At 43.6% G+C, this 137872-nt stretch overlaps 18 protein-coding genes across 26 annotated transcripts; 14 read left to right on the top strand and 4 right to left on the bottom strand.

Moving 5' to 3' along the window:
* The first annotated feature begins 1579 nt into the window (after window positions 1-1579).
* On the top strand, window positions 1580-3701 carry LOC129592862 (uncharacterized). Of its 2 annotated transcripts, none has more exons than XM_055489002.1 (4): window positions 1580-1876; window positions 2226-2360; window positions 2456-2717; window positions 2963-3701. In XM_055489002.1, the coding sequence occupies exons 1-4, from the start codon at window positions 1650-1652 to the stop codon at window positions 3482-3484; spliced, it is 1146 nt and encodes a 381-aa protein (XP_055344977.1). In that variant the 5' UTR covers window positions 1580-1649; the 3' UTR covers window positions 3485-3701. The 2 variants fall into 2 exon arrangements, with proteins under 2 accessions (XP_055344977.1, XP_055344979.1); XM_055489004.1 differs by having other exon boundaries at window positions 2226-2345.
* Window positions 3702-15684: 11983 nt separating this feature from the next.
* LOC129592817 (uncharacterized) lies at window positions 15685-20707 on the top strand. Its single transcript, XM_055488942.1, has 4 exons — window positions 15685-16227; window positions 18448-18567; window positions 19462-19717; window positions 19878-20707. The coding sequence occupies exons 1-4, from the start codon at window positions 15899-15901 to the stop codon at window positions 20379-20381; spliced, it is 1209 nt and encodes a 402-aa protein (XP_055344917.1). The 5' UTR covers window positions 15685-15898; the 3' UTR covers window positions 20382-20707.
* A 3560-nt stretch (window positions 20708-24267) lies between these two features.
* Window positions 24268-30682, top strand: LOC129592801 (uncharacterized). Of its 3 annotated transcripts, XM_055488921.1 has the most exons (5): window positions 26080-26779; window positions 26835-27127; window positions 28955-29074; window positions 29505-29760; window positions 29917-30682. In XM_055488921.1, exons 2-5 carry the CDS (start codon window positions 27051-27053, stop codon window positions 30412-30414), a joined length of 951 nt encoding a protein of 316 aa, XP_055344896.1. In that variant the 5' UTR covers window positions 26080-26779; window positions 26835-27050; the 3' UTR covers window positions 30415-30682. The 3 variants fall into 3 exon arrangements, with proteins under 3 accessions (XP_055344895.1, XP_055344894.1, XP_055344896.1); XM_055488920.1 differs by lacking the exons at window positions 26080-26779; window positions 26835-27127 and adding an exon at window positions 24268-24745; XM_055488919.1 differs by lacking the exons at window positions 26080-26779; window positions 26835-27127 and adding an exon at window positions 24268-24698.
* Window positions 30683-38869: 8187 nt separating this feature from the next.
* LOC129592874 (uncharacterized) lies at window positions 38870-42545 on the top strand. Its single transcript, XM_055489015.1, has 4 exons — window positions 38870-38972; window positions 39121-39397; window positions 42201-42354; window positions 42446-42545. The coding sequence occupies exons 1-4, from the start codon at window positions 38956-38958 to the stop codon at window positions 42508-42510; spliced, it is 513 nt and encodes a 170-aa protein (XP_055344990.1). The 5' UTR covers window positions 38870-38955; the 3' UTR covers window positions 42511-42545.
* Window positions 42546-43389: 844 nt separating this feature from the next.
* On the top strand, window positions 43390-45271 carry LOC129592866 (uncharacterized). Its single transcript, XM_055489009.1, has 4 exons — window positions 43390-43575; window positions 43902-44021; window positions 44170-44446; window positions 44716-45271. The coding sequence occupies exons 1-4, from the start codon at window positions 43439-43441 to the stop codon at window positions 45196-45198; spliced, it is 1017 nt and encodes a 338-aa protein (XP_055344984.1). The 5' UTR covers window positions 43390-43438; the 3' UTR covers window positions 45199-45271.
* A 3934-nt stretch (window positions 45272-49205) lies between these two features.
* On the top strand, window positions 49206-52576 carry LOC129592849 (uncharacterized). 4 transcript variants are annotated; one of them, XM_055488982.1, is made up of 5 exons: window positions 49206-49462; window positions 49527-49595; window positions 49946-50030; window positions 50427-51455; window positions 52035-52576. In XM_055488982.1, exons 4-5 carry the CDS (start codon window positions 50429-50431, stop codon window positions 52469-52471), a joined length of 1464 nt encoding a protein of 487 aa, XP_055344957.1. In that variant the 5' UTR covers window positions 49206-49462; window positions 49527-49595; window positions 49946-50030; window positions 50427-50428; the 3' UTR covers window positions 52472-52576. The 4 variants fall into 4 exon arrangements, with proteins under 4 accessions (XP_055344957.1, XP_055344959.1, XP_055344958.1 ...); XM_055488984.1 differs by having other exon boundaries at window positions 49971-50030; XM_055488983.1 differs by having other exon boundaries at window positions 49206-49457.
* A 2630-nt stretch (window positions 52577-55206) lies between these two features.
* Window positions 55207-55812, bottom strand: LOC129592827 (uncharacterized). The gene has a single exon (XM_055488954.1). It carries the CDS (start codon window positions 55810-55812, stop codon window positions 55207-55209), a length of 606 nt encoding a protein of 201 aa, XP_055344929.1.
* Window positions 55813-65189: 9377 nt separating this feature from the next.
* LOC129592863 (uncharacterized) lies at window positions 65190-67157 on the top strand. 2 transcript variants are annotated; one of them, XM_055489005.1, is made up of 6 exons: window positions 65190-65306; window positions 65367-65467; window positions 65554-65818; window positions 65883-66298; window positions 66371-66614; window positions 66746-67157. In XM_055489005.1, exons 1-6 carry the CDS (start codon window positions 65255-65257, stop codon window positions 67105-67107), a joined length of 1440 nt encoding a protein of 479 aa, XP_055344980.1. In that variant the 5' UTR covers window positions 65190-65254; the 3' UTR covers window positions 67108-67157. The 2 variants fall into 2 exon arrangements, with proteins under 2 accessions (XP_055344980.1, XP_055344981.1); XM_055489006.1 differs by having other exon boundaries at window positions 65199-65306; window positions 65372-65467.
* Window positions 67158-74463: 7306 nt separating this feature from the next.
* On the top strand, window positions 74464-81227 carry LOC129592853 (uncharacterized). The gene is made up of 3 exons (XM_055488989.1): window positions 74464-75167; window positions 80302-80525; window positions 80587-81227. The coding sequence occupies exons 1-3, from the start codon at window positions 74625-74627 to the stop codon at window positions 81047-81049; spliced, it is 1230 nt and encodes a 409-aa protein (XP_055344964.1). The 5' UTR covers window positions 74464-74624; the 3' UTR covers window positions 81050-81227.
* Window positions 81228-82618: 1391 nt separating this feature from the next.
* LOC129592848 (uncharacterized) lies at window positions 82619-84733 on the top strand. Its single transcript, XM_055488981.1, has 6 exons — window positions 82619-82748; window positions 82808-82908; window positions 82980-83244; window positions 83308-83723; window positions 83845-84091; window positions 84151-84733. Exons 1-6 carry the CDS (start codon window positions 82694-82696, stop codon window positions 84522-84524), a joined length of 1458 nt encoding a protein of 485 aa, XP_055344956.1. The 5' UTR covers window positions 82619-82693; the 3' UTR covers window positions 84525-84733.
* Window positions 84734-85481: 748 nt separating this feature from the next.
* Window positions 85482-87436, top strand: LOC129592811 (hatching enzyme 1.2-like). Its single transcript, XM_055488932.1, has 4 exons — window positions 85482-85754; window positions 85825-86025; window positions 86190-86313; window positions 86526-87436. Exons 1-4 carry the CDS (start codon window positions 85685-85687, stop codon window positions 87262-87264), a joined length of 1134 nt encoding a protein of 377 aa, XP_055344907.1. The 5' UTR covers window positions 85482-85684; the 3' UTR covers window positions 87265-87436.
* Window positions 87360-89534, bottom strand: LOC129592812 (tetraspanin-3-like). Its single transcript, XM_055488933.1, has 6 exons — window positions 89055-89534; window positions 88741-88944; window positions 88509-88583; window positions 88238-88327; window positions 87726-88106; window positions 87360-87659 (listed from the first exon to the last, which is right to left on the bottom strand). The coding sequence occupies exons 1-6, from the start codon at window positions 89241-89243 to the stop codon at window positions 87516-87518; spliced, it is 1083 nt and encodes a 360-aa protein (XP_055344908.1). The 5' UTR covers window positions 89244-89534; the 3' UTR covers window positions 87360-87515.
* Window positions 89535-90073: 539 nt separating this feature from the next.
* On the bottom strand, window positions 90074-98829 carry LOC129592809 (astacin-like metalloprotease toxin 2). Of its 2 annotated transcripts, none has more exons than XM_055488928.1 (6): window positions 98711-98829; window positions 97892-97944; window positions 97723-97801; window positions 97534-97660; window positions 90926-91098; window positions 90074-90584 (listed from the first exon to the last, which is right to left on the bottom strand). In XM_055488928.1, exons 2-6 carry the CDS (start codon window positions 97910-97912, stop codon window positions 90373-90375), a joined length of 612 nt encoding a protein of 203 aa, XP_055344903.1. In that variant the 5' UTR covers window positions 97913-97944; window positions 98711-98829; the 3' UTR covers window positions 90074-90372. The 2 variants fall into 2 exon arrangements, with proteins under 2 accessions (XP_055344903.1, XP_055344904.1); XM_055488929.1 differs by lacking the exon at window positions 98711-98829 and adding an exon at window positions 98027-98311.
* LOC129592808 (uncharacterized) lies at window positions 91103-97388 on the top strand. The gene is made up of 3 exons (XM_055488927.1): window positions 91103-91501; window positions 92835-93314; window positions 96891-97388. The coding sequence occupies exons 1-3, from the start codon at window positions 91417-91419 to the stop codon at window positions 96938-96940; spliced, it is 615 nt and encodes a 204-aa protein (XP_055344902.1). The 5' UTR covers window positions 91103-91416; the 3' UTR covers window positions 96941-97388.
* Window positions 98830-100609: 1780 nt separating the features above from the next.
* On the bottom strand, window positions 100610-102172 carry LOC129592854 (astacin-like metalloprotease toxin 2). The gene is made up of 6 exons (XM_055488991.1): window positions 101937-102172; window positions 101800-101852; window positions 101632-101710; window positions 101445-101571; window positions 101191-101363; window positions 100610-101012 (listed from the first exon to the last, which is right to left on the bottom strand). Exons 1-6 carry the CDS (start codon window positions 102001-102003, stop codon window positions 100798-100800), a joined length of 714 nt encoding a protein of 237 aa, XP_055344966.1. The 5' UTR covers window positions 102004-102172; the 3' UTR covers window positions 100610-100797.
* A 1481-nt stretch (window positions 102173-103653) lies between these two features.
* Window positions 103654-105786, top strand: LOC129592813 (uncharacterized). The gene is made up of 3 exons (XM_055488935.1): window positions 103654-104489; window positions 104557-104817; window positions 104921-105786. Exons 1-3 carry the CDS (start codon window positions 104077-104079, stop codon window positions 105738-105740), a joined length of 1494 nt encoding a protein of 497 aa, XP_055344910.1. The 5' UTR covers window positions 103654-104076; the 3' UTR covers window positions 105741-105786.
* A 1721-nt stretch (window positions 105787-107507) lies between these two features.
* On the top strand, window positions 107508-111204 carry LOC129592865 (uncharacterized). Its single transcript, XM_055489008.1, has 5 exons — window positions 107508-107541; window positions 107641-107990; window positions 109438-109593; window positions 109793-110051; window positions 110554-111204. The coding sequence occupies exons 2-5, from the start codon at window positions 107692-107694 to the stop codon at window positions 111085-111087; spliced, it is 1248 nt and encodes a 415-aa protein (XP_055344983.1). The 5' UTR covers window positions 107508-107541; window positions 107641-107691; the 3' UTR covers window positions 111088-111204.
* Window positions 111205-112448: 1244 nt separating this feature from the next.
* LOC129592873 (uncharacterized) lies at window positions 112449-114249 on the top strand. The gene is made up of 5 exons (XM_055489014.1): window positions 112449-112581; window positions 112660-113111; window positions 113392-113523; window positions 113577-113790; window positions 113934-114249. The coding sequence occupies exons 2-5, from the start codon at window positions 113101-113103 to the stop codon at window positions 114237-114239; spliced, it is 663 nt and encodes a 220-aa protein (XP_055344989.1). The 5' UTR covers window positions 112449-112581; window positions 112660-113100; the 3' UTR covers window positions 114240-114249.
* Window positions 114250-137872: the final 23623 nt, after the last annotated feature.

The following is a 137872-nucleotide window of genomic DNA, read 5'->3' on the forward strand; positions in this document are numbered from 1 at the left end:
TGATAACCCGTCCCACAATTCTGATTTACTAATCTGAACGTTTACCTGCTTACGTCACGTTTTTTACGCGACTTCGGCTTGCGCGTCGCGTAAGCCGGCCTCTCCCAGCCATACAAGCATATTAATGGTATAGGTCAATTGCTCTGTGTAAGCATTACGCGACGCGCAAGCGGCAGTCGGGTAAAAAAACGTGACGTCACGGCGCGTAAGCAGGTAAACGATTTGATTGGTAAACCAGGATTCTGGGATGGGTTTTCAGCTTACCCGTCCGCGTAACCGTTGCGCTTCGACGTCGAACCGCAACCGTTACCCAAACTACGAGTAACTCGGAACTCTCCTGCACAGATCAACAAAATTTTTGTTTGTCTGAACCAAAAGTGCATCCAGCGACCCAGATTCACACTTCTAAATTCAGGATCAACTTTTTTGACATAGTACCACATTAAAGCATCAAAAATAAATTTTTCCGTTCCACTTCAGTTTTTCCGTTGTTCAGTTTCTTTCTTGGCACGGAAGCGTACTCGCCTTACGATTGGACGATATTTTTTTCGCTGAGTCATGGATAGATTTTTACGCGTTTCTTTATTACCCGACGCGCAACGGTTACCCAAAAGCAATTGACCTATACCAATATAACTGTATGCCCCAGCCTCTTCCGTTCTCGTAGTTTTTGATAGATACTTGGGTAAAGCGGGTTTAAACTGGGGAATGCGCAATGTGAACTCGTGTCAATCGCCTAAGCAATAATGTTTTTGAACGGGTGATGGTTTGAGGCTGTTTCCGGCCATGCTTGGTATAGCTTCCCAAAGTGGGTAAAGTTCCGGGCTTACCTTCGGCGTTCTTGCTTTGAATAAATAGTACTAGTTAGTTAACCACAGAACAACCTACTGTGAACTCTACACTTCGTACTCTATCTGTACAAGTGGAGTACACTTCTTGTTTAGGCAGTTTAGCTGGTTAAGCAAGCATTGAGAAACTATATATTCTCGGTTTTTGCTCGGTGCGCAGGCTGTTCGCAATTTGGTCATTTTTAATAAAACATATGTTGGATACATTATTGCTGCGTAAGTATTAATAGTGCGACATGCACAATGAATCACGATGATTAACTGTGGTAATATGGCTAGACTGGCAGCACCAATGTCGGCTAAAATTACTGCCGCGAGCACATCTTTGGTTTGCAGTATATGGGCGTGCGTTTGTACCGTTTGCGTTATACGTTACAGTTCTTTGCTGCGCTGAAAGTTTTTCTGCGGTAAATCTGTGATATTATTTGACTTTTCACACATTAATTTCTAACTGTGCCAATGCAGAATGAAGGTAGCATCCCGTTCGTTGCAATTCGCATTTTATGATTTTGTATCCAACATGATTTGATTGATTGCCCAAGACAGTTTTGTTCTTGTGATACGGCGATTAATTATCCCAGCATTGACGGACTAACAGTAGCCGCAGGACCCAATCTGCTGTAGAACAGGTTGGTTTCTTTACACCGCAAAACGCGGTACTTCAATGGAAATATAAATTTTATATCCAGTGCACATTTAGCGGATGCTATATTGAAAGTGTCTGGGTAGATCTACTGCATATATACCATTCTGCAGTTCGACATCGACGCTCCGCGGCAGAATATACATCAGTCCCGTGAAATGAATGTCAGCTGGGACAGAGTGCACAATGCGACCGAAAACATGTACAGTGAAAAGCAGATGGATAAGGTAAATTACGCTTGTGCCTGGGTGTATGTCGGTCTGTTGATCCTGTGCACGGTGGGCAATGGGCTGAACCTGGCAGTGCTACTGCGCAGTATCCACACGTGGAGAGCTTCCGCGTGCCATTATATGATCACCATCGCTATCACCGATCTGGGCGCTCTGTAAGTGTTAAATGATTCCAAACGTACGTTTCATACAGTGAACTGTCTCAAACGCCCGGGGAGTACCTAAACGGTTGCGGAGAATTTAGTAACTAACTCCAATTTTGCATAAACTATGTACCCATTTTTTGTTGCATTTCCAATATTAGTATGAATCACACGCTTGAGAGCGGTTGTCTGCTATTTCTGTTTGAGAGAGAAATTTTTGTGGTCAAAAGCTTTTGCATAAGAGTTCTGTCTTTGTGATCGGACGTGTTTGTCTCACTGAATTTGTTGTATACGTTTAGTACGATAGTATGTTGTTCTTTGATAACTGATTGGTAAAATTATGCAACTCGACGCACTGCAGGTGGTTGGCGCTGCCTTTCTTCCTGCACATGCTCAGCCAAGGACGGGTTGAATATGCACCATCGATTGAGTTCGGGATTGTGCCCTGGCTGGATGACGTCAGCATGTGGCTGTCCGATTGGTTGGTTTTCATTATGTATGGCGAAATTCGAAACAGCTTTGCTGGGGCTTTTCTCCACCTCAATCGAGGCGAAACCCTGTCACTTCTCAAAACACGCATAACTTTTGCAGGGTGTTAGTGGCATTTTCTTGGGAACGTCTCCTAGTGATCATCAGTCCCTTTCGTTTCCAATGGCTACAGAGAGTCTCTGTGGCGCGGATAAACATCCTCATTCTCCTCGTCTTGTCGCTGGCTATGAACATGTTTAATTTTGTGGTCAACTATGAAGGTCCGCATTATCACTTGATCGGCGCACGGTATGGCGCCGATGCGACAAGCGGTGAATCTATGAAATGGTTCCGGCAGTGGCATGTACTCCACGAAAAAGCCAAAGTAACCACTACAGAAATAATTTTGCACAACACAACAATCATGTAGTTATCTGACTCCGTTGAAGTAGCATCCATCACTTGTTTTCACAGCATTTTCCTCGGTAGAGCGCCGTGACTGATAATTATTCACACTGCACATAATTTGACTTTGAATATTCTGTTTGTTCTTCTAAGCTTTTTTCTTTAAAATTAATTTTTGTGTTTTGCTTGCTCCTTGATATTTAAATTATGGCATTTTGTTTTCAGATTATAGTGCGGCTGATGACCTTCCTGTTAATTCTTATTCCCAGCTGCACGCTGATTCTCTTTCTGGCAGTTCACCGTCGCTCCCTTGTCGCCAAAATGCGCGTGGCCCAAACCGCAGGCAACAACGAACGGAAAACGAAGGCCGGCATCAACATGAACAGCGCCGCTTCACAGAAAACCTTTAACATTATCCTGCTCAGCAGCGCCATCCTATATTTGATTACCCGCGCACCCAACACTTTCCAGATGTGCGCAGTCGCCGGAAACAGTTCCATCGGTCTGTATAATCTCGACACTTCCGTGACGAATATGGCTGACAACTTTATCAACCTGATGATGCTGGTGGGGTATGCCATGACGTTCTACGTGTACCTCCTCATCGAACGGCAATATCGACACCGTTTTATGGCGCTTGTCGTACGCCCAATATTGTCCTGCTGCAAGCTAACGCTACATAATCGAAAGGATAATCACGTCCAAGGTGCGAACTCTACGATAACAAACTCCACAATGGTTGTCTAATGTCGCTTTTCCTTCTTTCGGGTTTTTTGAAGTTTGAGCACTCCTCGTTTTGTTTGGAATATTCATGGGAAAACCAGTATTTCTGCTGCAGAAATTGTTGACGCTGTCCATCTGCATTTAAATTCTGTACCTACTCTAGAAATTGGGCTTATTTTATTTTGTTTATCTGAAATAGATTTTTCACTACATAAACTGTTGTCTGTAAGTAAATGCATTGTCATTGTTTTGTTATTTCACATAGCACTTCTGTAACCCGTTAGGGTGTTTGTTCTAGACTGGTATGCTAGACAAAAAACCGGTCGTTAATTGCACGTGGACAGTATTATTGCTGAAGCGCTCGATTATCATGCATAACTGCATACCAGAGTCTGCTGATTCCGGGCGGTATTTCCGCTGCAGGTGGTTTTCGTATGACATGATTTACAGCGTATTTGGAAATAAGTTGTTTCGCAGCTTTCAGTTCAGCACTTACAGAGTAGCTACTTGATAATGGTCAGCTGAATATCAAAAAGCACGATTGTGCCGGACGAAATGGAGCTGATCCGCATGCTGATCAGCTAGAATTATTATAGCACGTATATATCTGTATAGCTTCCAGAATCCTTCACGAAATCACGATCTGTTCTGACACTTCATAAATCATAAATTATTACTGCTTAAGCGCTTGCCAGAAAGCCGGAATTCTCTCCAGAAAACCGACCCACATCCCAGCGATTGCAAAACATGATGATTACCAGAAGGAAAATATTACCACGAGTAAACCTAATGTTGCGTAAAAAACAGCGGTCTCAATATTTTTTTTAAGAACTATCACTATTTTTCTCGGAATAGCTAAGGCAGGTGTTCCAGAAAGTCAAGGTGCAGTGTATGTCCAAGGTTGGCTGGGAATTTTACAAAGCCGTAGCTGAGAACAGACAAGGAGAAGCACGGCAGACAGAATTTCGATGCCGTTGATGCAACATTAGATAGATTTTTCACACAGTGTGGATAGTGAAGTCGTCAGATAGCAAAGCTCTGCCTTCTGTTCGTAATTCATCTAAAAATTCATAAAAAAAATTGAAAACCAGAGATAATGCAAAACAATCAAGTCGCCATTCTCTTTCTGTTTTCGAATGCAGAGCATGCAGTATGTGAATATGTGAATGTGGCTACATCCATTATATACTGTGTCTGTGTAAGCGTTTCGAAAAATTTTATTTAGGCCATATTCCAAAGAATTCGTCAGCTTATAACTGTCGTATAATTTGTCGTATCTAATGTGTATTATAAATTGCACAGTGTTAGTGTTCACACACTAAACCAAGCACCATCGCATATTGTGGGGCATTTTCAAGATGAGCCTTTTCTATGCTGTACATTCGGCATCTTCGGCTTTTCAGATTGCTGTGCAGCTGCTGACCTTCCTCTTTATTCTTATTTCCAGCTGCACCCTAATTGCCTTTCTCGCCCCCCATCGCCGCTCCAAAATCAGTAAAATGCGCGTGGCTAACGCAGCCAACAGAGCGGAAGCTTCCAGAAAACCCCCCCCACGAATGTCGCAGCATGGCGTTACTGCCATCCTCCATAGCAGCGCCTGTCTCTATCTCGAGCGCACCACACACGTTCCAAATGTGCGCCGTGGCCATCAACGATACCAGCTTTCGCTACGACGCCCACGATTCCGTGAAGGTCGTTGCCGATGCCTTCATCCACTTTGCCACCTCTATGCGTTGAACTTTTATGTGTATCTTAATTACTACCGAGAGACAGTGTCGACGGCGTTTCGTTGAGCTGGTTTCTCGTTCACTGCTGCTGTAAGTAGCACCGCGGCCCGGTGCTACGTCTCCAAACGGAGGGTTAAAGCATCAGTACAACCACCGCAATTTACGCAGTCAACATCTTTATAACATCGCTAAATTAATTTTTCCATAGAGAAGAGAAATGGATCGGTGCATGGTATTAATTTTATAAACGTCCAAGAAAATTCGCACCTTTGTGCACCCCAAAACACGTCTTGTATTGTTCGATATACGATTTTTTGTGGCTAAATAATTTGATTATTTCGGCTTGAAACCGCTTGTATCACTTGAGTCTTAGAAGATATGGAAAAACTATGAGGGTCATGCACGTATTACCCGATCCCCTGGAAACTTTGTTGAAGTTATTCAGGTTTGCACACTTGGAACACTTCCATCTTTGCAGACAATTGGGATCTTAGGGTAGGCTATTATTTACTTGTACAAGTGTTTAAAGTAGAGGGAGGGAAACAAAAATATCGCGTAACAGGTTATAATATTTAAATATGCACGGCAAAGAAAATCAAGGCCAATTTTAACAAGTCATCGTTACCGCTGCGTAAAATGATCAGGAGAGCCTTCAATTTAATGAATCTATAAAAGTACATGTACACTGCATCTGTGTGTTTCCATGCATTGTTAGTGGGGATTGCCCCATTAACCAAGAAAATATTAACAATACTTGAGTATGAAACTACTAAATTATTGACGTAGATCTGCTGGATGACTGGTCCGAAAACAAAAAATCATTTGAATACTGCAGTAAAAGATCCCTACACGGCTTCTGGGGGGTTTTATTTTTATGTTTTCAAAATTACTGTAAGCCGGCACTTGAGAGACATTACAGGAAAAATAATTATTGTCTCTAGCACTGACCAAGCAATAAATATTTCGGAGCAGTTGTTATAATTGGCAGATGTCATCGAATATTCCACCATAATTATTTGACTGATAACTGCAACGGGAAGCCTCTTTTATATTGTTGCGGCCGATTTATTCCGCGCAATTAACACGGAATTTTAAGCCTCTTAAACGGTCTTATCCTACCTGGAATAAACCTTATCCCACTGAGCTGTGCACGTGTATGTGGTCGCTCTCGCACCACTAACTTGGTCCCCCAGTGTGCCGTAAGTGGAATAGCAGCCCGTCTGCCAAACATTTCCTAGGTATAATATTAAAGGATTATTTCTGATCGAAACATTCATCCCGCTGCTTTCGAAACAGGACATCTGACAGTGGGTGCAGTAGTGTGGTACTAGTGCGCGGCATCATTTCCATTTATCGTGTCATCTGGACCATGGACTGTCAAGCGTGTACAACAAGAATCATTTGTAATTGTGCGGTAATCCGTGATTTAAAGTCCCAAAAGAATATAATTGGTTATTAATTTTTCAGTATTTAGGCAAATCTCAAAGATCCCATCAGCAGCACTTTGGGTCTACTCTGTATTCGCTCTATACGCAGCGCGTCGGATTACTTCGGGCACTTGCGAACACTTCCGCCAGCATTCATTTCGGCCACCGCTCGTTTCGTCTCCCACGAGTGCATCCGGGACACAAATTTTCTTAGTTTTCTTATGTTTTTTTTAGATCTTTTATCTTTTCTTAGGTTTTCTTACTTTCAACGAGACTTGTTCGCTAGACACTGCTAATCAAGTACTAATAGCACACAAATTTCGCCATGGACAACGCTACAGCTGTGTTTACCCCGTCAGCACCATTGTCTAGCGTATCCAGCAATCATATTATGAGCATGCTCAATGAAAGTCATGCAGGGGAAGAGGAACATATACCCAGGATGTGTGTTGACCATTGTCTATATACCAACCGCCAATTGCGCGACACTTACCGTTTATGTCGAGCTATGTATTTCGGCTTGTTGGTCCTGTGCACCGTGGGTAATGCATTGAATCTGGTGGTTCTTACACGCAGTATACCTACATGGAGGACATCGGCCTGCCATTACATGATCGCCATAGCTGTTGCTGATATAGCAGTATTGTAAGCCAGCAAAAAAATTTCATATAATTTATTCTACTACTTATATTTCTAACGGTTTTTCCTATATCGATCGCTTTCTTTGCATTATCAAATTATGCAGAAATTTAAGCCCGTATTGGGTTAATTGCACAATACTCAGAATCTGTACAGAGTGTTTTACTCAGTTTCCTTTGCAGATGGCTAGGTTTATCCAGCTTCTCATCAGATCAACAGTTAATGGAGGTTGCGGTCGGGCCCGCACGTACGCTCTTTGTTCCATGGTTTTCGGATGCTTCAATGAGCTTATCCGATTGGTCAGATTCTCGAAAAATCAAAACTGCGAGATTTTGCATTAAAAAGTTACCTTTGTAGGATCCTGGTCGTCTTCTCTTGGGAGCGGCTGCTGGTGATTGCGAGCCCCTTCCGCTTCGGATTTCTGCAACGCATTTCCACGGCGCGTTTAATCATAGTCGTTCTCGTCATCTTTGCACTGGCATGCCACATGTTCGATTTTGTAACTCACTACTTCCCGTTCATGCACAAATTTTACGGCTACATCGTCTCTGATCCAGAATGGTTTGTTCCATGGCTCAAAATAAACTATCTCGGGCTGGTATGTACATATATAATAAGTTTACCTTATCGTGCACAGAGTTACCTAATTGCGTAATAAAATGAATAAATAAATCATTTTGAATTATTTTACAAAATAATTATGCAATTTACTCCTTTTATTTGTTTCAATATAATTTACAGAGCGTGACTAAAGTTGAGATGTAATATACCGACGACGACGTACGTACTCGTACATTAAAGCTATATGTGATGCTTGCAAAACACGTCGATCGTGTCGTACTAGATTCTCATGATAATCTGTTGTATTTGCAGATAATCGCGCGTATTCTGACATTTGTGCTTATCGTGATTCCCAGTGTATCTCTGATTATCTTCCTGTCTCGTCAACGACAATCTGAATTTGGTCAAATGCGCCGCTTGCAGAGAACCAACATCGAGGCAACCGCGGCGGCTTCCGCTAACAAAGCTTTATCGCAACACGCAACCAATGCCATCTTGCTCAGCAGTGCACTGCTGTATTTCCTCACGCGCACTCCAAAGTTTTTCGATTTGTGCACCCAGGCGCTACCGTACGGCCTAAACTGGATACTATTCCAGGATCCGAGTATACGTCGTCTCATGGAACCAATTTTCCTTGTAACAGCTTATATGGGATATTCGATGAATTTCTACGTCTACCTGTTAACCGAGCGTCAGTACCGACAGCGATTCATTGAAGTTATGGTTCATATACTGCGACATCTATGTTTCGCCGCAATCTCTACGAAAAGTGGCAAACTGCAACTTCAAAATGCGGAAATGGAAGCAAAAATGTAACAGGCGACCATCCAGCAGCTTTAGAATTGCTGTTTTTGCAATGACACTGCTAATATCCCACCGGAGAAAACATTATTCAGAAGGAAGCAAGGTGTCATTTCACGTTGAAAACAACCTGAAAGAACCATCCTGACCAATATGAGTATTCCCAATTTTCTTACGCTACGGAAAGGTCGGCTGCATACAGATGTTCACTGCTTGTGCCAATCTATCAACGATTTACAAATGTTTCTGTTAATGCCGCTTGGTCCATACAAATGAAACATTATATCGTGTTGTGCTTAATTGAGGCCGGTTTTTTTGGCGTTATGCACCACTCGCTGTTTCCATTTGCATTTTAGAATTTTATGGGTTAAACTATGTTGATAATCCTAGTATTATTGTGCACAGGTCTGTCTGTTGAGCATGCTTGTATGAGTTCTGTCTGTATTAGAATATTCCCATTCGGCTGGCTAAGTAGCGTCAAAAGTTTACATTAAGGACTGTCATGCAGTTCCTTTTTTACTTACCAGCTCCCTGTTTAGTTTACACTGTACTCGTAAGACCTTATGTTGCTAAATTTGTTTGATGCTACTGCGTTATTTTGGAAACGCTTAAGAAATATGACAGAGAAACAAAAGTTGTCGCAAAGAAACATTGACACATGAGAGCAAAACTAAGTTTCATTTTATAAAATACGTACATGAAACGGAAAGCGTTATGGTAAACCTCTAAAACGTGCGACAAATTACTCTAATGGGCCATGCTCAGTTTGTAGTTTACAAAATGTGTTCTCTCCGATTAAAAGAGATATATACAATACATAATTATAACATTATCGAGTCTGGCATGGGAGCTTCCGCATGACTTCAAATCACGCTTAAATAGGCCACTGTAATAGCGACAGAGTATGTTTACGCCGGCTGTACTGGAAAAACCGGAAGAAACATTCACCCGGGAGGGCCACACTATAGGGGGAATTCAGTGTCGCACTCTACATCTCCCCTGTACTGCTCCAGTCATCCGTACGGACTTTCACGTCATGGCTGAACAGGGCTTTTAAAACGCGCCACATTTATACCTGCACATTGATGCAGGTACATCTACAGTGCAAATTTTATTAATTTATTCATTTTACTAATGCGGATTGCATATCCATCGAAATATTAATAACGAACAAAACTTTTGAGATGAGGTTATCAATTAAAATTCGAATTGTACTGAGTTCTTAACAATTATTAACATTATTGTTGGAAAAACAAATGCTGTGGACATCCGGCGCGTGACGCAGGTGGCACCGCCCAGTGTGGCACCGTGATTTGGCTCACGTTTTGAGAGTTTTCGAAATCTTCCAATCTTTTGATTTTCGATTTTCGGGCGAAAAAGTGGTTTCTTCTGGGCAACTTTGGTTGCAAAATGAAGAATAAGTTACGGGAATCATTTTAAGTGATAAATGTTCCGTTTTGAACCAGATTCGAGCACACTTCAGGGATTCTGCCTGTGCGACGCACAACAAAATTCAAATTCTGCAGTGATTGCAGCACTTGGTTGATTATCATTGTGCCGTACGCCGTATGTACAGTACTTGCATTAATGTGCAGGTATAAAAGCAGCGCTTTGAAAACCCCTGTTCAGCCATAACGTGGCAGTCCATACGGATGACTGGAGCAGTACAGGGGAGATGTAGGGTGCGACACTGAATTCCCCCTATATGTACAAGCTAGGTATGCCAACCGTACATTCATTTGTTATAGCGGCCCACTAACACACGGATCCCTACGTCTACAATATTACTGAAATTTAAGACTGTAGCAAACTGAAAACTTGATCATTGTGCAGCACATTGTAAGCCACCGGAGCATCAATCCCAAACAAATTCTGCTGGTTATTACTAGTCCATATTTAACGTCGTACTGCGTACTGAAGCGGGAAATCTGTCGGCATTTCGTCTCCCTGATCACAATGCACCGTTTAATCTTAAATATTCATGACTAGTCACTACCACTGCAGCTCGCAAAGGATATTGAGAATAGCCCTTGCAAAATTGATGATTCCAGTTTTTCCATCAGGGCTCATAATTACTTATCGCTTATCGGTATCCCAGCATTGCTTTACTGTTGTTTAAGTACATACTATTCTTAAATAGCACTCGATCTTAACAGTTTACTGTAAACACATGGCATGTGATGCACAGAAGCAATAACCAAAATTATGCAAGAAACTAGAAGACCGATGTTGCCGCTGAATTTATCCCAAGAAAACTTAACAAATCAGACAAATATCTGGAGAGCCCATCGCAATGGAATTCCAAAATATCCGATTGCTGGCGATAACCCGTACACTCGTTGGCTGGGTCCTTGGTTTACGGTGACTATTATACTGATTATTTTTGGGACGATCTGTTTTATTGGTCTGATTGGTATCATAATAAAGAAACGCCAGTTTCGGACTGGCTGTCACTTACTGATTCTTCAGCTCCTAAGCATCGAGTTAATAATGACCTTCACGATCAATCTAATCATTGCACTAAAAGACTTCTATTTGTTGCGTTTAACGGCGTACGGATGCAACGTTACCGACCAGCTCGGTTTCGTGTTGGTCGCGGTGGGACAATGGACATCCCTTTTCTTAGCCATCAATCGCCTCATCGCGCTGTCGTATCCACGCTACTATGCACTGCATCTGAATCGTACACCGGTTGTGATTACCATTGGCTGCTTAACTTGGCTGATTCCCATCGTCACCTGCATTCCGGTATTGCTACCGTTTGTTAACGGATTGAGTTTGTCGCTGTGGCAGACATGTACGATTCAACCAGTGTCAGCCTCTGGACGGAAAACTCTGACAGGTGTGATGACGGTTTGTGTTTACTTCCCGTTGGTTGCCTCGCTGCTGATTTACGCCACGCTGTTGCTACGGTATTCGCGGCGAATTCGTAGTGTTAGCATGATCGATACGGTGCCGGGTGCGGTATCCACGCGATACCGGCGCCGCCTGCAGATGGCTGTGACGCTACTGATGGCTTCGATGTGGTACCTTTGCTGTTTCCTCCCGCACTGTACACTCTCCTCCATTACGGCGGGATTCTACGCATCGCATCTGCGTTTACATCTGTGGATGCGGACGCTGTATTTTATGGCCAGCATCGGCACACCGGTATGTGTATTTCTTTTACTACGTTAATGATCCCATACAGACAGATTCCTGTTGACTTTTTATAGCCGTTTTGTAGACGTTTTTGTAGACAGATAAATTTTATAAACGTTGCTGATTTTTACATCATTATAAAATATGATTATTTTTTATGATCACATAATGTGATCATCAATGGTGATTCACATTTGATGTATTTTGGAGGTATGGTTCGAACTTGTAGGTTGTTTTCTTTGTGGTGGGCAAAGACTATCGCAACGGCCTGCGCGACCTGTGGAACTGGACTCGGAACGGCATTACTACAGTGTTCAATACGATGAAGCAAACTTTAACTTTCAGCGGCTAAATAATCATACAGATACGCGCAAAACTGAAAAATATGAGTGAAACTTAAATCTTCCCCGTACAGGTGAATGCGGTGATTTCAGGGACATTTTTTCGTCGGTCGATCTTGAATTTTGTGATAAATAACTCGTTTGCTCTTTCCTTTGACAGACAATTTATCGGCATAGTAACAAATGAAGGAAAGCGGTGAAACGATGTAGTAAGCGAGACAGCTAGGTTTCGTGGTTAATACGTAATGATATTACGAGTATATTAGTCATCCGGTGTGATATGCATTATTCGATTTCTTTATTGCGGTTTGTGTGCTTCTGCTTATGCCTCTGCGCTTACGGCCTCAGTCGTACAACGGTACTCGAGAAAGCATCTACATTGTTTCGTTGTTGTCTGTTTTAACAATAGAGTAGGCTTTATTTAGGGTGCTTATTACCCGATTTAACGTCAAAATGCGTTGGTGATATTACTCGACTTCCGCTTAAGTCGGACACGTAGCCGAAAGACAGACGTTATGTCGCTGAAAATAGCACATATGTGTGCTTATTTCCAGTCAATCATAAGAAGAAGCTCCTTTCTAAGAATCATCACTCCGCAAATTTAACGATGTTCAAGACAATATTCCGTTGTTGATTCGATTTACATATACTGCACTCCTTCTCATGACTGCGTACGACAGCAGGAACTAGTCTGATCAGCATCATCCGATCACCGGTCTAAATAGCACCAGCTGGAACGCACATATTGAGGATGCACCAGCTGCTCATTTTCGGCCGCATCACAATGCTAATTACTCCCAACATGACATATATAGCAGTGCCCAGATTGATATGCTAATAGTATCTTTGCCTGCCTTTGGGCGTCCATGTTGATCCTCTGCACCATCGCCAATGCGCTCGATATAGTCGTACTGTTGCGCAGCGCAAAAACGTGGAGAATGTCCGCTTGTCATTACATGATCGCCACCGCCGTGGCTGATTTGGCATCTGTGTAAGTGCATCATTCGAATGGTTGATTAGATTCAAAACGTTTTTTAAAATGTTTGCCAACATATAAAGTCGATGTTGTAGGTGGTTGACATTTCCGTATCTCCTTTCGCTGGTGACCCATGGACGGATGCAGCTTTTACACCTTCAGTTGCTTTCGGTTTGGTCCCGTGGATAGATGACACATGCATGTGGTTTTCTGATTGGTTAGTAAAAGAATTACTGTAGAAGCAATCTTAGAAATAACTTAATAACAGACCTATTAAACTTAATAACAGACATACTAAATTTTGCACGAACGTTTATTTTACAATCGACGGACTGCCTCTTTTGCATTTGGTGACCGAACTTGATGAAATTCTTACACTGCAGGGTTCTGATGGTGTTTTCTGGGAACGCCTACTGGTGATCAGCAGCCCACTGCGTTTCCGCGGCTTACAGCGTGTATCGAAAGCGCTTTATGGACGTCATTGTCCGGCCACTGTTATCCTGTTGTTCTGCCACACTGCCCTTGCCCGACAAAGAAATCTGTCAAGTGGAAGACTGCAATCCTGCCAACTCAACGACGACGGTATAATGCCGAAAAATGCTTAAATTCTTGGTTTTGCAGAACCCCTGACTTCATAACTAAGCAGATTTTTCCCGGCAGGAACACGCACAAACTTTCTCGTACTTGGGAAGTCACCAGAGCTAAAAAATCAGATATTTATCCATTTTTCTCCACTGTTTTTAAAGCGTTAAAAACTGCCTGTTCATGTTGTCAAGCTCAGCAGAGACATGATGCTGTTGTTCTGTCTGCCGTAGTGATTTTCTTAAGCATTTTTGAATTTAGGCATTAGATTTTCGTCTTTATGGTACTCTGTATATACCGGGTGGCGCAAGAAAATGGCCTTCTCCCGTTTTTGTATCTTTCTCGCTTACCACTCACCATACGGCATACAACTTGGTATCATTTGATAGATAATTTTGTTAGCTACCAAAATCAATAAATCGTTTTTCAGAAGAATATAAATGTACATGTACATGTACCCTGCTCATGTACAAAGGTGACGAGTGAAATCACGTCAGAATTAGTTTTGGCCCAGTTTGAAAAACACGAAATTGAGTGCCACTTCTCTCCCGTACGAACTATTCAAATTTTTTCGACTGTGTTATTTGAAGAAGAACTTAGTTTCTTGACAGAAAAAAAGCTGTTTGCATGGTGCACTTACTGGGGGAGTAATACAGTCAACATACTTTGTGACTTTTCCCAACAAATGTCGGTTTTTTATCTGGCATTTTTTGGTATTTTCGTTAGAATTTTTTTGCTGTACGACAGGCTGCAACGGAATTTATCTATTTTGCTGATAAATGTAATGTAGTCAAGTCATTGCCCTTACAAAAGAAGTTTTAACTACATAAGTTTCTGAGAGGCTGATGAGAGAATTTCTTTCAAAAAGTGTGCTTGCGGATTTCGCGAGAGGCAAAAGTGCGGTCACTCAGTTGTTCCGCTTCTTGTCTAAACGCGGTCGCTATGATGCCGTGGCTTTATACACTAAAAAATCCAGAAAGAACCCCTCTAACCGAAATATTAACGTGACATGCAGTAATCCATTTAGTTTGAAAACAGCAATTTTCAGTTAAAAATGGGCATAAACTCGGGATTTTGCTTCCGGGCCAACTTCCAGCTCCACCCGATTTTTAGAAAAGATTTATCAAACCCTCAAACTTCTATTTGACGTCAGTTTGATTTCACTTCTGTATGCTATAAGCGTTGCTCTTTCCAATGAATCTAATTTATCGTCAATCAGATGTTGTTCGGACCTAGGACACCACGGTGAACAAGAAGGCCGTTTTGTTCAGCCACCCGGTAATTGCATGCATTTTAATATTCTGCCAAAAAATCTTGTTCTTGTTGGTCTCGCTAGGCTGTTCATCACCACAGTTGAAAGGATTTACGCCATAAACTGTGAAGTTCATTTTCTGTGCGCTGCTGATTATCAAAACACCGGTGTTCCAAATGAATGACACTATTCCGCTTACACCTCTCGTACTTATACCTTCTTTATTATGGCGTCATATATGCCGGAAATGTCTGTTTCACGGCGTACTCTGTAGAGTGCGTATCGCGGTATTGTGCACGCGCTGCTGTCTCATCCAGCTGATCATTCACCGTCGTTTGATACCTTCAGATAATATACAACTGCGTGGGTGTCATGTGATGTGACCAACGTGTTTAACCGCATCTTTACCAGAAATACGTAACTTTACGAATGTTTACCTCGTTGAACGATATGCAGACGATACCGTAGCAGAGAGGCGTATTATAAAGTGAGGCAATTCCTGAGGCGAACGTAAGCGCGTGAATGGAATGTCGTGATATTAGTCATTATGTATGATTGTGCACTTTTCCTCACTCGTATAGCTAACAACTCACTAGTTGCCAATAAGTGGGGTATTGTACTTATTAACGTTTGCACGTCTACGCATAACGCGAGCAACCGGCAATCTGGGCGGTACTAGTGGAGAACCGTCGAAACTAGCTCTATTTATTATCAGCTGCAGCAGTGCACATACATAGTTTTATGGTGTTGTTTGTTTCCCGGATTACCGAGAAACTCGATGGAAGTTTTGCTGTTTTTGCGAAAAATTGTACGTGGTAGCCGAAAGGCAAACGTCGCAATGAAAACATCTACTTCAGCGTACCGTTGAACCGCCACGCTACTAGTAGCTCAGAAAGTATGAGCAAGTTCAACGCGTTGCGGCTTGCGTGATATCCACGAACAGCAATGGTTTAAAAATGTGTATTGTGAAATTACACTGAGATTGATTCTTATGACAGAATATTCCGGTCAAAATCAAAATGAATCCCGCCATCAGGCCAGCGATGCAAGTGGCAGCAGCTGGCTGACTTACGCCTTGGATACCACAGTTGCGACTGCGAGTATTCCTCAGAACTCCAGTTATTCACACGATGGGATATATAGTGCCGCCCAAATTGACACTGTTAATTACATTTTTGCTTGGATGTATGTTTGCCTGTTGGTTCTCTGCACCGTTGGCAATGGGCTGAATTTAACTGTGCTGCTACGGAGTGTAAAAACATGGAGAATGTCCGCTTGTCACTACATGATCGCCACCGCCGTGGCCGATCTGGGTTCTTTGTACGTACAACCTCGTATCATCAATACGAGGAGAAAGCTAATATCTTCGGTAGCGCAGTCAAAATCCCGAGTCATTTCGAACACTTGGCCCATGCACATTTGACTTTAACAGCCAACCGAAGAAGGCTGTCAATCCTCTTAACTTGACCGTCCGCCGTGGACAGGTGCGCCAATCAACACCGTTCTAGCTAAACGGAGACTGGCAACCTCCTACGGTTGACTGCTTAGTCAAATCGTGCATGCGCACAGTCAGTGCCACAGTGTTCGAAGAGTCTCAGGAATTTGAACGCGCTACCGAAGATATTAGCTTTCTCCTCGTACCCGGTGGTCCAACAGAATTGCGGTCTGTTTGATCAGGTGCGCTGGGTCCGTCCAGGGTTTGATTGGAACCACGTTGATTTCCTTCAAAAGAGCACGAAAGAGTTCATACAAAAGTGTAGTTTAACCAAAGTTTAATAAAGGTTTGAAATTTTAATAAATAATTTTTGAAAACGGGTAGAGTTTAAAGGTGTCCAGAAACAAAAATTCTTATTTTTCTGTTTACAAGTTAGAAATTGCACTGATCCAGCAAAGTCCGTTAGAGCGTGACACTTTACTGATTCCCGTAGAGAGATTGATCCGCGTTTTTTAACTGTAAAATTTTTGACGTTCTGCTGAACGTGGCGGCTAAAGAAACGGGAAGATTAAAAACTCCGCTCAACTGAATTTCGTGAAATTCGAAGGCACACTTTTCGAAACCAGTTCTCATGCCAGCACTTCAAAAGCTGACCTGGGTCTAACCTATTACCTAAAGGGCATTTACTTAGGTACGATTACCAGTCTAACCGGCTTTTTTCGTTCCACTCTGTGATGGACAAAAAATGGTAACTAAAAATGCTTAAAAAAGTAATTGAAAAAAGACAAAAAAACTTGGTGCATAGTGTTTGCTTGGTGCATAGTTTTTCCAGCGCATGCACCGTACCAACAGGTCCTTTGTTTATTAAAGGAAGATGTCGTTCTTTCAACGAAAAAACTGAAAAAGGTTGAAGATATGGTACGGGGAAAAAGGGAGATGAAGTTTTAAGGTCGGAGAGCTGGGTCACAGTACATTTCCATATGATTTCATTCGGCACCACTGCTAACGAGATGCTTTCGATTTACGATGAAACGTTTTATTGTTTTTGGTAGCTAATAAAATTGTCTATTAAACGAGTCTAAGCAGTATACAGTCCAACTTACGATGAAACGTTTTATTGTTTTTGGTAGCTAATAAAATTGTCTATTAAACGAGTCTAAGCAGTATACAGTCCAATTTACGATGAAACGTTTTATTGTTTTTAATAGCTAATAAAATTGTCTATTAAACGAGTTTAAGCAGTAAGCAGCATACAGTAGGAGGTTCTCGAGAAACAAACCAAAAGCGGAGACCGCCATCTTGTTGGGCCACCTGTAAACTGGACAGTTATCAAATTGTGATAACATACTGCGAAGTTTTGACGAGACTTACAGCTGGCAAATCCAAAAATCGAACTTGGGCACAGCAGACACAAAAACAAGACCGTGCTGTATTTCGCTGACTACGAGGACCATTGGGTGCTGTGAGCAACCCCTTGCACGATTGGCCGTAGCTCGAAACGCTACTGACATCACAGTCAAATGCAAACGGCTTAAATTTAGCCGGGTGTTCATCGCAGCCTAATCGTGCAGGGGGTGTTCACAGCACCCAATGGTCCTTGTACACCACTAGATAGCTTTTTTTACCACGTGAAATTATCGCAAGAATTTCCTTAGCCACATGACACATCCGAAGAAGACCTGGCTTCCATGATTTTCCGAATATTTCGACGAATTATTTAATAATTCAAATTGCGTGGCAGGCTTGGTATCAATTCCCTCAAATGTGTGCTGCGGTTTTTTCAACTTTTTTGTCGAAATGTAGTACTTCCGGTAGAAAAATATGAAAACGTTTAAAAACATTTTGCAACCAAAATGTTTGTTACTCACAGTGCCACTAGTGAGTACGTGCCTGCTTAAGTGTTTGTATTGCCAAGCTCATCCGGGTGGATGCAAAAATAGCGTCGTACGACGTATTACGTTGACAAATCGTATTACGTTGACAAATCAGGCTGCGTTAGCGGTAGATTAAGATGACACTCATAGGCTGCGTCAGCGGATTCGCTTTGAAGCATATTATAACTCACCACCGTCACAGAATTTATCATAAGAAACTTTACTTTGCAGGTGGTTCGCGCTTCCGTTTTTCTTACACCTACTAAGCCGAGGTCAGACTGAATACACACCGTCGGTTGCTTTCGGCATTGTCCCATGGATGGATGACGCCAGCATGTGGCTGTCCGATTGGTTGGTAATACCCTAATATTATTTAATATTACTGGTTCGTCCTTTGTCATTTAATGCTGGCATGGACAATGTTTGTCTACGAGGAGCATTGTAGACACGGGCGTTAAGGAAAGTGGCCCAGTACATGGTGTCAAAGCTGGGATACGTACACTAAAACTTTCGCTTTCGCGCACTCCGAATGCTTTTTGAAATACTGTATGTCAATCTAAAGCTAAATGATTTGAACACATTGTTCTGAAAACCGTTTTCGCGCGCAACGCCCGGATGCCGAGTTATGGCGAACTAAATGGGCGAAACGTTTAAATGCGTTATTGCGTACTAAAAGCCGGTTATTGCCCGATCCCCTTGAAACTTGCTATAAAAGACACATGGCCATAAAGTCGAAAGTGAACCAATATCAGATTGATAGAATCTTTTTCCGACTTTAAAATGAATTTCATTAATTTTAGAACTCATTTTTAAAATTACGGGAATGTGCTATGAACCTGAAACTGGTTCGCGTTCGACTTTGTTGGCATGTGTATTTCCCAGCAAAGTTTCAAGACGATCGGGTAAGAACCAGACTTTTGGTCCGCAACAATGCGTTCAAACTTTTCATTTATTTTATTTCGCCATATTTCGGCAACCGGATGTTTCGCGCGTAAGCGATTTTCAGAACAATTCATACGACTCTTTCAGTTTTAGGATGACATAAAGTATTGCTAAAAAGTCATTTGGAATGCGCGAAAGCGAATGTTTTAGTGTAAATATACCATTTTTGACACCATGTACAGGGCCATTTTCCTTAAATGGCAAAGCAGATTATGTATCATCATACTAAGACAAATTGCCGCACCTTGTGATAATACTGCAAGCATTCTCGCAGCTTATTTTACAACTGATTGCCTGTTGCAGGATACTTGTAATGTTTTCATGGGAGCGTTTACTTGTTATCCTCTGTCCGTTTCACTTCCGCAGCCTGCAGCGTGTAACCGTGGCCCGCATTGCCATTCTCATCTTGCTGGTGCTGTCGCTGTCATTTAATATGGTTAATTTTGTGGTTAACTACGAAGATCCACATAACCACATGATCGGCGCGAGGTACGGCTTCGATTCTGACGGATCTTTATCTTGGATCCGGCAATGGTTTGCCTTCCACGCAAAAGCCATGGTAAAGCATCCACTGTCTACCCACTTGAAAATGAGAAAAAGTATCGGCTGAAATTCGGCAAATTCTGCGTTCAAAGTTTCTTCAGCGACATGCTCTGCAGTGGCTGTAATTCGGTATTTTAATCAATATCTATACTTCGTACTTCTATTCCTTGTTTCAGATTATTGTGCGTCTGCTGACTTTTTTATTAATCCTTATACCAAACTGCATTCTCATCGGTTTCCTGGCATACTATCGCCAAACGGAAATCAACACAATGCGGGTTACTCCTAATGCCCGTAAAGAGTCATGCGTATCGCCGACTAGAAGCGCCCAGAACAGCATTAACGTCATATTGCTCAGCAGCGCCGCATTGTTTTTGATAACACGCGCGCCACAAACGTTTCAGATGTGCGCTGTGGCAGCCAACAGCAAAATCGGGCTGTATAATGCCGACGATTCCGTTACGCATATCACGGATGATTTTATCAATCTCGCTGTGCTCATCGGTTATACCATGAATTTCTACGTGTACCTCCTTACCGAGCGTCAGTATCGAGAGCGTTTCATGGCGGTCGTTGTTCGCCCACTGTTTTCCTGTTGCGTTAGAACACTGCCATGGCATGACGAAGAAAGCTATGGCGTGGAAGAGTGCAGTCCCACCGCCTCGGCGACGGCAGTCTAACGTCCTACCGTTTTTACGGTGCTGGACAGAGCCACCAGAGTCCAGAATAGGTTTTTGCACTTTTTGAAGTATTAACTCCTTTGACTATGGTGCTACAGTATTTTCAGATTATCCTACATGTTTGCATTAAGCTTATTTCGATTGCGCGAAGCCATAAGTAACATTCGGATACTTGTTTAGTACTGCCGGTTTGTGCTTCATTTCACTTACCGAGCGCAAGATTACCTCCAATCTGTTCGAACCTTTGCAAAAATAAAATCATCAACCAAGGAAGGTCGAAAAATGTTGGAAAAAAACCAACCAAAAATGAAATACACGATAAAAACGGTGAGCAAAAATGCGTCTCTGTTTCTTAGCGGCGATATCAATTAAAAGGATACAGTACTCTGTATACATATACAGTATGCAGTGATGCACTATAACCCTGGCTGCTGTGCATGATGATAAGGCCGGGGTATCAGCAGTGTTGCTTTATTTAGTAAAAGTAAATAGTAAACCTTACTTATTAAGCCGTTTTTGCCTTTTACTAATTAAGTAAAAAGTAAGTAAGCAGCAAAACGGAAAAGTAAAAGTAAAGTAAAAGTAAGAGCAGCCGAGGCTTCAGAAGTAAATAGTAAGTAAAAGTAGGAGGCGCGAAACGGGAATAGTTTAATTAGTAAAGCAGTCTTTTTACTAAGCGTCCGCAACAGATAAAAGTGACGGGCATCATCAGAATTCTGCTGAACATGCTTTTTTCCATAGCAGTTACGTTTGGCAGTACAGGTTTTCTTCTGAAGCGCTAAAATTTCTGCACTGCAGACGCCTTCAACCGTTTAGGTGGGTGAGTTACGTGACTGCCAGGCGTATTAGCTAGTGCTGCTTCACTGCAACGGATACGGTGTAATGACTTTTGCTAATTTTTGTTAAAAAAATAAGTACTGTAATTTTACACAGAACCAAATTGCTTCATTGAAACAAATTTCTGAGCACAAATTGAAATTAATCGGTGTGCACACTGTCGCATAGTACAAGCAGTTATTTTTGTTTTAGATACGTAATATGCTTAAGAAATGAATAATTATGGAAAAATTGGAAACTTTTGTTGCGTACTGCGATTTTTCGCAAAACACGAACAGTAAATACTACCCGTACGGTCGTTCGGTTGGCCACCTATAGTAAGTGAATGGGCGATGGTCGTTCAAAGTGGCCACCTTGAATTACAATTCCCATGAATCGTTTTTCTTCCGGTTTTTTTCTTTACCCAGTTAAGAATAACGTACCCTTTACAGAGTACTTGAAATTTTTGAAATATCTTGAACCGTTTTCTTGCAATTGCGTCGTTAAAAAAACAATGACGAAACACTTAAGCCACGCCACGTGAGCCACTGCACTACACCATGAATACTGCAGTCACCGCCAGACATGTGCGGCTGCGCATGGTAATTTTCAGATGCTTGTACAATTAAATGGATTTTTGTTAACTTTTAATTAACTGATTTTTAAGTGTGGGGTCCACAGCAAAGGGTTGGTTGGCTGGGTTTGTTGTTGTCCACAGCAAAGGGGCTGAGGAACTGTTAGCGGCGAGAGAGAAGATAAAAAAAAGCGACACCGAATGCCAAAGCAAAGCGGTCCCAGTGCATATCGGCAATTTTTTGTGTTCACTAACCTGTGATTTTTTGTTTTTACCTGTATCTACTAACCTGTGATTAATTTTCGTTTGTCGATTTTTCTGGGATGCTTTTGGTTTAGGGTTTCCTAATTTATTAGAATTTGTCAGTCGGATGCACTGGCGTAGCTCAACAAGTTTTCAGCTACATTTATCTTTACTTGCACGATTTTACCACTTTCACTGTGTCACATGTGTTATTTACACAGCGACAGCGCAGCCGCACATGTCTGGCGGTGACTGCAGTATTCATGGTGTAGTGCAGTGGCTCACGTGGCGTGGCTTAAGTGTTTCGTCATTGTTTTTTTAACGACGCAATTGCAAGAAAACGGTTCAAGATATTTCAAAAATTTCAAGTACTCTGTAAAGGGTACGTTATTCTTAACTGGGTAAAGAAAAAAACCGGAAGAAAAACGATTCATGGGAATTGTAATTCAAGGTGGCCACTTTGAACGACCATCGCCCATTCACTTACTATAGGTGGCCAACCGAACGACCGTACGGGTAGTTTACTAGTAATCACTTAGTTAGTAAAAGTAAGTAAGGTTACGATAAAAAAAGTAAAAAGTAAGTAAAAGTAAGGAAGAAAGATTATGAAAAGTAAATAGTAAAGTAAACAGTAAAGTCAATAGCCAGACGAAAAGTAAAAAGTAAGTAAGGTTTTGGGGCAATAGTAAATACAACACTGGGTATCAGATGCAACTTTATGTTTTTTATTTCTCAATATGTACAAGGCGAGCTTCGCTCAACAAATATAATCAAATGAAGAATTTGTCCCAATTAACGTGGGAAGGGACTGTGCACCAGATGCAACTTGTTGGGATACTGTGGCCGTTTCTTCCGTCCACGCTGGCTCGACAAAAGCCGGAAGTGCCGCTCAACTGACTGAAAACAGTAAGCGACGAAAGTACGCTTTCGTCTAGGGTTTGGGATACTTTTTAACCCTCTGGCGGTCGAGACGCTCGGGACTTTTGGAACAGCGATTGCGTAACTAATTCGTTTTGTTGGCCGGAAGATCTGTGATGCTACAGAAGAACCTCGGTCTACGGCCATTTTAAGACAGCGATTAAGTCTGTAGTAAGAAGGAATGCAGAAGCTGTTTGGGTACTTAGAGCGCACGTCATAAGATCTTGAATGACATCAATAATTCAAAATAACACCTTTAATAAGTATCATGTCATAAGTACAAACGTAGTACTGGAAACATTTATAACAGAAACACCTCCTCAATGCTATCTTGATCGGGATCAATAATTGGGGTGTTTTTGGGGTAACTTTTCAACGTTAAAAAGTTTTAATCATTTTAATTACTGTAAATCTGCAAAAGCATACCGATACTACAGATATATGTGCACTGGTTGATGTCGAAAAACAGAGTGCACCATAATACTCTGCCAAAAAAACAATAGTCTTCTTCTTGTTGGCCTCGCTAAGCTGTTCGTCACTGCAGTTCGAACGATTCATGCCACAAACTGTTAAGTGCATTTTATTTCTCGCGATGATTATAGAAACACCTGTGTTCGAAACTAATGTCGCTGATTTCTTTGCAACGCAACCGCCAAAAAGCAGTTCGAGCTTTTTTGAAAATTTCACGCGCGCTGTGAAGGGTACATCTTGCTAAATCGGATGAAGGAAGAATCCGAAAGAAAACCGGTTTGTGGAAGTTTCTGTTTTACAAAGTGGTCCACTTAAACGACCATCGTCCATTCATTTGCCGTAGGCCCGTAGTGATCCACTTAAGCCATAGGAATGGTGTACACGTTGCGCTTTCCGCTGTCGCATCCAGTCTTCTGGTGTGATACGTAAGCGTCAATGAATCGCTTCAGATAGGTATGTAACTCCGTGGTTGTATCTTGTGGTCAATGTTCAACCGCATCTTTGCCAGAATTACGTAACTTTTAGGAATGTTTCAGTCCTAGAATGCCTACCTCGTCGTGTTACTATTATTAAAAATGGTACCGTTGCAGAGAGGCGTAAGTCAGACAGTTCCTGAGGCGAATGTAAGCGCGTGAATGGAATGTCGCGATATTTATCATTCTGTGTGATTTTACTCTTTTTCGGTGATCGACTGAGCGTAGAGGCGGTATAGTAATGTGGTTTTATGGTGTTGTCTGTTACCCGGCCCCTCGAGAAACTAAATGCGGCATTTGCTAAGTTTCTACGGAAAATCGTACATGGTAGCCTAAGGGCAAACGCAGCAATGAAAATAAAGCATCTGTTGGTAAACCGCTACGCTACTTACTCACAATTCTTAGTAGGGGCAAGTTCAGCGCATTGCGGCCCGCATGATATCCGACGAACGGTAATGTTATAAAATTATGTTGTAATATTACGCTGTGATCGATTCTTATGACAGCATATTTCGGTGAAAATCACACAGAACCCCGCTATCTGGTCAGCGACCCCAATGTCAGCAGTTGGCTAACTTACGCTTCAAATATCAAAATTGCGAATTTTCATCAGAACTCCAGTTATTCACACGAGGGAATATACAGTGCCGCCGAAATCGACAATGTCGATTACGTTTTTGCTTGGATGTATGTTTGTCTGCTGGTTCTCTGCACCGTCGGCAACGGGTTGAATTTGACTGTGCTGCTGCGGAGTGTGAAAACATGGAGAATGTCCGCTTGCCATTACATGATCGCTACCGCCGTGGCGGATCTCGGTTCTTTGTACGTACAACATCGTCCAACTTGGACAGTTTTTTAATTATAATAAGGTACAGAGTACTACGAAATATTTTATCCTGTCAGAAGCATAAATCTTAACTTAGAACAACGGTGGGAAACATGAAGGAATGATCGTGCTGCAGCTGCACCACTAGATAAAGTTTCTATCCGCGTGAAAACGCATGATTTTTTTTAGTTTGATATCTAAAGATTTCCATAAATTTCCCGACATTTTAAACAGTTAATAATTTGCAATGCTGGGGCTCGGTATTAAGCGGAATTTCTACTCGTTTGCACCCCTCTTGCTAGAAACAATGCCATGACGGACTCGTGAACAATTCCATAGTGTACGTTACTGCTTTTAATGCTCAAAACATTTAACAAAACCGATTTAAACTCAAAATATGCCCGCAATAACCGGCTCTTGCGAAATCGCTCAAAAAGTTTAAAAATTCATACGCGTCAAATAAATCAGCTATCTACCCAAACTTTATGAATCTTTCAAGTATGCTGAACCTACAAATGACGTACATTCTGAACCAATATGATGATGTAATCTTAAAAAACAAAGATGCAGCGAATTTTAAAATATTTTAAACTCGTATAACTCGGTGAATTTACTTCGGATAACCTTTATTTTGGTTTAGAATGTGTACAGTGATTTACTTCATAAGATGCAGTTGTTAAACGTAAAATCGGAGAAAACGCTGAGTTATTTGATCCGTATTTGTAACTTTGAGAAAATCAACTTTTTGTGTTGGGCCAGATAGGCCGGAGAGCAGAGTTATTCTTGGTGCGACTGCTTCGTATTCTGTTGTGTCATGGCCTCATCAGGTCACATATTGTTCAGCTAAGCAGGAATGGCTGAGCAGGAATCTCTATCGATTCCTGTGTAGTTTAATATGGTCTAATTTGAGTAGAAATTCACCTTAATTCCAACAGGGACGTGCCGGGGATTTTTTTCTCCAAATGCTGTGCTTCTCGTGATAGCCATACTTCTACTGTGAAAGCTTAAGCATTTTGCACTGCATTGTATAGCAACCAGCACGTTCGTACTTCGTATTACATTACGTTGAACAGTTCAACTTGAACACTACATTTACATTTTTTATTGGGTGCGACTATTGTCACCCCCTCACCCCCTTTTGACTATTGTCACCCCCCCTGCATCCCCTTTTGGCTATTGTCACCCCCCTTTTTTAAATAAAATAAACACCCCCTTCGACTATTGTCACCACCTTTCACACCCCTTTTGACTACTGCCACTCCTGGTGCCGTTTTTATAAGAAATTGTTGCTAGGGTGACCTTTCAGCCAGCTTAGTAAAAGTATCTTAGAGTACTTTGGTAGCAGAACTGCATAAATATGCATAAAGTACCCAATGTTGTGGTTTTTGTATGCTGCACTAATTTGTGAATTTTGCCAGTTTATTTCATTTTGTACTAACGGACTAGTCTTGTGAATTTTGAGAAGTTTTTTGTGGTAATTTATATCTGCACTAATCTGTACTAATTAACCTCATGGAACAAGATAAAAGCGATGATGAGCAAGATTTTTCTCCGGACGATGGACCACCGAAGGAAACGTATTCCTCGTGGGCTGAGTTCGAGAAAGTTTTCGGTGATTACCAAAAAACCACCAACCAGACTTTCGTCATTGATCGATCGAAAAAGTTGCCAGAAAATGATCCCCAGCGCAAGACTCTAGTTTACAAATCAGTGAAGTTTGACTGTGTACGCCACAAAGCCCACACGGCAAAAACCACGGGAGAACGACCGTTCCAACACACACGAAGGGCCGAATGCTGTGCCACGCTAACCGAAGCAGCGCGGATAAAGGAAAAACAGCTTGTGATTACGAAGGTAAACCTAAAGCACAATCACCCATTAAGCCTCGAAGGTTGGCAGAATCTTCCCGAGAACAGGAGACTTAACGATGAAGAGACGAATACAGTAAGAGACATGATTCATTCACGTGTACCTGCTGCTGCTATTGCGGATCAGATGCGGAAGCAGACAGGGAAGACAGTCCTAACAAAACAAGTGCATAATATTCGAACAAAGATGGATCAAATATCCCGTGCAGGTAAACGCGCGAAAAATTAATGCCAAACAGTGTGACATTGAAAGGACGTTTTTAGGAAAAACCGAGGAACAGATGCTGGACAATGTACTGCAGAAATTACGTGAGAAAGATCCCGATGCTTCAGTACACGTTGAACTGAGCAGTGATGAGGCCCCTAAGATTTTGGCTGTTGTTATCGTGACCGGCCCCATGAAAGCCAGCTTCGAGGCCAATCCTTCCGTTATATTCTTGGACGCGACGTACAAACTTAACCGAGAAAACTATCTTATGTATGCTGCCGTGGTGGAGGATCGGAATGGGCGTGGGCAGCCTATTGCATTCGGCTTCCTGGCATCCGAAAAAGCGGAAGTATTACGAAGTTTTTCCATGCATTCCAGCGGTTTCATACACGGTGGGAAATGAACGAGGTCATTTTCGTTGATAAGGATTACGGCGAGATTGCGGTGCTCGGAGAGATGTTTCCGGAATCGCGTGTTTAATTTATTTAAAAAAAGGGGGTGACAATAGTCGAAAGGGGGTGCAAGGGGGTGACAATAGTCAAAAGGGGGTGCAAGGGGGTGACAATAGCCATTTCCTTTTTTATTTTTATTTCATTGAAACGCGGTAACATCACAGTTATAAACAGTTAATCATAAAAACAAAATTTCGTTTAATGACGCCGCTCCTTCCATTGTTCCGAGCACGGAAGCGGCGTTTCCTCGCTGAATTTCCAGTGACATTCGCTGGCGGAGAAATTCGTGCGAGCGTGGCTCTCCCGTGTGCTGCTGAAGCCGCTTGGCGATTTCTTTCACTTACGGGTAGCTGACTTTCCCCATGGACCAAGTGTTTCGAAAGCCAGCGGTGCGAAGATATATCTACCCTCCAGATACAAATAAAATCGCACTTTCTTCTCTTCCGCTTGTGCGGCAGCGGATCCTGCTGTCGTTGAAGTTGTTCGCAGATGTGACATAGCGACAGTGTCCACACATGTCACGTCCCATGCCAAGCACATACCGCGTTTCCAAGCGAAGGTGGTGCACTTACATTGTACGACGAAGCGACATTTACATTGTACGACTAGTACTCGTATACGTGATACACTGATACGTGATTCGTGTCCTTACAAGCATCCGGGTGGATGCAAAAATAGCGCAGAGTATAAGGCCACAATGCGGTCAGTACTGATACATATACTTCGCTTTGTTTCTCATTTCGACCGTTGTCAGAATACAGTTTCACTTTCCGATCACCCTCCATTTAAAGGGTACATACATGGTATCAGATTCGTGTACCACTGTACATGCACGAAAATTTTCTTTTTCGGGCACTCCCAATCACATATTTTTTGCTTTGTTTTATGACATTCTGTAGCCAGATGATTTGTATAAACTTGCGTGAAAAGCGTTTGTGAGCGCAACATCGGGTTCGCGAGTCATGGCTGTTAAAAAATTCAGAAAAAGTTTAAATGCATTCAGGTGTCCCACAAACTCATTATGGACAGATCCCCTTTAAATTTTGCACAAAAGTGAAGGTTTTCCTGCGTGTAGACGAATTTGGTACCATGTACCGAGTCACTTCCTTCAAGTTTGCCTGCACTGGCCTACACAAAAAAAATAACTGGTTTTAATTTAATTGAATAATTACCGTAAAAATAAAAATTTATTCCGGCTTTGTGAAAGACACTGGTCACTTAAGTTTTGAAATCTTCGATTCTTCGAATTTGATTAATATATAATAACATTATTTGCTTTGATTTCTTTGATGGGCAGCGTTTTTTTAGCTGATTTCTCTTTCAGTACTGGCTGAAAGCTGGCGCTGTCTTGGGCTGGCTGAAATAGCTGGCGCTTTCAAATAACAGATTAAGCACAGGATAACAAATTAAAAAAATAATCATATAACTGTGAAGTGATAAGCAGTCCACGAAACGAACAATACTAGAAGTATACTTCTCAATACAGTATTAAAATAATTTTACGTGATGGGGAAAAAGAATCTGAAACTGCAGTCAGCTGTCACTAACCACGTAGGCGCGCACTGCAAGCGGGTGAACAGAACGTGACAACGGAAGGAATGCAAAACAAAGCGAAGTAAGCATGTACCTAAGACTGATGATCAGCGACACCGCAGTGTCAATGACTCAATACACTATAAGTCCCAACTGTCACTGTATTCCTCATAATGCATTTTACGTTTCAGGTGGTTCCCGCTTCCGTTTTTTTTACACGTACTAAGCCGGGGCCAGACTGAATACACGCCGTCGGTTGCCTTCGGCATCGTTCCATGGCTGGATGACGCTAGCATGTGGCTATCCGATTGGTTGGTGAATGTCTTATCATAATACAGTATGTAAATCTGGTTGGTTTCGTGCTTTGTAATCTTACGCCGGTGTCGACAAGGTTTGTCACGACAAAAGTTGCTTCGACACGGCGTTCAATGACAAAACAAGGTTTTACTGGGGTGGTGCACCGCTTTATGCTAGCAGTAATATAAGACCGAAGAGAAACAGCTGTACCGCTTGTGCAAATATAAATTATTATAAATAATATAAATTATTGCTCACAGAGAATCTCTTTCTAATATATTTCTAAAAATTCTCAGTGCGTGACCGACGGGACAAAAGGTCCTTTTGTTTGAACATGGAGGACCTTCGTCCACTTCGGTCGATAATACTAGAGATACGACTAATTGTTGTGCAAGCAGTGCAAGCATTTTTGTAGCTTATTTAACACCCGATTGCCTGTTTCAGGGTACTTGTAATGTTTTCATGGGAGCGTTTACTTGTTATCCTCTGTCCGTTTCACTTCCGCAGCCTGCAGCGAGTAACCGTGGCGCGTATTGTCATTCTAATCCTGCTGGTGCTGTCGCTGTTATTCAACATGATCAATTTTGCGGTTAACTACGAAGAACCCCACAAACACATGATCGGTGCACGGTACGGCTTCGATTCCGATGGATCTTCGTCCTGGGTCCGACAGTGGCTTTCGTTCCACGCAAAAGCCAAGGTACGCATCCACCTTCTCGCCATACGAGAAAATATCGGCAGAAATTTGACAAATTCTCTCAAAAGCGCAATGTTACTTCAGCAACTTGCCCTGCACTTTTTTCGAACATCGCAGAAGCAATAAATCGGTGTTTTAATCAATATTTCTCGTCCTTAGATTAGTGTGCGCCTTCTGACATTTTTATTAATCCTTCTTCCCAACTGCGTTCTCATCGGCTTCTTGGCATATTCTCGCCAATCCGAAATCAGCAGGATGCGGGCCACTCCCAACGTCCGTGAAGTCGCATCGTCGACGAGAAGGGACCAGAACAGCATTAACGTCATATTGCTCAGTAGCGCCGCACTGTTCCTGATAACGCGCGCGCCACAAACCTTTCAGATGTGCGCTGTGGCAGCCAACAGCAAAATCGGGCTGTATAATGCCGATGATTCCGTTACGCATATCACGGATGATTTTATCAATCTCGCCGTGCTGGTCGGTTACAGCTTGAATTTCTACGTGTACCTACTCACCGAGCGACAATATCGAGAGGGTTTCATGGCGGTCGTTGTCCGTCCACTAATTTCCTGTTGTATAACAACACTGCCATGGAAAGACGAAGAAAGCTATGGAGGGGACGAGGGCAGTCCTACCGTCTCGACAACGGTAGTCTAATGAGAAAACGTTTAACGGTACACGGCAGTGGTACCAGAGTAGACCTTTGATTTTTCCATTAGCTGCTTCGACTATGATGCCTCACTGTTTCCAAATTCGCTTGTATGTCAACCAGCTGCATTATTATGTTTACGTTAACGTTATTTCGATTTCGCGAAGCCATAAGAAACATTTGGGCACTTGTTCAGTAGTGCAGTCTTGTGTGTTTCGTTTCCGTTACCGAGCGGAATCTTTGGAAAATTAACTTTATCATGTAATAAGCAGACGTGAAATAATGCTGGAAAAAATGAATCAAATAATCATGAACTCCATGGAAAAACAATTACAGTGAGCACTGCTCCGTCTTTGTTGCTTAACAACGATAGCAAACAAACCGGTTGCAACACCAGTTCGTCGGGAAAGAAACTTCTTACTACAAAGATCAAAATAATTCAATGTGGTGAATCAGACTGCCGACAATATTTGCTTTATCCGGCGTGCAGCTCCAACGACGTGATTTTCAATGGAATTCCATAAAGTCCGCAAGCTGTTCCGATAATCGTTTCCGACCATGAAGAAGATTACCTAGCAAAGGGGCCAGGAACGTCAGTCAGTCATCCTTAATAACTGCGGAGCAAAGCGCAGATAGGCTTATGAAAGTAACGTGGTTTAGAATCCCAAAATTTGGGTGCGCACACTTAAAAGTCAACCTTTCGTTTTCGTGCCCTCGCAATGAGTTTCCGTATTGTTTTCTGACATTCTCTAGCGAAACATTTATTTGTATTGGCCTAAAAACCGATTGTGCGCACAATATCCAAATAGGAGCGAAAGTTTCGAAATTAATGTTACAATTTCAGAAAAAGGGAGGAATTCTGGTTCGGTACTTAGGCGGTCTTATAATAATTCCCGTTTTTCAGCAAAACTTTGAAGAAGACAGGTTTATTGTCAGGGAATTCTTACCGGTGTTCCGGCGTAACCTAAGAAGTAAACAGACCGTATCCATTGAAATGAACGCAGATGCGCCGCATAAAATACTGGAATAACCGCCGAGAAGGTGGAGTACGGTAGAAAGCACAGCAGATACCATACCGAAGCAAATAACAGAGTGTACGAAACCTGCAGTCGACGGCGGTAACGCGTGGCTTCCCTTGGCAGCGTTACCCTCGTACTGGTCTGTCGTATCCGGCGAAAATGTCGTATTAGCATAACAGTGTACAGCAGCAGAGTACCGGCTAACGGATTGACACCACAGCGCGGAGCGTGGGGAGGACGGACCGCGTCTCGGGATGAACCATGCAGATCTGCCATGACATTATTAAGCCCGTGGAAGGAAGAAATTGCAACTGCAGAATGGAATGAGCCAGGATAATGCTTCAATAATTATCATAACTGCATACGATTCAAATGCAGTGCATATAAATGTGGGAGGGACAATGCAATGAGACGATTGATAGCCAAAAGCAACGATGTCCACTGACTCACAGCGGAAAATATTAAAGCTGCTTGCTCAACGATACCACATTCATTCAACGATAGGTGAAATAGTCCGAACTCGGGTAGGATAAACAGCGGATGAATGACGGATGTCATTACGAGCTCCGTACACAGGAGTTGCAGAATCAATACTTGACAGCCATTTCGATAACGACCTTTTTTGATAATACTAATAATGAGGCCGATTGTCAATATTGTGCCGATAATGAAGACGATAACTGTTACTGCAAACCAGGGAATCAACCAGCGCATTTTGCATTGTAATCAATGGCGTAAGTCCAGGTTTTGGTGGCATTTTTATGCCCTTTAAAGAGATTGTCATTTGTTATGTTCACACAGTACGCGTTCATTTTCGATAACTAGGAAATTCTGTTGCAAAATGGTGCTGATACAATGCGAGTCGGCGTGACATGTTCCTGAATTCTCCACAAAGCGTTTCTTTCCTAAACAACTCTTTCAGTATTTACCATTAATTTGGCAGAGTACCGTTATTTATGGATGAACGGATGCCACCAGCTTCTTCCACTTGATCACGCATTCCAAGGGCAATGAGCGAACTCACGCATTCCAAGGGCAATGAGCGAACTACCCTTTAGAGATCTACATCGCAGTACTGATATACTATGTTTGTCAGATCCGTGTATTGTGTCGTGTGTCTGCAAGTTTCTTTGAAATGTAGGAATCGACTGGGTGCAGTCAAACTAATTATTCTCTGAGCAATCAGTATTGCATAACGGCGCTTGTGTTCCATATAGAACAATGAAAATTGCCCCGACATTGCAGCTTTCTGCAGCAAGCGCAACAAATACAGTCATACAGAGCATCACACCAAACCGGCCAGCAGGTGCGGCTCACTTCACTTCTGCCACTCCCTATCGTGTTTGCAGTATTACACTTTTATTTCTGCTATCACTCGAAGACGACAACAACTCAACTGATGACAAATAACATTGCTATGTCAATAAGAGAAACACTATTGCTGCTAAGCGGACATTGCACAGAAAACCTTCAACATAATTATAATCGCGCGACATAAAACTTGTATCAACTCGTCATACAACATGTACTGTTGTACGTTCGTAACACTCCCAAACCATACTCTAGTCTTTTACGGGGCATTCGAATCAGAAAAAATTTCTGTTATTTTGGAACCCTCGCGGCTCTGATCATACGGGGAAACACATGCAAAGCAAATTTTCTAATGTAGCGTTGTAATATAGAAATTCAACGTGGAAATGCCGCCAGTATTCTTGACATGGTTGAATGTGGTGGTACTTCCAATGAGCTGTTCTTGATTTTTAAGAAATGTTACCCCTTCACAATATTTAACGGAACCACTTCAAATTTACCCTGTAACAATTCCTGCAGAACAAGCCCAGTAATATAAGGGTGGGTCTTCAATTCGAAGCAAACCTAAATTTTGAAAATCGTATTTAGCTCCTTTCACGCTGCTCGACGCCTATAACTCAAGGGAAACCAGTGAACAAATACTCCTCATAAGACGATTGCAGTCTACCGAAGAAGTACTGTATGTGTACACATTAATGTTTTAAAACGTCAGGAATCACACACAAGGCGTAATTACGGTAGTTCTGGCTGCCGACACTTCGTCCGATTCGCAAGAGCACTGAAGTGGTTTGCGACACAATTCCTTAATTCCCGTAAGCTGTCACGATAATCGTTTCCCACCATAAAGAAGATCACCTACAGCAGATTCAAGTGGGTTAGCCAGATTAACAAGTTTTGCGAACACGGACATCACCGTTGCATAAAGAATTTTACAAGTGTTACCCTTTGTGAGTTCTATATTCGAAAGCCAACACATATTATTAAGGCGCCGGCATATGCTGTGAAATATATTTTTTCGAACTTACCGGAGTGCCCGAATAACCCAGGAAATAAAAGGTTCGCATCCAATAAAATAACCGATGAGTGGATGCATAAAATGTGGGAATAACCGCGGAAAAGCTCCAGTGCGGCAAAAAGCACAGCAGATACCACACTGAGGCTGCTAAAAGGGTATACGAAATCTGCAGACGACGGCGGTACCGCGCGGAACCCATGAACACCGTTGCATTTGTGCCGACACATCGCGTTCGACGAAAATGTCGTTCGAACAAAACAATATACACCAGCAGACTGCCGCCTAAGGGAATGTAGAGCGAGATCGTCACAACTGCTCGGAGTGTATTGAGAGCGGAATGAGTGACTGGATGAATCATACAGGTCTGCCATGAATCCATGTTGCTAGCGGAAGGAAGAAGCTGAGGAACGCAACTGGCGATGGGAATTATCCAGGACAATCCGAAAACCATAATTACAACCGGCGTACGGTTAAAGTTCACTGCATAGTATCGCGGAAAGGATAACGCGATGAGTCGATTAACAGCCAGAAAGAAGGAGGTCCATTGGCCCACAGCGGCAAATATTAAGCCGATTTGATCAACAACAGCGCATCCGTTGTACCATAAAATACGCAGGAGATAAAAGTCATTTACGGCAACCAGCGGATTAATCACAGAGGTCATCAGGAGCTCGGTACCCAGGAGCTGCAGAATCAGTATCTGACAGCCAGTTCGGTAGTGACCTTTTCGGAGAATAGTGGTGATCAGTCCGATTGTCAACACTGTGCCAAAAACGAAGATGCCCATTGCTACTGCAAACCAGGAAAGTAGCCAGCTCATATAAGCATCAAAGTCAACAGTGTAAGTCCATGGTTTGCTAAAATTTCGATGACCTTTGAAAACGGTAATGTTTGATAGCTTCATGTAAGATGCAATCATTTTGCAATATTCAAATCAGTTACGCAAATATTACAATCGCAGTACCATTCAGTCTGACCGAATCCGAAAGATTTTCAGACCTTCGCTGTAGTGTTTCGTTTCTGGATTTCTCCTGGAATAGCTTAATTACTTTCACTGAGTGAGCCTAACATTACGGGAAGAGAACGGACAGCGCAAGCGTCTTTCATTTATTAAAGATTGCAGGGCAATGAGCGAACGATATTTGAGATCTTTGCTTCGCACCAGTAGCTTACAATGCCTGATCGGTGTTGTGGCTCATCGGCCTACACGCTTCTTTATATTTAGAAATTTACTGGAAGCAATCTGCTTTAAGGAATCGCTTGGCAATGGAGCCCTATCCGTTAACTGTAAAGATTTGATTGGTGCGGTTCGCCGGATACATATGATTGTGTACAAGAACGACGACATAGTTTTTGCTGTGAATTGAGTAAGCCTTTTTGAATGGCTGATCATTCGGCACTGACAAAGCAAACGCGGCATTGTAGTGAGGCGTGCGGTGTTGTGCGTGGATCGGCAAGTTTTTGGGCCAGATACTATACCCCTACGGTAGTACTCGGTGGCTGGGCCACATGGCGGTCTGGTTACTACACTGCGCCGAGTCCCTTACACTTGTTATCATTATGCTACTTTCAATCAAAGCAACATAAAACTTATGTTAAACCACTAGTACTGTAAACAAAAGTTTGCCTTTTTTATGAAAACATTTTTCTAAACAAATGCTTGTTAACATCGGTGAGCCGCGAGTTATCGCGCTAAACCAGTCCGCTGAAAAATGTCTTAATTCGCATTTAAAATTGCGCCCTTAGTGAGGGTAAGGATGTTGACCGCTAAAAAAATATTCCTGAGCTACGCAACCGTTGTCGCTTTTACCATGATACAATTAATACAGGTTAGCAGGAAAAGGCTGTTGCATAACAATGAGAAAAAGTTCGGTGGACAGTACATAACAGTTTAGTGCTGATTCAAGACAGTAACTGAGATTCGCGGATGGCATGGGAAAATCAGGCTGCCGACCACTGCTTCCTCCTGATAACTGGAGCAAAGATACCGCTTGCACATAGACTTCACAATTCGCACGCTATTTCGATAGTCTTTTCCGACCATGAAGAAAATAATCTGAAACAGTCTGCAATCGTCAATTGCATAATAAGATTCAGTAGGCGAGGTTTGTTATGTAACAAAGCCCGTGCCCAGTTGTCAACTAGATCGCCCATATTATTCAATCAGTACGCAGTTCGCAGGATGTGCGCTGAAAGTACGCATTGCCGTTGTCCGGAATGGAGTCCTTACCGGTGTCCCCGTGTAACCCAAGAAGTAGACGGTGTGACAGCATATGTTTTTGTTACTATAATGGAAAATTTGCCGACAGTATATCGTGCGGCAGAAAGCACAACAGATACCACACCGAACTCACCAGAAGGGCATAAGCAGTCTGCAGGCGACTGTGGTATGCATGGATGCACTGGGTAGCATTGTCCTTATTCGATTATTTCGCATGCAACGAAAATGCCTGATGAGAAAAATGGTATACTATAGCAAGGTGGCGGTTAAAGGAAAGTACCAACAGATCGCCATAACCGCTGTGAGTGTTGCCGACGTCATCTGATACTGGATTAAGCGTACATATCTGCCACAAAGCTATTCCTTCGTTGAGGGAAGGAAGAAGAATAGGAATACAACTGGCGACGCCGCGACGGGAATCAGCCAAGACAAGCGCCAACGATAACTACAACCGGTGTGCAGTTTTAATTTACGGAATTGTAGCGTGGAAGGGATAGCGCGATGAGACGGTTAATGGCCAATAAAAAAAGGATGTCCATTGACTGAATGCGGTTAATATCAATCCAGTTTGTGCAATAACGACGCTGCATTCGTAGTATGATAGACGAATCAGCAGAAAATCGTTGACAGTCAGCGGATCGACAGCGGATGTCATCAGTAAATCAGTGCAAAGCAACTGAAGGATCAGTACTTGGGAGCCATTGCGGTAATGGTTTTAACAATGATTATAATCAGGCCGATTGTCAACACTGCCAACACGGACGGCGATACTTGTTACTGCAAACTAGTATTCTGTATATGCGCTACCATAATCATATTTTAGCACGAAGGAAATATGTTTGAAGGCATTTGTATTCCTTCTAACGACGGTGGTGTTCGTGACGCTCATATGGGAATAATTCATGTGTTTTTAGAAATATGCTATCCGTATTGCTGCTGAACAGAACAGCAATCAGATCAAATCGCAATGCAGCCATTCATTAGCCTACCTATTTATTAATATCGGAACTAAAATAGGAACCTTTAATACTCAGCAACTAACATCAACGAATTCTTTCGCTTGATTACGAATTCCGAGAACAATGAGCTAGCAAAACCTGTCATCAATGCGTCGCACCAGTGATTATGAGAACTCCGTGTGCCGGTGTCGGTGGGTAAACCATTGATTATTTTGTTATCTAGAGAATTCCTCATAACCGCTGCATTGGCGCAATAGCTTTGGTCATGGACTCATGGGTAAGCAGGGATAATTGGCCGGTACCCTTACCAGATGGGATCAGGCCTTCCTACTGTAGTTTTGCCAACCCATCTTTCAACAGCGACATCACTTTTGACGGTACCTTTTGCACCCAAGTTTACAACGATACTTGTCGTTAAGCACTTATTAAGCCAAAGTACGCACCTGTCTATGTTTGAATTATTGATAGCTACCGGGAAACGTTATCCTACAAGTGCGAAGTTGAGAACTTTAGATCCGCATGCGCGCTGCTAACCTGCAATAGCAAATTTGTGATGCCGAAATGCGACGGAGTTATTATTTATGACGCAGCTGCGTTTTCGCTCGTGCTAAGCACGCATCCCATTGTCAAAAGAAACGACCAGTCTGGGAGAAATTACAGTTAATTAAATCCTGCACGACGTCGCAGTATTGCAAACCGGTAACCATACCACAGTGGTCTCAGCGGCTGGCACCAACGTGCGGATATCTTCATAACTTGGCGGGGGTTTCAGGTCAGCGCACATTATTGATTATTTGTTTTCAGTCTATCAGATCCATTCGCCGTCCCGTAACAACTATTAACTCCATGGTTGCCTCAAGTGTTTTCATCCGCATCTTTGCCGGCCATGTTACACCAGTCCTTACTGATGACAGACGCCTTGCGGTCGCTGCACTAATAAAACTGTCGCACTTACTTGTTAGGCGCCACATGTAAATTATGTGCCAGCTGCAACGTTTACATGATGAAAAACGATGGCTGTATTTCAATATAACCGCTTCCACGGAATACTGTGAAATTATTCATCCCGCGACATCCGGCATCTGTTCTTGTAGAGCCCGTTAAAGCGCCCCATGTTATACTTAGTACCTAGATGAAATCATCAGGAGCAACGGCTGAAACGTAAGCAGACTGCCATGTACCTCCGCACAATAGTATGTCATTAAAGTATGCTGCAAAATACACTGCTGCACAGTATGCTCAACATTATAACATAATCGTCTCTTATGAGCGATTATCGCGATGAGAACCGAGCTGAGCCATACCATGCGACCTACGACGCCCACAGAAAGCAGTTGGAAAGCCCCCGCTTCCGAAATCAGTCGCACAACCGTTGTGGGCTTTCGTCAGAACTCCAGTTATTTACATGATGGTCTGTACAGTCTGGCCGAAATTGACGATGTCCATTACATCGTTGCTTGGATGTATGTTGGTCTGTTGGTTCTGTGCACTGTTGGCAATGGGCTGAATTTGACTGTGCTACTACGGAGTATGAAAACATGGAGAATGTCCGCTTGCCATTACATGATCGCCACCGCCGTGGCTGATCTGGGTTCTTTGTACGTACATCATCATTCAAGTTAAAAATTTCAAAGAGCTAGTTTCTATGAAGGCAGTTAATATCCAGCCCAGTCTAGACATGCGCCTGCAGTTGTGCCGTATGCACTGTATTACTGAGGTCTCTACATATAATTATATGTTCTGTATAAGTACGTATTGGAATATTCAGATTATTCGGTAATCCTTTTCCACGTTTTAGAGTTCATTCAGCTTGGTTTTACGCCGTGTTTGCTCACGGCCGTACTTAACAGTAAAATTATTGATATTGATTATGTATGTCACAGTTTGTACTCTGTATTTCTGAATTGGTTTTGCACAGCAGATGGTTCGCGCTCCCGTTTTTCTTACACCTGCTAAGCCGGGGACAGACGGAGTACACACCGTCGGTTGCTTTCGGTATTGTTCCATGGCTGGATGACGCAAGCATGTGGCTATCCGATTGGTTGGTATCTGACAATCCAATTTTGCTCCTGTAATTTGCAGTTCAGCGTCGAATGTAACTTGTTGACTCTTGCCTACTGAGTATTTAGCATAGTCGCTAGTAATAACATCTGTAATAATCCAAATATTTCCCACTCTGCGGCTTGCAGGGTACTTGTAATGTTCTCGTGGGAGCGTTTGCTGGTTATTCTCTGTCCATTGCGCCTGCGCTGTCTGCAGCGTGTAACAGTGGCCCGCATCGCCATTCTCATCCTGCTGATGCTGTCGCTATCTTTCAATATGGTCGATTTTGTGGTGAACTACGAAGATCCGCATAATCACATGATCGGCGCACGTTATGGCTTCGATTCTTTGTTCGGGATCCAACGGTCCGGCGGTTTTTTGTTCTGGGTCCGGCAGTGGCTTTTAGTCCACGCAAAAGCCAAGGTACGCAGTTGTCTGTATTATCGCACTTGAAAAATTAATAACTATACGAGTATTGGCGGAAGGGTCGAAATGCTATTATGCTAGATTGTTAGAGTTTATTAAATTTAAGTTATTTACTGACTTAACACAATGTTAAGTTATGTGTAACAAACCAGCTGCAACTGGTTGGCTATATTTTAGGCTTTATTCTGCTTATCTGTTTATCTTTGTTGCTGTTACGTGTTGTGGTTTTTGTCAAAGTCAACAGTGTAAGTCCATGGTTTGCTAAAATTTCGATGACCTTTGAAAACGGTAATGTTTGATAGCTTCATGTAAGATGCAATCATTTTGCAATATTCAAATCAGTTACGCAAATATTACAATCGCAGTACCATTCAGTCTGACCGAATCCGAAAGATTTTCAGACCTTCGCTGTAGTGTTTCGTTTCTGGATTTCTCCTGGAATAGCTTAATTACTTTCACTGAGTGAGCCTAACATTACGGGAAGAGAACGGACAGCGCAAGCGTCTTTCATTTTATTAAAGATTGCAGGGGCAATGAGCGAACGATATTTGAGATCTTTGCTTCGCACCAGTAGCTTACAATGCCTGATCGGTGTTGTGGCTCATCGGCCTACACGCTTCTTTATATTTAGAAATTTACTGGAAGCAATCTGCTTTAAGGAATCGCTTGGCAATGGAGCCCTATCCGTTAACTGTAAAGATTTGATTGGTGCGGTTCGCCGGATACATATGATTGTGTACAAGAACGACGACATAGTTTTTGCTGTGAATTGAGTAAGCCTTTTTGAATGGCTGATCATTCGGCACTGACAAAGCAAACGCGGCATTGTAGTGAGGCGTGCGGTGTTGTGCGTGGATCGGCAAGTTTTTGGGCCAGATACTATACCCCTACGGTAGTACTCGGTGGCTGGGCCACATGGCGGTCTGGTTACTACACTGCGCCGAGTCCCTTACACTTGTTATCATTATGCTACTTTCAATCAAAGCAACATAAAACTTATGTTAAACCACTAGTACTGTAAACAAAAGTTTGCCTTTTTATGAAAACATTTTTCTAAACAAATGCTTGTTAACATCGGTGAGCCGCGAGTTATCGCGCTAAACCAGTCCGCTGAAAAATGTCTTAATTCGCATTTAAAATTGCGCCCTTAGTGAGGGTAAGGATGTTGACCGCTAAAAAATATTCCTGAGCTACGCAACCGTTGTCGCTTTTACCATGATACAATTAATACAGGTTAGCAGGAAAAGGCTGTTGCATAACAATGAGAAAAAGTTCGGTGGACAGTACATAACAGTTTAGTGCTGATTCAAGACAGTAACTGAGATTCGCGGATGGCATGGGAAAATCAGGCTGCCGACCACTGCTTCCTCCTGATAACTGGAGCAAAGATACCGCTTGCACATAGACTTCACAATTCGCACGCTATTTCGATAGTCTTTTCCGACCATGAAGAAAATAATCTGAAACAGTCTGCAATCGTCAATTGCATAATAAGATTCAGTAGGCGAGGTTTGTTATGTAACAAAGCCCGTGCCCAGTTGTCAACTAGATCGCCCATATTATTCAATCAGTACGCAGTTCGCAGGATGTGCGCTGAAAGTACGCATTGCCGTTGTCCGGAATGGAGTCCTTACCGGTGTCCCTGTAACCCAAGAAGTAGACGGTGTGACAGCATATGTTTTGTTACTATAATGGAAAATTTGCCGACAGTATATCGTGCGGCAGAAAGCACAACAGATACCACACCGAACTCACCAGAAGGGCATAAGCAGTCTGCAGGCGACTGTGGTATGCATGGATGCACTGGGTAGCATTGTCCTTATTCGATTATTTCGCATGCAACGAAAATGCCTGATGAGAAAAATGGTATACTATAGCAAGGTGGCGGTTAAAGGAAAGTACCAACAGATCGCCATAACCGCTGTGAGTGTTGCCGACGTCATCTGATACTGGATTAAGCGTACATATCTGCCACAAAGCTATTCCTTCGTTGAGGAAGGAAGAAGAATAGGAATACAACTGGCGACGCCGCGACGGGAATCAGCCAAGACAAGCGCCAACGATAACTACAACCGGTGTGCAGTTTTAATTTACGGAATTGTAGCGTGGAAGGATAGCGCGATGAGACGGTTAATGGCCAATAAAAAAGGATGTCCATTGACTGAATGCGGTTAATATCAATCCAGTTTGTGCAATAACGACGCTGCATTCGTAGTATGATAGACGAATCAGCAGAAAATCGTTGACAGTCAGCGGATCGACAGCGGATGTCATCAGTAAATCAGTGCAAAGCAACTGAAGGATCAGTACTTGGGAGCCATTGCGGTAATGGTTTTAACAATGATTATAATCAGGCCGATTGTCAACACTGCCAACACGGACGGCGATACTTGTTACTGCAAACTAGTATTCTGTATATGCGCTACCATAATCATATTTTAGCACGAAGGAAATATGTTTGAAGGCATTTGTATTCCTTCTAACGACGGTGGTGTTCGTGACGCTCATATGGGAATAATTCATGTGTTTTTAGAAATATGCTATCCGTATTGCTGCTGAACAGAACAGCAATCAGATCAAATCGCAATGCAGCCATTCATTAGCCTACCTATTTATTAATATCGGAACTAAAATAGAACCTTTAATACTCAGCAACTAACATCAACGAATTCTTTCGCTTGATTACGAATTCCGAGAACAATGAGCTAGCAAAACCTGTCATCAATGCGTCGCACCAGTGATTATGAGAACTCCGTGTGCCGGTGTCGGTGGGTAAACCATTGATTATTTTGTTATCTAGAGAATTCCTCATAACCGCTGCATTGGCGCAATAGCTTTGGTCATGGACTCATGGGTAAGCAGGGATAATTGGCCGGTACCCTTACCAGATGGGATCAGGCCTTCCTACTGTAGTTTTGCCAACCCATCTTTCAACAGCGACATCACTTTTGACGGTACCTTTTGCACCCAAGTTTACAACGATACTTGTCGTTAAGCACTTATTAAGCCAAAGTACGCACCTGTCTATGTTTGAATTATTGATAGCTACCGGGAAACGTTATCCTACAAGTGCGAAGTTGAGAACTTTAGATCCGCATGCGCGCTGCTAACCTGCAATAGCAAATTTGTGATGCCGAAATGCGACGGAGTTATTATTTATGACGCAGCTGCGTTTTCGCTCGTGCTAAGCACGCATCCCATTGTCAAAGAAACGACCAGTCTGGGAGAAATTACAGTTAATTAAATCCTGCACGACGGCGCAGTATGGCAAACTGGTAACGATACCACAGTGGTCTCAGCGGCTGGCACCAACGTGCGGATATCTTCATAACTTGGCGGGGTTTCAGGTCAGCGCACATTATTGATTATTTGTTTTCAGTCTATCAGATCCATTCGCCCGTCCCGTAACAACTATTAACTCCATGGTTGCCTCAAGTGTTTTCATCCGCATCTTTGCCGGCCATGTTACACCAGTCCTTACTGATGACAGACGCCTTGCGGTCGCTGCACTAATAAAACTGTCGCACTTACTTGTTAGGCGCCACATGTAAATTATGTGCCAGCTGCAACGTTTACATGATGAAAAACGATGGCTGTATTTCAATATAACCGCTTCCACGGAATACTGTGAAATTATTCATCCCGCGACATCCGGCATCTGTTCTTGTAGAGCCCGTTAAAGCGCCCCATGTTATACTTAGTACCTAGATGAAATCATCAGGAGCAACGGCTGAAACGTAAGCAGACTGCCATGTACCTCCGCACAATAGTATGTCATTAAAGTATGCTGCAAAATACACTGCTGCACAGTATGCTCAACATTATAACATAATCGTCTCTTATGAGCGATTATCGCGATGAGAACCGAGCTGAGCCATACCATGCGACCTACGACGCCCACAGAAAGCAGTTGGAAAGCCCCCCGCTTCCGAAATCAGTCGCACAACCGTTGTGGGCTTTCGTCAGAACTCCAGTTATTTACATGATGGTCTGTACAGTCTGGCCGAAATTGACGATGTCCATTACATCGTTGCTTGGATGTATGTTGGTCTGTTGGTTCTGTGCACTGTTGGCAATGGGCTGAATTTGACTGTGCTACTACGGAGTATGAAAACATGGAGAATGTCCGCTTGCCATTACATGATCGCCACCGCCGTGGCTGATCTGGGTTCATTGTACGTACATCTTCGTTCAAGTTAAAAATTTTAAAGAGCTAGTTTCTATGAAGGCAGTTGATATCCAACCCAGCCTAGACGCGCGCCTGTAATTGTGCCGTATGCACTGTATTACTGTGGTCTCTACATATAATTATATGTTCTGTATAAGTACATATTAAAAATGTTCAAATTATTCGGTAATCCTTTCCACGTTTACAATTCATTCAGCTTGGTTTACACCGTACTTGCTCACGTCCGTACTAATACTTAACAGTAAAATTATTGATATATTATGTATGTCACAGTATGTATTTTGTATTTTCGGAATTGGTTTTGCACAGCAGATGGTTCGCGCTTCCGTTTTTCTTACACCTGCTAAGCCGGGGACAGACGGAGTACACACCGTCCGTTGCTTTCGGTATTGTTCCATGGCTGGATGACGCAAGCATGTGGCTATCCGATTGGTTGGTATCTGACAATCCAATTTTGCTCCTGTAATTTGCAGTTCAGCGTCGAATGTAACTTGTTGACTCTTGCCTACTGAGTATTTAGCATAGTCGCTAGTAATAACATCTGTAATAATCCAAATATTTCCCACTCTGCGGCTTGCAGGGTACTTGTAATGTTCTCGTGGGAGCGTTTGCTGGTTATTCTCTGTCCATTGCGCCTGCGCTGTCTGCAGCGTGTAACAGTGGCCCGCATCGCCATTCTCATCCTGCTGATGCTGTCGCTATCTTTCAATATGGTCGATTTTGTGGTGAACTACGAAGATCCGCATAATCACATGATCGGCGCACGTTATGGCTTCGATTCTTTGTTCGGGATCCAACGGTCCGGCGGTTTTTTGTTCTGGGTCCGGCAGTGGCTTTTAGTCCACGCAAAAGCCAAGGTACGCAGTTGTCTGTATTATCGCACTTGAAAAATTAATAACTATACGAGTATTGGCGGAAGGGTCGAAATGCTATTATGCTAGATTGTTAGAGTTTATTAAATTTAAGTTATTTACTGACTTAACACAATGTTAAGTTATGTGTAACAAACCAGCTGCAACTGGTTGGCTATATTTTAGGCTTTATTCTGCTTATCTGTTTATCTTTGTTGCTGTTACGTGTTGTGGTTTTTGTTCCTGTTATACTAATACCGGTAACTTATTTTCAGATTATTGTGCGTCTTCTGACCTTTTTGTTAATTCTCGTTCCAAACTGCGTTCTCATCGGTTTCCTGGTTTACTATCGCCAGTCTAAGGTCAGCAAAATGCGAGCTACACCAAACGTCCGCAAAGAATTAGGCGAATCGCCGGTGAGAACCGCCAGTAAGAGCACCAACGTCATATTGCTCAGCAGTGCCATGTTGTTTCTGATAACGCGTGCGCCGCAGACTTTCCAGATGTGCGCTGTGGCGGCTAACAGCAAAATCGGGCTGTATAATGCGGATGACTCAGTTACGCTTATCACGGACGATTTCATCAATCTCGCTGTGCTCATCGGTTATACCATGAACTTCTACGTTTACCTTCTCACCGAACGGCAATATCGAGAGCGTTTCATGGCGGTCGTTCTTCGACCACTGCTGTCTTTCTGTACTACAAGACCTGGTCTTGTTTCTGTACTGTACCGAGAGCCGAAACAGTGCCGTAGCTAGATTCGCTGCAGTACAGAAATGGGGCACTCAATTAAGCGCCGCCAAGATGTTATTGTATAATTATGCGAGTCAAAACCCGGTTTCTGTGAAGTATCTGGTTTAAATGTTATAATTGTCATATTGTAACAGCATGGGATGCAAACATTTTTTGTCGTAAATTCAGCCTGATTAATTTTTAATGAAATTACAAAATGGCGCTGGAATAAATAAATACTGCTGGATATAGTTATTGAGATTTTAGTTCCTGGTTTTATTTGATCGTAGTATTAACTCAAAAACCAAAGTTGTAGCAATAATTTCCATAAATAGTAGGTCGCCACCTGTGTGTCCGTATTGTTCGGAAGCACAGGCATCTCGTTAATAATATTATTGTTGTATTTCCGTATTTACGATTTTGCTAAATTATTGACAGCGTTTGTTGGGCAAAGCGTTACTGCGTACGTCAACTGATCCCAACGGATTTGATCAACACAACTTGGTGAAAAAACCTCGGAATGGACGAGAAAAAGACAGCTGATTTACGAACTACGCAATGCTGGCTACACACAGCCGCAAATCGCGGATCACGTAGGCATCGGTTTGAATGCATTGAAAAATTTTCTCTGGATGGCAACATTATCTCAACCACGAACGGCGCGGAGTGATGAGGAGAAAAAAGAGATTATACGGCTAGTACATCAAGGAAAGTGTAGTGTAGCAGAAATTGCGACGCAGTTCAACATGAGCTGGTCGAACGTGTATCAAATGGGGCGAATGGCTGGCGTTAAAGAAGACCAGAGTTTTCTCACACGGGATAAGATTTGTGTCAGTCAGAAGCGGAAAGCAGAGATACTTAAATGTTTCGACGAAGGTCATAGCGCACCGTACATCCAGGAAAAATTTAACCTATCTAGAGCTATTCTTACGCTGCTGTTGCGACAGAATGGGAAGAGCTTTGGTGGACGCTCCCTGCAAAATCGTCAGCGCAAACAAGCTTCTGCTCTGCAACTTTATGCACAGGGAGTGTCAATAAATGTCATAGTCAAACGGCTTAAAATAGCCCCGAGTACGATGAGCCGTTTACTAAAAGATGTCGGCCATGAAGCAGTCACACTGGATGAGTGTTCGCAGAACACTGCGTGTCCCGAGCTAGAATTGGAAACAGATGACGCAGAACCGGCCTTTGAGACACCCCGGGGTAATGAGGACAGCGTTCACGACACGGAGACCACATGCCTGATGCAATGTGATAATCCAGACTCTAAGCACCACCATTCCTGCTGTGCCGATTGTGATCATATTGCAACGCCTGACCACGACAAAAGAACCGCATCGATCGTTCATTGTACTGCCTGCAGCGTCAAATTCGGAACAGTCGAGAATGTTTCAAAGGATAACTTACAAGTTCTTATTTACTCCCACGCAGGTACGTGGCACCACGTGCTTTATTGAACCGTTTTTAAATTAACGAGTAATTGCACAGTGAACTCGGTTGTTGTGCGTAAACGGTTGACCAGGTAAGGTAAGTTAAACTTTGAATGCACAACGTCTATTCGTGAAAGACCTGCTCAACCGCCCGGTTATTCTAAGAAATGCATTAAAAGTAATTATTTTATGATAATACCAATAATAATATTATTGGTATTATCATAGTCTAAGGCTAATATTATTAGCCTTAGACTAAGCGGTAGAGGTAAACCTGTGACTAAATATTTCAACCCAAAAAGACGGAGAAGTTCAGTGCAGACTAGCTAAGCATGTACAGCCACCCGGTAATTATTTTGAAATACGCCAAATAAAAACGATAATGCGCTTGCACACCAGATTATCTTATGTATTTTGTACGGATGTCACCCAGATTTTCGCAAACGTAAGGTGCTAGTTTTGACTAGCAACCGTAATTGCGCAAATACCCTATTGTACTGACAATATATCCGTAAATGACGCCAATTGTGATGTTAATTTTATGTTATAAACTTATAGGTATATAAACTGGCCTGCAAATCCAATTACTCGCAACAAAAAATTTGGGTTATTTAGGACCGGAATTTTATCAGAAAGCGGATATTCCAGCCGGCGTTGATAGAGATATAGCACCTGCACAATTTCCCCCCGGCCAGAGAACGCTGCTGGATGAGACCGCAGAATGTTTCCCTCTCTCGGCAGATCAATTCGGGATGAGAACTGTTTCCGAAATAATACCGCTGCAGCCGGATAGTTTAACCACCATCGGCCTTAACGGAAGATATCAGTGCCAACTGTGTCGTTTCGCTTGCAATGAAGAGGAAGCATTCCTGTTGCATTTGGCTGATAAAAATCATGCAGAGCGTCGTGCCACCAGGACTTTCTTATGTTGTATGGGGTGTAAATTTAGAACCCGAAAAACGGCAACGATGGGCAGCCACATTATTAAGTACCAATCGTCGCAAAATACGCTGCAGAACCATAACGTGCATTCTGTTAAAACGACCCAGTGAGGTACATAATTATTATAATTAAAACTATTAAATCCTATGATTGTTTTGGTTATCACGAGTGCTCGTAAAGTTTTGGCCGTGAATGCCTTCTGCAGTCTGCTTATGTTTTGGTTTATTACTTTGTTTCTACATTTTTCGCAGCGAATGCATACAATTTTTCGCTCAGCAAGCACATAGTAGCTGTGACGGAAAGCTGAATAAGTACATCGATAAACTTCTGTAAAGTGGCAGCTAATGGAAAATGTAGACAAATCGTCACAACCCACTTTGAGAGGTTTATCGGCGGAATCTGAAGCTGGGTAAATCATGTACAGTACATCTGCACAACCGTCTGATGGCTACGGCAAGAAAAAGATTAGGACCGACACTGGCGATCGGAACCAGCCAGGTTAAGCCAGCGATCGACTCGTCGGGCACTGTAACAGGTTATGCGTCACAATGGGAGATTCATGTGTGTTTGGTGGGCATTACGCCATTTGCAGTCTGAACTCTGATCCTTAGAAATTTCCTGGATGCACTGCAGCCGTGCATGGTTCTGCCGGAATAGAAGGTTGCAAATCTTGTGTTCTAACGTCTTGTAAGAGTGTAGCTATCTGCGGTAACTATATGGCATTGATTTGCAATACGGATCCAGTACTGCACAATGTGGACGCCTGAAGTATAACGAAAGCCGACGAGCAGGAAACAGACCCTTATTATGGATTAACGGTGGAGGCCTTATTATGCTCGTAGAAACATCATTACAACCAGAAACCTTTAATAGAAAAAATAGAACCACAGAAAGTACGTTTTCCTTGTACCGGTACCGGTACTACTTATGTTAAGCCCTTTAGAAAGTAGTGGCCTCAAATCCAAAACTGTGCACGTGCGCCAGTTCCTGTACCTCTCGTAAAGCGTAAACTGCATGCAAATCGAAAAAAATCAAATACAAAACTATGCAGGTGCCAGGTTCCCTATGCTTCTATTATATAGTCTACCAGCGTTGAGCAAATTCCGGGCCCGTAGCCAAATTTTGATTGATACGAAAAATTTGTGACATAATTGAAATTTCGTCAAAAAATTAAACTTGTACGAGTCGTACAGACAGATACATCGAGCTCTGCCGACCAATAAAAAAATTCTAAAAGCTGTTGGATCGAATGCAGCTATGTGACTTGTCGCCGGCTTGGGCGGTTGAGCATTTCCGGCTTGAAGCAGTTTTTGCTTGACTTTGGCGCGTTTCTTTCTTTCTATGGGTATCTAGACAGTTATCTGTTATCAGGTAGACAGACAGAAAACACATCTCACAGACATCTCACAGTTTTGTGTCATTGTCAAATGCAATGTCAGTTGCATGATCGTTAATCTCAACGGACGCCATAAAACTGACAACGTTGGCCGTGCACGTTTTGCGACTTAAACCTTGGTATAACCACGCGAACGAAGAAGTCAACGTGCAACAAACGGAACAGCCTCAGGTGGAACCTGATTTGTCAGCAAAGTAAATACAAAATGCGTGTAACGCATAAACCACGCTACAACCCGCGTAAGCAAAAGTAATTCCAATTTTATTATTCCATCGTTCCTTCAAGATTATTCCATTATTCCATTACTCTTTCAAGAATCATATAGAGAAAGTACTCCCGTATTATATCCGTGTCATGTTTGTACATCTACATAGATTCTTGGGGTCATTTACCCAGATACCTTATCCTCTCCTACTCGTATATGAACGGTGTCACTTCTCTCATACGATATTCGTTCGAGGGTCATGTTATCATCATTCTACGCTCACCCAGCTGCTATTCATCTTTGTTCATCTCAGTTGAGTACGTTTACCATTAAAGTATCTTTAGCATCATCCGCGTATTCTCAGCGAACCCTACATTACAGAGCCACGCATGAATATGCCAGAACAGGACGGTGCAATGCTTATATTCCAACAGTGATATTTATCTGCCGGTAAGTACAATGTGGACGCGCGCATTATAACGAGAAACTCGGGAAACCTTTAACAGAAACGACAGAACCGGGATCTAAATTATCTCATTAATTTCAACATATACGTGCTTAATTTGCCTAAAAAGCACATAGCGGCAGAATAAAGTATTATCGCTGATCACTTATCGTGCAAAAATACGATTAACGGTGATGTATCTGGAGCAATTCTGTCCACTGCATGGCGTTCACTGATTAGACTGTTTACTAGAGTAGTACAGTATTTACATTGCATACATACTGATATATACGTGCATACATACGAATTACATTGCAATTTCATCAAGCGTCAGCTGCTGCTCTGGTTTATTTAGTTTCTGAAGGGTTTGGACATCCTAGGCGGATAATCACTTGATCAACTCCGTGCCCTCGACAGGATCTTTACCGCTGCTTTGGGAAGTAAGCTTTCAGTTGTAGTACAGATAGTTATTCAAAAATCAAAGTCGTAGCAAGAATTTGCGCTAATAAAAACTCAGTGCTATGCGCCCGGACAATCCGTTCGCACAACCATTTTGTTAATAATATTGTTGGTGTATTTCCATTTTGATGTTTTTGTCACGCGTAAGGGGTCGTGCTCTTAAAAAAACAACTAATTACGTAACTGACAACAAAACACACAAATAGAGCAGATATGTAATACGACATTCGAACATTGTAGTAGCACATGCTGCCATTCATTACAGATTTACTGGGAACTGCTAATAACGTTTCGTAGACAAAACGTTACTGCATTCTGTACGTCAGATGTTCTCAGCGGTTATGATCAATACAACGTGGTAAAATAACCTATTCTAGGAATGGATGAGAAAAAAAAACAGTTGATTTTTAAACTACGCGATGCTGGCTACAACCAGAAGAAAATTGCAAAACGCGTGGGTATCGGTTTGAATGCATTGAGACGTTTCCTCCGGAGGGAAACATTATTTCGACTACGAACGGCGCGGATTGATGAGGAGAAGCTAGAGATTTTACCGCTGTTACACCAACAAACGTGCAGTTTAACAAAAATTGCGAATCAATTCAGCATGAGCTTTAAGACATTGAATCAAATGCGACGAACAGCCGGCGTTCCTGACGAGCAAAAGAAAAGCATCCTTCCGCTGTTTTATCGCGGTGACTCAAGGGCGGACATTATGCGCGAGGTTAAAATGGAAGGTGGCGCCGGCAACCCTGTATTAGTTCATTATGCTAATCAGAGTTTCACCACACGGGATAAGATTCGTGTCAATCAGGAACAGAAAGCAGAAATACTCAAGTGCTTTGATGAAGGGCATAGTGAACTGCAAATCAGAGAACAATTTGACCTGTCTAAAGCCACTCTTAAGATGTTGTTGCGACAGAATGGGAAGACCTTCGGCGAACGTTACCGGCAGAATTTCCAGAAGAGACGAGCTGCTGCTCTGCAACTTCGTGCCCAAGGAATGTCAATAAATGCCATAGCGAAACAGCTTAAGGTATCCGCAAGTACGATAAGCCGTCAAAAACAACCTATCGGCCACGAAACAGTCACACTGGATAAATGTTCTCAGTACACTGCGTCGCTGGAGTTGAAAAAAGTTGATGCAGAACCGGCCTCCGAAGCACAACGACCTGATGAGCACGGCGGTCACGACACGGAGACCACGTGCGTGATGCAAAATGATATTCCAGACACTAAATGCCAGCACGGTGCTCGTTGTGATCAAACCGCCACGCCTAACCATGGCAAAAGAACCACAGCGCTTAGCCGATTGTCCGCTTGCATTATCGACGTTGGAACAGTCGAGAAAGCTTCTAAGGATAACTCGGAAGTATCTGTACTTTGCTCGGAGAATACTCACACAAGTAAGCGAAAATTAATAGCGAGCTCCTCTTAAATTAGCGCGAATAAATTGCGCAATGTAATTATCTCTGTATCAGTTTTTGGGAGTTTGCGCACGATTCCCCTAAGTCACTTCTAATACGCAACGTCAGTGCAGACCATTATATGTATGTAGCAGACCTTCGTATTCAAAACTGCCCGGTTTTCCTAAAAAACGCATTAGAAATGATATTGAAAGTAACGTTATAAGAATTAATATTGTTTCTGTATAAATATTGTTTCTGTATAAATATTGTTTCTGTACAGAGAGTGTGCACATTTTTATTTTCATTATTAATTTGTTTATTATTTATGCCGTTGAACAGCGCTAAACAAGAGAATTACTGCACTAAAGCGTCACACATTCTTATTTTATACGATGTCACTTAGATTCGCAAAATCCTGATCTGCTACCTATACGTTTTGACTAGGTACACTAATAGCGTATCGTTCGGACAGAGTTTACCTGTACAAACAACACAGAATTATGAAGATAATTTTATGTTTAAAATGAACTGGCTTACAAATCCAACTACATAATCCTTAATTGTCGAATAATTTAGCGCTGGAATATTATGCTAAAACGGATACTTCTTACGCCGGCGTCGATAGGAATATTGCACCTGCACATTTTCCCTCCGGCCAAATAAAACAGCAGAAAGGGATTACAGAAAGTTCCCGTGTTATTTCAACAGACCATTGCATTGTGGAAACTACTCCCAAAGTATCGTTTCTACAGCCAGTCAGTGTAACCTTGACCTGCCGCAACGAAAAATACCAATGCCAAACGTGCCACTTTACTTGCGACGAAGAGGAAGCATTCCTGTTGCATCTGGCCGGCAAAGAACATTCACAGCTTTCTGCTACTGGCACTTTCTTACACTGTACGGGATGTAAATTCAGAACGCGAAAACCGGCGACAATGGGCCAACACATTATTAAGTACCAATCGTGGCAAAATGCGCTGCAGTACCATAATCTGCATTCTGTTAAAATTTAAAACTATCCATTGAGTATATAACTTTCAAATGTACGATTTTCTCGGTTATTTAGAGCATATTTGCTGCTGCGGTCGTCTGCGCCGCTTACATTTTCACTACTTCTGCATTTCTTCTTTCCGTCTTATTATCAATAAAGGCATGCGATTTTGGCCTACGCTAGTACTCTGTAACAGTAAGTGTCAGCTTACATTTGCTTTTTATCATCCCTCATGTGCCGCTAATGCTCATAATTACGTCCTTCAGTTTCGTTATATTTGTAATATGCTTACGTTGTCACCGCGTAACTGACTCAAATTATCGTCCACTGGCTTTTTTGCTGCAAATAATGGACAGGTTTCTGCTTCCACAGAAGGACTACGCTAGCATATAGGCTATAGCAAATTACGGCATTGTTCGGACTTGAAAAAATGTTAATAAATTGTTAGCGCAAATTTAAAACTAGCGTGGCGACCCTCGTAAACGTCGGGACACTTGCGAAGAAAATGGACGGTTTGATTACATAAAATAACTCAAACCGCAAGAAATTTTTGTTGTAGAATTTGTTTACTGGGAAGTTTGCTTGAGTGCATGGCTGTTGGTCGGTTGGAGCGAGCTGGTCTGCGGCAGCCACCTCGCGTGCGCGCATACTTGTATTACTCTGGCTAGCGAATCCAAGTCGCGACAGCTGGCTAGCGAATCCAAGTCGCAACAGCCACTTGATTTTCAAAACTTGCAGCATCCGTTTTTCTATGTCTCCTTAACGAAACTTCCCAGTCAATGTTTCAGAACAGAGAATAAAATTTCAGAATTTTTTTGATATCTTGAGAGTAAGTTTTTATGTCGAACCAAGAAAGTTAAGTTTGTTTCGGTTTCTCATAGACATAGCATGGGTCCGTGCGATGGAGGCGTTGCTTGCATCCAATGCTTTGTCTACGAGAAGCCAAAACAAGCATAACTTTCTTGGTTCGCCACAAATAACCACTTATCAGAGAACAGAGATCAAAAAGCTTCTAAATTTTTTCTCTATCTTCTGAGATGTTGGTTAAGAAGTTTCATGGATGAGAGAAACGATAAGTTGGTGCTGAAACTTTGGATCAACTGACAACGACATTCAGTGCATTCTTTCACTGCTCACATAACATGCTCCTCCTCTGCCTCTGCATCTCTGTCTGTCCTATATTACAGTTTCTGTCTCTCCTGAGTTTACAACTTACATTTCTCATATTATCAGTTAAATTTTTGTTTGTCCTCAGTTACAACCTTACAAGTTACAATATTACACGACATGGATCCATAGCCTGAAGCTATATTATTATTATTACATAATTTATATAATATAACTTCAGAAAATATGCAGCGCTATTTTCTTTGCAAAATTTATCGGCGCTATGTACGGGTATCTACAGACCGTACTGCAGACACATATGTTACTGTACTGTAGACACATACATGGTAAGTGATAACCGTTTAACCTAATGCAACTTTGTAACAATGCTCCCGGTCACATTGCTCTATCTTAATCTTTAAACGTCAGTGTGGTATTTAGCGTATGAAGTTGTAAATGGGGAACGAAAAGGTCACGATCTTAAGTCTACTACAGGAAGAAAATAGACCCTTAGAAAGAGCGCGTGATTATTGATAGCGCTGGAGAAATACGACAATTAAATTTACCATAAAACGACCTAAATTTTTAAAAATGATGGACGTCAACAAAATAAAGACTTTGTGATGGGATGACGGATTAGGTCATTGTCTTGGCATTCCGCTTATGCGATATGCGCTGACGCAAAACAAACCCTGCTCTAATGTTTATGTCTTAATCCTTAAAGCAGATCAAGAATAAATTGCATAACCGCAGTGCGTATAAATGTTGTTGATATGTAAAATTTAATAAGCTGTTTTACTACAAATTTGTAAAAGCTGTTATTCTGTAATGCAGCTCATAAAGTTGTTTCGCTGGAGACGACAGCCGTCACTTCTACAGATTCCATGAAAACAAATAAATACAACGTGCCCACCGTTTCCAAAATATAACGTGGCCAGGTTGCATTTATTGGAAATTCATCCAAATTAGTGGAAATTTGTGGTGGAAATCCATGCCTTGACCACTAAAGCGCCGGTTACGCCCTGCTGTAACGCCAGCATTTTCATCCGTACAAAAAACAGTGACGGCGCGAAAGTAATCTTCCTTTACGCCGTAATTAGATCAAGTGACGGTCTGTGTGATCAGTAAGTTTATATACGGTCAGTAAGTGTCTATGACCATTAAGTCTATCCAGAGTCTTTGTGATCAGTGAGTCTGCTATGCACTTCCCCTGTACTGCTCCAGTCATACGAATGGATTTCACGGCTGAGCAGGAATTTTAAAAGCGAAAAATTTATACTTTTTATTAAAAATACGTGTACGCTGATGAAGTTTATCCACCGTGTATGTGTAGTTTTGCTGTGCATGAATTGTCTTTTCCTGTCCCTTACCAGTAATCACCAGACCTAACACCTTGTAAGCTGTTTTTTTGGCACGAAGATAAGGCTACTTACAGTGCTGAATGCACTGCGTTATAGTTTTCTTTCTCAATTGTGTCACGCAGTAGCCACAATTGTTCAAATATTTTGCAGTTAATGTTCTACGTCTCTGCGACCACACAACGCCAAGTGGGGGAACTGGAGATGCTGCTGACCGGAAGCGCGAGCAAGGTGCGTGAACGCGAATGCGTTGGCCACCTCTGTTCGCTCCAGCTGCACAGGCAACCTCAAACTACCCCAAACCACTGCTCGTTCCGTAGGCGTCGAGGCCGGGTGTCGGAACTGCCGTGCGGACGTATCTTGTGAAGCAGGAAGACTTCCAGCGACCAATGGTTTTAATAGCGGAGTCCGGAGTTCCATTTGATGTTGCGGTGGAAGCCGCCCCGATACGGAAGCTATGGGTGCTATAGCGTTCCCTTCCGGGTGTGCCGTTGAGGAAGATCTGAAGCCACCGGTCAACTTGCGTTCGCGTGACAAACTGTCCGTCCTCTTGCAAGAAAAATGGGTGGGGCTGCTGCGTGGGAATTTTGACGGCTGCATAATTCCGGATTGCTGTGACAGGGCAGACTGACCTGTTAGTGGATACCAGCGTGATCCTGTACCCGTGGCCGAATTGATCGGTTTTGGATCGCCGAATGCTGATGACCGCTGACTCACTGCCAATGGTGACGCCGCTGGTCAACAGCGTTCTTCTGTCGTCGTAATGACGGGTCGATTGTGACGTGAACTCGCTCACTCGCAGAGCAGCAAAGAACGCTGTCGTGAAGGTACTCCAGATTAGGAGTTTCGAATATGCTGACAGAGTGGAACTTCTGATGTTGTCTTTCAGTCTTCGCATGATGTCCAAAGTAATTGGCAGGCGGCCGTCGACAGCCGTGGGGCATATCCCTCTGCAACCGGCAACTGCTCTTAGGACTGCTGCGCTCGCAGTAGGACTTGGAAGGCTAGCTCCGGCGTGAACTTTAACTATGCTGGCGACGTACACTTTGATCGTGGCCGGCGAAATGTTTTGAAGAAACAGATGCGCTATGAAACGCAGCACGCTGTTTTCCGTCGTCGGGAGAGGAGAGGTGTGGTCGTTGTTGCAAAACTCTGCAAACCGTGCCCAGCCGGCATTATATGTCGTGCGTGTCGTACTGGCAAGATGGTGATACTGCAGCCGCGCCACAGTGGCATCTAATCTGTCGGGACATCGTATGTGCGCTGGAGTCTTCCCAAATGTCCGGTATTGCTTCCGGGGAGGCTTTGGCGCGTGGTGCCATTCTCCTGAACCGGGTCGTCAGAAAACGTGATAAGTGATAACGCATCAGCGATATGGTTGTCGATGCCGCTTATATGCACTATCTTGACGGTAAAATTGTTAACGGCGGACACTGCTAGCATGCGACGCATTAAGTCCAAGACTGCGGCGTTGCCAGAACCCAGCTTCTCCCACGCTTGGGAGGCCCCCAGGTTGTCGCAGTGCAGTAAGACCCGCATGCGTTGCAGCTTGGGTGCCCAGATGGTCAACGCGATAAGGACAGCAGCCATTTTCAAGTACTCGATGCATGGTTTCCTTTCGGTGACCCAGACGGGCCACCGAGACTGAAACCATTCGCCAGCAAGGTAGCCAACGATACCATGAGTTGCGGAAGCATCTGTGTACAGTTCAGTAACGTCAGGTCCTGACCAGTCGGGCTGGAGGAACTTGCTTGTACTGTTCCACTGCGGTAAAAATGTTGCCCACCATTTAAGATCAAAATGAACGCCGGTATCCAGCTTAATACGCGTCAGTGGGCGGCTGCCGCTGCTCTTACCTTTGCTGATAAGCAGTATCATACGGCGCAGAAACAGACGGCCAGCCGGTACGCATTTGCATGCAAACTGGAGGGTTCCGATGAGACGTTGCAGATTATGCAAGTTTCACTCAGATTTTGTTTTCCAGTTGCTAGCAGACCTACAATCTCGCTCAGTTTTGCTGCTGGTAAGGAAAGCGTTCGGGTAACGGAGTCTATGTGGATTCAGAGAAAAGTAATGGCAGTTGATGGACCATCCAATTTGTTCATCGCAAGCGGAACGCCGAGATCACTGCAGATATCTGTAAATTTCTGTAGCAATAAGGAGCACTCGCGGTAACTTGCTGCAATGATTAGGAAATCGTCGACGTAGAATAGTATCGCACAGTGTCCGGTTTCGCACTTAAAGATACTAAGAATTGCGTCTGAAAACTTGCAGAAAATTCCAGGTGCAGATCGGCAGCCAAATGGTAATACAACGTCGTAGTAGTACTTCTTCCCGACTTTGTATCCTAGGAGATAATATTGCGACTCTTTTACCGGTATTAGCCGGAACGCTGCTTCAGTGTCCAGTTTCACCATGACAGCCTCAGCTGGAAGCTGAAGGATTAGCTTGACAGCATCGTCGACGGAGCAAAACTGAAGTGGAGAATCATCCTTTGGAATGTGCAGATTCACAGAATCGATTGCTGGACGGGACAGGTCCATGATCATTCTGTGTCCACCGCTTTTCTTGGCCCGCATGCTTAACGCGTTGACTGTAAGCTGCTGAAACGGCCGCTTAGTAAATGGCCCTTTCGTGTGTCCCAACCGCACTTCTCTGTCAACAACAGACTGAACGGTGATATGATGAATGGCGATGGATGGACTGTTAGGAGTGAAACGAGAACGATGAGGCCCAGTGTATTTCAAATCCGCAGGCCCAGTGTATTTCAAATCCGCGCCCATGGTTAAACATTCGAGTTAATAAGCCACCAACGAAACATCCGGATGAGCGACCAGACGACGCGCAAAAGCTTCTGCTTTAAGAGGCGTTGTCCTGCCTGGGTCGGCGGCTGTCACCTAAGGTTCCCTGACGGTGGAGGTGATCGCCGTGTGCGGTTGACCCACAAGAGCTGCAGACATGTTTCCGGTTTCCGCTACAAGAGGTCGAGCACGTTCCACGGTTAAATTTTCTGCAGATATCTCCGTCTGCGGCGGAACTGTTCCGAAAAAGCTGACCCCGATCCGGGCAGTTAGTGGCGATATGGCCCATTTCACGGCATTGGTTGCATTTTGCGAATTTGTGCTTGTTAAACTGGTGTTAGTGACAGTGGACGCTGTGATTCGGGGATTTGCAATTGACTCCGGGTAGGCTTCATCGTATCTGCGAGTCCAAATCTCCGTAGTGTCCGGGTCACTGGTTGCGTAGTTTCGGAACTGCGCGTCCTACTCTAAGACATGTTCCAGTTTATGTCCGCGGGCGGGATCGGCGCGAAGGCAGATCAGATCCAGGTACTTCAGCATAGGGATTGTGAACTCCGGCGCTTTGAAGGTCCTGTAGGCCATGAAAACAGTAAATGCGCGGGTCCAGGAAGCCAGACTGGTAATTTGTTTTTTCTTCGTGGATGACGTAACGGTGTATTCGCCCGTAGCTTCGTCATCCGCCATCCGCGTTCCAGGGTTCGGTCGCTTAGAAGGCGCTCGATTCTGTGGCAACAGGTCGACAAAGTCGACGAATTGCTCACTGTCAAGGAGCTGCTCCCGTAATTTCGACGAAACCGCTGGGAGGTCCTTGTATCTGGCAGGGATGCTGCTGACAGCTGGCCCTAATCGCTCGGAAATGGGCCGGTGCGCTGGCGCAGGACCATCAAGAATGACGCTATCTGTGTCCTTACCTTGCACTGTTGTGACCCGATTTGATGACGGTGACAGAGAGCGATGTGTTTGACGCCCGCCGACATGTAATGCAGGGCAACTTGAAGATGCCTGTAGTGATACCAGCTGATTGATCTGTTGCTTCAGTGTTGCCACTTCAGCCGTCAGCGTGTCGATCTGGGATGGGGAGCTGAGAGAGGATCCCGGAGGAATGACGACTGTCGACGCAACCCGCTTACCCGCTGGGGGGTTGTTGGTATTGTCCGCTGGTCGCTTCGCGCTGCCGGTTTTCTGCTGAGCCGCCGAACGTGTCTGGGGTCTTCCAGAGCCACCGCGAGCACGACCTGTCCTCCTGCCTCTTCCCCTTCCAATCATTGTGCAGTTAGAATGGCACGATACACGATATTTAGATTCCGTAGCGAATCTAGCGTTGTAACTAAAACGCTATCAGAATTCGAACACCAGACTTGTCAGAGACAAAAACAAAATTCTCGACGTGCAGATCGAGAAGTGAACAAGTGCGAAATGAGAACTCGAGAGACTAACCAGTGAGCGAGCAAATGAAAACTCGTGATGGCAAGCGAGCCAGCAGTGTGAACAGTGCGCGGAAAGCGGCTAAACAGAGACAACACACAAAGCGGCCGGCGCCGGTCCACATCAAAGCGCGCGAATGGTCCGGCTCGGCCGATGCGGCGTGCAGAAGAAGGGAAGCGCCGTCGACGTAACATTAACTTGAATTAACATTGTTAATTAGCTGTTACAGTGTTACTTACTGTCTTTCGACACCGGCCCCCAAACCTTTCCAGGTATACTGCTTTGTATTTTCTAGAACAAGGTATCATATTTCCTCAACGGTTGGATCAGCTGGTTTATATATTATGTAGTACGTACCTCAGTCATCAGTCTACCAATGTTGTTATGACACTGTTGCCTGTATTAGCACTAATCGATACGAAACGGGAACCTCCCTGTTTCCCTGTTAACAGTCTGTTTCGCAGTTTTCGTTTTAACGCTAATCTGTCAACCATACTGTGCCTGGGTGGCAGCCTTTGTGTATAACCCGATCAGCTGTTACCGTGAGCATACTGAAACCGAGAATACCGGTAATGTTGGATCTGCGTTAGCAAACAATTGCCTGTACAGAAAATCCATTTAAACGGGCTATTTTGTTACGGTTCTGTTTGTTTGTCCTCGAAACTAACACGATTTCGAGCCATCCCTGCTTATCACGTCGGTCAGAGTAAGCGAACTGCATACCGGCAACGTTGAATTTAGTGCACTTTGTTTCTACGCGATCCAGTTTAAACCAATAAACAATTAGCACATTTTTTAATTTCGTGATGCTAAAAGACTGAGCCATGTACGCGGCATTGAGGAGCCTTTTTGGGAAGGTTGAATACAACGATGAGGCTTTCGCGACGGTAAAGACGAAGCAAACTTTAAACTTGCAATACCGAAAGGTAAAAGGGCCGGCAAAAGGTCATGTATATGATATTGCCTTACTTTTTTCCTTTGTGGGCTTTTTTGATCGTATGTTTTGCGTATTTGTGAGCCTGTTATCCCAAGTCGATAATTTTGGTAGAATAAAACCAGGAAATCTGCAAATAAATCCTGAGCCAGGATTTACTGTATTTCCTGTTCAGCTTTTGAGCTTCTATCGGAGACATACCTTAGAAATTATTAAATTCTAGCGTCATGCTCCCCGCCTGCAATCAAGTAGAATAATTTGCATGCTTGACTAGCTAATAACAACGTGCACACTGCAACGTTGACTAGGTAAAAGTCGGTAAATATTATGAACGGATGCTTCCTACAGCGATATAATTTTCCTGCCTTCGGTTCAGTCAACAGAGCTTGTTACCGAACCGATCTCGCATCTACACGACATTGTGAAAAATAGGTATACTGGGTTTTCATCGCTCTCATTTGTGGGTTTACAAGAAATTTTGCTTATAAAACGCTATTCCAATACTATAAATATGTTACAGTATACAAATCTCTCATACCCGAAAATCCGTAACCGGACTACATATCTTCGTAGTCATCGAAATGACTCCGGGCACTGGCTTTCCTACGACCACGACGCGTACATCCGCTCATTACTTCTCTGGTTTCTGGTGACGATTATCGCTAGTATTATTGGAACGTGTCTGACTCTCGTGCTGATCGTCAGCATTATCAAGAAAGGTCACTACCGTACCGGCTGTCATGTACTCATTTTGCAGCTAATCTGTGTGGAGTTCGTCATGACTGCTGTTGTTGACCCTCTCATTGCCCTACACGACATTAATATCAGCGTCTTTTATCTGTCGTATTACGGGTGTAATGTGGTTGACCAAATAAGCTTAATCTTTCTGGGAGTGGGACAATGGACGTCGCTCCTTTTAGCCATCAACAGAGCTATCGCCTTGTCCTACCCGCGGTACTATGCTCGACACTGCAATCGCACACCGGTCGTCAGTGCCACGTTTGTAATATCATGGTTAACTCCTGTCTTAACCTGTGTTCCTACATTATTGCCGGTTAAAATCGGTTTGAGCAGTATTACGTGGCGAACCTGTACGAGGACATTTGGGTGCTGTGAACATACCCAGCACGATTAGGCTGCGATGAACAGCTGGTTAGCCGTAGCTCGCAACGCTACTGATAACACAGTCTGAATGCAAACAGCTATAAATTTAGCCGGCTGTTCATCGCAGCCTAATCGTGCAGGGTATGTTCACAGCACCCAAATGTCCTCGTATTGTTGCGCCGAGATTTTCCTCCGGTTTGCCAACCATCAAAGCGATTATGACGATTTGTTTATATTTTCCCTTAGCGGCCAATCTGACGCTGTATGCGGCTTTGCTGTTGCGGCATTTCCGTCGAATGCGAAGTGTTAGCGTTAGCAGTGCGCTGCCGGTTGTATCCCTGCGCTACCGCCGTCGACTGCAGATTGCGTACACATTGTTCTTGGCATCCGTGTGGTACTGTCTATGCTTTCTGCCACATGGCACTTTGGGGTCAGTCATTCCCATGTTTTATGAACGACATCTGCCTGCATTTGTTTGGATACGAACGGTATATTTTTTGGGCTATACGGGTACACCGGTAAGACATTGATTTTGGTCATGTTAACGAAGAATCTAAAAAGTTTTGCACAGTATCGCCAACTGTCAAATAATCGTATCCCGTATTCAAGATAATGTCAGAAGAATTATATTTTTAGGTGATTTTCTTTCTGGTTGCCAATCAGTATAAAGATGGTTTACAAGAACTTTGGAATCCCTTCAAATTGCGCGTTGTTACCGCAGTGGATAACTTCAGGAAAAGATTTATGCGGAAATGTTAACGAACTGCAGCTTTTGTGTTCTCCAACGAATGTCATGTAGAATTTTAATGCAGCAAACTTTAATGCCGAAGAGACTCTAGTAGTTCTGCTTTTGCAAAAAAAATGCGAATTTTAGCCAAGTTTCAAAATTTTCATCGATTATGTGTGAATTTTGTATTGGCTTTCTGTGAAAGCCGCTGATTTACGCAACGTGCCCGCAGGGCTACATGTTACAGGAAAACCAACTCAAACAAAGTAAAATACCCACAAGCACGTCCATATAAAATTACAATCCGTCATAATAATATGATTGCGGCTTATGTTATGTGTATGGAGGTGTCGGAACCCGTCTCAATCGGCTCCGATAATCTGTTTATAAGAAGTGATACGCTCAGTATGGATGAATCCGGGCGATGCTATGGTTTACACAGGTATATGATTTAGCACCACGACGCACATTCAGTGATGCTCAACGTTCATTCGGCTCTAGGCACAACCATAACGTTCCTGTGTTACGCTGGAGAAGGTCCTGTTTGTACCTGATTGTAAAAAAAACAAAAATGTTCGAGAGCCCTGAAGACGGGGAAAATAACTCCATCGGATCGCCTAAACGGTATCCACGTAAACCGGCGAGAAAATTCAAGGCCGGCCACTTAAAGGCATGTATGAGAATCAAGAAAAAATTGAGATCTATCCATTTCATTTGCTCTGCTGAATCAGGCAATCAAAGGGGGAATTTTAGTAAAATTCCAAAGTCCCGCACATTGTTTCGATAATCGTTTGCGACTATGAAAAAAATCACCTAAAACAGTGACAAATTAATAAGAATTATGGACATTCCATAAAGAGTTTATGGAAAATACGTCAAAGCGCATGCATGCGTCAAAGCGTAAATGGAAAAAAGAGCATCGCCGATTTTTTACCCTCACATTATTCAGCTAATTACGGTCAACCATCAAGCGAGATTACGCTGTTAGTGCGTAAATGCGAGTGAAGTATGTATATGCGCAATAATTGCGTTTCTGTACAGAGAATCCTTACCGGCGTGCCCACGTAGCCCAGGAAGTAAACAGTGCGTATCCACTCATATGACCGCATATACGTAAACTCGATAAAACGACGGAAAATTCACCGATAAAATACTGTGCGGCAGAAAGCATAGCAGATACCACAGTGAACCCGCTAGCAGCGTCTAACTCATGCGGAGACGGCGGCGATAGCGCAAGGATACTGTTGCCAGCGAAGTCATGGTACGGAATACGGATGCGTTGCATGTGACGGAAATGAATGTCGAACGAGTACAGATAAAACGGTTTAAGTCAACAAAGTGGCGGTTAAAGAAAAATACAGGCAAATCGCCATGACCACTTTTGGAAGGTTATCTACAGAACTTGATACCGCAGAATTCGTACATATCTGCCACAAAGCCATTTGATGGTTGACGGAAGGAACAAGAACATGAATACAACTCCTGATAGAAATCAACCAGGAAAACCCGCGGCTGATTATCACTACCGGCGTACGATTTAAGTTTACCGCATAGGAACGTGGAAATGACAGTGCAATTAGACGACTAACGGTCAAAAAAGGAAGTCCACTGGCTCACCGCAGCCAATACCAATCCGATTTTTTCAACTACGACGGTGCAGTGGTAGTGGGTTAGCGAAACGAGTGAGAAGTCTATTTACTGATGACCGACTCGATTCTACAGGTTTTTATGAGTTCGACGCACAGGAGCTGCAGAATGCGTATCTGACAGCCGGCGCGATAATGACCTTTCTAAGTATAGTCAGAAAGCTCGTCAACACTGTGCCAATAATGATGGCGAAACTTGACACGGCGAACCCTGGAGTCAGGGAACGAAGATATGCATTGCGGTCAAAATGTAATACTATGGACAAGTGTTTAGCAGTATATCTATTCTCTTTAACACGATAGCGTTGGTAATATTCATGTACGGTGAATGCATTTTTAGGTAATATGTGGCCGGCGAAATCAGGGTAGTTTTACTGCAGCAGAAATTTCTCCGAGTGGACAAGATCTGGATGTTCCAATGACGAAACGTTTTTTCGCACTTGTTGTTATTTAAATTAAGCTTGGTACCTTAATAATTAATACTGCTGAAAAAGCAACGCCAGCTGACTCTTCCATTTGATTACATATTACGGAAGCAACGAGCTAGCAACTCCCGTACTCAGATTTGTACCGCACCAGTGACTTCCAAAGGGTTCAGTAGGCTTCACGCATTTTGCAGTCCAAAAATTTAAAATCTACTTGGATGACCCGAAGCGCGCTTGCCGCCGGAACAGGAAGGTTATTATTCTTCTTCTCAAGGAGAATCTGCTGGTAATACTCAGAAGGCAGTACACGCACTTTGAGCCCTTAGGTCAGTTACTGCAAAAGGAACTCAATACGCTGATTTGTAATCACATATACCTAATCTTGGAAACTGAAGTAACTAGTGGAAATCCATAAAGATAATGATATTTATTAATATCGAAAAAAGGCGAAAAAACTATCCACATCGTGCGCTATGACCAGCATCAATGTATACTTCGACTGAATAAGCAAACTGAGTATTCCCACCCCATTCGGCTGTTGTCGGTACCTTTCGCCAGATTTGACTTTACGCACCATATTTTTCCAAAATGCTTGGTACGCTACCACTGACTATGAACACCACCAGAGGTCGCAACTCTCATCGGCTACATATTGCCACAACCTTGTACGACTCAAATCTTTATGTTGATACTAAAATTTTCAATTTTGTTAAAAATTAGCAGCTATATCGCTGGTCCAGCAACTAAGAATGATTTCGCACCTTGTCAGTTACTGCCATTAAGTCGGTTACTGCAAAAGGAAATTCGCTGGTATCTCAAAGTTCACGGTAAGATTCTAGACAGAACCACACTGCCAGCCATTCAGTACAGCAATCAAGCTGTAGCGGTAAAACAGAAAATAACTGGCTGCGAATTGCGCATTAACAATCATCGTTAACTAGCATCTTCGATTATGCAACTTGTGTAATCTTTACATTAATTATCGCATAAGCGTTATTCGTTAACCAGTGCCCAGTGGTAACAAGTCTAACGTAAGGTAATCGTTATGCTGATGTAGACACCATATAACCATCTATTAGCTTATGCTGCTGCAATCTTGAATGGCAGTTATAAATTGTTCGCGGTCAGCGAACAGCTGGCGGTGCCTCCGGGATATCAACGTTCTTTAGAATACAAATACGAGTACAACATGCGCCGTTTTGTCGATCGTCGTCGGTCCGCACTTCCGTCAGCATATAGAATTTAACGATACCGTGTCGCTGCTGCTCCTGTTAAACAATGCCAGAACAAGATGAGTACACGATCATGGCGCTTCTCTTCTTGCTCTTCTGTAAGTTAGCAACAACCTTCATCTTGTTCATATTAAACTTCCACGTCTGTTCGCTTGTAGCGCAGACGTTAATTTGCTGGGCGCAGCAACCGGCATTGTGCCAACCGGTCTGGCCGTGGTTTATTTTGCCGCAAGCCGGAGACAAGAATATTCCACAACAGGTAAACACCAATTGTGTCATATTTATAACTCTGTACAATTTTAGCCCCAATTAATTCAAGAAATTAGAATCAAAATTTTGTTGCAGATTGTGGGCGATTGGTACAAATACCGCCAATTGGCCAACGGTCTGGAACCGCTAGGTACGATTAACCAGAAGGTTCGCTGGACCAGTGTCGCCCAGACCGTCGACACGCTGACCAATACACCGGCGCTGGCCATCACCTTGCAGTTTGCGCAGTACAATATTCCGGAAAACAAAACCTGCGCGAATCATTACTGGTCAGGACTGTACACGGAGGACGGACGACTGGTGGGGAATGTGGCCGTAGTGGAGGATAATTACGTCATGCGTAAGATAACGCTGCAGAGTTCCTGAATTTTAGCACTGTGTTATCAGAATATTGTTGTCCGCAGGAGAGGCAAGTTATGGAGTTCTTTACCATGACTACAACAAACTGGTGGTTGCTTATGGATGCTACGGAAGGAACCCCAACGGTACCTGCGCGAGCCCGGTGGTGTTTGCACAGACACGAGTGTCTCCACCTGATCTGACAGCCAGCGATAAAGCGGCGTTCGATGCGGTCATCGACCAAATCCTAGAACCGTATTGCGCCAAAGCCACGGATGTTCCGCTGCAGGTTTACAACGACCAACCATTCTGTCCGTTTCTCGATTTCCCAGACTGCAGCAACAAACTGGTCGAAGGACTCCAGCTCATCAACACATCATCTCAGTTAACCGGGAATCCTGGGGCAGCGGGAGCGCCACCCCCATCCGCTTGTCAACTACCAAATTCCATTCTGGCGACAACGTCATACGATCCAACACAGGCATGATTTCAGCGTAAATACAAATATGAGTATTTCTGCTGTTTTTAATTCTGGGTATCCTTGCATAATTAGATGGCCGGTTCGTGGTACGGATACCGGTTCAAGTCGGTTGAGGGCGCCGTGAGTAATTCGCATCTGAATTGGCACGTTATCGGTAAATCGTCCTTTCCGTTGTCCAACGTGACAGCACAACTGATGTGGATGGAGTACGTTGTCGTCAGCAGCAGCAACACCTGCCTTCATGGCTACTTTTTGGGAGCACTCGGAGTCAACGGGCAGGCTGACGGTTTATTAGGCCCACAAGGCGGTGATCGAGGTACATTTTTTACTGCAACTGGGAGAATACACTGCTACTGTCACGCTAACAGATGACTATGTCTAACACCGCATTTGCGCGCTGGCAAGATGACTGTTATTCAGCTAGTAAATAAATTTTTTTGCGTTCAGTCTTTTTCCAGTTGACTACATTATATTTGGATAGCAAGTTCGCGTTGTTTTACGGATGCATCATTCCTGATGCCACCAGCGCCAATTGCCGGTCGCCGTACGTGTCGGCAGTTGCCCGGCAAGATGCCTCGCAGTTGTCGGCTGCGGACAAAAGCAGTTTTGACGCCATCATAACGCCGTTCTTCAGCAAGTATGGATGCAGTGCCAACGACATCCTTCTGGTCGGACAGACGAGTAATGGGCCGCCGTGCGCTCTGCAAGGTTTTGGTGATCAGTGCATTCAACTAAATATAAAGGGACTGGCGGGAAAAGTTGAAGCCGGATCGGACACGTCGACAACTGCTAAGCCGTACTCGTATTAAATTAGGCTTTATGTTTATGCTTTCTCTTGCAATTAATTTATTTTGCTAATGTTGCCACAGTCTTAAAGCCATGTCCTGACCTGGGAAGGCATAAATATTCGTGAATAATTGATGCACAATGCGAAATTCTATGACGTGAACATTCAATGTGACTGCATGAAAACGGAACGTTGGGGTAGGTCTCATTTCGAAAGAAAATCTAGGTTTGGTATGGTTGCTCAACCGCACGAGATAGCTGTAATGTACGTCATGGTCATGCCCACAGATTCGGTTCGCGAAGCGATCATGCACGGTGAATTCGTCGGTGCTCGGTGTTTCTCGGTCCTCGAAAAGATAGCTTGCACGGTTATTGGCTTCCTTGCCACCAGATTTTCTTCGAATTTGAAGACCCTAGTTATTCATTTTCTTCGTTGTCGAAGTACGAGAAATGTACCTGAAAAAACGTTAATTACCGAAAATTTTGTCCCAGAACCTCTGTCTATCGTGCTGAGTATCTTTTGCAGTACTTGCGTATGTGCAAGCCACCACTTTACGGAAATTGCCCAAACGTTTTGTATTATGTTTGTTGTGGTTATTGACCGACGGTAGTTCTTTGAGAAGCCAAGGAGGTAACCTCAGTTCGTCAACATTCCCAAAATCCAACAAATACTCGTTCCCTTTTAATTCAAAGTGCAGGCAGCTGGGATGCCGGAGTATGAGTAGACTTTTTGTGCACTGTACAGATTGTTACAACCGGGAAGAAAAACTAATAAGAAAATGCAGTAACCAGGACAGTACGTTCGCCCTTTTTTGCAGGCGCTGCCAGACCAAAGCGTGGCAAAATTACTTAACAAGGAATGGCTAAAGCTTGGAAAACGGCGTTACTGCAGTGCCAACCTGCCATTCAAAAATGGGTTTCTACCGATTGTGAATTATTGATCGACTTTAATATTAGTTTTATCGTTACTTCACTTGATTGCCGTTACCGGTTTTATTGTACGTCTCGTTTATCACATAAGCGTTAACTGTGACAAAAGAACATCAAGTTTGTTTCGATGACTATTTAGTGATGGATGATTCTGATGAAAAAACCATAAGTATATCACGTTCCGCTGGTACAATCTCAAATAGAAATCGGAATTTATTGGGGTAAACGAACAGTCCCCGGGTGACCGACACTCGTTGGATACAAATGCAGCGGTCGTAGTTTGTCTACACTCTGCATTTCCGCCTTCGAGACAACCGCGGTGCTGCTGCTGTCTAGCATGCCGGAACAGCTTGAGCATATGAACATGGCGGTTTTAGTTTTCTTCTTCGGTACGTCAGTGTTATCTACTTTTAGATTGCGCTGAATTATCATCGATAGTTATGCTTGCAGTGCAAACCATGACCAGCTGGGCACAGCAGCAGACGGAATGTCAACCAACCTGGCCGTGGTTTATTCTTCCACAAGCAGGCGACAAAAACATTCCACAACAGGCAGATACACTTTGGTTTGAAATAAATTTGCAATAATTAAATATTCATTTTCTTGCAGATTGTGGGCGATTGGTACAAATACCGACAGTTTGCTAACGCCCTGGAACCGCAGGGTACGATTAATCAAAAGGTTCGCTGGACCAGTGTCGCCCAGACAGTGGATACTCTGACAAACACGCCGGCGCTTGCCATTAGCTCGCAGTATGCGCAGTACAATATTCCGGAAAATAATACCTGCCGCAACCATTATTGGTCGGGTCTGTACACAGAGGACGGGCGACTGGTGGGAAATGTGGCCGTGGTAGAGGACAATTACGTCATGCGTAAGACACAGCTTGAACAGAACATCCCCGCATTATGGTGGTACTTCGTGAGTGTTTTTTTGTTCACAGGAGAGGGAAGCTACGGAGTACTGTATCGCGATTACAACAAACTGGTTGTTGCATATGGATGCTACGGGAGGAACCCCAACGGGACCTGCGCGAACCCGGTGGTCTTTGCCCAAACGCGAGTTTCACCACTTGACCTGACAGCCAGCGATAAAGCGGCCTTTGATGCCATTATCGATCAGATCTTCGCGCCGTACTGCGCCAAGGCCATGGATATTCCATTGCAGGTGTACACCGATCAACCGTTCTGCCCATTTCTTGATTTCCCGGACTGCAGCAACAAACTGGTTGGTGGTCTGCAGCTGATGAATACATCCGTACAGCCGACCGGGAATTTCGCTGGAGCGGGAGCACCGGCGCCGTCCACTTGCCAACTGCCGAATTCTATTTTGGCCAAAATGTCATATGATCCAACACAGGTATGTTATTAGTACTAGGAACGGCTGTGCAAAGCGTATTAGGAAACAATTATGAAACATTATGAAATAATGCTGTACATAGCCGGGTTACAACGTTGAGCCTGCACTGGGAGAAACGTTAAAATATCAAAGCTGTAAGCTTCTCAATTTATAGATGGCCGGTATGTGGTACGGATACCGCTTCAAATCCGTAGAAAGCAATGTGAGTAACGCGCAGCTGTATTGGCACGTCCTCGGCAAATCATCCTTCCCATTGACAAACGTAACGGCGCAGTTGATGTGGATGGAATATGTTGTCGTCAACGATATCTGTTTGCATGGTTTTTATCTGGGCGAAATGGGAGTAAACGGGCAGGCGGACGGTCTTTTAGGACCCGTATCTCAAGCTGGCAATCGAGGTACAGTTTTTGTTCATTGTATTTGTTCGCTCGTAATTTGTTTTCTTTGTGGTCAGTCTTTTTCCAGTTGTCCACGTTATACTTGGACAGTAAACTGGCTTTGTATTATGGCTGCATCATTCCTGACCCGGCTAGTGCCAACTGTCGAGCGCCATACGTGTATGCCGTCGTCCGACAAGATCCAACGCAGTTATCCGCTGCAGAAACAAGCAGTTTGGACGCCATCATAACGCCGTTCTTTAGCAAGTACGGCTGCAGTGCAAACGATATTCCACAAGTCGGACAAATAAGTAATGGGCCACCGTGTGCGTTGCAAGGTTCCGGTGATCAGTGCATACAACTGAATATAAAGGGGTTATCGGAGTCGATTGAGGCCGGATCGGATACGTCTGCGATTGCTAAGCCGTACTATTATTAGGATGCCGTGATACCTGAGTTGTTTACGACTTCTTTTCTGAATAATTTATTTTTTTTAACTTTGAATTCGATTTCGTGTAAGGCAGCAGTGCGAAATTCGAAACAAAGTAGAGACAGGATAAACCCTTCACATTTGCACATTATCGCGCTTTAAAAATCAAGCCAATTGTTTTCGACGTGTTATGTTTGTTACTTTGGAGAACCCTCCTGTTCGTTAACATTTGCAAAATCCCACCGATTTCCTTTTTCTTAAATTGTCGATTATGGTAATTAAGCAATCTTTGACCGGGTTCCAGAGTTCGCGTGCGCCGTCCCTGTACTGATTAGCAACCACGAAGAAAATCACCTAAAAGCAATGAAAAATTTTTATTTTTCTTTTAAAATTTAACTATTGGTCACCCTGACACTGACGTCAACTACGGCTCCGATCTGGGTTTTTCATCAATACATCCCAGATTATGTTCACATTCACATCCCAGATTGGGTCCCGTTATTCTGTATAAAGTATAACTGCAGTCTGCACATAGAAACGACTCGATTTGATCTGGCAGTATCATCCAAAACTGTCAGAAAAGTGTACGGAATACTAATTATGTAGACTAAATTTTTACTCTCTTGTAACCGAACAAAGCTCTTGGTGACAAAAAAGGTCAGCCTTAAATGTTGCCCACCCGAATATTTTTGCTTTTGTTGGAGTCGTCCATGTGCAAATTGCCTCGCTACAGAATGCCACACAGCTGGTCTGGGAACGCGCGAAAGCGAAAATTCTCGTGTACGTGCGTAATCTACATGCATACCTTCCTTAATACTGCTTACGTTAGTCTCTTACCGGAGTCCCAATATAACCAAAAAAGTACAGCATTCGTATCCATATAAACACCGACAGATGCTGTTCATAGAACATGGTAACAATCGATCCGAGAGTGCCGTGCGGCAGAAAGCACAGGCAGTACCACACTGTTGCCAACAACAACGTATACGCAACCTGCAGTCGGCGATGGTAGCGCTGGGATACTGCGGGTGGTACGATGGCTACGCTAACACTTCGTTTCCGACGGAAACGTCGAAGGAATAATACGGTATACAACATTAAAGTGGCCGCTAAAGGAAAATACAGACATATCGCTATAACCGTTTTAATGACTGGCAGAGCGGAAGAAAATCTCCGCGCAGCACTACAGATCCGCCAGGCACCGTTTATATCACCATTTTTGCCCGGCAGTAATGTTGGAATGCAGGTTAATACGGGAACACACCAGGATAGAACAAAAATGGCAGTTACAACCGGTGCGCGATTGAAATGCCGGGTATAGTATTGCGGAAATGACAAAGCGACAAGGCGATTGACGGCCAGAAGGAGCGGCGTCCACTGTCCTACTCCGAGAAATACAAAGCTAATGCGGTCGACAGTATTACACCCGTAAAACGATAACCGAAGGATGCTAACTTCCTGTAGCGCAATTAGCGGATTAATAACAGCCGTCATGATGAGCTCAATGCAGATTAGCTGAAAAATTAGTATATGACAGCCGGTACGGTAGTGGCGTTTCTTGATAATGATGACAACCAGCACGATGGTCAGACACGCTCCGACAACACAAGCGATAATATTCAGCACAAACCAGGGCATCAATGAGCGCGTGTGGGCGTTGTTGTCATAGTAGAACTGGTGTCCGGTACCGTTTCGATGGTTACGGAGATATGTAGTTCGGTTACGGAGGTTCCCGTGGGAAAAGTTTCTAATAAACTGCATCATTTTAAAACGTACTGGAATATCTTCTTTGCAGCGCGAAATTTCTTGTATGCGTACCCTAGGAATACGTCCCAGCGCAGTCCGGGCGATTTCATTTTAAGTTGCCAGTTTGCGTCCGAATATGAGATCGATTCGGTAGAAAGCTACGTTTACTAACCCGAAAACACAATAAGAATAATTATATTGCAGTCTGAAAACATCCGGTCGTTATTTCTTTCTACCAGTCTTACACAGTCATAGGTGTACTGTGACTGTGCAATTTATTATCAGCAAGCCAAGCATAAAACATTGCAAACTGAGGAGAGAATCATAAACATCTGCAGATTTCAAGGTCAGTGTAATATCACTTATGCGAAAGTTGGACGGGTTAAGGATTTATTTTCGTATTTAGTGTAATGTACGGTACTAGTAAATCTCTTGGCTCGGTATTGTGTTTGGCGGCTGACTGAGCTCGCTTGCGCTGTTATTTGTGCCTGAAAATGCAGTGTTTTGCCCGCTGCCACCAGTTTCTCAATGTGATGTCGTGTTGTGCATACATATACAAAATAATTATGTGCTTTATTACGTACAATATGTACATGTCAGTACGTAATACCAGGGCCGTCGCGAGGGGGAGGGCCAGCGCGCCCCCCCTAGCGGGAAAAAAGTGTTGAATTTCCCATATAAAATTAACAAAATTTGGGACTGGCGTATTTGGCGCCATACTTTGCCCTCGGGGAAAACAACAGCGCGCCCCCCAACAGTAATGAATGGTAAAGTTGGGTTGATTATGCTTATAAAAGTTATAATACCAAAATTCGTCTGCATGAGCCGCTTCAGACTCAGCAAACCCTATATCCAAAAGAAACGAGTGTGCTACATATCGCAGTTAAAGGATGTTGATTTAAAGAGAAGAAAGTAAAAGATACTCTTAACCCATGATGATGTGAAGGCGGAGCCAAAATAGTTTTAAAGCTTTACGAGCTGATGTATAACTTATGGTTAAAGCCACTTAAAGCAGTATTCGAACATGTAGGATTAACAGCGTTGCTGGTAATTATTAATTCGGCTTGTTTTACCTTGCTTCCACTTTTACATTTACATTTTTTTGGAGTGAATTTGCCTTTGGGCTTTGATACGCGTTAGTGTTGCATTTTGGAGTTCTCAACCTTTTATGGCCTTAATTATTTTGTTATTTCGCATTTAATTTCTTTATTGCTCTACAATGCCCCGTACTAAGCAGACCGCTCGTAAGTGCACCGGTAGTATAGCTCCCCGCCAGTTTTACACCCTCGCCGCAAGGATGTCCGCTCCCGCCACCGGAGGTGTGAAGAAGCCCCATCGCTACCGTCCAGGCACCGTCGCCCCCCGTGAAATCCGTCGTTATCAGAAGTCCACGGAACTCCTCACCCGCCAGTCCGTGAATCTCTCGGAACTTCAAACTTAGTTCAAAGCCGATCTCCTATTCCACTCATCAGCTGTCACGGCTCTGCAGGAAGCCGCGGAAGCATACCTGGTCGGTCTGTTCGAAGATACCAACCTGTGTGCATCCATGCCAAACGTGTAACCATCATTCCGAAAGACAGGAAGTTAGCACGCCGACTTCGTGGAGAGCGTGAGAGATGGATGTGAAACTTTAGTTGGCTGAAGTTTCACACTGTACAGTAGAAGCTATGATCAGATTGTAGAGGTTGACGTTGTTATGGCAAAACTGTCAAAATCTCGGGGTTATGTTGTACTTTGTTGAAAAATAGTTTCTTACTATACTTGCTGATCTGTTGCAAATCATTTGTGCCAAATGGCAGTTGTCTAAAGAAGAGAGTAAAAGTAAAAAAATATCCTTTCCCTTGGCATGAAAGATGGTATTACAGTAGCGCCGCAACCGAAAGCGCTTAGAAACTGCTAATTGCAAAGAGCAAATATGATGCAAGGACATTGGGAGGCCAGCAGCGCTCTATCCAAGGCAAGGCATTGATATGGTTTACCAGGGAAAGCAAATTTGCAGCACATAACAACCGGGTAAGTGTCGCAATCGCGTAAGTGCCTGACGGCGTACCGCGACTGATATACTTGGACTTAAGCCAAAACTGCAAAGTAGAAACCTTCAGGAAAACGCGAACGCGGGCCCATCCACTACATACACAGAACGTTAGACTTGTGCGAGCGCGGACATTCAAAAACACGGGCTATACCCATTTGTCAAACTATTTGAGCTTTGAAATATTTTGCACGCTACATCACCATATGTTAACGGCGCCCGCGAGAAGGGCAGATGTCACAAACAATACGGGTAGCTTTTTCTTGAATTAGGTGTTTTGCCATCAGCTACATTGCCTACATACTTGTAAACATTACTAGTAATTTGAAATAAAAATTAATAACGGTTTAGTACAGCCTACACCACTCAAACTGAAAGTGGAGCCACTGTCATGATGTTAATTTAAGGAATAAAATCTATGATAATATTGTGCTGTATCATTTCAATCTCTTGATATGTACATAATACTACATATATGGGAAGCTGGCTGGCGGATTAATTTAGATCCGACCAGCCAGTGCTTATTAATCTTACTTTAAGCTTTCACTTTTCATATTTCTTGCTCCATTTTGGCACTAGAATACGTAAAATTTTTTGCTTGTTCTTCTGATATATGACATTAAACGCTGTGTTGAGCCTTTAACATGCCGTCGGCAAAAAACTCCTATGGAGTTTCACCATCTCAACATCCAGGGGCTGCCCTATGATAATTATCATAAGCTTGATTTACTGTCAAATTATCTTTGCATTGATGACAATGTTTCGAAGTTTTTCGCTGTCACTGAAACTCATCTCCGTCCTTCGGATTCTGATCAGTTGTTTTCCATTCCCGGATACTGTTTATTTCGTAGCGATCGACCTGATATTCATGGTAAAACACGCGGTGGTGGGATTCTATGCTACGTACCTCAACATATAACGGCTGAGCGTGTCGAGCTGAAGTTTCGTTCTAAGGGATTTGAATGTCTGTGGTTACAACTCACTGTTTCTCATCGCAAAATTATTATTGGGACCGTGTATCGTCAGCCTGATTCGAATTCTGTCGAAACCAAAGCGTTGTTCAATCATTTGCGGGAGGTACTGTTAAAATATCCGGGCAGCGATCATATGATCATGGGGGATCTGAACATCGATTCCTCCCCTGGTTCCTCAAGCCCCTATGTCAAATTGTACAGTGACTTTGTAGATGAATTTTCCTTCGAAGATAAGGTAATCGGACACACTCGGGTAGCACATCGCCTGAGACAATCTGATAATACCTTAATCACTACATCCACTAAGATTGACGTAATATTGTGCAGTCCTAAGAATTCATACGTGTCGTGCCAACCGTCAGATGTAAGTTGTTCAGATCATATGCTGTGCAAAACGGTCTCCGCTTTTCAGTGCGCACAACCGGAGCACAGAGTGATTTATTTTCGTGATTGGAAAACGACTAATTTTCAGTCTTTCAAAAGTCAAGTTTTTGATTTTACAAAGAATTACGTTAATTACGTTGATTATCCGGACGTCGATGATGAAGTTTCAAAATTTGTTGGTGGTTTAGCTAAAATAATTAACAGGTGCTATCCGTTACGATCGAAAAGAGCCTCGAATAGCAGTGCACCTTGGATTAACGGTCGCATTAATGCATTAAACGACCAACGGTCGCATTAAACGTCTGATAAAAAATAAAAATCTCGCATACAAGCGGAAGAAGTTGTCGAAAAGTGCCTCTAAGTATCAAGGCAATTGTCAACAATTTAAGAACTTGAAGCGAGAATTATTTACGGAGATTAAGAACGCTAAGCGAATGTATTTCGAACAAAATGTACAAAATTCAAAAATAATGTGGCGCGAAATTAACCGTTTGCGAGGAAAGAACAACGAAAATGATAATCTGGACTTCGATTTAAATAATTTAAACAAACATTTCGCTACAATGGGGGAGCACGGTAAACGGCACCCCGTGGCTGTCATCCCGAAGGAGGCTGATAGGGCGACATTTGAATTTGATCATGTTACTCCAGACGTGGTTGCTGAAATGTTTGGGAAAATCTTAAGTAAGAGAAAATGTGCGGGACCGAATGGTATACCACATAAACTCTTGCTGGAAATTTCCCCTATACTGGTTGAGCCCATAACCCATCTGATAAACCAGTGTTTCAAAAAAAATGTCTTCCCGTCAATTTTCAAAATGGCGGAAGTAATCGCTTTACCAAAAACTGTTCATCCAACAACACCGGATGAATTTCGTCCTATTTCACTTTTGTGTAATTTGTCAAAATTGTTTGAGAAATGCGCCCAACTGCAGCTGAACAAATTTTTGAAAAAAGAAGGCATTCTTGCGCCTAACCAATCCGGTTTCTGTAACGGCCATTCATATGAAACGTTATTGTTAAAAGTGACGGAGACATGGAAAAAGGCTGTCGATAGCAAAAAGTGTGTTGCAGTTGTTTTTCTTGATTTGAAAAGAGCTTTTTCGTCAGTGTGCCATTTGACTCTGTTGGAGACACTCCGTGATATAGGAGTAAAGTCTTCAGCGTTAAAATGGTTTTATTCGTATCTGACCGGCCGCTCGCAACGTGTACGTCATGGCATGGCAGGCGTTCCGCAAGGGTCTATACTTGGTCCCATTTTATTTACAATATACATTAATGCCCTACTGAAACTGCGGCTACCAAACGTGCATTTAGAAAGCTTTGCTGACGACACCATCTGCTATGCTGTTGCTAACACGAAAGCGGACGCAGCAAAAGATCTAACTGAAGCACTACCGGCAGTCTGTGAGTGGCTTAATTCCAACCGGTTGTTCGTCAACGAGAAAAAATCGAATCTGTTACTAATAAGTTCAGCGCATAATCGCGAAACCAACGTAAGCGTAATGCTGAACGGTCATAAATTACTTCCAGAAAAGTCAGTGAAACATCTTGGAGTGATACTGGATGAACATCTCAGTTGGGCTGACCATGTTAAAAAGGTCCAAAAGAATGTTCGGTACGGTATATCACTGTTAAATCGTGTTAAAGTCGGCCTGCCAACATCCCAACGCATTGTGCTTTTCTATGCCTTTGTTCAGTCGCATCTGAACTACTGCTCTACAGTGTGGAGCGGGGCATCTGTGCGCTTGCGTGATAAATTGGCCGCGATGCATCGTAACGGTGTCCGAGCGGCTGCAAACTACGCAAAGATACCCACGGAATCGTTCATGAACCAACATGGGATCTTACCGCTCTTCACGAGATGGAAACAAAGGGAAGCGATATGGTTATACAAGATCAAACATCCGGAAAAATTCCATGTGCCGCAGTACATCTCTGAGATGGTGGAATTTGATGACCGTATCAAGCCGTACAACCTTCGGAATAGAAACCGCATCCTGATCAAGGCGGAAGCGAAGAAGAAAGTTGGCGAGACGACCTTTGCTTGGAAACTTAATAAATTGTGGACATTTTTTGTTGATTCTAATTTTTCTGATCTGTTCGATATTCGTACAATTGGTGCCTTTAAGCAAGCTTTGAACCGTGTCAATTCTGTTTAAGACGTCTTTTCTGTCTATCTGCACTCGTACTTTTCGATTTTGCTTTTTGGCCAGGTTTAAAATCCCAGCTAGAAAGTCACCCTAGCCGGAAATGGGCTACCTGCTCCACGATGAATAATAATAATAATAATAATAGTACATAGCGAGCTTCGCTCAATAATAACAATCCAATGAGGAACTTGTCCCAGGTAAAATGAGAAGGATCTGTGCATAACACACTCATAGCATTGCCACGCATAATCTCTAAGCTAAACGTTGAAACATAAAACAAGTAGAGCGACTCTCGTCCGTCCTCAAAAACAATTTTTTCCCAATTCCTTTAACGAAATAATGCCTGTCTCACACCAAGAGCAAAAAGTCTCGCATGCAAACGGGACAAAAAAGCAGCGATCAATAAGCGACTTGTACTCCTCCATCTTCTCTCTGAAAACCAGTTCGGCAGCGACGCCAGCACACGTTGAGGTCGCGTCGATGTACGAATCCGCTATAGTGTCTATGCAGGTCACGTGCCATACTAAAGGCTGTCGCCGGTACCACTTCCTGCGCGTGGCTCCATCCGGGCGCTTTCCATTTTCGCGCAAAAAGCCGATAGGCGCCGGATATGACTCAATGCCCGCATTGCATAATGCTCGAATCATGATTTCGTTTATGCCGTTATGGCGTTCCCTTCTCTCAGTACACTTTTTACAGGCTGGCCCATGGTATCCGTTTTCCGCATCTTCTTCACCACATCTCGCAAATGAATGCCGCTCCACGATCTTTGCGTCAAGCCACAGGCCCACAGAAATACGCAAAAGTCTGGTCATCCAGGAAGTTTCCGAATACCTTCGCGGGAAGGGCGTTAAGCCAGCGTTGTGCTGTTATCTTCCTTAATGTGTTAAAGTTGCATACCTACGTACCGTCGTACGGCAAATCACAGTTGTAGCCTTTTCGCTGGGAAAAAGGCGAGTCTTGAACCACTAACTACTGGTAAGCAGCCGCAGCTGCGATCAATCCGAGAGGTGCAAGCAAATCAACCGTTCTGTCGATATTGAACGTAAGTCTTTTCGTGCAGCAGTGCATTTCTAATAACGTCTGTACGTTACTGCGCACTTCAACAGCATTCTTTTAATTATGTAACATGTACAAAACTTCGATCATTTTATTTAGTGTGCACTAGCGCTGGCTTATATTATATTCTTTGGAAAGGCCACTGCCAAATAAAAGTGCATATGTACCAATAATGGCAGTTACTGTACAGCAATAACTGTCGTTAACGGGCGATCGGAGGTTTCTCGCGTTGCTTTGCATACACTTCGATGGACGTGGCATATTTTTCTTTTGTGAACCCTGTTTTGTTCTGGTGCATAGTTTGTATTCGTACCATGATACTTATTAAAGGTTACTAATATTTTGCTGTATTTGTGCATTTTGTTTTTGAAAATATTTATAAAGTTTTGCCGTCGAAAGCGAAACCCGCCCTCCACTCCCATCTATGTTTATCATTCTGTTTGTCATGTATCATTAATTTTATCATGGTTTATCAATAAAGGGGTTTGGTCGCGGACGGTTCACACGCGGTAGTCCGACCAGCTTGGTTTCCGGTGCCAAGTTGGGCCTTGGGCTACACTCACCACCTCCGCTGTACCAGCCTCAATTGGCAAATTAATGGTCCAGAAATCGCTAAACGTTAATTATTACGAGTATTATTTAGTTTAATGGTTTAACACAGTATTAACGCACTAACAACTTATCTTTACGATGCAGTAGTGTATCTGTACATCCTCGTAATGTATAGATACATGGGTCAGTGCACGTACTCGGGACCAGCAGCACTTGCGGTGCAGCGGTAGGCAGCACCAGTGGCAACTGACCAGTGGCCAATGGCAATCCGCAATCTGCTACAACCTGTTGAATGAAATTTTTCTGTTGTAGTTTGTTTGTCTTTTCTAATAATTGTGTAGCGCATTCTGATTTGACCAATAAAGCTATCACCTGTTGAATACTTCGTTGAATACGTCGAATACGAGATTCGAGAATACAGTACGTACAATGTACGACAAAAAGAGGTTGAACCGATCAGTCGGTCCGCGGTTCAAAATAACCTCGCAACGACACGCCACCACTACTTTCAGACGCTCGCGCTCCGTGAATATCAAAGTGCATATGCATATAGAAACAAATTTTAAACTTTTGATACTAAACCTGTGGCTGTTTATGGCGAACAGCACAAATTCTAGCCATTTTGCTTTCTCGTAGGCACAACATAGGATCTGTGCGCATAACCGTTTGGCTTGCAATCAATGCTTAAGTCTATGGGAAAGCAAAATGGCTAGAATTTGTGCTGTTCGCCATAAACAGCCACAGGTTTAGTATCATAAAGTTTAAAATTTGTTTCTACACCTTTTGATATGCAGCTAGTATAGCTGCACTTTGATATTCACGGAGCGCGAGCGTCTGAAAGTAGTGAGTAAGCGTCCAAGTTTTAGTGGTGGCGTGTCGTTGCGAGGTTATTTTGAACCGCGGACCGACTGATCGGTTCAACCTCTTTTTGTCGTACATTGTACGATTATCGTACTGTCAAGTACGGCTTCAGTACTACGAGTACGGAGTACTTACACTGGTAATGGATGCAGTACAGCCAGTACGCACTGAAGAACAGCTTTCCCATTCAATTATTTTATTCTCAGTAATTTTGATTTCATTTCTGTACAGTTCCGTGTGCCTAAAATATTGTAGTGGGAAAAGTTTATGTACAGTGTCAGTCGAAATCAGTTTGTATTGATTGGTTATCGTGAGCGATATTCAGTTTGCATACTGGTTATCGTGAAGATCCATTTTTAGTTTCCTGATTTCGTGGTTGCTGAAGAATGGCGTATTTCTGGGAGTGGATCATACTGTACCTCGCTACGTGCAGTCTGGACGCTGCGGCCTCTTCCCTGGACTACGACGACATGCTGCAGGGGCTGCTGGACGATCAGGAATGGCCGGATTTCACCCATACCTCCGTGGCTCCTCGCGAAACCCTCCACCGCAGTCAGACCAACCCCCTCCACAAATGATCCACAGTAAGTACGAACACAGCGTACTTACTTCGCGAATTACATAACAGCGTTACGTCCTTATTAGGCGCACCATCCGCCACCTGGAGGAGCAACTACACACCTGCCACGCCACCCTCCACTCCCTGCAGTCCCCCCGTTCCTCCCCCGCCCCACACAGGGCACACCCCCCGCCCCCTGTTAAAACCAGCATGACCACCCGGGTGGAGCACGTCCTGGTGGAGTCCGCGGAGGAGATGGGCGACGCCATGGTGGGGTGTGTGGAGAGCGTCCTGTACCGGGTCCTGGCGGTGATCATCCACGGGTTGCGAGTTTTGGCCATCCTCGTCGGGATCCTGGCGTTGTTTATGCTGTTCGTGACGGCCGCGGAACTGGTGGATGTGGGTAGTGAGAGGACCTTCAGTACCTTCGCACTGCTGGTGACGGTGGGGCTGTGGATGGGATTGAGTGTGACGGTGTACGCGCTGCAGCGGATCGGCGGACCGCCCCGCGGGATGACGACCGGGGCGACCCATTTATCCACGATTTGAGAAGGAGCGGTGTTGTAGCCGATTTATCTCTTCCCCGATTGTGATCCTGTTTGCTTGCATGTTCTGTGTTGAATATTTCTCTTTTAAATGTTGCATGCGTAGCCCGGAATGATTACGTAACAATTACTTGGAATTTTCTTGGTAAGCGAATGTATCACATCTGTCATATACTTCTGCTGTATTTTTGAGCAATACGAATCTTTATCTTGAGCCTGAGTCTGAATTCAGAATGACAGGTTTCCAATTTATAAACAAAAGCCAAACTCAAAAGTATCACAAAGCGAGCTAACAAAAATGTGTGTTTAGAAATTACGAGTGATATCACGGGTAATCGCCGGCACGCTTGATACACTGTGTTACCTGTGTAATGCAGTGGTGTAATGCACCGTCAAAGGACTCCCGATAGTGAAATGTTTTCGTTTTCTAACTAGTTAACGTGTGCGCGAGTGTTTTCATTCGGGTTTTAACTTTAAAGTGCACATCGTCATTGGAAAAGCGCAACTCACATGGAAATTGTAGGTATATGAATATCGTATGTACAGCCTACAGGTATTTATACGATTATTTACTCTAAGAATAACTCAAAACCCGATTTTATTATAAGAATAGCGTAACTCGCAGTCTCCTGTAACTCTTAACTTTACGGTAGGTGGATAACTGGATTTACAGATACCATTTGTCTGGTGGATACTCAAAACATTTTTCCTACTGCTGTCTGCACTTATCTATACTATCAGCGCCTACGGAGTGATTACGGTACAGCTGCCGATTTACTTAGCGTTAGTCGACCGTCAGTTCTAAGTAATTTTCCGTCAGAAATTTTAAGTAGTACAATTTTTCGAAAAATGTAGTGTTACAAGCCGAACAATGTAGTGTTTTTAGCAGGCCGACCTGTGCACCAGCGGCGAAATAATTAGAAAGCGCATAGTAAATTATATTTTAATGCAACGGCTGCAGTCGTATAGTTTCTTGCCGATGCAGTCGGGCGTAGTCGAGAAATACCTACGTACCTCGTACACAGTCACATAATCCGCCTGCAGTTTCTCTGCCATCGACGCGGCTCTCAGTCTCGTCAGCACACTTGTCACATGCAGTTTCTCTAAAAATTCAAATGCATCGGAGAAGAACGAAAGACTGATCATTAGTTTCACAATCTAGAGTAGTAAATTATGTTGTAGTCGTAATTGCTGTGCTGGTCCGTAGTAAAAGAAGAAAAACAAACCGTAACCGATTGCGAATTCATGATTTACGGCTTTGTTACGAACTTGAGATGAGCATGAAATTTGTCGACTTGGATAAGTGTTATTAATGTTGTTCGGTGATATAAATCCACATGTACAGTGAAGAAAACTATACAACGCCTTCAACTCTAGCCGAATTTAATGTCAAGTGCAGCGATTGTCTCATGCTTCACAATATCTTATGTCGATGATCGATCTCCTGTCGGTTACACAGGTGTCATAAATCGGTTAACCAAATTACCGGTCAGCGAACAACCGCCGATGTACTGCCTCCAGTCACGGATGATCGTTTACTACAAAATACTACACTGCGCTGTTTCTTCTTGTAGTATCTTGGTTCATTTTGTATCCATCCTCACAACGTTCCGAGGTGTTGCTCATACACACACCGGTCAGTCAAACCATGAAGTCGGAACACGATGAGTACACCACGATGGCGCTCCTCTTCTTCCTTTTTTGTAAGTTCGCATCGGTTTTGCACGCCATCCAAGAAATGTTCAATTATACTGAATTACAGCGCAGATGTTAGTGTGCTGGGCACAGCAATCTCCATCATGTCAAGCACGTTTCCCGTCGGTTGTTCTCCCGCCAGCGGGCGATAAAAACATTCCGCCACAGGTACATCCCATTTCCGTCGTATTTCAACCATGCCTAGATAAAAGTTTGCTTTGGATTTTTGGTGATTGTAGATGGTGGGCGATTGGTACAAATACCGGCAACTGTCCGAAGTGTTGCAACAAACAGGCTCGATCAATCAGCGTATCCGTTTCGTCAGTATCGCCCAGACCGTGGACACTCTGACGAACACGCCGGCATACGCCATGACCGGGCAGTTTGTTCAGTACGACATACCGGAGAATAAAACCTGCGTCGGCCATTACTGGTCGGGACTGTACACGGAGGACGGACGATTGGTGGGGAATGTGGCTGTAGTCGAAGACAATTTCGTCATGCGTATGTCAAAGCTCCTTATTTACCCGAACGGTTTTCCAGCTCTTTGTTTGCGGATTTTCACAGGACAGGGGAATTATGCGGTGGTCTATCACGACTACGATAAAATGGTCATCGGATACGGCTGTTATGGGCATAAAGCCGATGGGACCTGCGTGACACCTGTCATCTGGGCGCAGACCCGCAAGTTCCCAGGGAATTTTACAGCCGCCGAGAAAGCGGAACTGGATGCTATAATCGATAAGGCCTTTGAGCCGTACTGTATTAAGGCTACGGATGTTCCGCTACAAGTTTACAACGACATGCCGGACTGTCCGTTTCTCGATTTCCCGGACTGCAGCGCGAAGCTGGCGCGTGGTCTGCAGCTGATGAACACATCCGCAATGCCGACCGGGAATTTTGGGGCCTCGGGTGTACCACCGCCGTCCACTTGCCAACTGCCCAATTCCATTCTGGCGACAATGTCGTACGATCCCACACAGGCATGTTACACTATGAATCGTAGTCTGTCAAAGAAACGTTATCAGTGTTTATAGCCGGTGTTACAACTGGGCGCGGCAACTGTATACAGTTAAGTATTTCAGGCACCAGTTTTTTTTATAGATGGCTGGTTTGTGGAACGGATACCGATTTAAATCGGTCGAAAGTGGTGTGAGTAACTCGCAACTGAACTGGCACGTCATCGGCAATTCCTCCCTTCCGATGTCCAGTGTGAAAGCGCAGTTGATGTGGATGGAGTACGCTGTTATAAGTAACAACGTCTGTCTGAATGGCTTCTACATAGGCGAACTAGGCGTGAACGGACAGGCTGACGGTTTACTAGGGCCGGTTTCGCAAGCCGGTGATCGAGGTATTTTTTAGCATAAACGCTGTACTCATTCCCTGTTAAAACGCTCCATTTGATTCCAGTATTTTTCCAACTGACCACATTATACTTGGACAGCCATTATGCCTTGTACTACGGATGCATCATTCCCGACCCGGCGAGTGGCAACTGTCGGGCGCCATATGTGTCCGCCGTCACTCGACAAGATCCCGCACAGCTATCAGCCGTGGACAAAACCAGTTTTGACGCCATCATAACACCGTTCTTCAGCAAGTATGGATGCAGTGTCAACGATATACCACTGGTTGGGCAGACCAGTAATGGTCCACCTTGTGCACTGCAAGGTTCTGGCGATCGGTGCATTCAACTGAGTCTACAGGGATTAGCGGAAGCTATCGAGCCAGCACCGGACAGAACAGCTACTACAACTGTTAAACCAAACTCATACTATTACTAGCAGCATACCGTTAACCTTGGTTGTTTTTTTATACGCTGACTATTTATGCCATAATTTTTATACTGCAGTGCCAAATTTCCCGCTTTTGATGAGCTCCCAGACAACGGTGTGACTCTGTGACACACAGATATACAAGTGATTAATACTTGCAAACCGTATACAGGCCCATGAGCCTGCTTATCGATTACCACCGACTGGAAACAACAAGACTTTTCGTGCTTTAAGTAGTTTTGGTGGTCCCATTTTATTATACCGTAATTTTTAGGAGCAAATTTTGAGTCGCAACTGAAATTAAAATTTTGAATTAGAATTCTCATAATTATTCCTTACCAAATAAAGTTCAAACAGAGGAACTGGGTGAAACGACCTGGCCCAGTGAGTAGCAGTAATTACCTAAACCAATACTGTAAACAACTTAGTTAATGATTTAGCCAAAGGGCGGAAAACAATCGCGGAAAAGCTTGAAGCTAAATAATTGTTTCAATCAACACATTTAGTATTTTTATAATATCGCGACAGTCATTTTGAGTCGTAGTGCAGCCTGAGTTAAAATTATCGCTGTTATCGTAGATTTAATGCGCGGCTATTTCTATAGGGATTAGGAATAATTCTTCATGGTTTCTCCATCCACGTTATTTTTAGAATGAGCGCATCGGGTCGGCCTACTTTACCTTTGCCTCCCCTTTGCCTTTGCCGTTTCACCTTGCCTTTTGCGGCTGAAACATTTTTCAATCTGATTATATAACCGTACAGAGTACAGTATGTATGCACTTGCACATTTGCCTTGGCCACTCTGAGCCTAGTACTGTATGTCGATCGAAGCGATAACCAATTTTCCCATGCTACAATATATCGACTGTACAAAAAACTGTCGCACTTCGGCCATTTTGAAACCAGCGCATAGGGGGGCATAAGAGTACGCACAGAATACGGCATCAGACTTTCAACACACTGATTTTCGTTCAAATACTTTTACTCCGTTCAGTTTGTTTACTGTAATTGAGTGACACTTTTACCACAATAATTTTGATTAGAGCTAGTACCAATTTGCATGTTCTTTGGTAAAAGGATTTTTGTTCTTGGGTAACTTTTACTATTACTACACTTATCCGCTTTAATATCAGCATTGATTATAATATCCTACAAAAATTCTACTAAAAATGTTAACAAAACATCTGCTGTGTGTTTTCATTACTGCATCGTTGTCCAGGGGATTCACTCTGCCCACGGGTACAGATATAGTCTGCGTTATTGCCAGCCATATTCAGGCTTCCAGCTGAAGCGTCCCGTCTCGTTGCAGACTGGAAGACCCGGATTGATAAAAGTGTGTTGGAGGAAGGACAAGCGAACAACCGATTACTGTTTAATGCAGATGACATTATATGGGATGAAGAGGTTTCAGGTTCTCAGAATACCGAAGTGCTGCGAACTGGGCATTTGGCCGAGTATAATTACTGGCCAAAGGAAAAGCCTATTCCTTACCGCATCCAACAAGAATACAGTATGATCAGATCAGAATGAGATCAGAGTCAGAACGAAGATCAGAATGTGATAGATCAGAATTCAGATCCAAGTTAGTTTAGAATTCAACAGTGCAGGACACAATTGTTGTATCTATGCATTTCTTTACTTCCGATAGCGTAGCGGTGTTTACAATGATGACAGGTATTTGGGACCGTCGAAAGATTGAAGCAGCTATGCGTTTCATCGAAAACGAAACCAAATGCCTACAATTTCAGAGGCAGACCAGAGAAGGGGAATACATCCACTTCCGAGTGGGACGATATTCGTAAGAATACAATATTAAACTGCAGAACAGAATGCATCCAAGAATGTTGTACATAATTATGATGAGGTAGTTGAATTAATGATTTTACCGGCTTTGATTTCGTAAGAAGCCAATCAGAAAATTAGTTACGCTTAATTTAATAAGAACCGGCGAAGCATCGAGTAAAAATTTGGCTCTCGCAAAATAACCACTTACTGATACTTCTGTACCAGGTCGCAGTGCGAGGCCCAAATAGGACGGCATCCGGGCAGCTTAACCACGGTGTTCATGGGGACAGGCTGTCTAGCGTCACAGGGAACAATCATACACGAGATTCTCCATGCTCTGGGAATGTTCCACGAGCAGAGCCGGCCGGATCGTGATGATTATGTGGAAATCTATGCCGAAAACATAGAACCGCGAGCGCTGCACAATTTCGCAGTGCTACGGAATATGTCGATGTACGGCACGCAATATGACGTAGAATCCATAATGCATTACCACCCTTTCGAGTTTAAAAAGAAAGGCAGCAACCAACCAACCATCCTACCGAAATTAGGGGAAAACAAGAAGATGGGACAGCGTCAGACTTTAACGCATCTGGATGTTGCCAAACTGAAGCAAGCATATTGTTCGTGGTCGGTACCGGAGCAACCTATTCTGGATAACATGATACAGCGACCAAGCTCTGGACAAAACCAAAGCTATGCTATTCAGGCTAATTTGCCAACCCGTATATTGATTTCCACTACCCCACTTCCGGTGACAGAAGCGACAACTGGCATTATCCAAGGAAGCTCTTCCACGAATCAGTTGCAAATGCAAGAAGAGCCTATTGCGCTGCCGTTGATGATTGCCACTGCATCCAGCTCACAAAGCAGTACGTTCCGCTCGACATCGCGATCGGTCCGGCGTAAAACTTCTCTTCGAAGTCTTCGCCAGCGATTGGGTGTGTTATTCGGGTCAAGTTAGAGATCTATGATATTTCTCATGTGTTACATTATTGCAATTGCTTCAGCGACGAATGCCCAGTCTAGCGTTCAATGTGCGGTAGTTTGTGATGCTTTTTATTTAGTTTTTGTAAATCTTAAGCCAGTCGATGACCCTGATTTGATTAAAAATGTGAAAGTAATTTTATTTTGTGGCTAACAAAATTAAATTTACTACGAACAACGAAGCAAGCGTGAAAAAGTTGGCAAAAGGACAAAAGCAGATACATTCGCTCAGCGGGTTTCACTTGCAGCACCATGATGGTCTTCCCGTTGATCTATTTCGCGGATATTATCCAGCCGCCTGAATGCGAATAATGGGCCTGCTATCCGATACAACCGGCAAAACAGCCAAGCAGCGCAGATAATTCCAGCAATCTGTAAAGAAAACTAGCAGTTATGGGCGTTTGATCGAACGGTTACGGTTACAGTTATCTGTCTCACATCGAGAAACAGTAATACAGCGGCCACAGCGCCAATTATCCCCATCATTTCCCTGAGTGTATCACGCAGCAGCGGCGCACATCCGCGTGTATAGAAATCGCAGTTGTTGTTTTGGTCACTTTGAGCACAGGCATAGACCGTTTCCACATCGAATATGCACAGAGTCTCGTCCACTAAATTGCAGCAGGATAGCGGTGGGTAACGGTGTGGAATACCGGAAACCGTTACGTTGAACGAGACGGCTACTTTCATAAATTTCCCAGTTTTAGGCAGATATCCATTGAAGGTATTTGGTTTGCGTTTTCTGGCCGATACGCTCATCGTTGCAGGCTGGCCTGAATCGAGCCAGTCTCCAAATGAGTCCACCCCGCAACAGCACAGCTACGAAAATATACAGTCACTACATATGTAATTACCGTTTCGCTTTGGTTCGTTCCGAAAATTGCAGTTCGCAAATGAGAAGCATTAAAAACAGCATGGCGCATGATACGTAGAAGTGCTTGCCCGAGTACCTCTCTTTGCACTTTGTCAATTTTGTGATGGTTCGATTCGTTGTAGTGTGCTATATCGTGCCACAAATCGTCAGTTAATTGGGTTTCCATCTAGGGCGCAATGCAAATGCTTAATCAGAACCGTACTATCAACACTACATTTTAAGGCAAACTAAGTACAAATAAATTACTGTAAATCAAAACTACAGTAGGTAAATAACTATTTTATAAATAAATAACTACTTACTACAAACTAGAGCTATAGTTAGTAATCTACAGTACTTACGCCTACCTGATGTTTCCCAGAAAATCCTAAGCCTAGACAGACCAGTTGAAAGACCATAAGGACGATAAGCGCCACTCCGAACTATAAACATCATTTTTACTGTTTTCGGAAAGTGATGACGGAGTCACATCGCGTGGGCCTTTCGTGAAAGCCGCTTCACTGTCGCAAGTTGCGGATGTTTACCGAACAGTCCATCCATAATTCATTAGCATCAGTGAGGTAAAACGTGACAACTCACCGATAATATCGCGTATCGGTTTCGGCAGCTACCAGCCGGAAGTCCCAGTGCGGCGACCACCAGAGTCAGTGCACCCACGGTGATGGCTAAACCAATAACGTTATCGGTTATGCTTTGCAGATCGACGAATTCGAAGTGATCTACATTGAAGAGGCGCTCATTCCAGATTATAACGCCGCCCGCTATGAAGAGAATTCCGACTCCCTAAATTCCAGATGGGAAATCACCGTAGTCCCACAGCTTTTATACGTACGTGCCAGCATTTGGTATACACGGTGACAGATATGTGTGAATCAGTGTGATGCATTACCTACCAGATACAACCCACTGATCACCAATATCGCCGTCTTAAAGATTTTATGGGAAATTGGCATAACGTTGGCTTGCTGCGGATGCTGGTTGGGTGAAGGCGCTTCCACATTCTCCGCTAAATCATTAAAATTTGCAGCTGCAACAATCCTCGACCCTGTTGCTGCGTCTCTTCCGGTTCGGTAAGCATCCATTTAGGCGTCTTTTTTGAATAAATCAACACCGCTTCACCGTTTGCTAGAATACCTCTCCAGTATGAAACATGATAATATTACAACATCCCAACCTTAAAAATTACACACTGCAGTGCAGCAGGGGTATGATTACAACGGAATCACAGATATTGCTGGTCTAACTTGTAAAAATGTGTTTTTGAATATCGTTATTTAAAACCGGGCGGAACTGAATTTAAATCAGACCATAATAGTTGGGTACCGAAACTAACAGACCTTGACTAGACAGACTGCAGTATTTTTAGCGTTGCTTTGCAAGGATAGACGTTAATGCATGTTGTATCCATATTTCATGCCTTATATTGCTGAGCTATGTCGAGAAATGATATCACTGCCTTTGTGCTAAGTAATAAATGAATCGTACACGCCGGTATTATTATCCCAAGCAAATATCATAACTCTTTCCGCATTCATAAAATTTAATGCTCGTACCGTACCGTGTTCATGTTATACCAAGGTTCAAGCACCATTAATTCATATTCTGCATCCGCACCGGAGTGTTTTATTTTCAGCATTTTGATTCCCAGTTACTCTATAAATTTTACCGCGTACTGTACTGGAGTAAGGCATCATAAAACCTTAATACGTTGCGCCGCAATTCCCAAGTACAGATATTCTACCATAACACTGCACACCGTGCAAACTATATTTTTAGTCATCGCGTAGTCTTGACAAAATTCCCGTTTGGTGTCAATTACAACATTATTCGCTTATACACAATGTATACACATTAATATACCATAATACTGGAAAACCAGAATAATGTATTTTTGACTATAATTTTGTTTGACATTTGCTATGAGCTGCACAAGAATTTCACAATATGTTTGCGTACCAACATCGAGTACAATCATCACCATAAACATTCTGATGTCATGAAGCAAGTAATTGTACTGCATATCATTTTTCCCTTTTATGCCCAATAACAGCCTTGGCAAAATTAAAAAAGGACTTATGTAGGGACTGCAACAATACGAGTATTCAACTTTGTACAGAGAAATTATACACTGTACAGCCCATCGATGTAGCACCGTGCGATAATCCGCTGAGCTGGGCGCGCGCATTGCTCATGATCACTCTATGGGCGGCTTTAACATTCGTAAGCTCTCAAGATTTTCTTGATGTCCGAATCACTCAGACGAGAACTCGTTGTCAGGTTTTGGGTAGGATTCATGGGAATCATTACTGGCAGGATACAGCTGTACGCGAATTCTTTGTTACGCGTAATGGACAAAAAATAGTGAGGGAATTCCAATACGGTTAGACCATCTCCGGGCTTGGGGTAATTGTCTTTAAAGGCTTCTATAAAATATTATTATTCGTGATCAGTCAATCGTTATACTGTAATTATTTAAAAATGTATACATGTGACGCGCTCAGTCATAATCATCGCGATACTGTATAATTATTGTCGTACTTTGGATTCAAACATGTTTGCAACTTTTTTAAGCGCTACTGATCGAATAGAAAAAAGGTCGATGTTTCTCGTCTTTATAATGTACGTCTGCTAATGCCCCAAGTGCTTTGGACTGTACAGACTGATTGTGTACAGACATATACTTTCATGTGTTATGCAAATGTGAAGAACATGCGAAATTCGTGATCTTACCACTTTAACGTCACATTCTTATTATCTGGTTTACCTGGAATATTCTCCCAGCTGACGTGCACATCGCTGTCGTGATCGGGTCGTGTATGCTCGTGAAAAAAGCCGAGGACATGAAGGAGAACATGCAGAAGGTCGGCGAATGAACACTGTGCGCTCACAAACATTTTGTTCGTATGTCGCTGCCTGCCCACTCCTGCAGCGCACGTGCTGTGTGACGCATAGTCATGTATACAGTGTTGCTCACCGGCGTAATCCGGCGTTTATGCAATTGTTGTGAACTATCTTCACGTAGCTATCTGTGTCTAAAGACGTCTGTTTTCTATGCTGATTTCTCAGCGCCATGATGAAGTTGTGATTGAGCGAATCATTATCTATCGTGTGCGGCTACAGTAAAGATCATTGAGGGGATTTGGCGGTATTCTCCGTTACGTATAGTGTAGGAGAAACGATCATATATTATGGCGCTCCTGGGTGGATGCGTTTAGCAACCGTAATAGCCCGGTGACCTTTCTGTTCTCAGTCGATATGACGGCTCCCGTTATTGATCCATTTTATACCCATCTTTACGACACCTGTAATGAACGTTTAAAGGCGGTGGAAGCGGCTTTGGGTATGTGATTCCGTTATTCAGCGGATAGTTCTTTTGAATGTAATATTCGTACAAGAATCGCATATCGTACAATATTTGGTTGTTGCTTTTGTTCAAAATGTGTAAAGTTTTGAACTGTATAGTAGCACCGATCAGAAAGTTGATGAGCTGTTGCTCGTGGTCAACTCAACTGTTAATTCTCTTATCTGCTGGTAGTTTGACTGCTAATGTCGTGTTGGGATACATGCTGCACCAGGCGCAATCCAACATTATTTGTAATGCTATTCTTGGTTAAATAATTGTCGACGTTAATGTCCGACAAGAGCGGTAAATCAACGCAACCGCTAACTAAGAAAGCAGATAAGTCAGTTGCAACTGCAGCAGCAGATAAGCCTGTCGCAAGTTCAATAACTGTAGCTTCAAGTTCGAAAGCTGCTACACAGACTTTTCCGTATACAGAAGCAGACATATTAAAAAAAGCCGGAGGACGGACGTTGCGTTCAGACGGTCAAGCAGAGTTTGCAGAAGGCGAATTGCCAAAACCGAAAAGGTCAGGCGTGCCCAGGGCGAAATCAAATCTGATGAAGAATTAATATCAGATGACGATGAGCCTGTTACCGCATTAAGCTCAACACAGTCGGCTGTTATACTTGAAAGTGACGCTTCGCCACTCGTTGAGACAGGTACACAGTCACCTTTCTTGACCGATATACCAGAACGTACTGCAACGGTTCTCGTTGACATTAATAATACTGAAAGTGTCAATATGGATGCACAAGTTAAAGCACTTACTGATGGCCTACAGAGTCTTGTAAAGGTCGCAACAGACGCTCCAGTAAGTGGTCCGCTGCAGTGCGATAAATTCAAGCCTTCAGAGCATAACGCTCGTGAATGGATGAAGGAGTTTGAAGAAGCAGCGACCATGTCGAATTGGCTGGACAAAACCAAAATGAACGGTTTGCGTTCTACTTGACGGCTGGTGCCGCTAAGCAGTGGTATAACCTCAGAAAGCCGTTTGCGACTTGGGACGCTTTGCGTACTGCATTTCTCACAGAATTTGTCAGTGAGGATGAGAAGTGGGACTATCAGAACAAGTTGCAAAATCGCAAATTCAATCAGGATAAAGAGAGACTGGTTGAATATTACTACTCTATCATTGACCTTTGTCATAAAGTCGATACTGCGATGTCAAACGAAATGAAAGTGCGCTACCTGTTGAACGGTCTTAGTACAAGCCTACGTAATCATATGGCGGTGCTTAATCCGACAACACCGGAAGAGTTATTGACACGTTTCAAGGTGTTAAAAGTTGATTCGGAACGTACAAGTTCTAACACAAATGTCATTTTGACAGCTGAAGTCTCGGCAAAGCAGAAGCAAAGTGAAGACGACGAAACTGCTGCCGGTGATGTCAGTTCAGCAAACGTGTCAAACGTGCTGCAGTCCAGTGAATTTCAACAGGCTGTGGACAGAGCTATCTCTGCCCGTTTGCAGCAAGAGTTCCAGATGGCTGCCGGCTCATCGACACCTCCCGAGACTCAGTCAGCCGCGCCTGTGTTGACGCAAACGTTTGTACGGGGAGGCGCTGCTGGTGCCCGTGGAGGCCGTGGTCGCGGTGGCCGAGGTCGTGCTCGTGGACGTGGCCGTGGTGGTACACGCAACGGCGGCAATGGCGAATCCCGCAAACCGGCTGTGACGGTTGAACGGAACCAAGACGACAAGTCGCGGTGTGATTTCTGCGGTCGGCAAGGTCACCAAGAAAGCCGGTGTTGGGATCGCATGCGGGAACGTAAAGCGGCACACGCGAAGCATGGAAATGCTCTGCCGTCGGAAGGTGAGGGAAATTTAAACTCCAGAGAGTAGCTAAGTACAGGGGTTTAGCTGCTCATACGTCTGATCCCCCTGATTTTGCTGGTTTTCCTTTCGATGCATTTCCGATAGAAGAACCAAATGACGATTCAACTGTTCCGGCTCCAGTTTGCACTACGGCATATGTTAATGGTATGGCCGTGCCTGCTGTGATTGACACCGGCTCCGCTGTAACGATTATGAGTGTGCACTGTGCACAGATGTTAGATCTGTGTATTCAGTCATATACCGGGCGGCCCGTTAAAGGTGTTAGTGGCAAATTGATATCGCCTGTCGGCACTATTTGTGTTGATGTGTTATTGGCAAACTGTTCGCACCAAATTAACGTACTTGTGCTAGACACGTACGATCGTGAATTATTGGTCGGTAATGATTTTCTGATGCGAACGGATCTAGTAATTGATTATGCCGGTCGTACTATACGGCGCTTTGATGAACGTGATGGCGAACAGTTCAGGCCATGGAAAGCGCGGAATCTTGTTGCAAGTCGCAAAGTGCACATTCCCGCTGGTCACGTAGCTTGGGTGAAATGTCAACTAAACCGTAATCTATTTCCTGGCCGTGTGAAACCAGAAAATATGGAGTTTATAGTTTCCCCAAACGCTAACACGTTCGCTCAAAAAGGGTTACGTACATCAAACGCGCTAGTCAAAATTGTCAACAATGTGTGTTATTTGGCGTGTGCAAATTTCTCTCGCATGACCCAAACAATCGGTAAGGGTCAGAATATTGCGTCTGCGACACCAATGTATGTTGACCGCGTTCCAGAGTGCTCGGTGGTTGAAACGTGTGAACTCCCAGAACTTCAGTGTGGTGCAAATTTAACTGCCGATCAAACTGAACAGTTGCACGCTGTGTTGCGCAAACACGTAAGCGTGTTTCCCACTGCTGAACGCCCTATTGGCGAAGTAAAAGGAGTTTCGCATGTTATAGACACAGGCAGTGCATTGCCAGTGTCCCAACCTCCTTACCGGCGATCGTGGGCCGAGCGTATTGTCATTCGTACAGAAGTTGATAAAATGCTCCGCCAAGGCATTGTGACCCCATCCTGTAGCCCGTGGTCGTCTCCCATTGTACTCGTACACAAGCGAGACGGCACAACGAGGTTTTGTGTTGATTATCGCCGGGTCAATGCTGTTACCAAGAAGGACGTGTACCCAATGCCCCGCTTGGACGACGCGCTTGATCAGTTAGGTGGGTGCGCTTATTTTACTTCCTTAGATATGGCGTGGGGATACTGGTAGATCCCCGTAGCGGAGTCCAGCAAGGACCGTACCGCTTTTGTGACGCCTGACGGCTTATATGAATTCAGCCGTATGCCCTTCGGCTTGTGTAACGCCGGGGCGACCTTTCAAAGGTCAATGGACAAAATACTGAATGAATTCAGATGGCAGTTTGTTATAGTGTACATAGATGATGTACTCATCTATTCGAAGACGTTTGAAGAGCACATGGAGCACCTTGATGCCGTACTGCGCAAGCTTCGCCACGCAGGTATTGTGCTTAAACCATCAAAATGTGTTTTCGCGTCCGATTGCACCAAATACCTTGGTCATGTCGTTGACCGTAATGGTATTAGTCCCGATCCCGATAAACTGTTGGCAATCGCAGATTATCCAGTACCAGAAAATGTCACGGACATAAAGTCGTTCTTAGGACTTTGTTCGTATTTTCGTCGGTTTGTACGGGATTTTGCCGGTCTATCGGAACCGCTGGTACGGTTAACGAGAAAAACCGAACCGTTTGTGTGGTCTTCCGAACAGATGGTTGCTTTCGAAAAACTCAAACACGCACTAATTAGTTCGCCGATTTTAGCTCATTATGATCCAAATGCTGAGATCGAGCTACACTGCGATGCTAGCGGCCTTGGAATAGGCGCATGTTTAGTATCTAAACTGGGTGACTGCGAACGGGTGTTGGCGTACGTTAGCAAAGTTTCAGTCCCGCAGAACGTAATTATGCGGTCACTGAACAAGAGTGTCTGGCAATTGTTTGGTCGGTTAAAAAGTTACGACCTTATTTGTATGGTAAGATGTTTCGCATTGTGACAGACCACTGTGCACTGTGTTGGCTTATGAGCCGGCGTGAATTAGCCGGTCGTCTGAGCAGGTGGGCGGTCTTGTTACAAGAATACAATTTTGAAATTGTATACCGTAGCGGCAAACGTCACCAGAATGCGGATGCGCTATCGCGACATCCCGTCGAACCAGCTGACAGTGCTGATGTCGAAATGGACATGTTAGTAGCCATGACCGACACTCCAGATTTCCACTATGAACAGGTGCAAGACCCACGACTGTGTGATGTGATTGACAAGTTGGCAATCGGTTTGGTGTCTCGCGACACTGTGTGTTATACCATGAAAAACAACTTGTTGTATCGCAAAGCGTTAGTTGACGGGAAGACGTACTGCTCCTCGTAGTACCAAAACATTTGCGACGTGACATATTGTTCGCTTGTCATGACGAGCGTACATCCGGTCATTTGGGATTTTGGCGCACGTATACTCGTGTGCGTCAGCGCTACTTTTGGCCGCGCATGCGTGATCATGTGCGTAAGTACATACGCGGCTGTCGACAATGTCAACTTCGTAAAGTCCCAACTGATAAACCCGGTGGTCTTATTGAACCAATTCCAGTGGGCACTGCATTCGAGATGGTGGGAGTGGATGTTTTTGGTCCTGTTCCCCGTACCGCTAAAGGCAACCGGTATGTCATAGTCTGTACTGACTATTTGACAAAATATGTGGAAACAAAGCTATTCCGGCGCAGACCGCTATTGCAGTTGCTAATTTCTTGGTGCATCAAGTAATACTGCGTCACGGTGCGCCGTCAAGAATTTTGAGTGACCAAGGTGGTCCATTTCTGTCAGATGTAGTTCAGGAAGTTCTAGTGCTATGTCAAACGCGGCATCTGAACACAACAGCGTACAATCCACAGTGTAATGGATTGACTGAGCGGTTCAATAAAACTTTAGCCGTTATGCTTAGCCTGTATGTCAGTGATAATCAAAAAGATTGGGACCTACATCTCCCATATGTCACTACAGCTTACAACACCAGTAAGCAAGCCTCGACAAATAAAACACCATTTTATTTGTTGTACGGGCGTGAGTGCCGTTCAGTCATGGACGCACAGCTTGGTGCACTTCCGAATAACAATTTGAATAACATGCACGAATACAGTCAGGCTCTCGTTGAGCGTCTTAAACTGGCTAGTGATGTTGCAAAAGCTAATATTGAGAATGTCCAAGCTGGTTATATGTTGACCGGCAATATCAAAAGAGAACCGCGTGAATTCCAAATCGGTGATTTGGTGTTATTGTATACGCCGGTAACTCCTGTTGGTTTGTCTCCAAAATTAATCGCACATTACTTTGGACCGTACAAAGTGGTTAGCCGTAAATCAAAGCTTAACTACGAGATCCAGTCTGTGCGTACTAAAAACGTGGTGAAAACACTCTTGTTGTCCACGTAAAGAGACTAAAACTGTTCACGGAGCCTCTGTCTGATTTGGATTTAATGGGTGACACTGATTCACAGTGGGACATTCCCGTCGAGGACGTGGATCCCGAGCTGCGCGTGGAAATTGAGCGGGACTGCGTCACCAAACCTCGTCGTCCTGCCAGGAAACCGGACGAGCCCGTCGACGAAACCGATCGCCCCGTTATCCGGACACTTCGTAACCGGACCCTACGGGAACCCTCGCCGTAATGCCTTGCCTTAACGCTTGCACCTCTTCTTTCATGTAATTTTTATATAGCGTTTTCCTTCATTACGGTCATCCAATCGTTCAAGTTATGTTCCGTTTCTCAAAGTGATTGGTTTTCGCCGTGCTTCAAACTTAAGAACGGGAGTGCTGTGTGACGCATAGTCATGTATACAGTGTTGCTCACCGGCGTAATCCGGCGTTTATGCAATTGTTGTGAACTATCTTCACGTAGCTATCTGTGTCTAAAGACGTCTGTTTTCTATGCTGATTTCTCAGCGCCATGATGAAGTTGTGATTGAGCGAATCATTATCTATCGTGTGCGGCTACAGTAAAGATCATTGAGGGGATTTGGCGGTATTCTCCGTTACGTATAGTGTAGGAGAAACGATCATATATTACACGTACTGTACAAGTAACAGATACGTTAAATATTCAGCTGTATACCTGTCCGGACAACCAAACTGGCGACCTACCCCGGACGAGAGCGTATAATGTCCAAATATTCGTCTTCATTCCTGCGTTCCCGAAAACGGATACAGTGATTGGTCTCCCGACTAATGTTTCTCATTGCCGCTAGAAGGGTGTCTCTGGTTGTATTATCTGCGGGGACACCGACGCATGGTAAAATTCCCCATGAGTACCTCAGGCACTTTAGAACCCACCAATTTTATCCTGCACGGCGTATGCAATCGTTCCGTTTGGCCATCGGTAGCGTTCGCTTGTTATAATATTGCGCGCCATCTGCGAGGCACAAACCCGAAAATTATTGGCATGACAAATAGATACAATATCCAGTACGCAATAATTATGTACAGTAGTTAAAAAACGAACCCGGTGACTGCGGATAGCCATCCCGCCTGTTACGGTTTCTGCATCCGTTGATCCTGTAAATTAATAGAATTTTCTAGAGGGCCCAAAACGTATTTAATAACGTTGGCATGGTTCAAAGAAGTAAGCTGTTTTCACCTTGTGCCAATATTGGTTACAGCAAACGACAAAACTACCCATCACGACCCAGAATGTGAAACTCATGGCAAACACGCCAAACAGAAAATTAGGTATCAGGGACGAGTACTGTAGTGGCTCGCACATCTTGTACCACAGAGTTAGTGTACGGGAAAAATGTGCATCCAATATACACACTCTAACCGGGCAAAACGCACGATTCGCAGTTGGCGTGCATTGATAAATTTCTGATGTTTCTCAACATCTGGTCTGGAGAACCTTCTTGATTATTAAAAAAATTAGAGCTCGAATAATTATTAACTAAATTTATGCTCAAAAGCAGCCATTAACTTAAATCTTTGCTGTCAGCTCGAATTCAAACACTGATTTGTTGTGGTTTTTGGGGGGCCCCTGCAGAGTGAGGGGTACGTTCAGCGTTAACATTCTGCAGCTACAGAACAGTTCGTGTTCTCAGATACAGAGCTTCTTTTCTAGGGTGAATTACAATTTTAAAGAAAATGTTTGATTGACTGGACAGATTCAGAAGGAGAGTTCATCTTGAAGTCAAATCAAGCATAATTTCGTAGGCGTGCATTTTGCCCGGTTAGAGTGTGTATATTGGATGCACATTTTTCCCGTACACCAACTCTGTGGTACAAGATATGCGAGCCACTACAGTATAAAAAGCATTCATGCAGTACGTACCGGCGCAAATAAATCAATGTGGGGTTGCTTTAAATACGGCGTGAATTCAGCAGTGTTGATAAAGTTCTGTTTGACGCTAGTCTTAGAAAACACGTTAAATCATTTCCGCAACGAATCCGATTGTCTGGAAAAAAGCGATCAGATTGGTTATTTTCCACGGAATTGTATTGAAAATGTGAGTATTCCTCAGTTGACTCTGTCATACAAAGTCTGATCACGACTTAATGATTAATTGCTAATCACTTAATCGTAAGATCTCCATGCACCGGCTCTGTTTACAGTCGGCGGCTTCATTTGTACATGCAATGTGCAATACTCGTACATCGGAAGCATGTATTCGAGCGCTAAATGGGAAATTTATTTCATGCCATGTACATCGGAAGTTGATTCGAGCGACAGACAGTGGGAATTTATTTCGGACAATACAACTTGCTTAAAGCAAAGAGTCTTCTGTCCAAACCTTTGCTGACGTTTAGTCCCAAAAATATTTGCAACATTGCAACATTTAAGGAAAGTGTTGCAATGTTGCAAATATTTTTGATTCCGGTGCGCGATAGTAAGGCGCTTGTATGGGACGCCACATGCTGGGACACGGTGGCTGTATCTCATGTGCATGCTAGCTCGAAGACAGCGGGAAGTGTAGCACAACTGGCAGAAGCAAGCAAGCGCCGGACATACGATTTTATCAAATATATGGGTTATCTGTTTTACCCGCTGGCAGTCGAGACGTTCGGGACTTTCGGAACGCCTTTCGCCGAGCTGATCCGTTTTGTCGGCAGAAAGATTCGTGAAGTTACCGGGGAACCTCGGTCTACCGCCTTTTTAAGACAACGTTGCAGTCTAGCGGTAGTCCGTGGAAATGCAGCGGTTGTTTTGGGTTCACTTAACGCACGTCCCAAGATCATGCGTGACACTAACGATTTTGGATGTTTTTTTAATGTTTAAAAATTTGATGCTTTTAATTAGTGTAAACCTGCGCAGGCGATTTGTTATGTATGCTGGCTGAAGCCGTATAAAATCGGTTAGTCAAGAAAGTGTTTATATGGGGCCGACTACAAAAGCGACTATCTGTTACAGAAATCTAGCAAATGTGCTTTGTCGGACAATGCAGCAGACCGGTCTCGTCGCTTTGCAATTCAGAGTCAGCCCTAGGATGCACGCAGCGTTTTAATTTTCTATCCGTTGAAATGAGCTTTAAAATATTTGTCGGCAAATGGTTGCCGGGTGTACGCCATGCCGCAATTCGTTCTACCGTCTACCGAGGAACATATTGAACATATTCCATATTGCAACACACAGATATACACAGGCCGTGCATGACAAAAAAAGCTAAAAGCGACAGGTCGGTCCGCGGTCGCGCCTCGACTTATGACGGACTGATCGTAACGACGCGCCTCGTTACGATCAGTCCGTCATAAATACCAGCCGGAGGCGAACGCTTTCCACAACTCTCCAGTTGCTTCAAAATTGATTTGTGCTTCCAGTTTTTAGACCTCAAAATTCTGCTCGCAGAGTAAGATGTAGAACATGTTAGTACGCTGGTATTTGTACAGTTCAGCCGTTTTTGGATTACTTTTTTCTCACAAACATACGTACGGAAAATTTTCGCCTAAAATTTTTGACTTTTAACAGTTTTTATCTCTGATGGTGTTAATATTCAAAATTATAAATACTATAATATAACGTTATAGCGATATTCCCAATTGTAATGCAGAGTCGTTGCACTTTTGTAAACAGTACTGTATTGTATCTGTTATACATACAACTGCAGAAACGAGTACAAAATATTCAATCACGTTGTCACTGTCAGTCTGGAACGGGGCACTGGAGCTAGACAACCCGTAAGATTCGTACCACGTTTAAGTGATATGCATCCTAGTTGACTTATTTTTTGTCAGAAGCAAGCAAGTATGCTGTGATTTTCAACGTTTATGACGAACTGACGACAAAGTCAGCAAGATTATGTACGAAACGATTGTGTACGAATCGAACAGGGAACTAACATATTATCTTGTTAACACAAAGCGCGCTCTATGACAAACCCGATTCGCTGGAGCGTCTAATAAACAAAAGGTGTATCTAAATTGCTAACATCCGTAAACTCGTAAGATTTTCTTGATGTCCAAATCACTGAGACGCAGATTCTTGGTCAGTTTTTGGTTGGGATTCACGGGTGTCATCACTGGCTGCCTCAAACCGTACGCATATTCTTCACCATGCATGAGAGACGAAAAATCGTAAGGCAATCCCGAAACGGTAACGTCGTCATCTCCACGCTTGCGATAATTGTGCTCAAATCCTTCTGCAAAATACGTTGTAGTAAATTCACATAGAAACCTCAGAGCTTTAAAAATTCTACTACAAGAATATAATCCCAAAAACGTTGTACCGGGTTTTCTAGCGAGGCTGCATAGTTATGAATTATGGTTTACTATACCGAATCAGGTCAGAACTGAGTCGGATAACAATATTCACGCTACCTGGAATATTCTCCCAGTTGATGTTTACGTAGTTATCCCGATCGGGTCGTGTGTGCTCGTGAAGGAAGCCGAGAACATGCAGAAAGCCATGGAGAATGTCGGCAAACGAACAATGCGCACTGACGAACATTTGGCTCCGACGTCGTTGTCTGCCCACTTCTGCCGCGCAGATACTGCAAACGAAAAAAAAGGGTTTGGGTCTGCTTGTACTGGGAAGGGCTTGGAGGTCATCACCAGAACGTTCGATGGCTTACATTGGGCGAGAGCGTGTAATCCATAAATATTCAGTTTCATTGGTGCGTTCCCGAAAGCGGATGCAGTTATTTGTCTCCAGGCTGATGTTTCTCATAGCTGTTAGAACGTTTTTTTTGGTGGTGTTATCTGTTGCAACACCGGCACAGTTACTTTCACCCCGATATTCTCAAGCACTTCACAACCCACCGATTTTGTCTTGCAATACGTAGACAACCATTCCGTTTGGCCATCGACTGTATTCGTTGGATAAAATATTGCGCGCAATCTATAAACATTAAATTCGAAATTAAGTAATTGTGGAAATTAAAGGATTACAGATGCAACGTGGTCAGCGATAATACGCTACGGACGTACCCGGTCACTGCGGATGTTCTGCCATCCTGTTACAGTCTTCCCGTCTGCCGAGGCTGTAAATTAAAGACCTTTTCAACGACTTCCTAAAGTATTTTTTCTTTGTTTTCACGTGATTCGTGGGAATACATTATTTTTACCTTGTGCCACCTGTTGATTATTACAAACAATAAAAATACCCAAGACGATCCAGATTGCGGAACTCATGCTGAAAGGGAAATCAAAGGTTCCTGGTTCCAATAACAGGCACTACCCACTTAATTAAACTGCTGATTAAGATCCTTTAAAAAAGAACTGTAGTCTCAACGCAGTATTCACTATGTGGCCGATTTATATATGGTACTCGGTGGATATCGGTTTGCTGGTGAATATTATTTTACGCCAGTCGCAAAGACAGTTTCATCATTTCCGCTGGAAAGTCGATTGCTTGAGTGATAGACGATCAGATTATTCGTTGTGATCCTCAGCATAACACTGTAGATGAAAATATGATTCCCTGACAAACGTATTGGTCAATCGTCACTGATCCGCATGTCGCGATTAACTGCTTATCAAGTCTTTTACCCGGCACTGTTTTCGGTTGGCTACACGATTTATGCAAAAGTAGTACGGTATAGCTGTCAAAAGACTGAATTCGACAGACAAACACCAAAAATATCGGTATGTGCTGAGTTTGGAGATCACTTTAGGTGATCCGAAACCAGATGAAGGAAACAATAATGGGAATATGTAGTAGTAATTTTATTTCGTTGTAACTTATAAGTGGTTGCCTTATCGTCCATCGCGCCGTTTAACGCAGCTTAGGAAATGCGTAACACCGCTACACTTCTGCTATATGGATATTGTACATCACCGATCTCACCACTTAGCATCGCAGACCATTCAAGAGGTTTATAACAGAGGTTGACCACATTATATTTGGTGAACCAGTTTTTACTGGTCACACTTTTAGCATATTCCTTGCGAATAACTTTTTACCTTGCGTTTGTTGTTAGAAAGGGCAGAAATACCCAGCAGGATTTACGCTGACAAGCTCATGAAGTACAGATAAGCATTGTTAATAATATTAGTTTTAGAAGCACCTACTCTTGGTAAATTGTTACTGATATGCCATGCAAGAACAACACTGGAGCAGTATAAGCGGAATAATTAGCATGCGGCTGCGTCGTTACGAAGTGATCTACTCGATTTGTCGAGGCGGGGAAATTCGCTGCAAAAACAGATCTGGGGGAATAAATTATCAGACTAATTGGGATAGGATGCGTTCTAAATGAAAATGTGAGTATTCGTCACTTGACATACATATATAAAATTTAAAAGAACTTATCACGTTGTAGTATGCTAATCAATACAATGTGAATAATAACAGAACAACTATATTTTCCACCCATCATTACCTACGGTCTGTTGTTTTTTTAATACTAGCGGGGACGCATTGGAAGATTATTTGGACAAAGAAAACAACACATAAAGAAGAAGGCTGATAGCTGCTCGGTTGGTTTGTAATGGCGATCATTCTGTTTATTTCTACATAAGTAAAGCTAAAAAATCATTTAGAATTTTCATTTGTAGCATTTATTCGAATTTTCATTGTAGTAGTTATTTCGTTGTAGTTTTTTTATTGTAGAAATTATTATTGCAGTATCGTTCATCGTGACGCAGGGCGCAGCATGGGATCGGAATGAGTAATATCACTGCACTTCGCTGATCGCATCAGTCAGCAATGCAGCTTGATAAGCTCTATTCATAGCTTATACGGGAAATGTACGAGAACGCCGCATGACGTGGTTTGGCATGGCAAGCATCGTGTAACAAAAATAGCCGTCCTGCCTGTTATCGCCGGCAGCGGCGTGCGCTCTGTGATTACCGTACCAGTAAAACAGCAAATATGTTGATAAAAATAAGAGAACGCATTCGTGTTTGCATGCTTCGACGGCGTTCAGTGTTAGCCGTCTGCAAGCGATAGACTGACGAGCAGAAAACGATATCAACGTTCTCTAGTTGTGCACGTACGGCAACGCTGGCCTATTAATGCGGATGTTTACGGTCGCAGATTCTGTCTTCCCTAATAGCTTTGTTTGTAAAATGCTGCAATCCACAGAAAGCTTTGTTTTGCAATGAACCTGCGCTAGAACCGGTCACCAAATTATTATTCCAGCGAACGGTCTTCTGCTTTCATGGCAAAATGCATCGTCGTAGCCAGTTTCTCAATCCCAATAATTTTAAAATTTAGGCTGACTTCATTAACTGATTAATGAAAATCACTTCGACCTTGTTATTATGTTGCACCTCATCGAGATGGATTGTCTCCGCGCGGCTTCCCAGCCTTCTCTTGATGACAGCCAATGCAGTCAGCCGTTCGAACAACAATCCAGAAGCGTACCAGATTTGCCGGGGCTCCTCCGGCCTCAGCTACTGCATCTGCGTTCCCACACGCTTCCCGACATGACAACCGCCCTGCAGCGGCACTTTCCCTACACATTGGGCGCACCGTTCGCCAGCGGAGAGAATTTAACGATTCCCCTTATTAATTTCGAGGAGGAGTCCTTGCTGCAGGAGCAGCCATTAGCCACTGCTACCGAGCCCAAAGAGTGTCCGGTTTGCAAGCTTCGTCCGCCAAAGACACCTAGTCCTTTGATATTTTTCACAGTTTTTGTGCTATGCGTTCACCTCGCCGACACATTTATTCACTGGTAAACCGACTTGGCAGTGATGATAAAAACTACCAGATCCTCGAAAATTGCCTGTTGCGCTTTGCAGGGTGCTGGTTGTAACGTTCTGTGCAGTGAAGCAATTTACCTGGTTTGGACTAACGGCGACCATTTTACTATTCTCTCATTTTCTGGTAATCTGCTTCAATTATTTGTGGACAAGGGCGGCTTTCACGGCAGTACTGCAGGATGATAGTTCCATAGATGGGAAACCGGTGATACGGTCAAGAAAGCCGGCTCCGCTTCGGCGATGTGCTCAGCTCTCGTTGCGGATTATTGCTCAATCACCTTTAGCGGTCATTATGAAAAGGCACGAGCAGCGTGTATAATACTTAGTGATTGATTTCAAAATAATACTTTTCTGGTAAAAAACAGTTACAAAAATCCGTGTTAAGATTTACCTTGAATTCCAGACATTGGGAGTATATGCGCTTAACCACCCATCGGCACGGTTCTCCCTCCTCACATGACAAATGCTTCCAGTGGCATTACTTGAATGCCTACCTCTCCCAGTTCCACACTCTTTCATCACACACGGAATCCCTGCCACAAATATTATTGCATTTATACATCCTGGCGGAAACCTATCGCAATACCCAACCGTTCCAGTACCAGACTGTCCAGTTCTGTCAGGTCCTGTCCATCGGAACGTCATTACTCCGCACTTTATGCAGTATTCTCAGCGTCTGCGTTTATCAGAAAGAGCGCGTTAATGGACTGCGCTACTTCACCGGACATCTCTTGGTGGCGGGAGTTCGCCTCGTGACCTTAGCTCTGTTCCTCATCCAGTTCAGTCCGCACAGTCTAATCTTTGTTGGAGTGCATCTGCTCCTTATAATCGCTATTTGCTCACTGCGACCTCGGATTTCCTGGCTCCAGAAACGGAAGCCGAGAGCCAACTTGTTGCCAGTTTTCAATCCTCTGCAGCTAACGTTATCTCGCCAGACAAAGTTCCTGGAAAGGCTGCTGCATTTTTTTTCCATGCCTGTTATTGGCACTTTTGACTACCTACAAGAAAACGAGGATCGGGTCTTTTCAAAGTTGTATTTTTTGTTAGTGTACGTTGAGAATGTTGCCTGGATAACGCTGTGGATGGCGCTGGTTGATGTGGATTATACGAAGCATATTTTCGGCTATCGTTTGTTGGTGGCATTTATCGTCTGTGTTGGTTTTGTATTAGGAATTTTGATACTCGATATTTATAGATCAGAGAATGATAGTGACACAATCTGAATTCAGCAACACATCATGGACTTATGTAACAAGAGTCAAAGAGCTGTTTGAAGAAAATGCTGTAAACTCTGATGTACAGTAGTCATCGAATCCACAATTTCCGCAGACAACAGAGTCGACGGTGTTGTTAACTTGCTGCACATGCCTTATTACGTACCACCCATAGTTACAACTTACACCCATAGTTACAACTTTCACCAGTCACCAGATGATACCGTTGTCTGCACTTCCTGGGTGGGAGTGACCACTGACCAGTTCATTGTACAAAATCTTTTCACACAGATATGAACGGAAACTTTCTCTTTCACGCGCTCCAGAACACGTGTATGCATTGTTTTGTGACTATTTGGTGCGTAATATCCGGTTCAGGAGTTCTGGGTGGGATAAGATCCAAAATTGTCAATGCAAGCAGGTGTATCCATAGCCCCGTTCCGATCTTTTCCACTCTTCCTGAAATCTGCAGACAAATATAAAGGTTATTTTGGCCTGGAGTCATAATTTTGGTATTTTATTTTCACAATTTTTTGCTCGGATTTAATTTGGCTGTTGTCACATGATTTTCATTGCCATTTGGCTCACATTACACCGCCGGTACTACTAGTACCGCTTTCTGCTAAAAAACTATAATATTATTGTACTATGTAATGTAATTGGCTGCATTTGTTAAAGGACTCATCAACAATTTTTTGAACAACTTTCCAGTTTTGTGTGAAGTTCGGCTTATGCATTAGCCATAATATGAGAGATATCACGATAGAACTAGAAAATCTTGTCATCCATAAATGTAATGTATGCCTATGGGGATGCAGAGAAAATTTTTAGTCAGCTGCAAAATTTGCTGATTTACAGTACAAGTTTAAGTTTAATGGTTTAACGTCCGCACACATTCAGGGAAAAATCCCAATTCGGGGCAGCAGACACTGTCAGACACTTCGGGGCAGCAAGTTGCCATTAATTTATGATCGCAATGCTACCTCAAATTAAAGCTCGAATTAAGGCTGGGGCAAAACATCCCGACCGTCATTACATTAATTCATGTTTGCTTAGTCAGTTTGTAACCATTCATAAATCACGCACTGCCGGCTGGAGGAGAAAGGGATGTCTGAAAGCGTTTCTTGGGTTCTATCTGCATCTGCAAAACACTATTTAGGGTAAAAGGAGGTATTAAATTAATTTGATGCACTCGAGCAAACCCTGCCATGACTTAATTAACCTTGACATTGTGTTGTAACAAGTTGGCAGCCAGCAAGCACCAGCCTGCAACGTTCGCGGTCGTACTAACTTTTAAAAGCACACGGCCAGCCACCCAACGGCAGGAAAGTTTGTTAATCAACGCACTGCCGACCCTTGGTGGCTGGTCTGTCACCATGTTGTAAGGGAGTCTAGGGCTGAAAATTAGCGCTTTGTTTCGTTACGAAGTTTATGGGAGCCTGCTTACAAAGCAGACTAGAAAACAATAAATTAACAGGCGCCGGGCGGCAACCATTACAGTAACGTGCAAAAGTCAGGAAATAATTTAGCCCAAGGGTTGAAAATCGGAGACGAACGTGATAGTGATACTGGAAACAGTTGCCGGTGGTATATGTACTTGTACGTAGCCAGCAAAATTAGACTAAGTACACGTTTTGTGAGTTAATGTGGATGCTCGTATGTGGCTGTCTGATGACGGCGGCCGAATAGTATTAGACCCCTGAGCATGATGGGACAAAGCCGATTATTTGGATTTTACCGTGATTTGCAGTTCTTTAAACCACGAGGTACGCGCATAGTTGCTAATTGCTGCATTGAAAGTTATTTTGCTGTAACTGTAGCAATAAAACATGTAGGCGTTTGATGTTATTTTATGCGAGCGAGTTTACTGCATCTTCCCTACATTGCTGTATTTATTTGAATTTCTTAGGTTCACCTTGAATTGAAAGAAGTAGTAGACAAGTTTCCTGCCAGTTTCGCCATGGACAACAGGAAAGCGCTTTTATCCGTGTTCGCGGCCATAATAGGCATGAATGAATCTTCCTGGAACGAGATTGCAAACGCCATCGACAGTCGAAATGATACTCCGCAGTTTCTTTACACTGACAAACAAATCCGCGATGCTTACTTAGCATGCCGAGCTGTGTACTTCTGCCAGTTGTTCCTATGCACTCTTGGAAATGGACTGAACCTGTGGACGCTGATACGTAGTGCACCCACATGGAAGACGTCAGCGTGTCACTACATGATCGCCACTGCCATCGCTGATTTGGTTGCACTGTAAGTTCGCAATTAAAATTGATGTACCTCGAGGAAACTTACTGCTGCACCGTCTTGTATAAGAGTTAAACCGCGTACAGTAAGTAATACTACGTCTATACAGAGTACTTCGATTTTGCTCAGGTTTCGAGCACTTTGCATAAACGTGAATTACGTGACCATAAATCGGTCACCTACGTATCTTAATTCTAAACAAAACCAAGATTCAGAAATGAGTGTTGCCACGTCGTAACTGCATTTACTGCCGTTTATGGTTTAATCACCATAACATCATTATAACTATTTAAAAGTAAAAACCAGCGCATATTAAATCCGACTCGTCAATTATACAGATCAATAGGTTTTCATAACAAACAAATTGAAACTGGAAATCTCGAGGCCGGATGTACTTTAAAAAGATACGCGATCGGCTGTGATTCAAGCAACACGCCACATAGGTGGAGACCGGCGAGCAATTTGGGAAAGCCAAAAGCGCAAATGATCGAAACAGCACGAGAAAATCGAAAGTGACCGAAACAGCCAAGTGAGCTGCAAAACCGGCTTACAATGATACGATTATATATACCCGGCAGGGTGTCAGGTGTATATACCCAATGTATTACGGTTGAAACGGATTTGGTAGAAATTAGAGATTTTTTGCCATACGTACACAAGACGAACACAGCAAATTGTACCCCTAGGAGAAATCTCCTACAGTAGGGGTACAATTTGCTCTTGATTACCGGATCCCGGATACCTTGCACGAATATGCAGTTCTAAAAAATTTATTTGAAAAGCTTCTTTGATATTCTCACTATGTTAATCAATTCCGCTGTAGAAGTTTTTTCGTTACCAACAACTCAACTTTCCCCATGTTGGAATTTTAAAAACAAATTTTCTGCATTTACATAAATAAATATTACAACTCCTGGGAATATTTATTAGCAAAACAGGACAATGGAAACAGTAAGAAATTCGAGCATGATTCCGGTAACCATCACAGGACTACCGGCTTTACTAGTATCTCTTCAGAAAAATTAACAGGTGACCATCACCACTCTAACGGAAACATTTCAATAAAAAAAGAAATCATTTTCTTTCAGTGTTATGGCGGTTATAGAAGCAAAAAAACCCAAAATAAGCACGGAAGCCCAGCGGATCCTGTTAAGTTAAGTGAAATCCATAATGCGGATTGCAATGCAAAAACGATCGCAAATGCTTAGTGCACTGACTGCATTTCAGTCAGTCATGGTTGTTCATGTAGGCGCCCGCTACAGAGGCTTTCAATTCAGTCAGTAGATTGAAATATTGATCTCTACCGTCTACAGCGGAATCGATTACAATAATATGAGAATGCCGAGGTATGCCAAATCACGTAAAAATGCTGAGATCTCCGAATGTGCAGGCTGCAACTGGCACACCTACTGTGTAAAGCGTATTTTAAACTGCTTTCCTCCTCTTTTTATAGATGGTCTGGTTTTTACTGCTTCTTGACGGATATTCAGTTTGGCGGCTTTGCGGACGAATATACTGATACATATCGACAGGATGTCCCTTCCGTTCGATATGTATATAAACTATTCCTCCCATGGTTTTCTGATGCGTCGATGAGTTTATCCGATTGGTATGGTTACTGGAGATTACAAAATGTTCGATTCTGCATGAACGAATGCAGACACACATTGGCTGCTGGGGCGGGTGTTCATACGGGCGACCACAACTCCATAAGGTTACCCGTACATGCAGCCAGTAGGCTCAGTGCCCGTTTTTCCTGTGCCGCCAGCTCATAAACAAGTTTACAAGATGTTTTAATAACTTTTCAGGATTCTGGCTGTTTTCTCCTGGGAACGGCTGCTTGTGATTCTGAGTCCTTTTCGGTTTCGGTTTCTCCAGCGGGTGTTCACGGCGCGTCTTATCATTGTTCCTCTCGTCATCCTGTCGCTCGCATGCTACGTATACGATTTTGCAGGCAACTATTGTATGTATTCGTATACGCTGTATGAAATGGAACGAAACCCCCCTTGGACTTGCTCCCAAGTGATAACTTCACGATCGTGGTGGCCATTGGACAGGCGCGCCCATGTATGTGCTGTAGAGGGGGCAACGGACAACGGACCCTTATTTCAATATTAGGCAATGTGTTCTAAACTCTTTACCATAATTCAGAATTACCCATTGTGATGTACGTAGCGGCGGTGTATACTTTATTAATACAACTGCTCGCTACCGAGCCAACCAGACAACTAATCGCTAAACAAGGCGACAACAAGGGACAATAGATACGCCGTTGCTACGGCACATTAGCCATAGCCACAGGATAACAATTCACGAGATGCTTTGCACTCGTACGTCACTGTACCAGTACGTACAGTCATACACTACCCCCACTTTGCCATCACATTCCAAACAATATGGGTAACGAACAGCAGAGCGATTGCAGCAAGTGATCTCAGGTCATCAAAGCAGTTCGGGTTGCAGTTACCAGCATTGAGATTTTTTACTGAATGTCGCTGATAAACTTTCTTGAAACACGCTGGGATTCATACGAATCATACTAATTCATTCGATTTGCTTTAATTTGCAGGCAGCGGTTCATGTTCTGATATTTCTGCTGATCCTGATTCCGAGTGTATTCCTGATTGCTTTTCTTGCTCGCCAAAGACATTCGGAGTTCGGGAAGATGCGTCGCTTGCAGAAACAGGCTGGCAACAATGCAGCCGTGTCACAGGTGTCACCGTCTCCCGACAAATCCCAGCACGGAATTAACATCATCCTACTGAGCAGTGCACTGCTCTATCTCATCACGAGGACCCCCAAAATCTTTGACCAGTGTGCATTATTACTACCGCCAAGCGTTAAATTGTCTTACAAGGATGATCACGGCGCGTATGCTCTATCGCAGCCAATCATCGTGGTAACAACCTACTTGGGCTATTCGTTAAATTTTTACATTTACTTGTTAACTGAATATCAATACCGACGCCGCTTCATCGAACTAGTAGTCCGTCCAGTGTGCCGTCCATGCTGTCCCACCTTGTTTACTGGGGAAAGGACTGAACGACGAGCCATTGCTGGAGAAATTAGCCCAAATCCGACGACACATACTACTCAGCTGTAGGGTTGCTCTTTCCTGCTGCAAGATCAAAACGAGTTTGATATAGCGCATGTTGTTAAAGTCAACAGCAGCTTCTTTATGAGCAAATAATGGTTCTTACCCTACGGGTAGTACTTTTTACGTTGCTGATATTTGCATTGACTGTTAAATTTTTGGAATTGTAATCTCTTAGCTCTCTTGGTATCCCACTATCTACCTCCATTAGTACTCTAGGCAATAACGATCAAAATAACAAATGGTGCACAGGCACGGTACGACACAGACTCACAATTAAAATGTAGTACTAGTACGTTATTCGTTTACTTGACCGATCGCTTACTTTTCCTCGGCTGTTTCCCTGTCGGCTCTGCGACAGGTTTTGAACTGAGTTCCCGTTGGGCACTCACTGGAGAAAAATTTAGAAAAACCGCAGTACAATGTACATACACAGACTTCAACTATAATGATCCTTCAAACAGCAATGTCGCTCTTATATATAGAGTCACGGCACTGGCCACAACAGGAACTTGCAAGCAGCTGCAGAGTACACAGAGAAATCCGGATCTTTCGCGTACAAAATAAAACACAAATTTTCTTGCTCTAAAATCTTACACATTTGAGATGTACATATTAAAATAATTTCCAGTTCACCGTAGGGCGGTGGTTACGAAATATTAAATTTGATATATAACGGTATAAGTAAATTTTGTTAGGTACATATATCAACCTGTTTCACGTCACCGTGCTTTTTCGTTCACGGCCACCGGGGTTATCTTTCGAATGGTGGTGTACGTGTTACCTATCAATGTTGCGCGAGCATAAATTAGTAAAGGCAGCAAAAACTAAAGCGATGTCATACTGGAGTAGGATGTAATAAGGGTCTAATGAGTACCAATATGATGATTACCATTATCAGAACCGAGCAATCACTGGATCCAGTGGCCGATCGCAGCCGTACCCCGCAGCCGGGATTTATTGGACCATACCATACGTAAACACTAAAATAAGCCACCGAAACTAATGTCAGCTTTCGAAACTGCATGTAAATCTGCAAAGTTTGCTGTCCTCATGAACGTTGGTGGGAACACGCAGTCAATCGATGATTACCGGTTAGGCAATATTAATGTTCTGCTTAGCACTGTATTTATTTACAAAATATGCTCTGTGCCGCTGTGCGTACCGTGTTCGAAACACTCGTAGCCTCGTACAATTACGGAATGGTACCCAGTACGATTAACATACATTGCATTTTTTGCGCGTCGCGAAGGCAGAACCGGCTAGCTTTCTGAAAACCAGTTCATAACAGCGCAGTTATTGTTTCCTCTTGCTTAAATCTGCCAGAAGTGGCATGTAACCAGTTGTACAATTCATGCACTATGGACGCAAAAATACTGTACTTAATAGTAAAAGGCGTGATATTGTGTGTTAAAAGGGTCAAAAATCGTTAAAGCGCCTGAAGGTACATTTTGCTGTAAAATTCTGCCATGATAGTTCAGCATGGTAAAAACTGAATTTCAAGTAAGTATAGTAATATACCTCGATCTTCAATATCTTAACCGGCGATCTGCTATATATCCACGGTCTACGTTTTTTAAGGTAGCAATGCACCGTTGGTTCTTATTACGGACAATACCGTGGCGGTGTTTTCCTCTTCCACACCGTTTTTCAATATATATGAATACCTCGAGCTGGAATCCGAATGGACACACTTTGCACGATATCAGTATGAACATCTTCAACAAAAGTCAAGAAAACGATCAACCAACCGGTAACACCTCAGCACAGCTGCTGCCAGCGCGATATACTGGCGATCAGGTGCGTCACGCTTATCTGGCGTGTCGCCCTGTGTTTTTTTGCCTCTTGGTCCTGTGCACCGTGGGCAATGTGCTGAATTTGGCGGTCTTATTACGTAGTGCGTCGACGTGGAGAACATCCGCTTCTCATTACATGATCGCCACCGCGGTCTCTGATTTGGTAGCTTTATAAGTTTGCTAGCGAATTTTATTCTGTGCAAGCGTACTTCATTGCGAACTGCGTATGGATATACGGTAATGTATTGTAAAGACAGACTGCTCGCAAAATTTTGGATACAAAGTATATATAGATACGGCACTTTTAAAAGGTATGCATGTATAATGAACCTAAAAATTTTGAAGCGCAGTGCAGTTGCTTCCAGTAATACTTATATCTAGATATAATTATATATACAGATCTGTATAGTAGGTACTTTTCTTGCTAAGGCACACTGGAATGCGCTGGAATTCATTGAGCTGAACAAAAAGTCAAGTTTGACCTTTATGTACTCTGTATATGTACCCTGCCTTTTAGATGGCTTAGCTTACCCGACTTCTTATCCGATCAAGCAGTGGTTGCTATATGCCTCAGTCCAGAGTACATTTCAAGCGGAGCAAATCTCGTCCTTCCATGGTTCTCGAACGCTTCCATGATTTTAGCTGATTGGTGAGGTTTTTAGCACTAAAAGCAAAACTCGGTTGGCACTGTTCCATTTTCAGGATCATGGTGGTATTCTCGTGGGAGCGTTTACTTGTGATTCTCAGTCCGTTTCGGTACGGCTTCCTGCAGCGCGTCGTAACAGCGCGCATTATTATTGTCGCCCTTGTCATTTTCTCGCTTGCCAGCTACATGTACGAATTTGCAGCGAACTACGATTTTATCGAACGCCCTGAGTGGCTCTCGGAGTGGGCCGAACAGAACCAAGTGGCATTAGTAGGTACTACATTGATATAACTAAATGTTGGCAAAAACAAGAATCATCAATGTCATTTAGCTAATAACAGCGATTTAAGGTGTTTAATTTAACCAGAAACAGTTGATTGCATTTGAACATCTGTTAAGTGCATAATCTGCAGATTGCAGCGCGCATTCTGACGTTTCTCTTGATCCTTATCCCCAGCATAATTTTAATCATCATTCTTGCACGGCATCAAAAATCGGAGTTCAGCAAGATGCGCCGCTCGCAGAAAGCCAGCATCGCGGCTTCGGCATCGACACATGGCGCCCCCATGCCGACCGATAGATCCTTATCCCAACATGCCACCAACATCATCCTGCTGAGCAGTGCACTGCTGCATCTCATCACGCGAACTCCAAAGTTTTTCGATTTGTGTGCATGGGCGATACCGGGAGACAGCCGTATCTTATGTCACGGATCTTAGCGTGTTCTTTCTCGCGCAACCAGTTATCAGTGTAATATCATACATGGGTTATTCCCTTAATTTCTATATTTACTTATTAACTGAACGTCAGTATCGCCGCCGTTTCATCCAGCTAGTTCTTCGTCCAGTATTCCGCTCATGCTTCCCCTCACAGTTGACGGCTGGGAGCAGTGAACGGCGAACTGAAAACCTGGAGCTAAGCGTGAGACGGTCAGCGGATAACAATCATAACACCCAGCTGTAAGTCTGCGATTCGTCCACAAAAACTTACCAATACTTCGATTAATGTTAATAAAGTGGGTCTGAACCGTCTGCACGGCAGATCGTGCGCGGAAAGGTCACTAAAGTTGATACGAGAGCCCGCTAGAAAAACAGACAAATCCTTGCGATATTCAGAATCTACTGTCAAACCGCAAATGAAAGTAACATGCTATTTGGAAAAAGTGCTCCGGTGCAGACTGTTCAGAACTGCGATAAGGCGCGAAAAAGGCGGAAAAGGCTGGCACAACGCGTCACTGGTTTCGAACAAAAATTAGAAGTGTTATTTTTCTTGTTCTGACCGTGGGGTTTTTTAAAGTTTAAGTGTAAATGGCATCTGCTTGTACAAATTGAAAATAAAGTTACACATAAACGAAATTGCCGCTCATTGTGGTTGAGTTATCCGTTCTCTCGATATCTTGAGACGACTGAATGATGGGTCTGATACTACCGCCGTCTTACAGTCACTTGGACAAACACAAAAAGAGCGCTGCCGATTACGATACCCGTCTTACATGTTACGGTACCAGCAACTTTTAATGCTTATCGAACGATAACCATGAAATTTATCTCGCTAAAAATGTAACGGAACACAGTCGATTCTTCTCTGCAAAAAAATATCCTTCTCGTATATATATGTACGAATACACCCAAGGAAATATTTAGCTTGTTAGTGCCATTTACCGAGTCACTTCCAAGTTGTTAACCACTACAAACAAGTGGCCAACGCAACCGGCCACGCCCCCTCAGCCGTCGCACAAAGCTGAAACAATTGTTTAGGTGACAGAAGCATTACAAGGATAATTCAATCGTGACGTTAAACAGCTCGGTGTCAACCAGGGACTACACTGTCGGTTGTTACCGAGACAGGTCTCGTGCCGAATTGACGCGCGAAGACGGAATGTCGTGATAATAATACTATTACTCATCCGGTTATGACTATACATTTTCTTTTTACTGCTGTTTATGGGCGCCTGCTTGTTCGTGTTTAAGTCCGCAGTCTTAACACAGTATTTCAGAAAAGGCCGGCAGGTGTCTCTTTCTTGTTTACTTCGATATAACGGATATAGTGTGATTTATGTTGTTTGTTATTCGACTGATCGTTACACTCTATGGGGAACGTTGCTGATTTTCAGTTCCCCTTAAAGTCGGGCATTTAGCAAAAGGGCAGGCATGCCCTTTTGCTAAAATAATAAGGTGGTTGTTAGATTACTGAAAATAATATGGCGGTTGTTAGATTACTGCAGCAGCGTTATTCGGAAATGAAAAATCACAACTTTGAGCAAATTCAACGGATTTCACCATGCAAGACAATATTACCTTGTGTATATATAGAATTTCACTGTAACCATCATTATGGCTGCACACGATAGGCTGAATCGAGATCCTCACCATCCGTCCAACAATTCAAATGGCACGAGTTGGATCACTTATACCGAGGATAACGCAGTTCACGACTTTGGTCACCACCAGTACTCTAACCATTCTCAACACGATCTCTACAATGATGACCAGATTGATGAGGCGAATTATATCTTTGCCTGCCTTTGGGTGTGCATGTTGATCCTGTGCACCGTCGGCAATGCGCTTAATCTGTCCGTATTATTGCGTACCGGGTGGCTGAGCAAAATGGCGGTCTGATTCAAGGTGGTGCGCTGGATGCGTCTGTTGCTTGATTGACATCATCTTAGGTTCATTCGAAAGAGCAATGCTTTTAACATAAAAAAGTTAAGTCGAGGCAAGATTTTCCTAAGTCTCGACGTTTTCTAAGATTTTTTCGAAAAACTGGGTGGGTTTAGGGGCTGTCCTGGAAGGGAAAATTTAAAAATACCCGCTTCTAAACCAAAAATTGCTGCTAATCAGCTGAGCAGAAAAAATTTTCTCGGGTTAGTGTTTCCGATAGAGGGGTTCATCCTTGTTTTTTTACTGTATGGAATTGCAGTATTCTAGCAACGGTGCTCGGCCAGCAGACGGAATAACTGAGACTCTGCACGACTAATTCTCATGAAATCCGCTAGAAGGAGTTTTGAAATCGAATTCTAAATCAACGCTTCGAAAACTTGTCTGGTTTGATCTTGTTCCTGGAAGCGCAATGTGTCAGCTACATTTTGAAATAAAACCGACATTTCTTGTTGCTTCCTAACACGCAGCCAAAAATTTTAACGAAAAATGGTCATAAAAATAAAATTAAAAACCGGCATTTTTTGGGAAAGTCACAAAGTGCGCCGACCGCATAACTCGTCCAGCGCATGCAATATGTCAACAACTGTTTTTTAATTGAAAGAAGGTGTGTTTCTCTTGACAAAGCAGTTAAAGATATTCAAAAAGTCCATACTGGAAAGAAATGCCACGAAATTCTAAGTTTGGAAAGCTGGGACACGAAAAATTTACACACGACCTTGGATTGCGCCATTGCAAGCGATCACGGCTTACGTTTTCCAAAAACGTTTTGTTGATTCTGATAGCCAAAAAAATTTCCTATTGAACGAGTCTTATCAATTTACGGTCGAACCACAGGCTGACGAGAAACAAACTAAAACATGAGACCGCCATTTTTTTCAGCCACCCGGGTAAATTTAAAAACGTGGAAAACGTCCGCTTGTCATTATACGTATGATCCCTACCGCCGTAGCTGATCTTGTCTCTCTGTAATTGTCAGAATTATTAGTTAACAGGAAGGGTAGGTGGAATACATTTGTACTTCAATTTTCGTCATATTTCGGTCATTTATTAAACGTTTTCATGAACCGGTCAGGGTGTGCTTTTGCAGCGACCCCATTCGGCTCGCTAAATCCTTTGTTTTGTTTGCAAAATTTTTATAAGGATGTTTCTGCTTCGAAACATTCGGCACCGCGACATTTCACCTAGGATAATTAGTCCCAGGACATCAAGGCGCAGACATTTCGCCGCGAGTTCATTTTACCGCGCTTCGTTTTCCGCCGGGACAGTTAGTCGTCGGGACATCACGCCACCGGACATTTCTTCCCGTAGCCGTTTTGGCGCCGACAATTTCGTTTTCTTGAGCCGGCCACATAAGAAAACATGAGAAAACATAAGAAATATCTATGAAAACTTATGAAAACCTGGGTGAAAAAAAAAACAAAAACCTAAAAAACCTGTTACAACTAAGCGTGTCGAATTCGTTCGCGGTAAATTGACGCATGATTCGAGAGCTCCGAGACGGATTTTCCGCGATCGGATATCCTGCGTCAAAATTTCACAGAATTGAAATGTCTCAAAGCAATATGTTCTAAGGCGAGGTGTCGCAGTATCTCCGTCGCAGTGTCTTCGCGGCGAAAAGTCGCGCGTTGAACTTGAGTGCGGCGAAATATCGCACTCCCAGTTGCCCGGGTACGGAAAAATTCACAAGCGATGTTTTACTATAAAAGAATCATTTCTGAAAATTCGTTTTGTTACAGTACGTACTTTTGGCACATGGGGGCCAACTTATGGAGTTCTACACTTACAGTGACCAAAGTATAAGAAAAAACCGAAGTACAATCCGTATACCAAATGATATTGGCACCGCGGCATTTCGCCGAGGACAACTAGTCGCAGGACTTTTGGTCGGAAACATTTCGTCGCGGGACATTTAGTCGGCAGGCCGTTTAAACGCCGAGACACTTCGCTGTGAGTCTGTCGTGTATAAGCGTTCACGCCGGTTAGGGCTCCATGAACAATCTTTACTCTTCCACGCCTGTAATGCTCAGTCAGTAGGCACTCGTACTCTCAAACTGTAACAGATAAACTACGGTGGAAACGACGGACGACTCGGGAACACGGGAACTCAGGAATCCCTAACGAAGAGTCCAACTACAATCTCCGGTCGCAGTTTCTACGAGGATCAACAAGAGCTAGGACGATGGTGTCACGAGCAAACCTGTATACTAAGCGATAATCCGGGAACGACTATGCACTTCCGTAGGAACAAGTATTGCTGCCTCTTTATTAATACACTTCGTAGTCCACAACACAAGGAAATCGTAATTAGAAAGCAGTCTCAGAAGTAAATCTCAGACTACTGATACCGATATTAGAAGTGACAGGAACTTATATAGACTCTGCGCTATGACATCACTTACACCACTAGTAAAAGAGAACAGCAAATCACAGCATTGATTGACTAGATTATCCGTATGTTGCAGGTGGAAGGCGGACAGTCAGCATCCGTACGTACATCCCGGCGTGTGATCCTACTCCCACACGTCACCCCCACGAACGATGCTTGGCCGTGCCAATATAAACAATCCATCCCCGCAACATCTCCGTGCGATTGTGCACTTCCATCCATCCTGATCCCGATCCACCGCACAATCCACGTGTCCATCCGATGCCCAATGTGACTGTACGCCGCGATTCCGAGAGAGTTAGTGTAAGGAATCCTTGGCGAGATGGCATCCGGAAGTCCACGGGTTTGGCAAAGCGGAGGTCCAAAGATCCAGGAAGGCGAACTATGAATTACTTGTACTGTGCCGTTTCAAATGGTGTGATTATATGTACAGCGTACGGCATAAAACTTTATCGATGGTAAGATTAAAAGTGAAAATTATAATGATGTTCGATGCTGTTGTACTGTTACTACTATGCAAGAAACAAGCGAAACAGCAAAGGCAACCAGCTGGTATTCTTACGAATTCTCGAAGACCAGTGACACAGCAACAAGATCAATCAACAATAACAACCAAGCTAAGCCTAGTGATATAAAGATCATAAGTGCATAATATGGGTCAACCAACACGAAAGTAGAAACCAATAAAAGAGCAACAACAATGGAAAAATGATACAGTTCCAGTGCATTAAAGTGATATACAAAACAGCACAATAACCAGTAATACCGGTGAGATCAAAAGGAAACAACAACAGATCATCGAAAGGTTATTTAAGGTTACTTGCCAGCGCTAGGAGCCAATGAGAACAATCCAGTGATACCAGAACCAGATGCTGCAGCGGCATCCAAACGGCGAGAAACATCCGCAGCCATCTGGCGTCGGCGATCTGCATCCAATTCACGCTGCTGCTGCTGAGCCAAATATCCAGGCACGAAATTATGCTCAGCTGAACCAACAGGGCCGGAAGGCGCAGACGGCGCACGTGGACGATCAGCTGGAGAACGGTCACGGGCATCACGGATAAGCGGCACCTCAGCAAGTGGCAACACATTAGGCGGCAAACCTGGAAATTCAGCGTTCTGCTGTACCTGCACTGGCGGAATTACAGCCGGAGGGATGACAACATTCAAGGCTGGCGGGCCAGGTAAATTGACAACAGGGTCGACACCATGGGGCTGACCTGGAACCATAACTCCGCCGCCTTGGACCGGATTCGGTGCGTTCGGCGCTTGGTTTCCCGGGAGATCAACCTCCATGTCTGCGGCGGCAGCTTCCACTGGTGCAACTGCGTTAGGAGCTCCATCAGGTATTTCAATAATCTCCGGTGCGCCCAAATGTCGGCCATTACGACGCCAGTGATCGTTTCCGCGACGGAGATTATTGTCTCCAAAATTCCGATGATTTCCTCTGCCGTACGGACGAAAGTTGCCACGGAAAGAACCACGGCCTCCACCCCTTCCTCGGTGACTATAACCGGCATTATACTGCTGTTGGTTGGAAGACGAGTGAAAAATAGCGTCTACCAGCTTATCAAAGGCTCGGTTGGGATCAATAGGCGGCATGCCCAAACTAAAGAAAACTAATGACCTTTAACGCTAAAAGTGTAAAGAGAAAAAGCGTCAAAATCGCAGCTTACACACAGTGAAAATCCAACATGCCGGAAGGCCGAAACGAAAAATCCACAATGCCGATTTCTGCACGCTATGCGCAAGCGATTTTATACCGGTCTGACAGAGTGAAAATTTAAAATGCGGCAGATTCCACAGGTAAGAGAAACGACCAATCAGCGCTTCGCGCTATATCCTTTTAATTCAACTTAATCAAGAGATCAGATCTAATCTAGGCACAACGGAAGATTCGGCAGTGACGCTTACACAACTACATAGTACGTACAACGACCAGCTCATTGACTCAAAGCGTATAAAATGGCGAAATAAAAGTTGAAGAAAATAAGGGACACAATTTCTTCCATCCTCGATAATGCAGAGTACAAACGAAAATGTATTAACAAAAGCGGCCAGCGCAATACTAAATAAAGGAACAAATCATAGGGAAAATGGCAAAAACAACACTACAGAATTGCAACTCTTCCGAATGCGGCTGCTGTTGATCGTAACCTGCCGGTTCCGCAAATTCAGGCGAATCCTCATGAATAAGAGCTGCAATAGGCGGCGCTGCAGGTGCAACAGGTTGCATTGATGGCAACGGGTCTACATCCATCTTCTCCAAATCGGACCCATCATCATCATTTTCTTCGTCATTGTTAGCTTCATTATCCGCGTTTTCGTCAGCAGAGAGCACCGCAGCAGGATCGTCACTGTCGCCACCATTGTCCGAAACCGAGACTTCGCTTTCCGGTGAAGACGAGGACGGTGACACCTCCTTGTACTTGCGCTTTTCTCCACGAGTACGAAAATTATAGGGACTAGCAGAAGTGGATGATTCAGCATCTTCCCTATTTCCAGCCACGACAGTCGCTTGACGAGCAGCTGCATCCGCCCGCTGATGCTTGGCGATTCCTTTAAACAGACCAATAAAAACAGGATTTAAATACAAATATTGCCTCCGAAGTTCTAATGCGATGGGCGTGGGCAACCGTGCAGTAACAACACAAAGATCAAAACGATGAATCAAGGCTCCATTCGGATATGAAAATGTGATAAGTATAAGTCCGAATAACGTGGATGAAAACGATTAAGACCAGAGAAATAGGCCTGCGAAATAACCACATCCTCACCATTCTTGTTGGCAATAGCCATTCGTGGAAATAGTCCGGAATGAGCTCGCTTGCGGGCCGTCTGTTTGGTCTTATAAATCGGCCGCGGTGCCTTTGGATCGTACGGCACATATAAAATCCCGCCACGATTTAAATGCTCTTCATCTAGCAACAATGAAAGCCAGCAATTAGCTCTACACATTACGCGTATGCAACACAGTGACGATGGCTTAACATCAGCTAAATATCATAACTGAGCATACAGATTCGCAAATGGTCATGACTGCAAGTGCGGGTAAAAACAACACAGGAAGAACCGAGCAAAATGCGGTTCTCGTTGTTATTCCACGAAAACAGACTACCACTACCCAATTTTTGCGAAAATACCTCGCTTTGCCCGCACAGACGGAGTTTCAGACGACGGTGGTTCCTCGTCCGTAAGATCCGGCGTACCCAACTGTTTCTCCGCTTTCGTCTGCAATTTCTTTGGAGCTGGCGAGCGGATCTCAACGTCAGGATCGGCAGGAAATGATCCGCGGCGATCATGACGGCGAACCACAGCTGCATTACGTCGAGCAATAGTGCGTCGCTTTGCTTCGCGATATCGGTTCTTTAGCGCACCAACTATGGCCTCCGTCCTACTAGTTGAAGATTTAGGACTCTTTGCTGCCGTCCGACTTCCCGATGGCTCAGCCGACTGGGCAGAAAACGCTGGCTGCGACGACGTGCGCCGAGAAACTTGTGATCGAGTGACTCTGCTGGAGGAGCGAGCTTCATTGCTGTCAGGCGAATAACCAAACGACAAGCTTGACACTTCTCTGCGAGAGCGAGCCACAGGTGTAACCGTTTTACGCGCAGTCGGAGCGGGTTTCTTCGGAGTGGAAGACATATTGGTAACTCTTAGCGTCAAGAACGAAAAATGCCAGAAGAAGGCAAAGATCCAGAAATATGCACAAGGCGAAAAACCACAACAAAAAGTGACCAAGTTGCAATACGGTTAATCCGGCACCGCCACCGGAAGTTGAAAACACAAGTAGTCAACCACACAGCGGTTGACAGGCGACAAGCCGATTTTCCGAATTTTTACTGTTTAGAGTGTCGGAGGCTAACAATGAATATCCTCGATTCTTTCCTTAAAAGTATTAGGGATTTAGAGAGGAAAAACTATAATTTCCACGAACGTACAGCTTCACAGCAAAAGAGGCAATAAAAATAGAGGAACAAAGCTCAGAACACGCGGCTGGGAAATATTCAGAACACAGACCGGAAACTACGTAGTTTCCGACGAAGTTGCCAGCGCGAGGCGATCGACAGGCGACAGAGTGCCGCATCGCAAGCGCAACAATTATCAGCTGTTCATTACTTCATATCCCGAAAAGTGAAGAACCCTACAATACTTTATTCTTCTGTGGTGACGGTTTTTCCTCTGTTTATTACTATCCTTCTTTATTTATTTCATTTCGTATTTTAACCAATCTTATAGTGTAATGGCTGCATTACCCGGAGAACCATCAGCAGAGACAGATGCGATTGAACACGCTCGATATTGGAAGGAGCGCACGCGAGAATCCGTGCAGTTTGCGATGGATGCACCTTTTGTGGAGAACGAGACCGCTGAAAGCCGTCGTCAACTGGCTATGCACACAGCCGCGCACGCCTGCATTCTCGAAGCGGATATTACCGGTTTCTATGTGGATTTCGCGAACATCAAGCAGTTCATACAGGATATGCACACGGACTTTACCGCGGATCGCGTGAAGTTTTCTTAGAAGATGCGATTAATGCTGGAATTTTACTGAAGAAAATGGCACGCGACGGGCGCTTCGTTTTGGAAGTCGCAGAAGATGTGTATAACAACCGCAAGGTAAAAATCGTGGATACTTACAGCAAACTACGGTGTATGGTTCGTGCAATTCTCTACCACGCCCGCTACGCCATGAGTCGACCGGAAATTCAGCAGTGGGCTACCGGAACATACGATCTCCAGCTCGAGAACTATGAGTACTGGTTCAACCGTGGCCTACATCGGCTGCTAGGAAAGAAACAAGTCGTGATGGTTTATGGGAATCTTTACGTCCACAGCTGCATTGATCTATGGTTGCGGAGTATTCGCGGTTGCTGTCTGTGTGACACTTTGGCGCAAACAATTAGTAAGTGATTTCCTGTATTTACAAACACGGAGCGAGGCGTCTTGTCTATACTCTGTCTGCGAGTCTGCAGTAATATTACTCATTTGGACAAACAGAGAAAACCTTCACTTTTCTTCAATTTGATAACTATATGATTTGCAGATGAAGATGGCAACGTTAAAGATCGAAAAGAACGGAAAAGAGCTGGAACAGCAAGTAACCGATGCTAGTTTCGGCCATGTTGGCGAAGACGTGGAGTTAATCATTGACGGAGTGATGGAGCGCCTGGACGCCATCGAGCCAGCGAAAAACAACACTATCGGAGCCAACCTGCTCGTTCGCTCGAGCAAAGACGCTCGGATCGAGCGAGAGCCAATTATAACATTGAGTCAGCTGAAGGAGATGAATGCTCGTCCGCGATATGTGACGGAGAAAAAGAACGAACAGCGTGAAAAAAGCAAAAAGAACAAGGAACGTGGCGCCACAAAAGCTGAAAAAGCCAAGGCCAAAGCTGAAAAACCAGGCGATGAGAACGCCGAAGACATCGATAAGCTGCTGAGGATGGTCGAAAGTGAGCAGGACATCATGAAGAACTGTAAAGCGCTGGTGAACACTCTAAAAGCACGCGTGTACACCGGCATCGATCACATCAAGTATGTGCGCGAGGCTTTGGAACAACGTGTGGCCAATATCAACAATGCCAAGGAAGATGCGGATTTAGATTAATTTACGGCGTTTTTGCATCTCCGGCGGCTGTTAAATAATTTGTTGGTAGCTGGGCCGGTTGTTTGTATATCCCAGTTGTGTCTTAACTTTGGATCTGAGTTTAATTTTACCAATTTTGCTCATATAATTTCTGATTATCCTGGTCGTACAGATCTCATCCTTTGAGTTTAACATGAATTTTTATCAAGAGAATGTAATTGCCGGTCGGTAATAATGTTGCCGGAATCAATTAAAAGAATTTTAGCCGTAGACCTTGTGCATTACTAGGCTGTAGTACATTAATAAGAAAATTAACCGTACTTTGTAATCGGTACAAATTTAATTCCCAAAGATACAACACATCCGCATAAATCAGCGTCGGCAAAGACCAAAAAAAGATAAAAAGAAATTTTATAAGTTGCAAAATAGGTCTTAACGTGGAGTTGAACTTGAGAACTAGCTGCACGGCTACATCCTGTTCTTGCCACTACGCTAGCGTGACTACGCACATTTCCAACGATTATCTAGACACCGTAAGCGGCATGCGTATATATGATATGACTACATTAAAGCGTTGAGCAATTTATACGTTGCTTTTCCAGTTGAGACACCAAGTTCAGTATCTCTTTGTGGCATAATTTCGTTCCACAATTATGCAAAAATATAGAACCGAAAAAGAGAGCTCTGAACATGCAACATGCAACCTGAGATTATCAAAGAGGTAGTAATTGTAATGAATGGCCATCATTCCAGCCACTGTACTACGAAGTCATTCGATTACAAGTGAAGACACGAGCGTGCGCACTGTCACTTCAAGAATATACGCATAGATGCGCCGCTCTTCCAATTTAATTCTGCAAGTCCAGAAACTATTGTCAGTGCTTTTCAAAGCGCTTATAAAAATATAAAACAAGAAAAAGTAAATTTCAGAAAGTGCAAATAACTGTGAAGGACTTGAACCCGAAACCTTTTAGTTTCCCCGTTGCAGTAGTTCAACAGTGCTGAGCGCTACACTACGACATTTTACGACGGTAACTTTTTAAATTGCTCAGCCGAAATGATCGCGAAATTATCGTTGTCAATGCCAACACGTTATACTACATTATCATAAAAATATAAATCCAAAAAAGGAAGGTTTTCAAAATTCGCAATTTTAACTTTAGGGATTTGAACTCTAGACCTTGAAGCAGTTGGAGAACGAGAATTCCCGGCCGAGCCACTATGCTACGAGGTGCCGCTCTACAAAGCCCCGTTGACTTTGACACCGGAAGCGCCATGTCGTGTATAATATGTGATAGCTCATCTGGTGGCTAAATTCAGCGTTCAGGTACAAAAATACTGCGAGAACAAAAAATTTTGTAAGTACAATTTCAAAAGAGTTTCGATTAAACGGTGTGGACTAGCTCCTTCTTGTGGCTCTGCAAGTGAGCCACTATACTACAAATGAACCCGAGACTTCAGTAAGTAATTTCCTTGATTATTTGCTCGGCCACCACACTACGAAATCATCCGACAAAAGACAACGAAACTGCCGTACTGCAATGTGAGGTTTATGAGGCGACTTCGTTCAAAAAATCACAAAACTCAAACCGCCGGTGCGAATATTTTAGGCAGTAGACCAGTAAAGATATAAAAACGAAAAAGTAAGTTTTCCAAAATTGCAAGTCAACTCTAAGGGGTTTCGAACCCGAAGCCTTCCAGTTAACCATTGTCGTAGTTCAACAGGTCAAAGCACTATACTACGGCGTTCTACGATGTTGATTTTGAATTCTTCTAACGGAAATGACCGTAAAATTGTATTCATCAGAGAGAACGCATTTGTCAGCATTAATGTAAAAATATGAGACCCCAAAAAGAAAATTCTCGAAATACGCAATTTAATTTGAGAGACTTGAACTCTAGACCTTGACACAGCTGATTAGCGTGGATTGTCGGTCTAACCACTACACCGCGGATTATTCTATGCCGTAAATAGTTTAAACGAGACACCGGAAGCGCCATGCATTATAACAATATAGCCGTTCAAGATTGTAAGGTCCGATACACCCGCTCATCCATTGTAATGATAATATTCAAACCGGCAACACCAGCACATTGATATATATTAGACTACAATAATATAAAATCGAAAAAGAAGGTGTGGCAAAATGTGCATTAATTATGGGGGTTTGAACCCAAAGCCTTAGATTGACCGGGTGGTTGCAGAAATTGGCTACTCAACCACTACACTACGAAATCTTTCAACGAAAACGACATAAACAAGACGCTAAAGATTGTACATTTGTGCGCCGCTCATTGATGCTTACAATAAAATTAGCACCACCGAAGAGAATACGCAAGGCATAACCGCTTGAAAAACATAAACCCAAAAAAAGAAGGTTTATGAAAATGCTTTTACAATTGTTGTAGGTTAGAACCCAGGACCTAGCAGAGAGTCGCCTAGTATTGTTCTCCTGTCTAGTCTACTACGCCACACAAGGCATCGACAAAAACTATTGTCATGTAATATCGTACAGTTAACACCGCTAGAGTTTCACTTTTGTAGTGATCGTTCTCAGTGTAGAATAACCCATAATTTACAATATGTGACGCAGCGTACAAAAATGTAAAAACATAAATAATAAAAGCAAAAAAAAGAAAGTATATGTACAAAATTACATTTTCATATGGACTAGAACCTCCGACCAGCACGAAGCCAGTAACGGGAGCCACTACTATACCAGCGGGGTCGCTCTACACAAAAATAGAATTAACAGCAGTGCCAAAGACGTGCTGCTGCTGTTAATGAGAAATGCGCAACGTGCGTATCGACCACCTGCCCGAGTGAGGGACTTCGTGAATAGCACTGGGGAAAAACTAACGTAAACAAGAGATTGTGTGGTTGCAGGCTACAGCGTCCGAAATTTGCAACAAAACAGCGGAGACAGCAACTACATGAGTTTCATTGAATTCACAGTCCGCATAGTAACAAGACATTTGAACGAACCGAAAAACAAAACGCAGGAGCCATAGTGTTGTTCACACAGAAAACTGAACAGCAAGAACTCGCAGGAAAGGACTAAACTAACAGAAACCATACGATTAGTCAGGAGATAAAATTCTAAAAGAGACCCGAAAAATGTGAGATCGTAAGCGAACTTGCAGCCAGACTGCAACTGAACAACGAGACTAGTACGTGCGACAAACCAAGGCAGAAGTATCCAACTAATTACCATAAGATGAAGGAACATAAGACAGAATTCCGCTCAAAGACTCCATTGAGGCGATCCAGCACTACGGATTCCTCAGCGGAAGCTTGGAAACAGCCTCCCTAACAGCAATCTTTTTCCGTTCGAAGCGATGTTGGGCTTCAGTGCGTAGGGCCATCTTCTGCGCGACCGACGCAGTCCACCCGAAACACGGTTTCGAGCGCCTGTTTGGCTTTTCCTTCGTCTCGCGAGCAGGGGAGTCATCTTGTTAGAATGGTATCACGCGCAGGTATTCAACAAGATACACCGTGACTTTATGTAAGGATAATGTAGAATTAAAGTGGATAAAAAGATGATAACGAGAAAAACTAGCTGGGATACATTCAGGATACTAGCGGAACCTGCAACCGCCCACTTATGACAGTGACAAATTGTCGGACTTCGCTGGCTGCGAAGTTAACGCTAACGGAATCGCCACCTTCGGTAGGGAGCACAAAGTAATTCTCACCGTTTTACCACTAAACCCAGATTTTCGGTGGTTTTGAATTCGATTTCCGCTATGACGCGATGATATTAAAAGCCAGAAGAATTACGAGACGGCATCAGCCAAATTATAATGCCATTGGGTTACTACATTTGCACCCAAAGGAAAGCCCTTAACAATCAGGCTTTATCACAACTTAACAAGAGGACACCATCCTATTAAAAGCAAGATTTCAACATCAAAATTTACCGTGCAAGGAGAATCATCAGCACGTAAAATGACAACATTTAGAAAACCTGTACAAAGTCTATGCACGTCGCCGTTCACAAAATACTCCAACGGCCGATGGTGGAAGACATCACTTCCAATAATTATAGGGAATTCCACGCAAAGCGTGACGCTGAATAACAACATGCTTACGCTTTTTCTTCTTCGGCGACTCTGGAATCGGAGGTTTCACGTTCACCCAGAGCATCTCTACTGACAAAATCTTAGTTGGATCTAACATATGAGCCTTCTCATTCCACCAATCCGCAAAATCTGGATCAGGTCCCTTCCAGTCATCGAGACTACCAGATCCCCACAGTTTCGGGACAGGCTCATCGTCAATGGTCCACAGGATACGGCCACAAGAACCTGGGCCGTTATTGTTGCACTCCACACAACAGAGCTCCTCTTCCAAAATACGGTTGTTCTCTTCGATTCGACGCCTACGACGCGTACGGGGAGATTCTGGCTTGGGAGGCATCGGAGAAAGACCTAGATCTGCACGAATGCGATCCATTGCAGCGCGAACCACCAGAGTATCGGGTCCAGGCCAGATTCCACGACGGACGTAGAAAAACTCCGTCTGATCCGCACGGATCTCATCCTCCGCGTAGTTAACCAACATTTCATACCGTTCAGGGTTTTCCAAACGTAATTTCTCGGCGTACTCATCCGAAATGATGCGGCCGAAACTACCTTTGTAGCTAAGAGTGCCTTTTAAAGGATCCATTGTCAAAACACAACTGTGCAACTGTGCAGATATAAGTTTTACATCAACAAATGAAGATTTAGAATTTAAAAACTGAGAGAGTGTAAAGGAAGTCGAAATGACAAGTTTGTGCAGGAAAACTGCTGACACACACTGCAGACAGACCGGAAATGGCTGTGCAGCCCAAACTGCCACTGCCCTAACTTTTAATCGACATACAGGCGGTTGCCACCACTACTACTGCACATGTTAGGACGTGAAAATAGGAGTTTTCTGGTTGATTCTAAATGCGTTACGGCTTTCAACAATATAAACGATATTTCTATAAAAGTTAGCTTTATTTTGGTTCAGGATTAAACCTTCCGTCATTCTTCATCAATTCTATTGATCAGCAAGCAGATGTAGCTGCCACAGAAGCAACGGTAAGCTGACTGCACAAAACAGTGTAACGTCGTAAAACTGTGCCAAAAGGTTGTAAACTAAAAGAAAAGCTGTACCAGAATTTTAAAACTAGGAAGACCATTTCAGCCAGCAAAATAACAGTATTTAAAACCGAAAGAATGTGGCACTGAGAACTAAGGAAGACCATTTCAGCCAGCAAAATAACAGTATTTAAAAACCGAAAGAATGGCAACTGAGAGATCGTACCACGTAGAAACAACTTATTACCAGGGATTTACAGCGGTCTTTTACGCTACAGCGCCCGGTTATCGTCATCATCACGGCGTGGACGGTGTCGTTTAGCAATCGAAGCATCCAACCTGCCTGGGCCACGCTTCTCCTGTCCTTCTTCCCAACAGCCACGGGCTTGTTGTAATTCTTGCCATCGTTGATCTGGGAACGCGGGTCCGCTGCATTCAAACGATCATTCAGACGATCATAGAAACGTTGCTCCTTCCAAACGTAAGTGCTCATCTACATAGGACAATTCTTCCTCAATATGTTGATTATACGCATCAACCAGTGTGACTACAGCACCACGATCTCCTGTTTCCCCTGGAACATAATCCAACGCGGTGAGAAACTCAATAGGATTACGCACAACATTAATTCCGTAGTTTCGACGGAGTTCGCAGACAATCTGCCCAATGAGCCATCCTTGACGGAAATCCACCCGTAGGTAACGAAGTAAGGCATAATGCATCCTTTGACAGATCCAATGTACAAAGCGGTTATACTTATCCAGCGTCATTTCAGAGCCATTATGATAGATCTTGCCACGGAAACGCAGGCGAGTTTCAGGATGAAGCTCCACGTAATCAGTGTCTGGATTGTGGGAGAATGAATCAGACCAGACGGAGGAACGTAACTCTTTCCTCCACGAGCATAATCATATGGAGACGGTGGAATACAATCAACCATGCGAGTCGACCATTCAAATGTTGGTTCTGGCCATCCGACATGAGGATCAGGATACATTGGCGGCTGAACATCCGTCAAAACATCTGCCAAAACCTGCACCGAATCCTCCGAGGAACTGGTGGTATCCTCGTGCTGATAAGAAGGATGTAACGGCACTTTCGGGCGATGCATTATAACGGTATGCCAGAAATTGTTAGGCGAAGAGTCAGAGTAGAGAAGGAGCAAACCCGCACGAGACTAAGAGGGACACATGGATAACACCAATTTTGCAGGTTCAAATTTCGCTTGACTACCATCCTACAATTTCAACGCAGCTAAGACCAAATGGAAGCAACGAACGCTACGTCACTACAGACTATCCAATGGCGAGTGCGCACACGCAAGCTGTACGTACACATAAGTTTTGGGAAATTTTCCAGGTAATTGATAGATTAAAATATGAAATTTGCATTTTTAAAATTCAAAGATAAAAATAAATGTACAAATTTACACGGCCGCTCAGCCGTTTAATCCAAGTTACATAACGTACAAATCCGACTGAATTTCACTAAATCCGATTTCATTTCTGGCCAAAAGAATCTCAGGTTAGAATAAAGATAATCGTATGGTGATGTCACGCTGTTATATTTATGTACGAGCCGACGATGCACCGATTCAACTAAGATTTTACGCCATTGAAACGGAATTAGGATTCTGGGGATTCTTTTACTGATATCTTCTTTTTCTCCGTAATGACAAATAATGCCATTTATTTTCAGAACTAAAGGAAGATGCCGAGCCGCATAAGGGGATTCTTCCAAGATGCAATCGCCATCCAGGATCTGCGTCCCACAACATGGTGTCGCTACACTCCATTTGCCGATACTTCCAAAATTCCTGTTTGTCCAACATCGTCAGTGATTACGCCTTGGGGGCCAAAACTGCTCAATTGGACACGCCCAAGCCGGAAAATTCTGTCTTCTACCTTAACCGGAAGTTTTCACTGGCTGTGCCGGGCCGATTTCCATTGCATTACAGGTAATTGGCGGGGTGTTACTGGCCAGTGGCTCAACTGATTCAGATTGGCCCCCTCCCGGCTGAGATACATTCAGGACAGCCGGGTTTCTATTATTCGTAACCATACGCTTTTTAATATCAAGCGACGGGTCTCTTTTGCGTTTTTTGTCGTTGTTCTCATTAATAAATCTCTCCACAGGTTTCACCACACGCCCAGAGCGGGTCTTCAAAAGCGGTACCTCTTCCAATTGTTTATCCAGATATTCCGCATACTCAGCATCAAGGCGCGACGATGCTGAGTCAACGAACGGAACCACCGGCGGCGGCGCGGGCGCCTCAACAATTTCATCGGGACATTCCCTTCTCCACGCAATCCAGTAATTTAGGTAACTGTTCATCTTGTAGGATAGTATCAACATCGCGGAAGTTGTAGGGTTTCAAACGGCTAACGTGGGCTGTGTCAGTTTGACATTCCCGCGCCGATTACTCTTCACAACATAATGCACCGGTCCTGACGGGCGAACAATTTCCCATCCTGCAGTCCAACGGGGCATAAGCGGATTTTGCCCACTTTTCGGTGAAGGACGTAAACCAGCACCTGATCCCCGGTTTATACATAACTGCGATATTATATTCATAACAATTTTGTCTTTTAGTTTATGCCGGAACTCCTCGGCGTTTACCAAATCCAAAGCTCTCACCAAGGCCGCGCTGCATTTGCTGTACGAAAACGTGAGCGGGGACGACAAAGTCTTCTTCAAAGGCAAAAGTTGTCTACAGGTAATCGCATCTCGGTGCCGTGCATCATGAAAAATGGTGTGCGGCCCGTTCGTTCCACAACTTTACTGTTAAAGGCAGCGCAAAGTGCCGGGAGGAAAATATCCCAGTCTTTGTTGCTCATTAACATATTTCGCCAATGCCTTCTTAATTTCTCCGACGCTTCTCGACAAACCATTCCCCCTGCTGGTGTCCTGACGCCGTGGTGCGTGAGCAACACCCGCAAGAGCAAGAAGCTCCCGAACATTTCTGACATGAAATTGCTGCCACGATCTGACGTAATGTGAATAGGCATCCGAAGACCGTTAATATCCTTTAAAAAGAATAATGCCAATGTAGCGGCATCATTTCTTTCTACAGCTTCTGCCACGATATATTTACTCCCCAATCGACAGCTATAATTATGTTTTATTTCCAGATTCCGTCGTTGGAAGAGCCGGAGCGACATCGATTGCCCACTAAACGTGGAGGAACTGTCGGGTTCGACTGCAAAGCCCCAGCCGGAGCTGTAGCGGGGACATTCTGAGCAAGACATGCCGCACAGGATGCACAGTAGTTCCTGACTGACTCAAACATCCGTGAATAGAAATTATACTTATACATCCGTTTGTAAGTAGCCAAGACTCCCAAATGTGCTGCTAAAGGTGAGTCGTGATTATCCTGAAGAAATTGAAGGCGCCAATGCACAGGCACGTACATACAGTAATAGATTTTCCGGTTTAATTCAAACTTGTAATAAACAACTCCCTGTTTAACAACAAACTTATTAAGATGTAATTGCTCATGCTCTGACATTTTTTCCTTTTTATTTTCTAGGAGCAACCGCCATCGGACAATCCGCGCGTCCCGAGACTGCTCTTCAGCCCAGTAGGAGGCTTTATCATCTGTAATCAACTTCTGCACTTTATCTGCGTCAAAGGCTTTCATGTCTTCCTCCGAAATGACTTTCACTTCGGCCGACATCATCTCAAAGCGGATATCCGCATAGTCTCTTTCCAAAACCGCAAAACAGCATTCAATCATCGCTGCATCACCGGCAAAAGGGTAAGTCTGCCGATAATCAAACTCAATATCCGAATCGTCAGAGTCGGGTTCCGGTTGTTCTCCAGGGTTTCTGCTTAAAGCGTCAGCGATAACATTCTCTTTGCCCGGGATATGGACCGGTTTAGTATTAAACTGCTGTATGTATAGTGCCCAGCGCCCAAGGCGGCCAGCGGCATCGCGCATATTATTAAGGAAAACCAGAGCCTGATGATCGGTCTGGACTTCAAACTGGTAGTCAGACAGATAATGTTTCCACTTCTTTAAGGCGCAAATGACTGCATAAGCTTCAAGTTCTGTAGGGAAGTACAACCTTTTCTGGGTCTCTGTTAACACGACTTAAATATAGGCCTCCAGTTCGTTGCCACGTCCGTCGGGTGATCGAGGGCACTGCATAAGCACTGCACCCACAGCGATAGTGCTGGCATCCACAACAACTCGCGATAAAGCCTCTGGATCATAACGGGCCAAACCGGCGCCGTCACTAAGCTTCCTTCAACTGTTCGACTGCGCGACACTGATCAACTCCCCACTCAAAGGTAACTTTTTTCGAAATCAACTTTTGAAGCGGTTCTGCAATTTCTTGAAAGTTCTTAATAAATTGACGATAATATCCTACCATGCCCAAAAGCGCAAAATGTCTTTTTATCTTTATAGGGCCAATTCCTTAACCGCCTGGATCTTCTCTGGGTCTGTGCTGATACCAAACTGGTCTACAGTGTGTCCCAAAAATGTTATTGAATTAACAAATAATTCAGTTTTTTCAGGATTAATGGTCCAGCCGCATTCCTGGAGCCTCAGAAAAAGCTCCTGCAAATCCCGCATATGATCGGCTAAATTTTTGCTAAAGACGATAATGTCGTCTATGAAAACAAGGACGTTTCTCCATTTCATGTTGGCAAGCGTGAAGTCCATTGCACGCTGAAAAGCGGAAGGCGCATCCTTTAGACCAAAAGGTAAGACTTTGTATTGAAAGGTGAACTCTTCTCCGACCATCGTAGTTTTACAACGGTCTTCCGGCTTAATCTTTATCTGCCAAAACCCCGACTTAAGATCTATTTTACTAAACACTGCTACTGGCATTTATCTAACGCCAAATAGGACTTCCCCACGCCGAATTAGTCGGTTCTATGATGCCATCCTTAATCATTTCTTGTGTTTTTGCTTGGAGCCACTTCCTATCCTCAAACGATGTGCGATACGGAGGAGTTCGAACCGGCAAACTCGTTCCCGTGTCTACCGAGTGCTCATAAATGGTACAACATCCGACTGGACGAGTTTTCGTTGGTAGAACTGACTTTGCTTGATAGAAGATCTGTTTAAGCTCTTCTTTGCTTGGGCAAATCTCACCGACTTTAATTTTGGCAAACGTTTCTTCCGTTTCAGGATCGACGGCACAGGGAGCGGAAGACTGCGACTGCATCGCGACACATTCATTAATTTTGTTCGGTACCGGAACACCTTTTTCATCGCGTGAAACGCCGCAAGAGTCACCGTGACAGCTTTCCTGAAATTCTGGAGAGTCCATCTGATACACAGCATCAACTAGTGCTACTTCACCAAGGTTAGTTTCTTCGTTTAAAACCAGTGGTTTGTCGGAAACGTTGACGACACAGACCCGACAGTTGCCATATTCGTTAAGCGTCAAAACGCCATCCAATAAGACAGCGTTTTTATTTGATTCTGGTATTTTTCCTTCGTAGAGAAATGGCTGAGTATATAAATACTCATCCTGGAATTCCATAAATTGTTCGTCCGACATGGCTGTTGTCGCCCGAATAATTCCCTGCGAATGGGGCTGAATTATCACCGGTGAAGCCGGAAAGAGCTCCATTTTGAAACAATCAATTGGACCAGGTTCAGGCTCGAAACGGTAAATATCCTGTTCTGCTAAATTTACCTCAGCCTGTGCTTGAGCTTGTTTCAGATGGGCGTCTCTATATGCCAGTTCGATGACATCCTTTGTGTACACGCATGCCGGGATATCTGTGGATTCACGGACATCCTGAGACCGTTTCGGTAAGTCTTTAGCCGTCGGTTGTTGTAAGACCGGTGCCGGCTGCACTGTCTCGGCGGACATCTGGCTTGCCGCATCTCTTTCCGCATATTCGCGTTTAATTCTACGGCTATAACTGGACTTTTTGCGCCGAGGAGAATTCCTTGCCGAACCTTCCGATAACTGTTCAAAACTTCCCACGGTAGGTTGCACTGAATTAACACTTGTCGATTCTCTTTCCGCTTTCCGTTTTTGTATCTCGTTCCAGATTGCCCACTGTTCGTTTATATTTACATCGGTGGGGGTATCATATGTTGCCCTGACAGCCGGAGGAAGCAAGTCTGACATTTGGTCACTAATCAACTTATGCTCCTGCGGTGAGTTGCCAATCAATTGAGAGTTAACTTCCCTTTGCTTCTCCGCCTGTTTATCTTTGTAGGAGACCGGACAAGGACCAATATCAATGGGCCGCATCTCATCAGCAGGAATAAAGCTACCGTTGTCAAATTCACCTGCCGGTGCCGGATTATCCTGTGAAAAGGTAACCTTACGTTTCCCAGTTGCTTTCTGCGCGTGTAATTGTTCCTTCCGTTTAATTAATTCAAGGTGCCGCCGATCGTTTACCGAATTACGACATACATCGCAGTTCTTTTCGTAACGTTCAATTTCGATAATGCAATCCGGCCAGTAAAAGACCTTAATTAGATATGGATACAACTTTTCGCACCGGCCGTATACCTGTTTATGCACCAAAATGTCGTGGAAGCAAGCTATTAATTTTTGCCGCCATTGGTGTGGCACAAAAATCCTCGGGCATGCACCAGAGTGATCGGGCACTCTGCACAGAATTCCTTCACAAATTATCATCCGATTAATTTCATATTTGGTATAATTCGTATTTGCATGCGCCGGGTTCTTGTACATTTTGTACCACATTCTGCTATCGACGCACATTTGTTGAGTTTCTCTCCAGAACTGTGGATCACGAAACATTTTTTCTGTAGGAAACAAGCCTTTATCCTGCGGTCTATCCATCGGTGACATCCACCTTTTCAACTCTGGATTCCGTGCCATGAAGGACGGATAATCGTGAACTTCATCAACATCTCTGCGGTCACGTTCAACAGGTATAACGTTAAGTAATTTGTTGTCCATACTAAGACATTCCACTGATTTAGATGATTTTTCCAAAACACCTAAATACAGATATTTTGCTGCAGGATGCTGCTGTAGGACTGCGTCCAAAGATGAAATCTGAATGGGAAGTTGTAAGGGGTCGTCACCCCCACGAACTTGACGTGAGCCAGAATTGGGCACGGGACTGACCGATACGGAAGACGAGGTACTCGAACTGCATGCCGGCGACGGGTGACAGATTTTTTCTTGTTTAATTGGCGGCTGGGGAGACACTTGTTCTCTCCCCCGCGAACTTGACTGCATATTATGTACAATTATTTCGCCGCCTCCCCCACGAACTTGACTTGGTTCTGGGATTTTTTCCGTCTTAATTTCTTTTTTAATTACAGGTTTGACCGGTTCGTCAGCGACGGAAGCCGCTTTCGGAAGATATTGACGAATCATTTCCTGAACAACTCCTCGTACAAACTCAACATCCCGCTGATCGGATCCCGTTTTAAGTGGTGCTGCCGGCACGGGCACAATTTCTTTAATTTCCACTTTTACAGGAACATCCGGGACTTTTATCGCCGGTGACGATTGAACTGGACGAGGCCACGACTGTTTTGCTTTTTGTAAATGTAAAATGCAAATTTCTGGATCAGCCTTTGCTAGGATTAAATGTGCAGATTCGTATGGCACAAACTTTGCCTCTTTAGCGACACCAATTCGCTCAGTCAGCATCAGTGCTGGGATCAGAGGAGACGGCTTAACTCCCGGGGGAATTAAAGGGTCGAAGTCGTGTGAACGGATAACATCCGACATGAGGTGAGTTTCGCGACGAAGGAATGCCGGGGCATTGGGCCGTCTACGCGAGAGACGCCAAGTCATCGTGTTCATGTCAAGGACAAACGGTTTTGTAGCTAAAAAGTCTAAACCTAAAACAACGTGGTCCCTATCAAAAGTGGAACTCACCAGAACTGCATGCTCAAAAGCCATCCCGAATTCATGGATGGTGACCACCACCGACAATGGCTCAATCAGCTGTCTTCCCTGATAAGCTGTATGGACGACCCTACCTTTAGTATGATCAGGACAGCGGTGAATATTTAATTTCAAATCATTAGCCATCTTTAATGACATAACGGAAATGCTAGAACCGGTATCTAACATTGTCTTCACTTTCTGATAATTTATATCGATTACAGAATACCTGGCTTGTGCATCCAACGTCGGCAACAAGCATACATGGTCTGCTAACGGATACTGCGAGAAATCTTGGACTTCCATTTTATGGCACTGAGGCGTCGGCGACGACAGACCTGCTGGTAAGTCTAACTCCATCATATTAATTTGCTGCTGAGGGTTGTTATATTTTGCCAATAATTCTGCGGACGGTTCATACTGACGAGGAAGTACAAACTGATTTGTACAACCTGCTGCCGGATGTAGCCCATGGCAGCGGAAACAAATCTCAACTCCGCGGTTTGTTCGTTATTTATCTTTTAAAATGTTACGCTCATCAAACGGAGGTTGATTACCAGCCTGCTGTTGCGGGCGATAATTCTGATTTTGATACTGCTGACGATTATTATTGTTATTATTACCACCACGTTGGTTATTGTTTCCACGATAATTATTATTTGGGCGGTAATTCCCACGATTATAACCGCCGTTATTATTATTATTTACAGGACCATCCTGCTGATACTGCGGATCGAAATTCTGGACCGGCTGCTGAAATTGCGGCTGCATAACCGGCATCATCGGATTCATCATC

This window comes from Paramacrobiotus metropolitanus, unplaced genomic scaffold (assembly GCF_019649055.1).
Source record: "Paramacrobiotus metropolitanus isolate TYO unplaced genomic scaffold, Prichtersi_v1.0 Parri_scaffold0000056, whole genome shotgun sequence".
In the NCBI taxonomy this organism is placed as follows: Eukaryota; Metazoa; Tardigrada; class Eutardigrada; order Parachela; family Macrobiotidae; genus Paramacrobiotus; species Paramacrobiotus metropolitanus.

What these genes read in the sequence shown, in the direction of transcription:
- LOC129592854 (XM_055488991.1), bottom strand. Translation starts at nt 102,003, where the DNA reads ATGAGTTCCGCAATCTGGATCGTCTTGGGTATTTTTATTGTTTGTAAT. An exon ending in AGAACATCCGCAGTGACCGG is followed by an intron (nt 101,711 to 101,799) that starts GTACGTCCGTAG and finishes TAATGTTTATAG; the next exon opens with ATTGCGCGCAATATTTTATC. An exon ending in CGTATTGCAAGACAAAATCG is followed by an intron (nt 101,572 to 101,631) that starts GTGGGTTGTGAA and finishes GTGTTGCAACAG; the next exon opens with ATAACACCACCAAAAAAAAC.
- LOC129592873 (XM_055489014.1), top strand. An exon ending in TCCATGATTTTAGCTGATTG is followed by an intron (nt 113,524 to 113,576) that starts GTGAGGTTTTTA and finishes TTCCATTTTCAG; the next exon opens with GATCATGGTGGTATTCTCGT. An exon ending in AACAGAACCAAGTGGCATTA is followed by an intron (nt 113,791 to 113,933) that starts GTAGGTACTACA and finishes CATAATCTGCAG; the next exon opens with ATTGCAGCGCGCATTCTGAC.
- LOC129592801 (XM_055488919.1), top strand. Translation starts at nt 24,376, where the DNA reads ATGACAGCATATTTCGGTGAAAATCACACAGAACCCCGCTATCTGGTC. An exon ending in GTGGCGGATCTCGGTTCTTT is followed by an intron (nt 24,699 to 28,954) that starts GTACGTACAACA and finishes TTTACGTTTCAG; the next exon opens with GTGGTTCCCGCTTCCGTTTT. An exon ending in AGCATGTGGCTATCCGATTG is followed by an intron (nt 29,075 to 29,504) that starts GTTGGTGAATGT and finishes TGCCTGTTTCAG; the next exon opens with GGTACTTGTAATGTTTTCAT.
- LOC129592874 (XM_055489015.1), top strand. An exon ending in TAGTCCACGCAAAAGCCAAG is followed by an intron (nt 39,398 to 42,200) that starts GTACGCAGTTGT and finishes TTTGTTATCTAG; the next exon opens with AGAATTCCTCATAACCGCTG. An exon ending in CAGCGACATCACTTTTGACG is followed by an intron (nt 42,355 to 42,445) that starts GTACCTTTTGCA and finishes AATTATTGATAG; the next exon opens with CTACCGGGAAACGTTATCCT.
- LOC129592853 (XM_055488989.1), top strand. Translation starts at nt 74,625, where the DNA reads ATGGAGTTTCACCATCTCAACATCCAGGGGCTGCCCTATGATAATTAT. An exon ending in AATTTTCCTTCGAAGATAAG is followed by an intron (nt 75,168 to 80,301) that starts GTAATCGGACAC and finishes ATCCATTTTTAG; the next exon opens with TTTCCTGATTTCGTGGTTGC. An exon ending in CCCTCCACAAATGATCCACA is followed by an intron (nt 80,526 to 80,586) that starts GTAAGTACGAAC and finishes CGTCCTTATTAG; the next exon opens with GCGCACCATCCGCCACCTGG.
- LOC129592848 (XM_055488981.1), top strand. Translation starts at nt 82,694, where the DNA reads ATGAAGTCGGAACACGATGAGTACACCACGATGGCGCTCCTCTTCTTC. An exon ending in GCTCCTCTTCTTCCTTTTTT is followed by an intron (nt 82,749 to 82,807) that starts GTAAGTTCGCAT and finishes ACTGAATTACAG; the next exon opens with CGCAGATGTTAGTGTGCTGG. An exon ending in TGTCGTACGATCCCACACAG is followed by an intron (nt 83,724 to 83,844) that starts GCATGTTACACT and finishes TTTTTTTTATAG; the next exon opens with ATGGCTGGTTTGTGGAACGG.
- LOC129592865 (XM_055489008.1), top strand. Translation starts at nt 107,692, where the DNA reads ATGGACAACAGGAAAGCGCTTTTATCCGTGTTCGCGGCCATAATAGGC. An exon ending in TCGATGAGTTTATCCGATTG is followed by an intron (nt 109,594 to 109,792) that starts GTATGGTTACTG and finishes ATAACTTTTCAG; the next exon opens with GATTCTGGCTGTTTTCTCCT. An exon ending in CATTGGACAGGCGCGCCCAT is followed by an intron (nt 110,052 to 110,553) that starts GTATGTGCTGTA and finishes TTTAATTTGCAG; the next exon opens with GCAGCGGTTCATGTTCTGAT.
- LOC129592849 (XM_055488982.1), top strand. Translation starts at nt 50,429, where the DNA reads ATGGATGAGAAAAAAAAACAGTTGATTTTTAAACTACGCGATGCTGGC. An exon ending in CTCGGAGAATACTCACACAA is followed by an intron (nt 51,456 to 52,034) that starts GTAAGCGAAAAT and finishes CGAATAATTTAG; the next exon opens with CGCTGGAATATTATGCTAAA.
- LOC129592812 (XM_055488933.1), bottom strand. Translation starts at nt 89,243, where the DNA reads ATGGATGCTTACCGAACCGGAAGAGACGCAGCAACAGGGTCGAGGATT. An exon ending in TGATCAGTGGGTTGTATCTG is followed by an intron (nt 88,945 to 89,054) that starts GTAGGTAATGCA and finishes TCTGGAATTTAG; the next exon opens with GGAGTCGGAATTCTCTTCAT. An exon ending in TTGACAAAGTGCAAAGAGAG is followed by an intron (nt 88,107 to 88,237) that starts GTACTCGGGCAA and finishes ATATTTTCGTAG; the next exon opens with CTGTGCTGTTGCGGGGTGGA.
- LOC129592863 (XM_055489005.1), top strand. Translation starts at nt 65,255, where the DNA reads ATGCCAGAACAAGATGAGTACACGATCATGGCGCTTCTCTTCTTGCTC. An exon ending in GCTTCTCTTCTTGCTCTTCT is followed by an intron (nt 65,307 to 65,366) that starts GTAAGTTAGCAA and finishes GTTCGCTTGTAG; the next exon opens with CGCAGACGTTAATTTGCTGG. An exon ending in CCCACAAGGCGGTGATCGAG is followed by an intron (nt 66,615 to 66,745) that starts GTACATTTTTTA and finishes TTTTGCGTTCAG; the next exon opens with TCTTTTTCCAGTTGACTACA.
- LOC129592866 (XM_055489009.1), top strand. Translation starts at nt 43,439, where the DNA reads ATGTATGTTGGTCTGTTGGTTCTGTGCACTGTTGGCAATGGGCTGAAT. An exon ending in GTGGCTGATCTGGGTTCATT is followed by an intron (nt 43,576 to 43,901) that starts GTACGTACATCT and finishes TTTGCACAGCAG; the next exon opens with ATGGTTCGCGCTTCCGTTTT. An exon ending in AGCATGTGGCTATCCGATTG is followed by an intron (nt 44,022 to 44,169) that starts GTTGGTATCTGA and finishes TGCGGCTTGCAG; the next exon opens with GGTACTTGTAATGTTCTCGT.
- LOC129592809 (XM_055488928.1), bottom strand. Translation starts at nt 97,912, where the DNA reads ATGGCTATCCGCAGTCACCGG. An exon ending in CGCCGTGCAGGATAAAATTG is followed by an intron (nt 97,661 to 97,722) that starts GTGGGTTCTAAA and finishes GTGTCCCCGCAG; the next exon opens with ATAATACAACCAGAGACACC. An exon ending in CAGCTGGGAGAATATTCCAG is followed by an intron (nt 90,585 to 90,925) that starts GTAAACCAGATA and finishes AATATTTTATAG; the next exon opens with AAGCCTTTAAAGACAATTAC.
- LOC129592827 (XM_055488954.1), bottom strand. Translation starts at nt 55,812, where the DNA reads ATGCGAAGACTGAAAGACAACATCAGAAGTTCCACTCTGTCAGCATAT.
- LOC129592813 (XM_055488935.1), top strand. Translation starts at nt 104,077, where the DNA reads ATGTTGCACCTCATCGAGATGGATTGTCTCCGCGCGGCTTCCCAGCCT. An exon ending in GCCGACACATTTATTCACTG is followed by an intron (nt 104,490 to 104,556) that starts GTAAACCGACTT and finishes TGCGCTTTGCAG; the next exon opens with GGTGCTGGTTGTAACGTTCT. An exon ending in TTAGCGGTCATTATGAAAAG is followed by an intron (nt 104,818 to 104,920) that starts GCACGAGCAGCG and finishes CTTGAATTCCAG; the next exon opens with ACATTGGGAGTATATGCGCT.
- LOC129592811 (XM_055488932.1), top strand. Translation starts at nt 85,685, where the DNA reads ATGTTAACAAAACATCTGCTGTGTGTTTTCATTACTGCATCGTTGTCC. An exon ending in CCGCATCCAACAAGAATACA is followed by an intron (nt 86,026 to 86,189) that starts GTATGATCAGAT and finishes CAATGATGACAG; the next exon opens with GTATTTGGGACCGTCGAAAG. An exon ending in TTCCGAGTGGGACGATATTC is followed by an intron (nt 86,314 to 86,525) that starts GTAAGAATACAA and finishes CTTCTGTACCAG; the next exon opens with GTCGCAGTGCGAGGCCCAAA.
- LOC129592817 (XM_055488942.1), top strand. Translation starts at nt 15,899, where the DNA reads ATGACAGAATATTCCGGTCAAAATCAAAATGAATCCCGCCATCAGGCC. An exon ending in AGCATGTGGCTGTCCGATTG is followed by an intron (nt 18,568 to 19,461) that starts GTTGGTAATACC and finishes TGCCTGTTGCAG; the next exon opens with GATACTTGTAATGTTTTCAT. An exon ending in CCTTCCACGCAAAAGCCATG is followed by an intron (nt 19,718 to 19,877) that starts GTAAAGCATCCA and finishes TCCTTGTTTCAG; the next exon opens with ATTATTGTGCGTCTGCTGAC.
- LOC129592808 (XM_055488927.1), top strand. Translation starts at nt 91,417, where the DNA reads ATGACGGCTCCCGTTATTGATCCATTTTATACCCATCTTTACGACACC. An exon ending in GGCGGTGGAAGCGGCTTTGG is followed by an intron (nt 91,502 to 92,834) that starts GTATGTGATTCC and finishes TCATTTTGACAG; the next exon opens with CTGAAGTCTCGGCAAAGCAG. An exon ending in AAATGCTCTGCCGTCGGAAG is followed by an intron (nt 93,315 to 96,890) that starts GTGAGGGAAATT and finishes ACTGATTCACAG; the next exon opens with TGGGACATTCCCGTCGAGGA.
- LOC129592862 (XM_055489002.1), top strand. Translation starts at nt 1,650, where the DNA reads ATGAATGTCAGCTGGGACAGAGTGCACAATGCGACCGAAAACATGTAC. An exon ending in GATTGGTTGGTTTTCATTAT is followed by an intron (nt 2,361 to 2,455) that starts GTATGGCGAAAT and finishes TAACTTTTGCAG; the next exon opens with GGTGTTAGTGGCATTTTCTT. An exon ending in TACTCCACGAAAAAGCCAAA is followed by an intron (nt 2,718 to 2,962) that starts GTAACCACTACA and finishes TTTTGTTTTCAG; the next exon opens with ATTATAGTGCGGCTGATGAC.